Source organism: Aethalodelphis obliquidens, unplaced genomic scaffold, assembly GCF_003676395.1.
Source record: "Aethalodelphis obliquidens isolate GAN/ISIS:26980383/991018 unplaced genomic scaffold, ASM367639v1 scaffold87, whole genome shotgun sequence".
Lineage (NCBI taxonomy): Eukaryota > Metazoa > Chordata > Mammalia > Artiodactyla > Delphinidae > Aethalodelphis > Aethalodelphis obliquidens.
Window position 1 is genome coordinate 1,385,631 of NW_020838031.1, and position 144,179 is coordinate 1,529,809.

A 144,179-nucleotide genomic window follows, 5' to 3' on the forward strand; every position below is an offset into this window, starting at 1 on the left:
TAACATTCTACAGAACAGGATGGGAATAGACAATATTCCCGTCCTCATAGAATGTTCCACACACAGGACTAGAGAACACTCCCTCCCCCTCACAGAACGTTCCACAGGACAGAACCAGAGAACATTCCCCTCATCTCTGAATGTTGTACAGAACAGGACAGGACTGGATAACATTCCCCTCCTCAAAGAACATTCCACAGGATAGGACAGGACTGGAGATCACTCCCCTCATCACAGGAAAGAACCAGAGAACATTCCCCTCCTCAAAGAACGTTCCACAGGACATAACCAGAGAAGAGTCCCGTCCCCTCAGAACATTCTACAGGACAGGAGTAGACAACATTCCCCTCCTCACAGAATGCTCCACATGACAGAACGTGAGAATATTCCCCTTCTCTCAGAACGTTCTACAGGACAGGAGAGGACTAGAGAACATTCCCCCTCTCAGATAACTTATCACAGGGCAGAACCATAGAACATTCCCCTCCTCAGAGAACATTCCACAGGACTGAACCAGAGAACATTCCCCTCCTCACAGAGAACATTCCACAGGACAGGACAGCAATAGGGAACATTCTCCTCCTAGAATATTCCACACGAAGGACAAGAGGACATTCCCCTCCTCATAGAATGTTACACAGAACGGAACCAGAGAATATTCCCCTCATCACAGAACACTCCTTAGGACAGGACTAGGGAACATTCCCCTCTTCACAGAACATTCTACAGGAAAGGACAGGACAGGAGTAGAGAACATTCCCTTCTTCACAGGACATTCGACAATATATAACCTGAGGACATTCACCTCCTCCCAGAATGTTTCACAGGACAGAACATTAGAACATTCCCCTCCTCACAGACCGTTCATAGGACAGGACTGGAGAACATTCCCCTCCTCACAGAAAGTTCCACAGGACAGAACCTGAGAACATTCCCCTCCTCTCACAACGTTCTATAGGATAGGACAGGGCGAGCGAAAATTCCCATCCTCACAGAACGTTCACAGGACAGGACTAGAGGACATTCCCCTCCTCACAGAACGTTTCACAGCATGGAACATGAGAATATTCTCCTCCTCTTAGAAACTTCTATAAGACAGGACAGGACCGGACTAGAGGACACGGCCCTGCTCAGAGAACGTTCCACCGGACAGAAGCTGAGAACATTCCCCTCTTCTCAGAACGTTTTACAGGTTAGCACAGGACTATACTGGAGAACATTCCCCTCCTCACAGATCGTTCCTCAGGACAAAATATGAGGAAATTCCAATACTCGTAGAACGTTCTACAGAACAGGGCAAGTCTAGAGAACATTCCTGTCCTCACAGAACATCCTACAAGACAGAACGAGATAACATTCCCCTCCACTCAGAATGTTCTACAGGACAGGACTAGAGAACATTCCCCTCCTCCTAAAACGTTCCGTAGAAAAGAACTCGAGTATCTTGCCCTTCTCTCAGAACATTCTACAAGACAGGACAGGAGTAGAGACATTCCACTCCTCACAGAACGTTCCACAGGACAGAACCTGAGAACATTCCCCTCTCCCAGAACATTCTACAGGACAGGACAGGAATAGCGAACATTCCCCTCTACACATAACATTCCACGGCACAAGACCAGAGAAAATTCCTGTCCTCACAGAACGTTCCACACGACAGATCCTGAGAAGCTTCCCCTGCTACAGAACGTTCTACAGGACAAGACACGACTAGAGAACATTCCCCTCCTCAGAGAACATATTACAGGACAGAACCAGAGAACATTCCCCTCCTCACAGAACGTTCGAAAGGACAGGACCAGAGAACCTTCCCCTCCTCTCAGAAGGTTCTACAGGAGAGGACTAGAGAACATTCCCCTCCTAAAAGAATGCTCCACACGACACAAACTGAGAATATTCCCATTCTCTCAGAACGTTCTAGAGGACAGAACAGGACTAGAGAACATTCCCCTCCTCACACAACGATCCACAGGAGAGAACCAGAGAACATTCCCCTCCTCTCAGAACATTCTAGAGGAGAGGAGTAGAGAAAAATCAATCACCTCCTCACAGAACTTTCCTCACGACAGAACCAGAGAACATTCCTCTCCTCTCAAAACGTAATACAGGACAGGACAGCACTAGAGAACATTCCCCTCCTCAGAGAACATTCCACACGACGGCACTAGAGAACATTCTCCTTCTCACAAAACGTTCCAAAGGATGGAACCTGAGAATATTCCCTTCCTCCTAGAATGTTCTATAGGACAGTACAGGACTAGAGAATATTCTCCTCCTCACAGCACTTTCCACAGGACAGAACTAGAGAACATTCCCTCCTTGCAGAACGTTCCACCGGACAGAACCTGAGTACTTTCCCCTCCTCAAACAACGTTCCACAGGACAGAACCTGAGAACATTCCACTCCTCTCAGAAAGTTCTACAGGACAGGAAAGGCCTACCAAACATCAACATCCTCACAGAACGTTCCACAGGACAGGACTAGAGAACATTCTGCTCCTCACAAAACGTTCCACAGGACAAAACACGAGAACATTCCCCCACTCAAAGAACATTCTACAGGACAGGACAGAACTAGAGATCATTCCTGTCCTCACAGAATGTTCTACAGGAAAGGACAGGAAAGGATTAGAGAACATTCCGTTCCTCACAAAATGTTCGAGAGTACAAAACCTGAGAACGTTCAGCTCCTCTAAGAAAGTTCCAAAGGACAGAAACTGAGAATATTCCATTCCTCACAGAACGTTCACAGGAAAGGAATTGAGAACGTTCCCATGCTCTCAAAACATTCTACAGGACAGGACATGACTAGAGAACATTCCCCTCCTCACAGAACCTTCCATAGGACAGAACCAGAGAAAATTCCCCTCCTCACAGAGCATTCCACAGGACAGGACAGGAATAGAGAACATTCCCTTCCTCATAGAATGTTCCACACACAGGACTAGAGGACATTCCCCTCCTCACAGAATGTTACACAGGACAGAACTAGAAATCATTCCCCTCTTCACAGAACTTTCCACAGGACAAAACCCAAGAACATTCCCCTCTTCACAGAACGTTCTACAGGACAGGACAGAACTAGAGAACATTACCCTCCTCACAGCACGTTCCACAAGAAAGAACGTGAGAACATTCCCCTCGTCTCATAAACTTCTACAGGAGAGAACTAGAGAACATTCCCCTCCTAACACAACGTTCCACACGACAGACCCTGAGAACATTCCCCTGCTCTCAGAACGTTCCACAGGACAGGAAAGGACTAGAAAACATTCCCTTCCTCTCAGAACGTTCTACAGGAAAGGAAAGGACTATACTAGAGAACATTCCCCTCCTCACAGAACGTTCCACAGCACAGAACCTGAGAAAATTCCAAACCTCTCGGAACGTTCTACAGAACAGGACAGGTCTAGAGGACATTTCCTTCCTCACAGAACGTTCCATAAAACAGAACCAGATAACATTCGCCTCCTGTCATAACGTTCTACAGGACAGGACTAGAGAACATTCCACTCCTCCCAGACGTTCCATAGGAAAAAACCTGAGTACCTTACCCTTCTCTCAGAACGTTCCACAAGACAGGAAAGGACTAGAGACATTCCTCTCCTCAGAGAACGTTCCACAGGACAGAACCAGAGAATATTCCCCTCCTCAGAGAACATTGCAAGGACAGCACTAGAAAATATTCCCCTCCTCACATAACGTTCCACAGGAAAGAACTTGAGAACATTCTCCTCTTCTCAGAATGTTCTACAGGACAGGACAGGAGTAGAGAACATTCCCCTCCTCATAGAACGTTCCACAGCAGAGAAGTAAAGGACAATCCCCTCCTCTCAGAATGTTCTATAGGACAGGGCTGGAGAACATACCCCTCCTCACAAATTGTTCCTTACGACAGAACCTGAATATGTTCCCCTGCTCTCACAACGTTCTACAGGACAGGACAGGAGTAGAGAACATTCTGCTCCTCACAAAACGTTCCACAGGATAGAAGCAGAGAACATTTCCCTCCTCACAGAACGTTCCACCGAACAGAACCTGAGTGGTTTCCCCTCCTCACAGAACGTTCACAGGACAGGGCTAGAGAGCATTCCCCTCCTGAGAGAACGTTAAACAGGATACAACATGAGAACATTCCCCTCCTCTCAGAACGATCTACAGGACAGAACAGACTAGTGAACATTCACCTCCTCACAGAGCATTCCATAAGAGAGAACCAAAGAACATTCCCCTCCTCAGAGAACGTTCCACACGACAGAACGTGAGAACATTCTCCTGCTCTCAGAACGTTCTAGAGGACAGGAGAGGACTAGAGAACATTCAACTCCTCACACAACGTTCCACAGGAGAGAACCAGAGCACATTCCCCTCGTCTCAGATCTTTCTACAGGACAGGACCAGAGAACATTCCTTGCTCTCAAAATGAACTACAGGACAGGACAGCACTAGGGAATATTCGCCTTCTAAGAGAACGTTCCACAGGACAGAACCAGAGAACATTCCCCTCCTCAGAGAACATTCCACACGACAGCACTAGAGAACATTCTCCTTCTCACAGAACGTTCACAGGAGAAGGCTAGAGATCATTCCCCTCCTGACAGAACGTTAAACAGGATACAACATGAGAACATTCCCCTCCTCTCAGAATGTTCTAGAGGACAGGACAGGACTAGAGCATATTCCCCTCCTCACAGAACATTCCATAGGGCAGGACAGGTATAGAGGATATTCCCATCCTCATAGAATACTCCACACACAGGACTAGAGGGCATAACCCTCCTCACAGAATGTTACAGAGTACAGACCCAGAGATTATTCCTCTCCTCACAGAACATTCAACTGACAGGATTAGAGAACATTTCCCTCCACACAGAACATTCCACAGGACAGGAAAGCAATAGAGAACATTCTCCTCTTCATGGAATATTCCACACACAGGTCTAGAGGAAATTCCCCTGCACACCTAATGTTCCACAGGACAGAAGCTGAGAACATTCCCCTCCTCTCAGAAAGTTGTAGAGGACAGGACGGGACAGGACTAGAGGACATCCCCCTCCTCACAGATTGTTCCACTGGAGAGAACATGTGACCATAGCCCTCCTCTCAGAACGCTCAACAAACAAGACACAACCTGAGAACATTCCCCTCTTCTCAGAACGTTCTACAGTACAGGACAGAGAATATTACCCTCCTCACAGAACATTCCATGCGACAGAACTAAAGAACATTCCCCTCCTCACAGAATGTTCCACAGAGAGAACCTGAGAACATTCCCCTGCTCTCAAAACGTTCTACAGGACAGGACAGGACAAGAGAACATTCCCCTCCTCACAGAACGTTCTACAGGACAGAACCAGAGAACATTTCCCTCCCCAAAGAGCATTCCACAGGACAGGACAGGAATAGGGAACATTCCCTTCCTCAAAGAATGTTCCACATACAGAACCAGTGGACATTCCACTCCTCACAGAATGTTACACAGGACAGAAGTAGAGATCATTCCCCTCTGCACAGAACATTCCACAGGACAGGACTAGAGAACATTCCCCTCCTCACAGAACGTTCCACAGGACAGGACTAGAAGACATTCAACTCCTTTCAGTCCATTCCACAGAACAGGAGTAGAGTACTTTCCACTACTCACAGATGTTCCACAGCACAGGCCAGGACTAAAAAACATTCGTCTCTCACAGAACGTTCCATAGGACAGGACAGGACTAGAGAGCTTTTCCCTCCTCATACAATGTTCCACACACAGCACGAGAGAATATTCCCCTCCTCTCAGAACGTTTTACCAGACAGGAAACGAGTAGAGAACATTCACATCTGCACAGAACATTCCACAGGACAGAACCTGAGAAAATTCCCCTCCTTACAGAACATTCCTCAAGTCAGGACTAGAGAACATTTTGCTCCTCACAGAACGTTCCATAGGACAGAACCTGAGAACATTCCCCTCTTCACAGAACGTTCACAGGATAGGACAGGACAGGAGAACACTCCCCTCATCACAGGAAAGAGCCAGAGAACATTCCCCTCCTCCCAGAACGTTCCGTAGAAAAGAACGTGAGTATCTTGCCCTTCTCTCAGAACGTTCTACAAGACAGGACAGGAGTAGAGACATTCCCCTCCTCACAGAACATTCCACAGGACAAAACCTGAGAACATTCTGCTCTCCCAGAACATTCTACAGGACAGGACAGGAATAGCAAACATTCCTCTCTACACATAACATTCCACGGGACAGGACCAGAGAAAATTCCCCTCCTCACAGAACGTTCCACACGACAGATCCTGAGAAGCTTCCCCTGCTACAGAACGTTCTACAGGACAGGACACGACTAGAGAATATTCCCCTCTTCAGAAAACATACTACAGGACAGAACCAGAGAAAATTCCCCTCCTCACAGAATGTTCCACACGACAGATCCTGAGAAGCTTCCGCTGCTACAGAACGTTCTACAGGACAAGACACGACTAAAGAACATTCCCCTCCTCAGAGAACATATTACAGGACAGAACCAGAGAACATTCCCCTCCTCACAGAACGTTCCAAAAGACAGGACCAGATACCTTTCCCCTCCTCTCAGAAGGTTCTACAGGAGAGGACTAGAGAACATTCCCCTCCTAAATGAATGTTCCACATGACACAAACTGAGAACATACCCCTGCTCTCAGAACGTTCTAGAGGACAGAACAGGACTAGAGAACATTCCCCTCCTCACACAACGATCCACAGGAGAGAACCAGAGAACATTCACCTCCTCTCAGAACTTTCTAGAGGACAGGACTAGAGAACAATCAATCACCTCCTCACAGAACGTTCCACAGGACAGAACCAGAGAACATTCCTCTGCTCTCAAAACGTAATACAGGACAAGACAGCCTAGAGAACATTCTCCCCTTAACAGAACGTTCCACAGGACAGAACCAGAGATCATTCCCCTCCTTAGAGAACATTCCACATGACAGCACTAGAGATCACTATCCTTCTCACAAAACGTTCCAAAGAACGGAACCTGAGAACATTCCCTTCCTCTCAGAATGTTCTACAGGACAGTACAGGACTAGAGAATATTCTCTTCCTCACAGAACTTTCCACAGGACAGAACCTGAGTACTTTCCCCTCCTCAAAGAACGTTCCACAGGACAGAACCTAAGAACATTCGACTCCTCTCAGGACGATCTACAGGACAGGGCAGGACTACCGAACATTAACCTCCTCACAGAACATTTCACAGGACAGGAGTAGAGAACATTCCGCTCCTCAAAAAACGTTCCACAGGACAAAACCCGAGAACACTCCCCCCTTCATAGAACGTTCTACAGGACAGGACAGAACTAGCGATCATTCCCCTCCTCACAGATCATTCTACAAGAAAGGACAGGACAGGATTAGAGAACATTCCCTTCCTCACAAAACGTTTGAGAGTACATAACCTGAGAACATTCACCTCCTCTGAGAACGTTCCCAAGGACAGAAACTGAGAACATTTTCCTGTTCTCAGAACGTTCTAGAGGAGAGGACAGGACTATAGTAGAAAAAATTCCCCTCCTCACAGAACGTTCCACAGGACAGAACATGAAAATCCCAATCCTCTCAGAACGTTCTACAGAACAGGAGAAGTCTAGAGAATATTCGCGTGCTCACAGAAGCTTCCACAAGACTGAACCAGGTAACATTCCCCGCCTCTCAGAGCGTTCTACAGGACAGGAATAGAGAACATTCCCATCCTCCCAGAACGTTCCATAGGGCAGAACCAGAAAACATTCCCCTACTAACAGAACATTCCACCAGAGAGAACCAGAGAGCATTCCCCTCCTCAAAGAACGTTCCACAGGACAGAATGTGAGAACATTACCCTCCTCTCAGAACGTTCTTCCAGATAGGACAGGACAAGAGCAGAGAAAATTCCCCTCCACACAGGACACTCCACAGGACAGAACCAGACAACATTCCCCTTCTCACAGAACTTTCCAAAGGACAGAACCAGAGAACACTCCCATCCTCACAAAACATTCCCGAGGCCAGACCTAGAGGACATTCCCCTCCTTACATTCCATTCTACAGGACAGGTGTAGAGTACATTCCACGACTCACAGATGTTCCACAGGACAGGACAGGACTAGAGAACATTCCAATAATCATACAATGTTCCTCTCACAGCACGAGAGGACATTCCCCTCCTCATGGAACATTCCACAGGACATGAGAGCAATAGAGAACATTTACTTCCTCATGGAATCTTCCATACACAGGCCTAGAGGACATTCCCCTCCACACAGTGTTCCACAGGACAGAACCTGAGAACACTCCCCTCTTCTCAGAATGTTCTATAGGACAGGACAGGACAGGACTAGAGGATATTCCCCTCCTCACAGAAAGTTCCACTGGAGAGAACTTGAGAATATACCCCTCTGCTCAGAACGTTCCTAAAGACACAACCTGAGAATACACCTTTCCTCTCAGAAAGTTCTACAGGACAGGACAGGACAGAGAACATTAACCTCCTCACATAACATTCCATGGGACAGAACCAAAGAACGTGCCCTCCTCACAGAACGTTCCATAGGACAGAACCTGAGAACATTCCCCTCCTCACAGAACATTCATGGGATAGTACTAGAAAACATTCCCCTCCTCATAGAACGTTCCACACGACAGAAATTGAGAACATTCCCATGCTCTCAAAACATTCCACAGGACAGGACAGGACTAGAGAATATTCCCCTCCTCACAGAACGTTCCACAGGAAAGAACCAGAGAACATTTCCCTCCTCACAGAATGTTCTACAGGACAGGACAGGACTAGTGAACATTCCCCTCTTCACAGAACATTCCACAGGACACAACCAGAGAACATTCCCCTCCTCACAGAACTTTCCACACAACAGAACCTGAGAACATTCCCCTGCTCTGAGAACGTTCTACAGGACAGGACAGGACTATAGAACATTCCCCTCCTCAGAAAACTTATTCCAGGAGAGAACGAGAGAACATTCCCCTTCTCAAAGAGCGTTCCACAGGAGAGGACTAGAAGACATTCAACTCCTTACAGTCCATTCCCCAGGACAGGAGTACATTCCCCTATGCACAGATGTTCCACAGGACAGGACAGGACTAGAGAACATTCCTCTCCCCCAGAACTTTCCATAGGAAAGACAGGACTAGAGAACATTCCCCTCCTCATACAATGTTCCACACACAGGACTAGAGAATATACCCTCATCTAAGGGTATATTCTCATCTAAGAACGATCTACCGGACACAAAAGGACTCATCTAAGAACGATCTACCGGACACAAAAGGACTAGAAAACATTCCCCTCCTCACAGAATGTTCCAGACAAAGGACAAGAGGACATTCCCCTCCTCACAGAATGTTACACAGGACAGAAACAGAGAATATTCCCCTCTTCACAGAACGTTCCACAGGACAGAAACTGAGAACCTTCCCCACCTCACAGAACGTTCTACATGACAGGACAGGACAGGACTAGAGAATATTCCCTTCCTCACAGAACATTCGCAAGTACATAACCAGAGAGCATTCCCCTCCTCTCACAACGTTCTTCAGGACAGGACAGGACTAGAGAACATTCCCGTCCTTACAGAACATTCCACAAGACATAACCAGATAACATTCCCCTCCTATCAGAACGTTCTAGAGGACAGGACTAGAGAACATTCCCCTCCTCTCAGAACGTTCCATAGGAAAGAACCTGAGTACCTTGCCCTTCTCTGAGAACGTTCTACAAGACAGGACAGGGCTAGAGACATTCCCCTCCTCACAGAACGTTCCACAGGACAAAACCAGAGAACATTTCCCTCCTCACAGAACATTCCACAGGACAGGACTAGAGAACATTCCTCTCCTCACATATCATTCCACAGTACAGAACCTGAGAGCATACCCTCTTGTCAGCACGTTCTACAGGACAGGACAGGACTACAGAATATTCCCCTCCTCACAGAACGTTTCCTGGGACAGAAGAAGAGAACATTCCCTTCTTCACAGAACATTCCACAGGACAGGATAGGAATAGAGAACATTCCCTTCCTCATAGAATTCTCCACACACAGGAGTAGAGAACATTCTCCTCCTTATACAATGTTCCAGAGGACAAAACCCGAGAACATTCTCCTCACGGAACGTTCTACAGGACAGGACAGAACTAGAGATCCTTCCCCTCCTCACAGAACATTCCACAGGACAGGAGTAGAGAACATTCCCCTCCTCACAGAACGTTCTACAGGAAGGACAGGACAGGACTAGAGAACATTCCCCTCCTCACATAACATTCCACAGGGCAGGACAGGTATAGAGGACATTCCCATCCTGATAGAATATTCCACCCACAGGATTAAGGGACATTCCCCTCCTCACAGAATGTTACAGAGTGCAGACCCAGAGATTATTCCCCTCGTCACAGTACATTCCACATGACAGGATTAGAGAATATTCCCCTCCTCACAGAACGTTCTATGGGACAGGACAGGACTAGACAACATTCCCTTCCTCAGAGAACATTCCACAGGACAGAACTTGAGAACATTCCCTTCCTCTCAGAACATTCCACAGGACAGAACTTGAGAACATTCCCCTCCTCACAGAACGTTCCAAAGGACAGAACCAGAGAACATTCCCCTCCTCTCAGAACGTTCTACAGGACAGGACTACAGAACATTCCACTCCTAACAGAATGTTCCACATGATAAAACTTGAGGTTATTCCCCTGCTCTCAGAACGTTCTACAGGACAGGACAGGACTAGAGAACATTCTCCTCCTCAGAGAATTTATCACAGGACAAAACCAGAGAATTTTCCCCTCCTCACAAAAAATTCCACAGGACAGAACCAGAGAACATTCCCATCCTCACATGATATTCTACAGGCCAGGACTAGAGGACTTTCCCCTCCTTGCAGTCCATTCTACAGGACAGAAGTAGAGTACATTCACCACTCACAGTTGTTCCACAGGACAGGACTAGAGAACATTCGTCTATCACAAAATGTTCTATAGGACAGGACAGTACTAGAGAACATTCCCCTAATCATACAATGTTCCACACACAGCACGAGAGGATATTCCCCCTCTCACAGGCATTCCACAGGACAGGACAGCAATAGAAAACATTCCCCTTTTCATGGAATCTTCCACACACAGGTATGGAGGGCATTCCCCTCCACACAGAGTGTTCCACAGGACAGAAGCTGAGAACATTCCCCTCCTCTCAGAAAGTTCTATAGGATAGGACACGACAGGACCAGAGGATATACCCCTCCTCACAGAACGTTCCACTGGAGAGAACCTGAGAACATACCCTTCCTCTCAGAATGTTCCACAAGACACAACCTGAGAACATTCCCCTCTTCTCAAAACGTATGACAGGGCAGGACAGGACGGGGAACATTACCCTCCTCACAGAACATTCTATGGGACAGAACCAAAGAACGTTCCCTAGTCACAGACGTTCACAGGACAGGACTAGAAAACATTTCCCTCCTCATAGAATGTTCCACACGACAGAAATTGAAAACATTCCCCTGCTCTCAAAACGTTCCACAGGACAGGACAGGACAGGACAGAACAGGACTAAAGAATATTCCCCTCCTCACAGAACGTCCCACAGGAAAGAACCAGAGAACTTTCCCCTCCTCACAGAACATTCCACAGGACAGGACAGGAATAGGGAACATTCCCTTCCTCATAGAATGTTCCACACACAAGACTAAAGGACATTCCCCTCCTCACAGAATGTTACACAGGACAGAAGTAGAGAACATTCCCCTCCTCACAGAAAGTTCCACAGGACAGAGTAGAGAACATTCCCCTCCAAATAGAATGTTCCACACACAGGTCTAGAGGACATTCCCCTCCTCAGAGAACATTCCACAGAACTGGACTAGAGAACATTCCCCTCCTCACAGCATGTTCCACAAGAAAGAACGTGAGAACATTCCCCTCTTCTGAGAACGTTCCACAGGACAGGACAGGACTAGAGAACATTTGTCTCTCACAGAACGTTCTGAAGGACAGGACAAGACTAGAGAACGTTCCCCTCCTCACAAAACATTCACAGGACAGGAATAGAAAACATTCCCTCCTCACAGAACGTTCCACAGGACAGAAACTTAGAACAGTCCCCTCCTCTCAGAACGTTCTACAGGAGAGGACAGGACAGTAGAGAACATTCCCCTCCTCATAGAACGTTCCACAGGACAGAATGAGAGAACATTCCCCTCCTCACAGAACATTCCAGAGGACAGGACTAGAGAACATTCCCCTCCTCACATAACGTTCCACAGGACAGAACGAGAGAACATTTCCCTCGTCACAGAGCTTTCTACAGGACAGGACAGGAGGAGAGAACATTCCCCTCCTCACAGAACGTTCCACAGTACAGAACCTGAGACCATTCCCCTCTTCACAGAACGTTACACAGGCCAGAACCAGGGAACATTCCACTCTTCACAGAGCGTACAGAAATTAAGGACATTACCCTCCTCTCAGAACGTTCTACAGGACAGGAAAGGGCAGAAGTAGAGGACAATCCCCTCCTCACACAATGTTCCACAGGAGAAAACTAGAGAACATTCCCGTCCTCTCAGAACTTTCTAAGGACAGGACTAGAGAATATTAATCTCCTTAGAAAACGTTCCTTAGGTCAGAACCTGAGAACATTCCTCTGCTCTCAAAACGTATTACAGGACAGGACAGGGCCAGAGAGCCTTCCCCTCCTCACAGAACATTCCGTAAGACAGCCCTAGAGAACATTCCCCTCCAACAGAAGGTTCCACAGGACAGAACCAGTGAACATTCCCCTCCTCAGAGAACAATCCACATGACAGCACTAGAAAACATTCTCCTCCTCACAGACGCTCCACAGGGCAGATCCTGAGAACATTCCCCTCCTCTCCGAACGTTCTACAGGACAGGACAGGAGTAGAAAACATTCCCTCCTCACAGAACGTTCCACAGGACAGAATCAGAGAACAATCACCTCCTCACAGAACATTCCGCAGGATAGGAACACAGAACACTCCCCTCGCCTCAGAACGTTTACAGGACAGGACTAGAGAACATTCCCCTCCTCACAGAACATTCCACAGGACAGAACTAGAGAAAAATCCCTCCTCACAGAACATTCTTCAGGACAGGACAGGACAGAACTAGAGATCATTCTCCTCCTAACAGATCATTCCACAGGACAGGACTAGAGAACATTTCCTTCCTCACAGAAAGTTCCACAGGACAGAACCGGAAAACATTCCCCTCCTCTCAGAAAGATCCACCGGACAGGACAGGAGTAGAGAACGTTCCCCTCCTCACACAACTTTCCACAGGACAGAAAAAGACAACATGCCCCTCCTCTCATAAAGTTCTACAGGACATCACTAGAGAACATTCCCTCCTCACAGAACTTTACAGAGGATAGAACCAGAGAACATTCCCCTCCTCACAGAACTTTCCACAGGGCAGAACCCAAGTACCTTCCCCTCCTCACAGAACGTTCCACAGGACAGAACCTGAGAACATTCCCCTCGTCTCAGAACGCTCACAGGACAGGACTAGATAATATTCCCCTCCTCAAGGAACGTTCCACAAGACAGAACCAGAGAAGCATTCGCCTCCTCAGAGAACATTCCACAGGACGGGACAGGACTAGAGAACGTTCCCCTCCTCACAGAACGTTCTACAGGACGGAACCTGAGAACATTCCCCTCCTCAAGGAACGTTCCACAGGAGAGAACCTGAGAACATTCCCCTCCTCACAGCTGATTCTACTGTCCAGTGCGGTTCCAGATGTTTGTCTATGTCCATCGCATGTTACTAGTCCGTCCTTCTATTTATAGCCCGTTCACTTTTTCTTTTTTGGTTCTTTTGATGAATGGATGTTTTTGAATTTAATCAATCTTCTCTTTTTTTTATTGAGGGCCTTTTGTGTCTTTAGAAATTTCTTCCTATTTCTAGGTCATGAGGATATTCTTTTAAATGCTTTAGATTTCTGCCTTTCACATTTAGGCTTTATTTTACTTGGAGTTGATTTTCATGCATAGTAAGTTATGGGTCTAATTTTTTTTTTTTCCCTGTCGATTGCCAGTTGTCTTAGCAGGGTTGTACAAAATCTCTCCTTCCTCCCTTGCTGTGTGTGTCACCTTCACAGTTTATTTGTTTCCTATTACCTTTCCTCTTTTCAATCAGTTTCAACGGTCTTTCAATGCTCATTACTCAACCATAACTTCTAGTGCTCAGATTGTGAGTCCCCACCACCCCTCCCCACCAAATCTAATGGATAATTTTGAATCCTTATCTTTTGTGAATTCTCAGTAGCACAGCTGACCATTACCGATTTTGAAGTATTTTCTCCCCTAGGCTTCTGGAACGGTACCCTCTCCTGTTTTTCTTCCTTTGTTGGCTGTAACTCCTTCCTGACCTTTAAATGTCAGGGAACATCAAGACGTAGTCCTAACCCCTGATCTCCTGGTTATCCTTGGTCATCTCATCTATTTGCAAGGTTTCCAATTCCAACTATATGCCAAGGATTCTTGCCCTGTCAGGGACTGATTCAGTGATTAGCAGGCCTAATCCAAATCGGAGAGGTTTGTTGGTGCTTCCAGAAATTTTTTTCCTTGTTCTTAAGAGCATGGAATGGAAAGTAAGGTCACATTCCCACTGGACATGAGTATCTGGCCCTCGTTGCTGTTGGTAGCGCTCTGCACAGGAGACACACCTTTAGACTTTAGACTTTGTTATGTGAACCAATAAGATTCGTTATTTTTAAAGCCACTTGGAGTCCTATTTCTGTCCCACGTGGCAGAAAGCACTATAATGAAGACAACTCCCGAATTAGCAGGTCGAGGCCCGATGTCTCCTGAGCGCCAGGCGTCTGTCCCTCTCTAAAGGCGTCTGACGTCTTCACTTGGTTCTCTCATAATCACCTCAAACTTGAGGCCCAAAAGTGAACACTTTATCCCTTCCCCAACCTCCTCTTCCTCTAGTATTTTCATCACAGTAAGTGGCAATACCAGCTATGAAATCGCTCTTGCCAGAAACATTGGGGTCATCCATTATTCCTTTCTTCTTTTCTCCCATCCAACCCAGGACAAAGTCCAGCCAAATCCAGCTCTGAAATACTCACTGGACTTGTCCCCTTCTCTCCTTGCCCACTGTAGCCACTCTGGCCCACGCCGCCCGCCTCTCTCCCCTGCACGACTGCAATGACCCTAACTGCCCACCACCCTGCCCCCACTCTGTGTTCCTTCCAGCTGCCAGTGATTTCTTTTTAAATCAGTAGTTCTTTCACCCCAATGTGAGCTGGGGATCTGGGCACTTACTGAATGCCTCTGCTTCCAGGTTGGTCAGGAGCGGTCTTATCTGAGGCTCAGCCAGGCAGGATCTGCACCCAAGCTCAGCCGCGTGGCCTTTGGCAGAATTAGGTCCTCACTGGCTCTGGGTTGGAGGCTGCTCTCAGTTCACTGCCCGGGGGGCCACTCGGCAGGGCAGCTGGCTTCCACCACTCAGCTGTGCCCCGCAGTGCCTGACAGCCTGGGTTCAGTAATCGATGCCTAGTTATCCTGACGTTGAAGTGAGTTCCAGTTGTAAACATGTGTCTGTATGCCTTCCTGTTGCCAGCAATATTAAGGTGGAAACCGGGCTGCATCCTTTTCCTGTTCTACACCCTTCAGTGGCTTCCATCCCAAACTCCTGTTTGTGCCTGACGCCATGCCAGTTACCCAAGCTCATGTCACGCTGTGGCATTCCTTACCTGCCCCACTGGACTTCCCTGAGTGTGCCCAGTTCTCTCCTGACTCTGCCTGGATAACTCTCACCTATCCTACAGGCCTCGGCTTAATTACTACTTCTCCAGATCCCTGGGTTTCTTCTTCCACTGCAGCCAGTACAGCACGCGCTACAGACTGAAAACATATATGTATATATTTATGGCATCATTTGATCAATATCTGCCTCCCTCTCTAAAGTCAAGCCAGGGACTGTGTCAGTTTTGCTTACCACTGTATTTCCACCCACTAACATGATATCTGACTGTAACAGACACTCACATATTAACATAGAAAAATTGTTTTTGAATTTCAGTCAATCATAGGGGAGTATTTAAGTGTCCTTCAACGTGTGAAATTGACAGGGAACATTTGCATTCCTTAAGCTCCTCAGTGAAGATTTTCTGCTCCCCACAAAGCAGTTTGAGTCACTTGGCTACTATGCAGGTGACAATAATATGAAGTTTTGGTGTGGGCCGGGCATAGACATAATGGACACTTCTCTAAAACATGCAACTGAAAGACAAGTTGAAGTACAGACTAATCTTTTAATCCATGTACTTAATACCAATCTGGGCGATAGCAAAATCAGAAGCCTACATATGCAACAGGTTTTTTTTTTTTTAATACAACCAAGACATTTTAAATACGGGAATAAAATGAAAAACTAGGAATCATGGATACCCTTAGAAGCTGGATCTTGAACATAAAAGCTTTAAATTGGTTCCTGTTTTATGTCTTACATTACTTTCCTTTATCCTAATTTTCTCTCTTTTGGCTAGTCTATATGGCTAAATTACAGTCAGATTTTCTGAGCCTGTCAGTCTAAGAAATTTTAGCTGTTCCCCCGTCCCCCACCTTAAACACATTGCAGAGATTTACCATTGTGCTTCAAAATAAGTGAATATTCTGCGGTTTCTTTTAGCTATATATTAAGTTTTTTCTTACTAGCAGTTCCTGATCCTGCTGTTTCTACTGATTTATCTGGCAAAGGGAAGCATGAGTCTTGTAACTACTGCCAGGAACACTGTTACTAGAGACCTCAGGTCACTCTTTACCTGGTTCTGTGGGAATGAAGGGAGACAACAGCGTGGATGAAGCATGGACCCAGAGCCAGACTGCCCACTTCAAACTCTGGCTTCATCAGTTACTAGCTGTAATTGATGACACTCGGCAAGTGACTTAATCCATCAGTGCCTCAGATTCCTCGCCTGTAAAATGGGGATTATAAACAGCACTTAACCCACAGCGTTGTTATGGAGATAAGTTACTTTTCATAAAACCCTTGGAGCAGTTTCTGGTAGAGAGTAAGAGCTGTATACATATACTTGTTAAATAACTTATTTATACTCATATTTCCTTTTTGGAGAGTTTTTAAAAAATAAGTTCTTCTATCTTCAGGACTATACCCTCTAGCTAGAACTTGAGGGTTTGGAATATAGATCGTCTACATAACACACTTGAGACATGTTGACTATTCCATGCTGGGTACAGATACTACAGCTTTTCTGGGTATTTTAGGTATTTCACCTACGAAATGGTAATATCTCTAGTCCTGTCTGCCTCACAGGATTGCTCTGAAGATAAGATAAAATAAAGCAGTACAAGAAAGCGACCTGAAGAGTGTGACCATGTTCTCATGCACCGTTGTGGACATAAGGACACATACACAACCTTATAATATTTCCAAGGGTTTGGGGAAGTAATGTGGGGTAATTTAACTATATCCCACATTAAGATTAGTTCACAAAAGGCCAACTATGCAGATCACTGAGAGCCTGAACTGAAATCACAAAGTGTGTATGTGATTGGTAGTGTGATGGCCGACCAACCTAGTGCACTTCTGTGTTTAATCAGAGAAATTCTGCATTAAAACACAAAAATGAAGCCTAGAATCGGTGGTCCTTTCACTTCTGAGAAAGATTCAGCCCAATTTAGGCGTTTCATTGTTTCCAGCAATACACCACAAAATCCAACTTCAGAGCTCACTTATTACGGATGCGAACGTGCTTGAATTCTAGGCTCTACCAGCAGACCACGTGAAAGGTGATGCTGCCTGGGTATGCCGCCAAACATTCTTTCTTACAGTATCTCAAATATATGGATTTTTATGAATAAGAAACATTTCCTGTTAATTAGGATCTTAGGCTCAAGTAAAAAAATTTTTTTGCCTAGAATTCTAGTCTTCCCATTTAATTTCGTGATACATCTTGGTGTCCTTGCCAGAAAATTGTTTTAAAGTACATTTAAAAAATTCTTGCATCATTTAAATCTTTGAATGAGTCCTTTATCTGGAATGGTTCAATAAATGGTCTGAGTTAATTAAATGACACCGTCCTTATGCCCCTTAGAGATTTTACAATGGGGTCTTTAAAGAAAACTGAAGTAGGATCTCACCAAAAAACTCTAGAGAGAAAAATGTATGTTGTCTCTGGCGAGCCACTGGCAAGTTTGGATATATAAAAAGTATTGTATGCTATCAATAATCCACGTGAATGCAAAGAGGAATGATTTGAAGCAAGCTGGACAGAATACAAGAGACAGGAGAGCAGCTCCCCGAGGAGTCCGGGCTACGTAACTGGCTGCCACCTTGCAGAAAGCTGAGCTGTGTCCCCAGAACAGCCCACACCCCCGCCTGTCCTCAGTTTAAAAGAGATGCCAACGCTTTTTGTTTTTTGAAACTAAATACATTTTAATAGAAAACAAAATACAAAATAACTCTTTTCAGAAAACAGAAATATTTAATCCTTTTTCCACAAATTAGAAGTTGCTTTATCCTCAGAGCGTAGTTTTCGACGTGTGTGTTCGTACTTAGGATTTGTTTCACAGACTGTTCATTAAACTGCTATTGCAAAGCAGGAGGTGGGAGGGATGATCTCAGGGGGAAAAGACGCTAGAAGAGCCACACCTCAGAATCATTTGGAAATTCAACATTTTCTAATTCTATCTTTTGACTTCTCACTTCCAATTATTTTCATTTCTTTACCACAATCTGTCCTTTCAGGGGAGAGAACTGTTAATAGAAGTGCAGCCACGAAAAGAATCTATCCCACCATCACTGCAAGAGCCCAAGACTTTCTCAATCAAATCCACCCACCCACTTCTAGAAACATGTCAGCTGGAGTGATCAATCTGTCACCCAGAAATTTTCCCTTTCTCCCAATACACTGTACGACCAAATTCTCTGAATTCCCTGAACCTCAAAATTCCAAGTATCACAGCCAGTGCCAGGAGTAAAACCTGAAAGATGAGAGCAGAGAAGGCCCCTCCGCCAGTGCTAGGTTTCCTCTTCGCATTAATAATAATAATTATAATAATAATAAAAAATCCTGGTTCTCTGCAATCACGAAAAAGGAAAGACATTTGCCAGGATGACCCCGCCCCCTTTCCTCGTTCCCGCCCCCGAATTCTACCCAGATAGAGTCCCTTCCACCCAGTGACCCTGCAGCACTGCTCCTGGGGAGGGCGCCCAGCAAACCTCCTCTGGCCAAGTGCAGCCCCGGCGAGGTGAGGGAATCTTGGCTCCAGAGACAGGAAGGGGCCGGCAGGGGGACACCGCGGGATCTCCGTGATTCTTGATCTCACGTTCGTTCCCCGTCACCGCCCTTCCTCCCCCCGTCCCTCCACACTTGGGGGCTGATCAAAGGGTGGCGGGCTCGGGATGTCCGCGGGATGAGGGGGCGCGAGGGGGGATGCGTGGGGGCGCGAGGGGGGATGCGTGGGGACGCGGGGAGTCCTTCACAGTCAGTCAGTGATTTCATACGTCTGTCCTAAGACTTGTCGTCTGGAGCCCTTCGCACGCCCCAGTCCGTTACATCAAAGATAAAAATCAATGTTCCTGATTTTCTTGTGTGATTCCGGTCACCAGCAGGAGGTTGCAGGCCATGAACTGCACGCTCAGCACGTTGCTCATCTGGCCGGTGTAGACGCCCACGAGCTCGCTGGACGAGCCGTCAGCGGGTGCGCTGCAGTGCGCGCTCCTGATGTCCCAGATGCGCACCGAGTTGTCCATGGACGCCGACGCGATCAGGCTGCTGTCCGGGCTGAAGGTGAGGCTGGTGATGTTGTCCGTGTGGCCCCGAAGCTCTTTGTAGAGGGTCCCGGACGCCAAGTCCCACAGCTTCAGCCGCTGGTCCTCGCCCGCCGATGCCAAGTACTTACCGTTGGGGGAAAAGGCCAGAGAGAGCACGGGGCCGCGGTGGCCCGTGAAGAGCCTCACCGAGTTCCCCTGCTGGGTGCTCCACAGCCGGACCGTCTTGTCGGTCGAGCCCGTGGCTAAGTAGTTTGAATTGGGGTGGAACTTGACGCAGTCCACGTCTGCCAGGTGCCCGGCGTAGATGCGTAGCGGGTGCGTCCGATCAAACGACCACAGCCTGGCCGTGCGGTCGTGGGACCCACTGGCGAAGTACAGGCTGTGCGGGCTGATGTCCAGGTCCCACACGGGGTAGGCGTGGCCCTGGTACAGCACAGTGTTGGTGAAGCTGCCGAGGTCCCAGTACCTGATGGACATGTCCTCAGAGCAGGAGAGCAGCCCTGAGCTGTCCGCAAGGAACCTGGTGCTGTACACTGGCCCGCAGTGTCCCCGCAGGACCTTCATCTCCGTGCCTGCGTTATCGTCCTCGTCGTCCTGCGGGGACGCACGCATGCATGCATGCACACACACACACACACACACACACACACACACACAAAGAGAAGAGCGTTTAGTGGTCTGTCATGGAAAACAAACGTCTAGAAACAGACCTGCTTGGGAAACAGCATATACTCAGTGAACGACCCTGCTCTTTACGGTGACTCCAGGAGAAGAACTCTTAATTGCATAACTGAATAAGAAGTCTCCTACCACTTACAAATTGCCTTCCTTAAATTCACCTCGCAGCTAAGACCACAGCAAGGCTACTAGTGCAGAGCGATGACTGTGGACCTTGCTCTTAGGTTGAGGAGAACCGATTTCAAGAGCCGATCGCTCGAAAAGACGTACTTTTGAACTTATGTTCTTAGATGCTCTTCTACTGGCATGTCTTCGCCCGTCAGTCTCAGCTGCTTTGCAGGCCATGCTGCCCCCTGTCTCCAGTCCGTTTAGAAAAATCTCCACATGCCTGTTACCGCCACGCCTGGGGCCAGTGATGGAGGCAGGCGCGGTTTCAAGATTTTTATACAGAACCGCTGCGGGAGTTCATCCAAAACTAAAACCTGGACATACCGCAGAAATAACAGTAGGCCAGGGGTGCAGCCATCAGCAAGTTATGCTCACACCCTGTGACCAGGCATGAACGGCTGGTGTCCAAAGGAAAGAAGAGTTTTGAAACCGTGACTCTCTGGAGGGTCTCAAATATTTTGCCAAAGTAACAAATGAGGCGTGGAGTCAGAATTGCTCTAAATAAAGCCAAGTAACTCATGTGAGTCTTGGAAATGAATCCCTAGGTGTGGCGACAGAAAGGACGGCTTGTGGTGTGGGGGGGGCCCCTCTCCTCATCCTCTTCCCCGCAAGCACACTCTCTGTGTTCAAACCCACTCTCCGTTCATTCTCTCGCGGACAAGCTCCTTAAAACTGCAGCTGTCCTCACCCTGGAATTCATAAAGCCAAGTGACCTCACTGGAAGAGCAGGAGGTAGGATGAAGCTTCATGAACCGCTTGCCTCGTGAGCCTCTGGACAGAAAAAGGGCATCCTTTTAATCTGAAAACTATTAAATTCAAAATGGAATGAATGCCTCCAACGTTTATGTATTGGAGAAAAGTTAAGAGAAAATAAACACTGATGTCCATGAAGATTCAAAATGGCTCTTCCAGATACTCAACATTAAAAGCACTTAAGCGTTTGAGAGCTTAAGGTTCTACTGAGTGTTACCAAGAATATTAGTAATTTTCCTTTCCAAAGAGATTACAACAACACTTTAAAGTTACTGCTCTGCACCGGAGAGTTTGTGTCAGAGCTGCGGGGGCAAGAAACGACCCTGGGTGAGTTACACAGAGGGCCTCTGAAAGCTAGCGGCCGACAAGGGCACACGGTAGTCTCCGAGGCTTAAGAGGTCTTCATTTGGACCAGGCAGTCATGGAAGTGGGTCTCCCCTCTGTGTGCTCACAGGCAGAGAGCAGGACACACCGGAGTCAAGCTGGACTCCCCAGGGGCCCAGCCATTGTCCTGAGCCTGTGGAAAAGTGCCTGGTTGACTCTACAAACCAAGAAATGGGGAAGCCAGCATGGGCCTGCTGGCTATCCCTATCAGCTCCCTGCCAGGACCGCAGCTTAAAATAGTCCGGCCACATTTTTTTCTGTGGCTCAACCCATCCCCATTAGGGCCTCAGCACAGTCAAGCTGAAACCCTGAACAGGCAGTGGGTCACACGTGCCTGGCCTCACGGAGCCTCCCATGCTAACAGAACAGCACCGCAAATGCCCTGCCACTGTCTAAACCCTCACAGTAAATTCCACCCCAGATGCATCCCAAATAGGAATTTCTAATTTGTAAAGTACTTTCATGTAATAATAAACTATATTATGTACATGATGAGACATGCTTAAACCAGAAATTTTCAAAGAATAAGAAATATAACATCTTCAAATACTATAGTCTGCTGACCCTGCTTTAGGCCATGGAGTCCCTCCGTCTGCTTCTGTGCTAGGACATTCCAAGTGGCCCAGCTCACAGTGTGGTCATTCCTAGATCAGGGTACTTTGGGGTCTGAAAGTCAGCCCGGGGCTGTTCTCCAATTAGCTACCGATGGAGCTGAAAGAAATTAAATATGACTGGGCTTGGGAGTGGGTGAGACTTGGAAGCAAGTGAGACACTGCTACGTGTGTGAGAGATGACAGCAGCCTGACCTAGGAGAGAAAAGGTGGCTGCTGGCTAGTGTGAATGGACGTGTGCTCTATGTGTAAATACACAACGGATTTCTAAGGCTTAGGACAAAAAGGGAGACTATAACAGACTTCGTTAATATTTAAAAAATACTGCTTATGTGTAGAAATGACAATATTTTGGCCATATTGGATTGAAAATACATTACTAAAATTAATTTTGACTACTTCTTTTTACTTTTGTAATGTGACTACTAGGACGATTTAAGTTACATATATGGCTCACATTATATTCCTATTGGCCAGATCTAAATGACAGTTTTATACACAAGTTACAGAACTGAGTATTATTGACAACACTGACTTGATTTTTCAAACCTAAAGACGACCAGATTGGGGGCAGAATGACCAGACGTTAAATGAACAGAACACAGGTGCTGCACTGCTGGGCTGAGGGCGGGGAGGCTGGTGGTGATGAGGGTGGTCCTGTCCTGTCCACATAACTGGAAAGAAGGGCAAGTCCTCCACTGGGGACCTGTGGTTTTGCCATGCTGTGCAAATATTAAAAACACACAGCTGCCAATCGACAAGCTATCTCCATCCGGTGTGCAGCAAAGTAGGGGAGGGAGGGCAGGCCCGCTCCCCATTCCCAGGCTGCTGGCACCGGGTGACGGGAGCACTGCGGGCCCAGCGAACACATTTCCGAGGCTAATCTAGCTTCTCTTCATGTGGAGACAACAGAAGCTGGAGGGCAGGGCTGTAAATCCAGGTGCATTTGGGATAATTTTATGCTTACACAGGAGCTTTTGGTTACCGTTTTGGTTTTTTTTAAAAAATGAGATATAATTCACATGTTACAAAATGCAGCGGTAGCCACGGTGTAATCTTAAAAACTTTTATTTTAGGCTAACGTTCTTTCCATCTTTGCATCTATCTTTCTACCTTTGCTCTCTTCCTTTGTATTATTCTTTAATGCCTAGAAAAATCCCCAAACTCAGTATCATCAAAGCTAATAAGGTCGGTAGGAATAGTTTTTTTAAGTAAAAAACAGAGTAAACGAGGGCAGTATCCCTCACTGTACGTGAAGAACCACCAAGACGCTAGAGCTGCGTCTCCAAGGAAGCTAAACTCGCGCACTGAAACACGTTCTGGAGGGCACTACAGAATTCTAGAAATCGAAGTTGGTGCATCGGAATTTAGACTCTCTTCTCATCCTAACAAACTCCTCTAATTATACTGTCTTAACTGCAAGAAGCAAAGACTCAAAGGCCATACTAACTGGAAGGTGACTAAGAAAACAGGAATAGGTAGAAAAGGGGCTTAATTTGTACACCAATATTCTTGCTACCCTCATCAGTAACGGGAAATTAACTCGAGTGATTTTTTTTTTTTACTCATTAACTTTTCAACCTGGTGCAAAGGTTTTCCATCCCAAGTAACTTGAGGCCGAGCCACCTGAATTTCAGTGGTGATACGACAGCGCTATCCTACCCACAACTTCCGTGGCGCCACTCTCAGGGAAGGTGAACTCTGTGCAGTTCAATTTCTGTCTCCCTTTGCCCATGCTCTTTTTGAGGCAATGACTCTCGGTGACCTGAAACTCAGGCCACTGTGCCTGCCCTTTTCAACTACCACCCGCAAACAGAGCGAACCAGCTCATCACACCGACTGCTGGACGAAATGGCGGCACCCTGGGTGAAGCCAGAGGACTTGCACTGCCCTCGAAAGGCCGAGAGCAGCCAGGGTGGGCGAGGGTGGAGAGAAACCAGTGTCCTCATCTACTGCTCATGGCACTGGGAGGCGGCAGTATCACACTTTAAGACGCAGACCCTCTGACCCAGTGATCCTACGTCTAATTGCTTATTGTCTCCGCCAAGGCTGGGCATTAGCAGGGAGTCACTGGCTACAGGTTACGAGGCATGAGTCTGGCGTTAGCTATACGATGCGGGAAATAAGGAAGTGCGTTTGCCGTAAGATCTGTCACGTTTGGTACGATTATTCCAAGCTGATTAGTAAGGCAGACGCAGGGAAGAAAGACCGACATTCCTACCTCCTTCTCCAAGATATCACAAGCCAAGTGGATGCGGGACACGTCTACTTGATGCGGTTCGGATTTTAACTTCTTGGAGCGCAGACTCCACAGTTTTATACAGGAGTTGTCAAAGCCAGCGGCGAGCAGCTTGCTGTCCGGGGAGACCTCCGCCGTGTTCAGCAGCTGCTCCGTGTTGTAGAAGGCGTAGAAGCAGATGGTGGTGAGAGACGGGGGGCCGTCCTTGACACGCTTAATGCTCTCCTGCAGGACCTCCAGCGCGGCCTCGTTCTGCAGGATGGGCGCGGGCACGTCGGCAGGCTCCAGGCCGCTGCCCTCGCCCCGGGAGGGGCCGCCGCTGGCGTAGAGCTGGTAGTCCGTCCTCTTGGCGGGCTGCACATCCAGGTGGATGTGCCAGGTGAGGACTCTGCACAGCGCGGTGTTATTGTCACTCTGGAGGTAGCGGAGAAGGTAGTTGTAGCTGTCTTCCTGCAGGCGGACCACGTACTTGTTGTCCAGGAAGGCCCGCAGCCGGAAGTTAGACAGGATGTCCTGGATGGTCTGGGTGGTCTGCAGCTGCTCGATGACGTCCTTCTGGCTGGCATTCTGCAGAAACATTCCATGGAAGCGGCTGTAAAAGCTTTCCACCGTGCTCTTGGGACTGCTCTGGACCAGGTTGAGGTGGAGGTAGACAAAGAGGGGGTAGAGGAGAGGCATCACTTCATGGCTGTGCTGGGATTCAGAATCTGTAATGAAAGAGAAGCAGGGCCTTTACCGTCAGCAGAGTCTCCTGGGGAGCCCGCCGTCACATGGCCTCTTCTGGCCGGGACCCTACTTTCTGAGGCTATGGATTGAAGTATAAGCCCAACACAGAATTCTGCACACTCAAAGTCCAAGCCGGGACTGAGGAAGGAAGAGCACGGACCCTGAAGGCCAGCAAACACGGCCCGAAGTCAGCCGTAAACCCAGAATTCGACGGCCAGAGGTTAAGCGATGTGCCTGTTCTCACATGCATTCAGTAGCTCGTACCAGGTCTTCAAAGGTTAGTATTTTCCCCAGCACATTAGTGTTGCTCCAACTGGGACCTGAGACCTTGGAGAGACCTTAGATGCATTCTCGGGAGACTGAGTTCTTCACAGAAACCTTAACTTGATAATTTAAAAAACAATGAACACAGGTAAATTCAGAATTATCTGGATGGCCTTTAGCAAGTAAGTATTAACATACAGTTTTAGTGCTGTACTTTGTTCTGTGATTCCTCTTGGCCCCATCACCTGCAGTAACATCAAGTTCTTAGTTTAGTGGGTTCATTAACATGTCTAGCCCCCCTGACTGCCATGTCTCAACGGCAACATGACATCGTTCATCTGTAATTGTCCCACATCTGTCAGTGTACTCATTTTGATTTTGCTGGTTAAAAAGTACAACTTCTCTTTTGCAGTGATAATTTACAAGTGGAACACTTTCATGTCATTAAGACTAAATCATTTATTTACTAACCTGAGACTTTAACACCATGAAAGTACATGACAAAGAATGTTCAAAGAAGTGTACAGCTTTGTCACAGGCTAATGAGAAAAGCACAGAAGTGTGTGTGACACTTAAGTGAGGGAGGGCAGAGAGAGCTGTGACGGAGCGAAGGTTCCACAGCCATCTGGACGGAGGCAAGTGGCCAGCGAGCAGGGCCATCGCAGGCACCAGCACCTCAGGGAAGCTGGGTGACACCAGCCCTAGGCCCGTTAGAGTAGCAAGTTATGACTGGCAAAATCCATCTGTTACTTTCACTTGTTGTCAATTTGAAGTTTATTTTTGTGGTTTTGCTTGTACTTTATATGTAAATGAGTTTAGCTTTTATACAAAATAAAGCATAAAGGTTTCATGTGTAATGTCTGTACATACCTAATTAATATAAAAATGCTTTACGTCAGCTCTTAGCACTTCCGCTAGCATTTTCTTTCTTTCTTCTTTTTTTCCTGAAAATGAATCCACACCTGGCTCAAGATTCAGGAACACGGCATTAGGGAATCTTATCTCCCTAACTGGAAGGGAGATGATTCCTGCACGCTGTCTCTGCTTGATGCTCTGTTTCACCTCATCACAGGTGAATTAACTGCAGAGCAGGTGCATCTGAGGATCAACATGCCCCCACTCAAATGCATTCTTAGAAGATGAACTTCAATCGCACTGATCCCGCTGAACTGAAGTCAGGGCTCCTGCCTCTACCAACAGGCACAGTGAGCTCTGGTGCTGGCTGTGGTGAGTGACCCTGAATGCCGAGGGGAAACTGGACTGTGCTCCACAGGGAGCCGAGGACAGTGTGTCTGGGACACAGGAGGTCACTTAGGGCATCTCTTAGTACCACCATCCCTGAGGTTAAGGTGAGTGGAAATATGCAACAATCCAATCCAGGCAGGACAAGTAGTGGCCCAGGCCCTTCAGGCACGAAGGTTTGCATCATCCCACCAGGTAAAGAACCAGGACCAGCTGACGTGCTAACTGAAGGCAAAGGGAATACAGAATAGGTGGCAGAGGAAGGTGAAGACCAGCTATGACCACGTGACCAGTGACAGAACCCAGGACTGGACCTGTCATGAGTATTCCTCCTTATTTTGTTATGAACGTGTTTGTGTGTGTGTGTATACCTATACATAAGCAAATATCTTTGTTTTCTTTCCTTTCTTATCCCCTTACCATGGAACATAAGTTATAGTGACTTTGTATCATTGTATTTTTTCTTTTTGTTTTGGCCGTGCCGTGTAGCATGTGGAATTTTAGTTCCCTGACCAGTGATCAAACCCTGGCCCCCTGCAGTGGAAACGTGGAATCCTAACCACTGGACCACCAGGGAATTCCCTATATCATAGTGTTTAAGTATTGTTAACTTTACCTCACAGTATTTAAGTTATGGGATCTCAAGGAGAAGGGTAAACATCACCTGTGGACTTTGCTTCCTCTTCTGAGGAAGGCATTAGGGCATTCTTGGTTGTACTTGGGATAGCTGTACCATGTTAAGTAGAATTATGACCTTGTTAATCACCTTTACTTGCAGGTTAATTATGGTTTAAGGACATGGGTAAGGGTGCCATTACAAGTCCATAGGTGGTGGACTTGTGATGGTTAATTTTATGTGTCAACTTGGCTGGGCCACAGTTCCCAGAAACCTGTTCACACATTATTCTAGATATTTCTGTGAAGGCATTTTTTAAGATGAGATGAACATTTAAGTCAGTAGACTAAGTACACTGGATTACCCTCCACATGTGGGTGGGCCTCGTCTAATCAGCTGAAGGCCTTAGGAGAACAAAGACTGACCTCCCTGGGCGGGGAGAAGGAATCAGCCAGCAGGCGGCCTGTGGACATGAACTGCAGCTCTCCTGAGTCCCAGCCTGCAGGCCTGCCCCACAGATTTTGGACTCGTCAGTCTCCACAATCACGTGAGCCAATTCCTTAAGATAAATCTCTCTATACATATTCACTTTGTTGGTTCTGTTTCTCTGGAGAACCCTAATACAGATTTCAATATTTCCTTACATACTGTGATTCTTTAGAAGACCTCTGGAATATTTCTTTCCCCAAATACTAATTAAAACAAACAAAAAGATTCAACCCTTACCAATTAGACGTCCAATATATTCTATTGGGACGAAGGGCTGTTTTCAACTCCTTACAATCTTAGTTTCAGGCTTATTTTCGAAAATGAGAGGCATTTTAATTTACTAAGTCCAGGATTAAAAAAAACTAGCCATCTAGAAATAGGGATGCAGTACTTTAAAACTTACTGAAATTCACTGTTGTTTCAGCCCATAGTTTCAAAGCTGCTTAACTGTTCTTTCTTGTCTGAAGAGAACAGTATATTAGGTATAAAGCTCCAATCAACATATTCTATATGTGGAACAAGGTGAGACTAACATTAAGTCTTAACTCAATTTGAATCTCGTTCCCTTGAAATCGTAACATACACCTTATATTTTACTGAAAGGACACTAAGTTAAACGAACACCGAGCTTGTTGGTCCTCACTCCCCGGCCCTTCTCCACAGGGCTGGGCCCACCGACTGCACACCGTCCTCAGCTCTGAAACAGCACCAGCTGGCCTGCACCTTCGTGTCCCTGCCTGGGGGCTCCTCCTCTTCCCTGTTCCTCGAAGGCTCACCTCACTCTGCAGAACTACCACTGCATGTGTGCCTCCCACGAGCCAGGCACTTACACCCACATTGTGTCTAGGAGTCACAGCTGTCTCCAGATTCAGATCCAGAGTGACTGACCCCATAGGCTATGCTCTTCCCACTACATGTCCTGTAGGAAAGGCCCTGGAGCAACAGGCAAGCTCACGGCAGCTCTCAGCCCCACAGCTTCTGGAGGAGAAATACTGGAGGGAGCTCAGCCTTAGAACCTCTTACCTTTCTCTGTTATCTCCTTCGAGAGTTACCATCTCCTAGAATTTACTTTGTATCTCCCCTGGGCTGATGCTGAGTACTGTATCACAGTCTGTATCTTCTGTGTTACGTAGCAGGATGCTATCATCGTAACAACGTAAAAAATAAAACCTGACTTATTTCTGTTCAGTATACCCCACCCCCACCAAAGAGCCTGAGGCATCCTCAGCTCTTCTCCCTTCTTTACTCCTTAGCCCTGGAGATCCTACCTTGACAATGTAACTGTGAACTGAAGACCCCACTTTCAGCATCCACAGCCCTGTCTCACTCCTCAGGGACCACAGTGGACTCAGGCTGGCCTCCCATCGCCCCTCCCACAAACACTCTCGTCCACTGCTTCCACACCCACATTCACGCCCAGGCTTGTCTCCATCACACAGGATGAGGGTCACACTTCTACCGCTGTGGTCAGATCTTGCCTCCATTTTGTCTGTCTTTATCTCCAATCTGAAAGCCCATTTTCTTTTTTCTCTTAAAAAAAAATTTTTTTTTATTGGAGTATAGTTGACTTACCATGTTGTGTTAGTTTCTGCTGTACAGCAAAGTGAGTCAGCTGCACACATACACCTATCCACTCTTTTAGATTCTTTTCCCATATAGGTCATTACAGACTACTGAGTAGAGTTCCCTGTGCTGTACAGTAGGTCCTTATTAGTTACCTATTTTGCATATAGTAGTGTGTGTATGTCAATCCCAATCTCCCAATTTATCCCTCCCTGAAAGCCCATTTTCAACAAAGCCGGCTCCTTCGCCGTTCCTGAAAAAATCATCACCGTCTCTGCCCCTTTGCTCATGCCTTCGCACGTAGGCCGGATCCTCCCACTCTGGCACAGATGCCCAGCGTGCAAGTGCTAACGTCGACCCTACCCTCCTCAGGAAGGCTGCCTCTGACCACCCCACGCCAGCCCCTCCCTTCACTCCAAATGCAGCTCCCACGAACACCCAGCAACTGGCTCCGTCTTGGCCTATGAAAACACTCCCCCAGTCACATCTCATGCAAAACTGTGACTTCTAGCCCTCTTATGTTAGGGTTAACTTTCAGTTCAGATTAATGACTACATGTTGTATTTCATCTTGGTGCTCAGGAAATAACTCTTCATTTGACTTGGTTGACTGCTCTTCAGAGCCCTGAAGGTGGAGAAAAATGTTCCAGGAAAAGCAGTCTGTGAGGAAAAACACATATACTCACCCCCTCAAAATAACCTGTGACCAAGGATTAAAAAATTAAATTACAGGGCTTCCCTGGTGGCGCAGTGGTTGAGAGTCCACCTGCCGATGCAGGGGACACGGGTTCGTGCCCCGGTCCTGGAGGATCCCGCATGCCGCGGAGCGGCTGGGCCCGTGAGCCATGGCCGCTGAGCCTGCGCGTCCGGAGCCTGTGCTCCGCAGTGGGAGAGGCCACAACAGTGAGAGGCCCGCATAGTGCAAAAAAAAAAAAAAGAATTAAATCACAGACAAGGTAACAGACAGCAGCCTTCTCAGTTTTGAAACAAGATGAGAAATTGCGTAGGAAAAGGCTGATGGAGACTATTACAGTGACAGATTCGGAGCTTCCGCGTTGCCTGGCTCCCTCATCAGAGGGCGGGCCCCCATCAATACACTCTCCTGCAATACCTAGCCCAGGACAGTCAGCCTCACGTAAGTACAGGATGACTGAGGGAAAGAGAAGGGCTGGAAGACGCCAGGCACTTCTTTCTAAACCAGCTTCCTCACCACTAGGTTGATGAGAGAAGTCTCTCAGGGAGAAATCATAACCGTATTTAAAAAACCGAGTAAAATAACTTTCTAAAAACTGATTTTAAAAAATTTAAAAACTGCTCAAAGCCTCAAAAACCAATGCCAATAATGAAAAATAACTTGATTATCTTCAAGTTCTTGCTTACCTCTGAATGAAATCCTTCTTATAAATCCAATTTTTCTTTTTTTATCTTTAGTGGACATGGAAAGCAGCTGATCACTGTTCTGAGACATTTAACATTTATATGATGTGAGGATCTTAATGGAGTTTCTTTCTTCCCAGTTTAAACATAATAGACTCTTTTTATTAGACCCTTAGTCTTCGCAATTTTTTCATCTTTGTAACAATTCAACAGAATGAATTCAACAGTCAACAACTGTGAGACTGATAAGATGACCTTCTTCAGGGTTTTATTTTGTAATCTTTATTTCCTGTAACATTTTGGTCATTTTGCCCGACTACAGAATACCAGAAATGTGGATTCTTTCCTTTAAAATACTAACCATTATAAGGGTGAAGTAAAATTAGGACAACTCTAAGTGTGCAAAATTAGGTCTATTATTTTGGTTTATATATTGATCACTTACTATGCCTCTTTACCATTAAAAATTATTAACCTGAGGGTTGTTCAAATAAGGAAAAAAAAATAAAACAACTTCAAAGTATTTTAGCTATAATTTTCTACTAACCAATACATGCTAATTACTCTCCATCCTTTGAGGACAGAGAAAGTTTTGTATTTCTTGTACCTCAAGGTGTTTTGTATAAAGTACTCAACAAAAGACTTTGATTAATAACCAGAATCAACATGGTCTCGCTTAGTGTAATCACTTTTCAACATTAAAATTATAATCAGTCATCTTAGGACTAGACGAAATCACTTGGTTTTGCCTCTGAATAGCCTTCTTCACTTTACATATGAGGAACTAAAGGCCCCAGAAAGGCTACACGACTACATTTTTTAGAGTGATTAATTTAAAAAGTCATAGAGTGAATTAGAAAAACTCATTAGAACTCATATCTACTGATTCAGTGTGTCTGTGGTTATCACAGCACCCACGAACTGGACTAAATTACAACTTCTAATTTTTTGGTGTTGCTGATTCATGAGGATTACTGTCTTGCATTTTTGGAAATAAGGGGAAAAAACCATTTTGAGATGTACTGTATCACTGGTAGTGATATCAACGTCCATTTCACACCTGCTGCATTTAAGGAGGTTTCCCTACATGGCTGACTGAGCTTCTACTTATTCAACACAAGTCACAGTCACTGTGTTGAAGGCCATGGACAAAACAGTGAGTAACACACCCAGAGCCCTGCCCTTGCACACTTTAATCTCCTGATTTGACTCTCTTGGGAGTTCCAATAGACCATAAGTGTGAATGCAAGGCCTGCGTTCAACCACCTTTGAATCCCTGGTACCTAACACCAGAGCTGGAACACAGATGGTTCTGAGGGAAATTCGCAGCGCCCTTTTTTAACAAGAGAAGGGGGTCGTGTGGAGTACTTACCGGTGAGGAAATTCCGCAGCCGTCCGAACTGCACTTCATATTGCTGGGGCTCTGCCTGGCAAGGGGCCGCAGACACTATGTTGGCACAACCAGATTCTGATTGGACTAAGGAGGAAAAGATACATAAGATGGGGACGGCAAAGACAATCGCCAGCCCAAAACGTGGCAGGATGGATGGAAGGAGGTGCAGCTGTAGCATCTGACATCTCAGCCCGTTTTCAAAGTACGTTGGGGCTTCTGGTTAAATATGACCGACATGCCTACCCCACCCGCTCCTGACACCCAGTGACGTGACAGCAGAGGAACGAAAGGTATAAAGCACAGGGTACGCGAGCTGGACGAGAGAGGAGAGGCACACAGGCTCACGAGAGACTCCTCTGGACGCATCTGACCCCAGGACCTGACACTGTACCATCGTGTGCCTTGGGATGGGTCCATCTTCAACCCCCGTGCTGGGCATTCAGTGGGCCCTTTCAATCTGGAAATTCACGTCTTCCAGTTCTGAGAAATTTTCTTGAATCATTTTGTTGCTTTCTCTTCTGTGTTCTCTTTCTGGGACGCCTACAATTTCGAGGTAGGTCTCCTGAACTGACCCTTTAATGTCTCCCAGATTTTCCATTTTTTGTCTTTCTGCTCTACTTTCTGGGAGGCTTCCTCAACTTTCAACCCTTCGAATGATTTTTCAGTTTCCCTGTCATGTATTTATCTCAATGTTTTCTTCTCTTAAAATAGCAGTCTCTTCTTGTTTCAAGGCTATCAATGATGGTAGTTTTGAAGGTTTTTTTTCTCTCTGCTGTTTGCTTCCTTCAAGTTGCTTCTCACTGTTTCCTTAAATTTTTCATATGAAGCAGATCAGTTTCTTCCAGGATCTGACAGTCCCTAGTTATCTGAAAGTGAGGCACCACAGAGCTGATGGGAACTCTGGGTGTGCGCTTATCACCCAAGAGGACCTGGATGGGCAATTCCCTGCTGGCGATGTCTTTAGGTCCATTCTGTTGGGCAGGACAGATTCACCAGGGGCGAGGCTTTTAATCACCTTCCTGGACAGCAGGTGCCTGGATGGCAGTGTTCTCGGCAGCGAGAGGAGGAAGGAGGCTGGAGTCTCAATACTCAGGATGTAAACATGCACTTCATCGCCATTCTGTGAGTTCATGCTTTCTAACAAGAAAAGCAAAATTCTCCTACCCTTTCTGCTGGGGGTGGGGTGGGGGACCTCACAACTGGGGAGAGGCGGCGGGGGACTGACAAGCCATCTTCAACAACAATCCGGACGAACACCAACGTGCGTGGGACGCACGTGGGAAAGAGGAAGCAGGAATGTAATTAATGCAGCAGGGCCAAGGAGACACGACAGAGAGCATCGAGAGGCGGGGAGACAGATGGGAAGAGAGTCAGCGCCCCTCCAGGAACTCGGACACACGCTGGAAGGCTGCGGGCCCTCCTGCTGCCCCGCCGTGAGGGAACCAGTCTCGAGTCCTACAGTCACAAGCCCTCACAGGCATCCTCCCCTTGCCATTCCGATGACCACCCTTTAGCTCAGGCTGTCCTGACCTCTCACTGGATCATGCTGCGGCCTTCTGACTAGATCCCCTGGCGCCAATCCGGGCCTTCCCCCGTCAACACAGCCACCACGGCCATCCTCCTAGGACCCACATCTGATGACCTGGACACCCGCCCCCAGCTTTGCCCCCCGATAAGCTCCTAATGGTTCTCTGGAAACTCAGCTCATGCCTTCTATGATTTACTGACCCCTGACTATATGCTGGGAACATGAGACCTTCTGGGAAGCCCTTGTGACCTGCCGGCCAACCTGAGAGCACCACCTTCTTTGCTCATATGGAGGCTGAGCAGCCCTCACGGGACCATGGCACGCCGCCCGCGTGCGCTCATCCGCCTGCCTCAGCTGACTGTAGCAGAGCTCCTCGGGAGCCAGGGTCGAGTCTTAGCTCTCTCGAGAACTTCTCAGCACCTGGCCACCAGCAGGCCTTCACGACCATCTGCTGAACGCAGATGTAAGTATTCCGATTACTCAATCAACAGAAAAACCTAGGACAAAATCTTACAATAATCACACTTTAGAAGCTTCCCGCTTTTCCTGGTGGTTTTCCAGGAACACTGATTCTCCTAATACGCCATCGTATCGAAAAGAAGACAACTGAGAACACAAATTTAACAGTGCTTTGCCCTACTGTCTATCAGCAACAGCACAGGCTCCAATGAACACAGGCCAGCGGGAGCTTATCAAAGGCCGTGACGGCGAGTTTAGAAGGAATTACTCTGGTCCTGTACACTGGCCATCCTACTAGAAACATTAAGGCTTTCATGAATCGATTCCGAGTTCATCGCCTGGCCCTGTCCTTGTCAGGGGAACCCAGCAGAGTCTGAAGGCGAGGGAGAGTGAGTGGGTCTGACACTGAAGGGAAGGAGGCTTCCCCTGAGGAGCCGGGCTGAGCTGGAGAAGGCACTGCCACCTTAAGCTCCCCACACCCGGCCATTTAAAGACGCTCATAACCATCCTGACAGCACGGCAGGAAAAATTTCTCCAAAGTTTTTCTAAAAAAGAATCCAAATCCAATTTCAAAACAAAGAGCAGAAGCAAAAAGAAATGTTAAAAGTCTCAGGAACACATGTATGATGCCAACATTTCCACCCACTGATCCCAAAGGACTCATCCAACTGGAGAACGTGCCTTCCACGGGTGAGGCCCAAGCGACAGGGGAGGGGACACGTGCAAGAGGGGGACAGAGACCCTGGCCCTAGCTCACGGAAGGAGAAAGTCGCACACGACATCAGGTACAGCTCAAAGCCCCCGGGATCCTGCAGGAGGACGTGTTGGGCGGGGGGTTTTCAGAGGCACTTGGGCTGGACGCTGCCTCAGGGACGGGGGTGGGTGGTACCTGCGAGGCTGGTGGCCATCTCCTCGGCGCTCTGCGACAGCCGCAGGCCTTGCTTCAGTGGGCCGTCTGCGTCCCCGTACTGCCGGCGTTTGAGGTAGCAGGACACGGCCATCTGAATCTGTTCGGTGCGCACCCGTTTCATGACCTGAGGGGGAACCATAGGGACAGCCTGACGTCACGCGTGGGTAGAGGCCACGTGGCCAGTCTCCTGGCTGACTTGAGAGCCTTAAGACCAACCTCACCCTCTCTTCCACTTTATGTATTGTCCCGATGAAAACACGGCCAACTTCAATGATGGAAAACAGGAATAGCCTAGATAATAAAGCCCCACGGGACTTCCCTGGCGGGCCAGTGTTAACACTCCGCGCTTCCACTGTAGGGCACATGGGGTCGATTCCTGGTTGGGGAACTAAGATCTCACATGCCTACGTGTTGCAATGTGCGCCCCCCCCCCGAAAAAAAAAAGCTCCACAGATCCTCTGCAAACTCCATTTAGGACCATGATTTCAATCCGCTCCGAGGAATTCCAGGGCCCTGTGTTCCCGGCCGCCCCTCGCTCAGGGAGAGGGGTTCAGGGAGCAGGGAACCAGCCAGAAAGCAGGCAGGAGGCAGCACGAAATCAGAGCCCTGAGACATTCAGAAACCGGGTAAAGAGGTGTTAGAAAGTGAGAAGTTAATAATGGGGAAAGGGAGAGCTATGTTTTCTCTTAGCAGTCAGGAAAAGGCTGCTGGCGCTGAGTCAAGGATTTGAGCAGTGTGTTTTCATGTCAATCATACTGTTTACCTCTTTCACACTTTATTTGTAATGCCAGGTACAGAAAAGCATCAACATTGTAAGAGGGTATGTATATGTGTTAGAAAATCTCATGAATTCTTATACGGAAGGAAATGCACTCAACAGGGGTAAATAACTTCTGATAATTCAAGCTAAGTTGGCGGTTCCCCCTCCAAAAGGACTATTTTCCTTGACTGCTAAATTTATTATCAAGAATGACAGGAACCCCTGATACTGCCATGGGCCTCAAACACTCCTCTGCCTGGAGTAAAGAATACTGCAGTCCAGATGACCAGTGACAGCTGAATGAATTTTCTAGGTTCACTTCTGTGATGTAAAAAATATTTTCTTCTTCAGGATCAGAATATCGTGTCCATTTTGGAATGCATGCAACCTTATCCATACACATGTGATGGTCCCCACCAGGGTAACTTTCTCTAAATCAAGGACTTCTAATTTTTTTGTGTGTGGAAGATGTGTTTTTGATAGTTTATTTGGATGTGTTTAAATTTTCAGTTTCAATTACATGCACTGGCTTTCTCCTTTGTGATCTCCTCCATTTGTTTTTAAGATTTAAAATTCCCCCCATTCCAAAAACCTGTTATTTATTTTTTCTTTAAATATTAAAAAAAGTTTATCTGTATCTAATTTTTATCCATTACAATTTCTTTCAGTGTACAATATGTGGTGAATAACCAAACAACTATTTTACCCAGATACTGCAGCAAACAAGTTGTTCCAGAATCATCTGCAAATAAATAATCCTTCCAAACTGATTCATGGTAACTCTTTTAAAACACAATCTGAAGATCGACTTTTCAATTGCCTAAAAGTCACACAAGAGAGCAAACAGTGAAGGCTGGAGACATGCACACACAAAAACACATATATTTATATACAAATATAAAATGTTAAGAAATCATAAATATATTATTTTAAACCAGGTGTAAAGAATGATTATATTATCTATGCATTTCATTTCTGGATTACCAGAGACAGTATCAAATATTTGTTAGAAAGGAGGGGCACTGGGTCTGAAATGATTGAGATTCAGTGATACAGTGAAACAGTAACAAATTTCCTCATACTGAACCACCTTTCACTATGGAATTTGCCTCACTTGGTTATGGTGTGTTAGTCTTTCACTGTATGACAACTCAGATTTTTTTTTTTTTTAATTTTTGGCTGCGTTGGGTCTTCACTGTTGCGCGCGGGCTTTCTCTAGTTGCGGCAAGCGGGGGCTACTCTTCGTTGTGGCAGGCGGGCTTTTCATTGTGGTGGCTTCTCTTGTTGAGGAGCACGGGCTCTAGGCGTGCGGGCTTCAATAGTTGTGGCACGTGGGCTCAGTAGTTGTGGCTCGCGGGCTCTAGAGTGCAGGCTCAGTAGTTGTGGCACGTGGGCTTAGTTGCTCTGCAGCATGTGGGATCTTCCCGGACCAGAGCTTGAACCCATGTCCCCTGCACTGGCAGGTGGATTCTTAGCCACTGCACCACCAGAGAAGTCCCCAGATTATTTTTTAATTAAGATTTTTTTTCTATTGTTCATACAAGAATTCTGAGACTTTGAGAGTGGGGATCACTGCTCTAAGTATTCATCTGTCCATTGATGGAGACAGATAATTGTTTCTTTGTGGTTACTAATAAGCATTCCTGTACCAGTTTGACTATTTCAGTGATTCTCTATGGTTTTCTAACCTGGTTACACATAAGAGTCTCCTGCGAGTGTGTGTATAAATAAGTTCAGCCTTGGAGATTCTGATTCAATGTAATATTTAGAGAAAAAAAATTTAAGTGCACACAGAGACTGTGAGAGTACTATCCTTTGCCAGTTTGGACCCAAGTCAGAAGCAGTCAATCCACCAGGCTCCCACCCCCGGCCCCGCCACCACACGACCCTACGCCGCTTGCTAAAGATGCTTTCAATCTAACTTCAAGAGTTCTTAGTCTCCAAGCTCTTCCAAAGCAGCCTGATGCCTTGTATTTTGGCTGGGACTAAAACTTTTCCAGACTTCCTACTGCCCATCTCTTGTTGCCATGGGAGTGCATGCTTGTATCAATGTGTGTCCCTTAGTGTTTCAGGTAAGATGGGAGTAAGAGGTCATCTCTCTAACAGGGGGAAAAAAAAATGTGCACAGGAAAAGACATGGGAAAACTGACACAGCAGACCCTGCAATGCCAAGTGTCCCCAAGGTGGGACAATGTATATGCATGTCTGAAGAGGAGGGGAAAAGAGAGAGTGAACAGAAAGCGGTGAGAATGAACAATAGTAAAAAACAGGCCATATTGGGGATTACTAGAAACTAGCTGGTAAATACTGATGCCAATGAATTTGCCCAAATTAGCCGTCTGGAACAGCAGTTTCTGGCTCCAAACCACCATGTAGGACAAGGACCTTCCCTGAGGGTGGGCAGTGAGCCAGCTGCAGGGCCAAGAGTCTGGGGGGGGGGGGAACGCGGGCATCAGTCTCTTGTACAGCCACGCTCAACTGAAATACCAGGGACGTTATCCAGCTGACTGCCCTGGACTTGATTCCAGGACACACATATTTCAAGTGAAGCAAAAAATAAATGAAATGGGAAAAAACCCCACAAACCTTCTTAAAAACAGACCTGTCTCTTGAGAGACTCAGACATGAGACTAACACTGCAATTCCAAGTTACCTGTTTATCTTTTCCCGTAATTATAAAATCTTTTAAATTTAAATTGAGTTTCAATCTAATTACATCTTTGTTAAAAATTTCAGGGTTTCCCTTAATTTTCAATTGACAGAAAATATTTTAACTTTAAAGTTAAAAATGGATGATCACATACCTTTCTTTTCATGTCACATTATTAGGATTTCTGGAAATTAACATGAGGATTCCCACACAATATGTATCTATGTCTCATGCATTAATAGTTGCCTACTGTTACCAAAGTTGCTACAGAAAATCAGGACATGATCACCTTCCTGCCTTAAAGTAACAACTGTGCAGGAAGAACCACTCTCTTAATACTCTTTGCTGCAGCCTAACCCCACCCACTTATGTTCAAATGTGTATGGTTGGTGGAGGGTTGCTCAGAGAGTCACCCCCAGCCCAGCACTTCATGGGCTAAGCACTACGCAATTCCATGAGATGCCAATAGAGTACTATATGAACAGTGTGTCTCCCCCTGCCCCTCAGATATAAGGTGTCAGCTTTGAGGATGAATGAGTTCAAAACAAATCCAGGCAAACTCACCACCACTATCCTGAAATCAGTTCCCCAACTGAGTATACGGACAGTAGCTAGGTGTTTCTGTTGTTGTTGTTTTTTAAAGTAAGTGTATTTTTTTCCAATTATAAATTTATGCTTAAAAACAGATAAAAATTATTTTGTATTTTTTCTTAACTGAGAGGTCATGTAAAGTGCCTAGTAGGTGCTCATATATCAGTTCTCTTCTCTTTCCTTGCAGTATTCTAAGTGCTTATAAAATCCATCAAAAGGCCACTCTTAGTAGCACCTACAAACCTAATAAGCTTTTGCATTAATCATTGTGATAAAATGCTTGTGAAAATAAAAATCGCAGCTGAAAAATAAATGAGCTCGGTTTCAGTCATACATGATATAATTTTTAAATTAGGTTGGCCTTTCATATTCAGGCTTTGATCAGACACATACGTAACATGAATACACTTGAACTAAAACCTGTGCTCTTTCCCATGGAGTCCTAAGAAGTAAATGGCACACGAACAAGGCTCACAGCTGCGGGCTCAGGATGCAATGTAGAATCTGGGGGTTTAATTTGGGTAGGAGGGTTGGGGGTGGAGCAGAAATCATACAGCCAGGCAGACAGATGCCCCTAGAACTTGACTAACATCAGCTGGGACCTCCATAAAGTCCCAGAAGTCTTTCCTTGTCAACTACTTCCTTTCCCTGCAGCTTCCTACCTGCAGCCACCCCCAAATCTGCTCCAGTCTCCTTACTCAGCCAGCCGACCCTGCTTCCTATGTCAGCGGGCTATTTACTAAGACTTGAGATTCCTCAACTCTTGTCAAATCTGTCACTTTTCCCCACTATCTTACATGGCTTCTAGGCTGCTGAACACACCGCCTCCCCTGCAGGCAGGTCTCTGGCTCCCCTCTTCCACCCTTCACATTCCCTACTGACACAAGACTCATCCTGTCTCTAGTCAGATCACCTTCCTGAGCTCAAGTCTACAAGACTTCTCTACCTGGACGCTGCAAACATCTGAAATTCGATGTGCTCAAATTCTCTTCCTTCCATACGTCTTCCTTTTCCTAGTTTTCCCAGCCAGCTTAATGGTGCCACCATCCACCAACAGAGAAAACCACAACCAAAACCAACCAATCAAATGAAAACTGTCATCTTAAGACGCTTTTCTCTATCTCCCTCCCCCTCACTTCTAAATGGCCATCAACTCTTTATTCTAAACAGGACTCTCTTGGAGCCATTGTGCTACCATATCCTCACTGCTGCGATCTGACAGCACAAATCACTTCTCACCTGGACTATTGCAATGTCCTCCTACTACTCTAGGCCAACCTCAAACACCCTTTTGAATGCAGCCAGACAAAAAGACTGACTATGCTACTGCCATGCTTAAAATCACCCTCTGCACCCCATGCAGACTGCCCACTCCTGCCATCACTGTTCTCTAGTTCCCCCCCAGATGGAGAGTTCCCTAGAACAGGGCTTTTATCTTTGAAATTCACATTAAAAGTAAAGTGAGTGTCATCTAGCTTCTGCTTGGAATTCTTGACGGTTTACTTCAGGCACATGATTTCTCTGGATTTTTATGAACCAAGAAAGCCACAAATATTTGATGCTTACTTCAAATTTATAGAACGGCTACCTACATTTACCATGTCTTACGTCATGAAGAATACCTTTCACGTGGGCTCCATTTACAAGCACTGTAGACAGAAGAAACAGGATGCTGTGCTCTCAGAATAAGGGGGATATGGTTTCCTATGTTTATCATTCTCCCTGAAATGGAATTCAAATGCAGCAAGTGAGGTTTTGGAGATGCTTTAATGACACCGAATCCTTTATGTGTGTGTGTCTCACAGAGCAGCCGGATCACTTTTTATTCTAGAGTAGTACTGCCCATAGGACTTCCTGCAATGAAGGAAATGTTCTAGGTCTGCACTGTTCAGTGTGGTAGCCACCAGCCACAAAGGGCTATCTAGCAATTAAAATGTGGCTAACGCAGCTGAAGAATTGAATTTTTAATTTTCATTAAGTAAAATGTAAGCAACCACACATGGCTCGTGCTTTCTGTATTGGATAACACAGTTCCAGAGCATGGCATTACTTTGTGAAACTAAAGCAGCAGTGCCTTGACTTAAAAATGGCAATGCACAAAGTCTTGCAAAACACTTCTGATTCCTAAATTGCCAAATCTCCAAAAATTAGTATTTTGTTAGTAAAAATGGAGCTAACTTTTTATTACTATCAAACACTCTAAGGCTACTAAGATATATATACATTTACATACATCTTACCAGAAAGAGATCTTCTTTGACTGCTAAACAAAGATTTATGAATGGGAGTTTTCTATAGTGTTTTCTAAAACTTGCCAGTACACAACATTCTTGAAACCTTCTTGAAGTTAAAAAATGAGACGGGGAAAGGAATTTGTTTCAGTAGACAAACAGAGCAGCAGTTACTTTCTGTAAAATGTTCACATAAAAGGCGAGCTCGAACCTGAGACAACTTTACCCCTGCAATGAGAAAATTAAAAAAGAAAAATTTTTGGCTAACTTAAACTAGAAAAAAACCCTTTAGGACTGCAGATCAATTAGTCAAATGTCTGCTTATAATCTTTAATTTATTAACTTCCATGTATTTTAAAATATAGAAGGCAACACATTAATTCATGAAACAATTTTACGCCAACTATTCACTTACATCTTCAACACCAGCGTCTCTGTAGTCACTGAAGCCACTCTGAATCATCAAATTCCATTTTCCAGAACACACCATCTTCGCTCCTACCAAATCATCTATGATACAGCACTTGATGCTCTCGCTGGAAATCTCAACGCAAGCCATCAATACCGATTCAGGTGGCAGAACTTTTCAAATGTATCACTTACTGTTGATACATTGGTGGTATAAATATCCCGAACTAGCAATGACTGAGATTGTTTCAGTCCAATATGTATTTCCCAAACAGCATCTTGTTGTTGGAAAGAGTAATTACAGTGCCTGTAACAGGAGAGACTTAAACATGTGGTACCACCCTCTTTTCAGAGGGATACTCTGGGGGGAATCCTGCCTAGTAGTCAGGCATATACAGTACATCCTTGAAGACGCTTTTTAAGAGAGAAGGTGGCCTGGAATGATCTGGTTTCCTCATGCCTTCTCAGAGTGCTCTTTAGGCTTCCGGATTTGGATTCAAGTGCCTGCCTCTGCGAAGCAGCCATTTTCCTTTTGGAGTCTCAGGCAGACACAAAGCTGCCAGGACAAGTGGCTGGGCCTTCCCTACTTTTAATCCCACACCACTACAGGCACAATCTTTCCAAACGGCTAATCTGACGCCATCTGTGCTCAGCTTAAAAACTTTCTCCTTCCTTCACCAGTGTGGAGGATAAAAAAAATCATCTCCACTGTGTCACCCTGAGGTTACTCTTATCTGCCTTTGTTTACAAAACAGGTGGGTACCACAAGGCCTTCTCGCCTTAGGGGCTTTGGTCAAAATGGCACTCCTAGCTGGTTTCGCTAACTCCCACTCATGCTTCACAGCCTAGCCTGGCCACTTCTTCCTCCCCAAAGCTTCCTTGAGCCTGATTCCTTCCACCCACCAAACCCAGGAACAAACCTCTATCACAGGAATCACCATACTATTTGTTTCCTACACCACCACTACTAATACCTGGCACTTACTGAGTGTACATCACAGGTAAGATACTATTTTAAGTGCTTTACGTAGACTATCTCGTTTACGCCTCCCGAGAACCCTAAAAGCTAGGGAGCATTCTTCAGATAAGAAAGCTGAGGCTCAAAGAAGTCAGACAGGTGCCCAAGGGTCCATGGTGCCAGGAGGGGAGCTTGGGCCACCTGGCTGCATGGTCTGAGCTCTTACCTTTTACAGTGTCTTGCTGCTCAAAGGCTTCTCTCGGGAAACACAACAGTGAAAGCTTACCAAATGCTCGTTGAGAGAGTGATCACAACAGTTACTACCTGAGAAGCTGTCTGTCTGTCACATGGAGAGGCTAGAAACGGTTTCTAGCACTGTCCACTGGGTAATGCTGGTTTAACAGAGCGCCCCCGGGGCTCCCTTCCAGCTAAAACGAATCATCAAATAAACAAAACAAACAACAGCCCTTTCTCCAGAGATGTCCTTCATAGGTATTATGAAGGACATCTGTTTGCGAAAGTAAAACCAAAAAACCAGTGACTGAATAGTTAAGAGGAGCCTTTACCTAGTTCCACAGTGATAGAACCAAACAAATCTCACACATTCAGAGGCAGAAGCAACAAAACTATTCCAAAACACACAAATCTGCTTTACTGTTGATGACAAAACACAAACAAAAAAATGGTCAAGGCAAGCCCATTTTTTGGTTTGCCAATTTAACACTGATTTTTAAGGCAGGAATGATTTATAATTGACAAAAATCAAAATTACATTTAACGCAAAAACTTTAGGCCTAAGAGGAACCTAGAAAGTATTCTCTGTCAAAAAAAGAAATTGTAATAGCTGATAACTAGTATTTACAGAACACTTCCCACTTGTCAGGCATTTTCACATTCATTAATCCTTTTTTGGGTATCCTGTAAAAGGTCCAGTTTATCAGTCATTACCCCATTTTACTGAAGAGGAAACGAAGGCTCCGAGAGGTTACAGATAGTAGTTACATGGTTTCGACCTGAGGCCGATGTAGTCACCAAGCCCCCTCCGCTCCATGAAGCTTCTCCGAGTGTAAAGCTATGGCTCCAAACTCCTCTTCCTACTCCCACCCTCAAGCAGAGCTGGGACCCAGACCGGGGCGGCCACCGTGTCCGCCCTACCCCGCAGCGCTAGGTCACCTAATAGTAGACGGCCCCTGTCCGCGCGCCCCTCCCAGCGCAGCCCCGATTCCTGCCAGCCGGGTCTCCCTTCCTAGACCTCCACCTGCAAGGTCAGAGATCAGCGCTTCCAGCCTGCCGCCGCGGGGCACGAGCCCAGGGCGCTCTCACCGCTGTCGGGAGGGCAGCACTTCCGCTGAGCCTCCTAGGACACCCGGTCCCTCACCCTCGGCTCCCCCGCCCACGTCGCGCCCGGGCGCTCAGGGCCTCGGGGCTCCGCGGCGCGCACCCCGTACGCGGCTGTCAGGGGCGCGGCCGCCTTGCGGGCGCCCTTGCAGGTGGGCATCGCCGCGCTCGCCCGCGTCCTCCCCGCCACCCTGCGCCAAGTTTCATCCCGACTTCGGCCCACAGACACTTCCCTCTCCCGTAAATGAAGAGGAGGCCGGGCCCGCGCTCCGGGCCTCCAGGCGGTGCCGCCCGCTCGCCCCGCCCCCACCGCCCAGGCCGCGCTGCCGCCTGCGCTGCCGCCCGCGCCCTCGGCCCGCCGCCCGCACTCACTGAACATCCCAGGCGGCTCCCGCTCCCCCCGCCGCCGCCGGGGTCGCCCCGCGTCCGCCTCCGTCGTCTCCGCGGCAGGCTCGCGCTCCGCGGCCGGCTCAGCCGGGCCCCCGCGCCCAGTGCCCCGCCGCCCCCGCGGCGGCTCTGGGCTGCAGCCCCATGACTGATTGACGCGGAGCCGCCGCGGGCTGGGCCGGGCCGCTCGGGCCTCGACGCGCGACCGTCTCCGCCAATGGGCGCGGCGCCTCGGCGCTCGGCTGGCGATGCCTGGCGTGCGAGCCGTCCCGCCCCACGTTCCTTCCGCCCGGTCCAGCACCGCCCCGCAGCTGCCAGCGCAGCCGGAGTCCGGAGGAAGGAGCGCGATCCCCCACGTGGTGGCCCCGGAGTCGGTCCCGCCGGTGCTGCGGCCGTTCGTCCCTGCGCGGTCCCCATCCGGGGCTGGCCGCCGGGAGAGCTCCCCACCCGGTGACTGCTCTCCGCCCCGCCCGCCGCCCCTCACGGCGGGGTCTGCGTGAGTTCCTCACCTGGGGGCGGCCTGCAGGTGAGCCCCCTCCCAGCCGACCCTCCGCCCCGCCCGCGGTCCTTCCCAGGTGACCAGGTCCCTCCAGGTGAGCTCCCTACCTGGGCATGGTCCTCCCACGCTGGCTTGCTCCTCCGGCGGCCCCTCGCCTCGCTCCTGGCTGCTCGCTTCCTTCTGTTCCGCAGGGTTTAGCGTGGCCGCGCGAGGACGGACGGGGCTTTGCGGTCCGCACCAGGCTTTCCACGCCCGCTCGCAGGGATCGCTGCGGGCACCGAGGGCCCAAGGTTGACAGATCCGGGAGGGTGTATGGGGCGTCTTTGTAGCCAGTTCTGCAGATACTTTTAAAGTACTTTGTAGCTGTCGCCATGGCTGTATAACATTGAATTTAGAAGTTAAATTGTAGCTGTTGAATGGATATTGGACGTTTCGACAAAGAGGAAGACTGACAGCATTTGACTGTTCTAGCCTCTGAAATAGTGAAGGGTACCGTGCTGAACCTGTCTTTCATCCGATGTTCGCTCATTCCCTGTAAAGATCCCTATTGAGAATTAGCTCTGAAGGTAGGTCTATAGGATTTCAGACCCCTTAGATTTTAAAAATCCAGCGATCCAGTTCTCAGGATAGCAAATTGTTTTGGTTTGACAGTATTTAAATTGGAATCACGGGGCTGCGATCTTTTCTCGGTATTTCATTGGCCCTATTTTGTTATTTACGATAATTTTATTTCAGTATTAAGTATCATGAAAAACTTTCTCCCTTGAGGAACTGACTTGTTTACTTTTATGTAATGAAAATGACTTAACCTGATATGTTCTCCCCTTTTTACTTTGGCTTTTAGGAAACTCTAAGCTACATTTACCTCAGTTTTATAGGATTATAGGTGGCTGGTATGTTTGTGTTCCTTCTTTATTCATAATTGTATCCTTCCAGCGTTAATCATGTAACTATATTCTGTAGAGTCTTAGAAGCAGTGTGTGTTGGTAAGTTTATGAAGTTACTGTTGCAGGTGAAAAAACATTCTATCTGTTGGGACTGGGTTTATACTATATTTCTTTTGTATAAGAACACACTATATATTCTTTTGTACTTGTACTATTTCCAAATACTGTTTATTTATCTTTTTTTTTTTTAAAGATGATGTTGGGGGGTAGGAGTTTATTAATTAATTAATTATTGCTGTGTTGGGTCTTCGTTTCTGTGCAAGGGCTTTCTCTAGTTGTGGCAAGCGGGGGCCACTCTTCATCGCGGTGCGCGGGCCTCTCACTATCGCGGCCTCTTTTGTTGCGGAGCACAGGCTCCAGATGCGCAGGCTCAGTAGTTGTGGCTCACGGGCCTAGTTGCTCCGCAGCATGTGGGATCCTCCCAGACCAGGACTCGAACCCGTGTCCCCTGCATTAGCTGGCAGATTCTCAACGACTGCGCCACCAGGGAAGCCCTATTTATCTTTTTAAACTGTTCAGTGGGGTGGGTCCTAGTATATACTCTATAGTATGTATTAGAATATTTTTGCAGAAAAAACTCTTTCAGTCTAAAACCATGTGTGAACGAATCTTTTCACAAGTAATTTGAACACTTTGGGTTTTGTTCCATTGAATTCCTGCGCACTGACCTCTGAGGATGTGATGTTTGATCACAGCAGGAATACTTGTATGTGTGTGTGTAATCCATCGTCTGTTTGAATTTCCTCCAAGAAACTCATGGACTCAAGCATCTTATGTATAAACTTCTGCCCAACAGTGTTTAATTCATTAGAAAAATATTTTTAAAGGAGTATAAGTTATGTAGACAATAAGGTACATAGTGTTCATTTTCTGCTGCCTATTAAGTTTGACCTTAATATTCTGGTCCTTTATATTAAAAAAATATAAATTTTTTCCATTGCTTTAAATTGTAGGTAAAGCGCAGCAATGGCTGCTGTTTATTCTGGCATTTCTCTAAAACTTAAAAGCAAGACAACTTCCTGGGAAGATAAACTAAAACTAGCGCACTTTGCCTGGATTTCCCATCAGTGTGTTCTTCCAAATAAAGAACAAGTAAGTTTAATGTGAAAGTTACATTTCTACAACCTAAACTAATGATCACTTATGTAAATTGCATATTGACATTTAGTTAAAATTTAAAAAGATTAAAGGTTGGGGAAGGGAAACATGGTTAGAAAGTTAAAAGTCCTATCAGTGAGATAAAGTAAGTAGTTAGGTATTATATTAACAAAGTTTTTCTGTTACAAAACCTCAGCATTTCGTTTATGTTTGGAAACATCTCTTATATTCTGAATTAAATATGTGCATCAGTGAGCAAATTAGGATTTAGGTTACAGAAGTTAAGTTCTGAGTCTGTTGGCAGCTTCATTTGTTTGTAAATCCTAAGTGATGCTCCATAAGCAATTCTTGTTGGTGCTTTGTTAAATGTCTTTGGAACTTGATGAATCGAAGGCTGGAAGTAGGGAAGCTTTAGCATTTGTAGTAAACTGAGGGGAAATAGATTAGAAACCGATAGATTAGAAACAGATTAGGAACCAAGAAAGACATAGCTCTTTGTTAACATTTCTCAAGCTTATCTGACTAAGAAAAGCAGTTAATACAATGGAGACACCGGGATGATGAGCTCATGCAGTTAGATACTCATTTGCTAGTATTAAGCAGCACAAAATGTGTCAGGTGGATTACAGCCATTGAAATGATGAGGTCCAGTATGTAGAGCACTAGCAGAGCTAGTCGTTTCTAAATCTGGCTGCACCTGAGAATCATTTTGTTTGTTTGACCTGGCAGCCGTGGCAGGCAATTTCATCAAGGTTTCCACTACCCTTCTCCAGAGAGAGTTTTTTCCTTTTAGCGTTTGTCACTATTCGTGTTGTTATTGACAGTTCTGGTGTCCTGAGCTGAAGCCTCACCACTTTTCCTTGTGTTTATGAATAAGGAAACACGTCACAATAATGGAAACTGTTTATGTCCAGCCCTCCTTTTAATACAGCACTTGTGAATCATTTCATAGAAGACTGTCTGTCTTCTGAACAGGGTAAATAGGTTTCGGGATGAAGCTGCAGTTAACTCGGGAAGCCAGGACACAAACCCTGGTCTTCTGACTCTGCATTTTTGCTTTTGTGTGTCATTCCTTTTGTGGCCATTCTGAGCAATTGTTGTTGTGCTTTTAACTTGTAAAACTTGGAAGCAATTAGTTAGAAGAAACCGGTTTCTCTTGAAACTTTTTATTGGCCCCAGATGAAGACACACTTAGTTTTTTTGATTGATTCTTTAATAATAAATATTTTAAGACACCAAAATGTAATATAATGTTACCAAAGATAAGTTTTAAAGGAGAGTTTTTCCCCCCTGGCAATTGTATTTGGTTATTCGTTTATTTTTAAAGTATATTCCAAATTCAGGTATTACTTGATTGGGCACGACAGTCGTTGGTTGCGTTTTATAAGAAAAAACTTGAACTGACGGAAGACATTGTCGAAAGGCTTTGGATCTATATGGATAACATTCTACATAGCAGAAAATTGCAGAATCTCCTCAAGAATGGAAAGACAATTAACCTTCAGATTTCCCTCCTCAAGGTAATTAACAGTTTCCTGTGTTATCCTATAAGTGTTACACGTATCTCTATTGATTTCCTGTTAATGCTGGAGGCTTATTTGTCTTACGGTTAATGATATGAAGATACAGACAATATCGAAGTAGGGGAGGAGAAAGAAATAATATTTTTAGAGTTATAATAACGACTGATATTTATTGAATGCATATTGTATGCGCTACACCGTGCTAAGCACTTTATATTATGAAAAGCTTAGAACTTTTTCGTAAAGTGGTTAATTACCTTTTTAGTTGGAAAAGGTAGCCAGCAAATGATGCTACTTTATGACTTTTTTTTTTCACCTTTCTGCTGGACTGGAGGGAGGTCAAAGGCCAAAATCTGGATGAGAATTTCCTCAAAGGTTTTTGGCTCCGTGATTTTGAAGTCTCAGGTCGGGATTATAAACTTCACTGTCAGTATTGAGTATTTTGAAATACTGTGAGAATAGCCGGTGACAATAAAAAGCACAAATAAGGAGTACTGAGCGTGGGCCAGGTAACCTGCCGAAAGTCACACAGAAAGTAAGTGGCAGAGCTGGGATTTGAACCTCCATCTGTCTGATGGCAAAGCCCGCGCTCTACGCTGCAGCCTCACCCACATGAGCGTGTGCGCAGGAGAAAAGCAGTAGAGGCTGGGAACAGAAGAATTAAATGGTTGATGCCTGATGGTTCGTAGGCTTTAGTGGTTCTTGAAATTATGCTCTAAATTGTGTCACTTTTTAAAATGATAGACCAGTGGTCACCAAAGTGGGTTATTCTGAATGGTTCTTTGGGAGTGTGGGAAGAAAATCTTACATCTCTATATGTTTTTTAAAAAGTCACTTTAATTTCTATGTATGCTTTATAATTATATAAGATACTAGTGCTATAGTGCATACATATAATTTATAACTTTATCGGGTATAAGTGTGGAAAAAGTTGTATAATCAGAAAAATTTGGAGATCACTCTAGTAAGTGTGCTGGCATTTAAGTATGTGATATCTTTGTTTCGGCTTTTCCAGAGCCAGCAGTTACTCGGATGGAGATAAACACACCTGTGTCCTTGGGCTACTGCTAACTTAACACCTAGGATAAATTTGATTCTCAGATGCTGTAAGGCTGGGAGCAAGTCACTTAGCCTATAAGTGAACTTTGGAACCTGTCTGGCCCTCATAATTTCTGGTGCTTGTGAATTTCAGAATTTTGGAAGCAATAGACTGTGGGTTTGCTGTATGTTAAGTAGTAGCTGGCAGCGTTTACTTTCCTCTTTTAAGAATGCCTTTTGCTTTGGCTTTTTAAATACAAACAGTATGACTGATTATAAAAATGTGTTTTGGACCACAGGATCATAACCCAAGGCCACTGTCCATCTACCTGTAGCATCTAAGTTGAATTATAGGTTTAGGATCTAAGAAAAAGTGAAATCTTAGAAGTTTAAGCCTTATAAAACTCTGCTCTTTAAAAAGGGACAGCAAATTTACAAAGGCACTGAGCCCCTTCCCAAGTTTATACTGGTAGCAGATGGATGTGTGTAGGAGTTAAGACAGGTCCTCTGCCTTCCTTTGGTGCACTAAGGAAATGCCAAGTTCATTTAGATGTGCGAATCTGGGCATTTCTCTCATTCAGATGAGGGCAAGGAGTGAGTTCACTGATTGTGTTGTATTTTTTGTGTGTACGTGTGGGTTTAGGGTCAGTGATGAGTTTTCTTTCTTTCTTAATGGTCAGATCATCAATGAGAGAATGGCCGAGTTTGCTCTCTTGGGATCTCAGAGGAGCATCTGTGTTGTGCTGAGCTGCTGCCAGGGTATCCTCTCGACACCCGCCCTTGCTGTCATCTACACGGCCAGGCAGGAGCTGACGGTCGACCTGCTGAGCCAGCTGTGCTGGTTGGCCTGTAGGCAGCCGGGAGCCGTGATGCCCCAGTTGTTCGAGGTTCTTCACCTGACCCTCGGCCTTTACCTCTCGATTCAGCGGCAGCAGGTCAACCCAAGACGCACCTTTGGGGAGGTGACCACACACTTGCTCCAGCCCTGCCTGGTCCTGAGACACTTACTCTTGGCAGGCACGTGGACCCAGGCTGGCCAGGGCCTGCTGCGGCCGGCGCTAGGCCGGGACATTAGGAGTCAGATCGAGGCCGTGCTTCGAGGTGGAGCTTTTCAGGCCGAGCTGCTCCCTTCCTACAAAGAGGAGCTCTTGGAGCAGCAGCAAGGTGACACGAAGATGGGGGCCATGAAGAATCTCCTAGCGCCCCTGGGCACCGTGACGGCCAGGCTGGTGGATGCCGGCTACTGTGAACCGTCCCTTCAGGCTGCTGTGGTGGCCAACTCCGTGGCCCTGCTGTACAAGCTCTTTGTAGATTCTTACCTCAAGGAGGGGAACCAGCTGCTCTGCTTCAAGGTGCTCCCTCCGCTGTTCGGTTGCTTAAGGATTTCCCACCTGCGGGAGGAGCAGCTGCAAGCCCTGTCTGCGTCTGACTGGACCGTGGAACTCCTGGCCTTGGAACAGCTGCTAAATTCAGTGGCCAGTAGTACTATCTACAACATTGCCACTGACCGGATTCGGCACGGGGAGACTCAGTTCCGCTTCTACCGCCGTCTGGCCGAGACGCTGCTAAACCACCCACAGGCCCCCGTGCCAGCCTGGTTCCGCTGCCTCAAGGCTTTGCTGTCTCTGAATCATTTGATTCTGGAGCCAGACCTGGACGACCTGTTGGCTTCAGCTTGGATCGACGCAGAAGTCGCAGAGTCGCGGACCCAGAAAGCCCAGGAGGCGCTGATCGGTACACTCTTCCAGACGTTCGCCAAGCTCCGGCAGGTGCCCCGGCTGTTCGGGGAGGTGCTGGGCGTGATCTGTCGCCCCGCGGCCGAGGCGCTCAGGCTGCCCGTGCTGTCTGCGGGCCCCGCTGCTGTGCTTCGCGAGTGCCTCCCAGATCTGCCCCCGAGCCAGGTCCTGGACGCCTGGGCCCTCATCCTGGAGAGCTTCCAGTCTCTGGTCCTGCCTGATTTGCAGGGTGACATGGACATGGCCCTGAAGTCGCTGTCACTGAGCTCGCTGCTGCACTGCGTCATGGTCCACGCGCGGAGCCTGGATGGCGACTCGCCCCTGCCCGTGGTCAGGCGCACGCGGCGCACCATGGACGAGACGCTGCGGGGCCTCGTGAAGCCCCTGCTGGACCTCCTCTGCAAGCCCCAGCCCTCGGTGCCCGAGCCCTGGCAACAGAGGGTCGGTGACTCTGCGCTCCTGCTCGCCCACACCTGGGCCCAGGTGGACACTGTGCTGGGCTTGAGCTGCGACCCGTATCGCTCTGAGCCCGGGGCCCTCGCGGGCACCGCCCCGGAGCCCTCGAGCCTCCCCCCGCTGCTCCCGGGCGTGGAGGCCAGGCAGTGGAAGGAGATAGAGGAGTTTGCGGCTCAGTCCAACTCCCTCGGCAGGTACTGCTTGGAGCAGCTCCACCTGCAGAGGATGAAAAACACCTTGCTGCAAGCGAGCGTCCAGTCTGAAGAAGCCCTCCTTGCTCTGAGGCGCGATGCCGCCTACATCCTGGGCTCCGGGAGAGCGAGCCTGTCCCGGGGGACGACGGCCTCCTGGGACGGCCAGGTGGGGACAGTGAGTGCGCTCACCTACCCCGTCGCCCACTGGCACTTGGTCATGTCCAATCTCACGATCTTAGCATCCTATCTTTGTCCAGACGACCTGCGGTACCTGGCCGACATCCTGCTAAGAACTTTGCCAACGAGCAAAGCCCAGGAAGGCCCGGCGGAGGAGGAGCCAGACATCACACTTGAAGAAATATCGAAGGCCGTCCTTCACAGCCCTCTCCTCCCCGAAATGCAGTCCCTCCACTCTGCGCTCTTACTGCGCGTGACTGCGAGCTGCGCTGGCATCCTGTGTGCTGGCGCCCAGGGGGGCCCTGCTCTTCTCCGCCAGCAGCTGCCCTGGCTTTTTGAAGGGGATTATGCGGTCGTGGCTCACGGGGAAAGCAGATTTCCAAAGGTCAGGTCGGAAGGTGTAGAGCCAAGGGGAGAAATCGCCCAAAACTTACTCTCCTTGGCCAGGGGTGACTCCCCCGTCCAGCTGGAGGGAGAGCAGCTGGAGAGCATTCTTCGGCTTTTGGAGGTTCTTTCTGCTCTGCAGCTGGACAGCCTCCCGCCCCCCTGCCACGTGCATTGTGTTCTCCTGCTGCTGTCCCTGGCCGGCACCGTGCTGGGCAGTTCTTGCTCCCCCTCGCTGACCCTCAGGTTCTTGATGACGTGCTACCGGCTTCTCGGTTACCTGCAGAGAGGGAAGAGCGCCCAGTCGGTGCTCAGGGTCATGTACGTTAGCGATATCTTTGAGATCACGCTGACCTCCTTGTTCAAAGCCAGTAGGAGGTTTCTTGTGGACATGGACGACCCCTCTTGGCTGGAATTCCTCCAGGTGGTGGGGACGTTCTTAGAACAGCCACTGCAGGTGCTCCTCCAGAGGAAGCTCAGCCCGGAGCTCAATTTTGGGAAAATCCTTGCGTTCCTCTCGAGTTCCCAGCTGCGCCCTGAAGCAGCTCCAGGCACACGGTCGGAAGATCAGACACCTCTGGGCCAGCAGCTCCTTCTGGTGTCCTTAACCAAGCTGTGCCAGGCGCTGGGGCCTTTGGTCAAGGAGCAGGAGCAGCACGAGGCTCTGGAAGCACCGCGTGAGCTGTTGCAGGCGGCTGTGGTACAGGCGGGGGCCGTGCTCCAGCTCTGCGCCGCCCGTGGGGCCCGGGGCCGCCGCCTCCCGCCGCCCGTCCTCTCGTCGGTCGCCTCGCTCTTGGAGGCCGATGTGGCCCTGTGCTCTGGGCACGGCGGGACGGACCACGTGCTGCTGCCCCATGCCGCCCTCTACCAGGCTGTCTACTCTCAGATCCTGTCGGAGTTGCCGGATCTAGCAGGAGACACCCCATCTCTCCAGGCAGCTGTGCAGTTTTTGACTCTGTTCTTTTTAGCCCCAGAACTGCACCCCCAGAAGGAGTCTGTGTTTACCTCTGTGTTTCAATCTGTGAGAAAAGTCCTTGCAGGTGAGACGTTTTCTCTTGAGCTAGTTCTGTACCGTAGAGCTTTTGGTGAGAGGTCGCTAAGCGGCAGCCAGGTGAGTTGCTCCCCCTCTCCTTTTTGAAGCAGGTCTGCATTTCCGAAGGTACCACACGATGACCTGGGAGAAACTCTCCCTCCCCGGAGTTCGTTTCTGGTGTCTGCCTTCTCTGCACCTGTAAGCAGTTACCTTCACAGTTGTTTTACCTGCTTTTTAGACAGACAGCAGCCTTCTAGGTATATTGTTTTGCACTTCAGTTTTTCACTTATTTTGGAGATTGTTCTAGTTTATAGTTTTGAACCACTCTTCTCTGTTTTAGCCTTTTTCTGTCCTGGCCCCAGAGGTCAACATAGACAGTTTCATCTTTATTCGTAGGCCCTTCAGTATCAGATCTTCAGCGCCGTCAGTGGACTTCAGAAAGATAAAATCTGCCAACTTTTCAAAACTCCAAGTGACTTAATTTATAGGGAACCTCATAAAATTCCTTGAGGGTAGGACATCGTCCCGCAGGTCTCAGAGTGGTACCGGGCGTCGTGGGGCTGTGGGTGCTGATTGGACAGAGGCTCAGCCTGTGATGTCATCGCGGTGTTGTAGTCGGATGTCACCCTTGCAGGCCAGCTAATCAGGACTGAAAACCCAGCCGGTGTCTTCATTCTCTCCAGCAGGACAGTCACTACCTGCTTTCCCTGAGGTCAGAGGTTGGCAGGCTAGGGTCCGTCCCTAACTTGAGCTCATCAGGGTGGCACTGTTCCCAGTTGGCGTGGGTCCGTTTTCTTCTTGTTTGGTTGGTACTGAGGTGGAGGCTAGTTAGGGTAGGCCTCTGAGGTGGGGCTGGGGAGTCTGCCAGCCTAGCCCAGCCATCACAGCACACACAGGTGTTCTCTGGGCCCCTGTAGGAAGCAAGGCCGCCTGGGCCAAGGCCAGGGCTGGGGTGCTGTAACCTGAAGGACACTCTGCTGCCCCCCTTTCTGATCTGCCCTGGTTGTGGATTGACTGAAAGGCTTCGGTCTCATGTGTTCTGTCTCACCCTGTCAGCTGCTGTCTTAGGAAATGGTGTCACCTTAGTAACGGGGGCTGAAATTCAGTCCTCTGTTAACACTGGTTAGAGCATTCTAAACGAACGTCCTAAGATATGGCCCCCGGTGGTCCGAAGCTCTGACCCTCCTGCCCCTTCGTTAGACAGAATGCAGTGTTCCCCTTTATCCCTGCAACCCCCTGCAGAACGCAGTGTCCGCCTTCATCCCTGCAATGGAGGTGGCCCCTAGGTCCTACCTGTGTGTCCTTGGACTGCTGGTACCTTTGACTTTGGGGGCAGAGCCGCGGTCGGGAGTGAGGCCAGCCACCCCACTGCTTCCCCAGATCGCAGGCCTGAGCACTGCCCCAGGGCCCAGGCCTCAGGCACCTGAGCTGCTAGACTGGGCCTAGAGAAGGGACCAGGGTGGTGGGAGGTCTGGAGCAAAGGCCAAGGGGGGAGTGGCCCAAGGCTTTGGGCTGGGAGAGGGAGGGTTAAGGTGACCACCTGGGTCCTCGGGGGTGATTCAGGTAGGTTTCAGCTCAGAAAAATGAGCATTTTTAAGAAATGCTCTCTGACAGGAGAATCAGCTGCCTCAGTTCAATTATAAGAACCCGTCCGTTTTAAAAACGCTTCATATACATGTGGAACTGTGTCCTCCTCTGGCGATGACTGAGCTGTTGATTTTGACTTGTCTAATTCAGTAAACAGACATTCACACAAGTTACCTGAGTCACAGGGTGAGGAAAGGCTCTGAAATGACCAGAGCGGTGGATTGTGCAGGCAGGCGAGGCCTCCGCCATGGGAGGTGGGTGAAGGGAGGGCGGGGAAGGTGGCAGTGCCGACACTCAGCCTCCCAGGGATGGGAGTTTGCGGTGCCCTTTCTTTGATTTGCCAACCGCAAGAGTTGGTGCTGTTCTACCCATTTCACGGATGAGCAAATTGAGGCCCAGAGAGGTCCTGCATCCAGGATCTTACAGTTTGTGGAACACTTGGACCTAGATGTTCTCTCTCGAAGCCTTGGTCCCACCCGCCCCCTGTAAGCAAAGACTGGGGCGTAGGAGTGTCTTCTGCAGTGTGGGATAGTCTGCTGACTGGAACGGGGCTGGAAAGTTACTCTGGAGTCAGATTGTAAAGGGCCTTGAACTCCCTAACCGTGGGCTCTCTGATGAAACCTGGGGACACTGGGTTTACTTCAGAAGGCTGTCCTGCATTAAGTGGGAACAACTGGGTGACTGCAGCGGGCAGTCCCCACAAGCTTGGGGTTCTTTCCATCTCTTCAACATCCCCGTCTGTGTTAAAGCACCACCCCACCCCTGTGCCCCTATTGATTTTATAAAAGAATATAAGCAAAGTAGAAAAAGAGTATAAAGAAAGTGCCAGTCACCTGTCTCTCATGGTCCAGAGACAAGCCCAGCTGAACATCATCTTCCTCCTCATTCTCTCGGGCTTTTCTCCGGGCTGGGTGCAGGGCACAGGTGCCGTGGGCAGGGCACAGGTGCCGCGGGCAGGGCACAGGTGCCGTGGGCAGGGCACAGGTGGCACAGGTACCGCGGGCAGGGCACAGGTACCGTGGGCAGGGCACAGGTGCCGCAGGCAGGGCACAGGTGCCGCGGGCAGGGCACAAGTGCGTGGGCAGGGCACAGGTGCCGGGTGCAGGGCACAGGTGCCACGGGCAGGGCACAGGTGCCACGGGCAGGGCACAGGTGCCAGGTGCAGGGCACAGGTGCCGTGGGCAGGGCACAGGTGCCGGGTGCAGGGCACAGGTGCCGTGGGCAGGGCACAGGTGACGGGTGCAGGGCACAGTTGCCATGGGCAGTGTATAGGTGCTGCAGGCCGGGCACAGGTACTGCAGGTAGGGCACAGGTACTGCAGGCAGGGCACAGGTACTGCAGGCAGGGTACAGGTACTGCAGGCAGGGCACAGGTGCCGGGTGCAGTGCACAGGTGCCATGGGCGGGGTAGAGGTGCTGCAGGCAGGGTACAGGTGCTGCGGGCAGGGCACAGGTGCTGCGGGCAGGGTACAGGTACTGCGGGCAGGGCACAGGTACTGCGGGCAGGGCACAGGTGCCATGGGCAGGGCACAGGTGCTGGGTGTGAGAGGGTGGTGTCATGCTGTGCATGTGCCCTGCAATTTTGACCTGCACCGTGACCGTTCCTGCGTCCCTGAGATGCTGACCTTTAGCAGCTGTGCACCATTTCACCTGCCCCTTGTCTATCACAGCAGTTTTGTTTTCCTCGCAGATCCTGCGATTCCGGTTCAGGTAGTTGAGGAGATAGAGCCTCATTTGGGAGCCTTGTTCACCCAAATGTTAGAGGTTGGGACGACAGAGGACTTCCGGATGGCCCTGCAGAGTATCCTCCAGGGACTGGACGTCAGTAACACGTGGAGAGCAGATCTGCAGGTGGGTTGCTCCTTTCTCTCTTGCGCAGCAGCGCGTACGTGATACGGGCTTCAACGGGAAAAGTTACTTGCAATGCGGTGTCAGCGCTGAAACTAAACAAACGTGCAGAGTCAATCCGTACTTGCATACTGACCCGTAAAAGGTTCCGTTCACGTCCATCGTGTGAGGCCTCCCACATCGTGCTTCCGCTTTTACTTGGTTCGGTCACGTAGCCTGGGTCCCATTTGAGGCTCTTTCAGGGTGACGAGCTGCCCTTTGGTCCTTAGCCCCCTAGTCTGTCTGGTAGTTGCTAACGAAGCCCCTCACTCCCACTAGGCCTGTGCGTCTGGGAGGCTCTGGACGGAGCTGATATGCTCGAGTTTGGTCCCCTGAACGGCCCTGAGTGCCGGACCGGCCAGAGGCTGTCCCTGCTCGCACAGGCAGAGGAAGGCTGGGAGCTCACTGTCTGGGCCCAGGGTGGCGGCCCAGGCCTTTTGGTTCTGAGCTTTCTCTGCCGTATGAGTGGCTTCTTGACTGCTGGTAATAATTGGCACCCAGGAGCTGGGTTTTGCTTTGGGTGGGAGGAGAGCTGGAGAGAGCAGATTGGGGGCAGCAGGGAGGACTTACATCTCCTCTGGGTGAACACGAGGCCCATCTCTGCTGCCACCCTCCTCCCTCTGGAAGTTTTCACCGTGCGTGTGCAGCACGATGGGCTCAGCTTTGAGAAGGCCTCTGGGCTTCCCTTCAGCAAGCCAGGGGAGACAAACCATAAACTTCTACGTAAGCCCGTCAGATGGTCAGAGGAGAGTCGTGGAGGAGGTGAGGCTGAGCTGAGGTCAGAGGTGGACAGGCTTTGGGTGGGGCTGGGGGGCGTTGCTATGGAGACAGGGAGGGGATAGTATGTGCACAGCGCAGTGAGCACAGGTGAGTGCCAGGAGATGGGGGATGGGGGCGCCAGCCAGCAGACCCTCAGTGGGGAGACACACGGAGCTCGGGCCGGGTGGGGGTGGGTTGTGGTCAGAGGGAGCAAAGGGCAGAAGCCAGGATTTCGTGGTGTGGGCTCTGCAGCGTTAGGGGCAGGAGGAAGAGGCCGATGGATAAAGCGGATGCTGAGAGATGCCCAGCACGGGTCACTGAGTCCCCTCCCCTCCCTTCCCATGGTCGGAAACCGTCACCTGTCATCCCGGCACCTGGTCTACTTGTCGCACGTTGTCCGTGTTTCCTTTCACCCCTAGGCACGTGCCGTTCTCGTGGGTGAGTTACAGCGGCCTCCTCTTCCGACGCCACCTTGACGAGACGGGCCTCTGATAAGATCGCCGTGGCCTCCTGTGTTTCACTGTCCTGGCACGTTTACGTGTTCGGTTTAGTGAGACGCTACAGAGAAGGCCCTTCCTTTGCTGCCGTCTGCTCACCTTGTTCATTTCTTCCCGCAGGTGACGGGAAGGGCACCACGCTCAGCACTTGACTCAAGCTGGGTCTCGTCCCTGCCCCAGCACAGGGCTCTAATGGGCTCTGCTTTGTCACAGCACCAGTGACCAGCCTGCTTCCCGAGCTGGGCTTCCCGAGAGAGCTGGTTCCTCCTACTGCTGAGTGTTTTCCCTTGTCCCCTAGGCTGTTTTGTCGGCTGTGACGTTGGTCAAGTTGCTCTTGAACTGCCCGTTTGGTGGCGAGAAGGCCAGTTTGTTCTGGCGTGCGTGCCCACAGATGGTCATGGCTCTAATGGTGAGTACCTCTGGGTCGTGCGTCCCCCTGCCCCTGCCTTTCACGTGCAGACGGGGCGGCGCTTCTGCTTCTGTCATGCTCTGGTTTTATTATGCAGAGTGTGTTTCCGGGGCCGTGTCCTGAAGACGGCTGTAACCACATTGCTTTTCTGTCTGGGTGTCCAGGCAGCACCTCTGTCTGGTTGCACACGTAGTGTCATCAGTAGATGTGATGTGAAGGCCCTTGGGCGTCAGAAAGCATTCGTGGTCCGTAATGGAAGGAACATGGTGCCCACAGGAGGCTTCCATTTAAATTAGGTGACAGGAGAAGGAGTCCCGGGCCTCTCTGTGTCCACACGAAATTCTGTGGGCAGTTTAGTGCATTCATTCGCGTGTAGGAATATGTGTGTTTAATGACGATTCAGTGAGGAAAAAAATGGGTCTAGACTAGGATAGTAATGTTGCAGATAGACGATTGTTAATCCCATGCAGACGTTAAATTTTGGTACATGTGAACATACACAGTAGTCACATGACTTTTTGTTTCATTAGAACAAAAGCCTGGTTCCGGTGGGCGCTGTCTGTGTTCCTGCTCTCAAAAGAGTCTGGTGTCAAAAAAAAAAAAGAAAGTGGAGGGGGGGCTTCCCTGGTGGCGCAGTGGTTGAGGGTCAACCTGCCAATGCAGGGGACACAGGTTCGTGCCCCGGTCTGGGAAGATCCCACGTGCCGCGGAGCAGCTGGGCCTGTGAGCCATGGCCGCTGAGCCTGCGCGTCCGGAGCCTGTGCTCCGCAACGGGAGAGGCCACAACAGTGAGAGGCCCACGTACCGCAAAGAAAAAAAAAAAAAAATGTCTGGTGTCAGTATTCCCAGACTTGGGTTCGGAAGAGCAGTGCCTATTTGACCATCATTATCAACCCTGATTATAGCTTGTGCTACGTGAGAGCATTGCCTTGGGTTAGCATATTCTCAGGGCAAAAGGGTCTAGAGAATAGACATTGCTTTCTTCTCTGATCTTTTGTTTTGTTGCTTTGTTGTTTCCCTGGGAATCTGCATTAGTGGACGAAGCCCATTTGTCCTTAGGTGTATGTAGGGGGAACATCAGGAAGAAGGGGGGGAGGGGGGAACAGGGCCCAGGGCAGTGCCTGGTCAGTGTTGGCCGAGCGCATAGTAGGGCCACGTGGATATAAACACCAGGCTAGGCGTTTAGGTCACTCTAAAGGGGATAGCACAGCGTCAGCACAGCCAGGGCACCCAGGAAAGATGATCACTGTGAGAGGCCCCAGACGGCCTCAGCTGGGGTGCTGTTTACAGCTGGCCGTGTGAGGAGGGCTGTCACAGGTGGGCTCGCGCAGGGTACCCAGGTAAGACTTCGGGCCACCCCTCAACTTCAGTCTCTGCTCTGTATTCTTTAGAACAATAATTGATTGTCTTGAACTAGAGCTGTCCTTTATGAAATGTAACAGATGGAGTTGAATTATAGACATTTTAGAACAAGGATCTTTTTGGGAGAATATTGTTATGTGTGTGATGTGAAGTTTTTTTATTCTGAGAAAGTAGATGAATCAACTCTTCTATGAGAAATTACTTCTCTTCGTGGTAGGCGCATCCGTCAGAGGGTGTGGACCGAGACGGCCACGTCCCTTGTAGGTGCCGCCCAGGGGGTTGAACGCTGGTCTCCTTGTCTCTCTGAACTGCCCAGTGACCACTCGGGTCACTTTGGGGTCTGGACGTTCTTCCCTCAGTCATTTTGGGTTTGGGGCTGTTTCTCCGGAGAATCGCCTTCATCTTCTGTCCCTCGTTCCTCGCCCTGTAGCTGCAGACCCGAGAAGCTTGTCGGGAACAGCCGGTGGCGCCGGCACTGGTGGGGCCCATCTTGGACGTCCTGGCTGCGCTGCTGAGGCAGGGGGAGGGGGCCATCGGCAACCCGCACCACGTTGGCCTGGCCTTCGGCGTCCTGCTGGCCGTGCCCTTGGACGCCCTGAGGCCCCCCGAGTATGGGCACATCTTCCCGCGGGTCCACAACGTGCTCTTCTCAATCCTGCAGTGTCACCCGAAGGTGAGGAGGACAGGGCGCCCGCTGGGCAGGGAAACGCATCCTCGAGAAGAGCGGCGGCGTGGGAAGGACAGTGGTTTGCGGAACAAACTTCCGGCTTCGAGTAATTTCTAGGGCCCAGGCGGCTTCTCAAGCACAGAAGTATGTGACCTTCACATCAGGCTGTGTTGGACCTGACACTTGGAACATGCCTGTGTCCTGGGTGTTTCTGGAAGCCCATTAGAAATTATTCTGTTTTTGCAGATCACATATTTAAATGTCACTCACTGGCGTAGACCTCTCGGGTTTATGATTCAGTTGCATGTAGGGAGTGAGCCGTCCTGAGTTCCGGTCTTACAGTGTGCTGCTTTTTAAATAAAATGAGACGAGGAGCAAATGCCCCGTCGAAGAGATTCCAGTTCAGCCACCATTTATTGAACGTCTGCTGTGTGTCTCCTTTCACCCCTACAGCAAGTCTGTGTAGTCGGTGGCAATCCCATTTCATTGGTAGAGAAACCGACGCTCAGAGCTGCTGAATGATTTGACCAGTGTCACCCAGCTGAGTCTGAATTTTAGCTACAAGACTGGATTTCCTTGGCTGGTGTTCATTTGTGCCTCTGCTCTACGTGGGAAGCGTGGGAACTTATAAATAGGACAGATACACATATACGTAGGCACGTTCAAATATTTTTTAAGTGTTTTGATGTTCTACGGTTGGAGACCTGCCAGCAGTGCAGTTTTTAAAAAATTTATTCTCTGGTAAACTAAGCATTCCATCCAGTGTCCTCCCCACTTAAGAATCGCCTTCGGCCCTGCCTATCTTGGGAGGCTCTTTGTTAGAGCTCTGCTGATTCTTAGATTTTTGTGTGACCGTAGAATGTAAATGCAACACCAATCAATTACAAACTGACACCGCAGATCTTGCAAAAGATTCAGGATTTCATGCAGTTGAGGAAAGTGACGTTGGAAAACTGTGTGCATCTCCTGCAAAACCAGTGAGGAATGACCATTGAGCAGAATTAGACCATTTAATGAAAGGAGAGAATTGACAAGGATAATGACACGGTATTGCAGTAAAGAAGGATGTGACTTACGGCAGCTCACACTCACTGCCCGCGGGGCAGACTCAGGGGAGCGGGGCCCACGCGTTGGGCTGTGTGGGCGGTGGATGGGGGTTGATACGGGCCCCCGGCTGGAATCAGCTTGGGTAAATGTGCAGGGAGCAGCACAGAGTGAGCCCAGCCAGGGTCCCCAGCAGGGCAATCTGCAGCTGGTGCCATTCTGAGCTCTTGACGTGTTTTAACTTATTTAACCCTCACGACAGCCTGTTATTATCCTCACTTTGCAAATGAGGAAACAGGCACAGAAAAGGTTCAGTGTTCTGTCCGGGATTGCATATTAAGCCAGGGTGTGAACTCAGATGGGCTGGCCCTGGATTTGTGTGCATTTAATCACTGTGATAGCAGAGGAGGAAGACGGGGCCTCTGGAAATGTGATGACGCCCTGCAATTCTTTGGCAGAAATGACCTCTTTCTGAACATGTTGCTGAAGCTGATAACTTGACATAAAGAATGTGGTGTTATGCTCTCCAGACTTTGCTTGGATAAACTGTACCAAAGAAAAGAGTCCCGACACTTGATTCACTCCTCGTTCACCCTGAGCCTTAGAGCAGTGCCGCCCAGTAGAACTTCTCCTGGGCGGGCGTGTTCCGTATCTGCACCACCCAGCACAGGAACCGTTGGCCACACGTGTCTTGACTACGTAAAATGTGGAATTGTATGACTAGGAACTGAATTTTAACATTAATTAATTAACATTTCAGTGGCCACATGTGGCTCATGGCTGCCTTATTGGACAGTGCATTGCTTTGATCATGATCTCAGGATGGTTGAGTGTAAAAGAAGCCTTTTGGGCTTCCCTGTTGGCGCAGTGGTTGAGAGTCCGCCTGCCAAGGCAGGGGACGCGGGTTCGTGCCCTGGTCCGGGAGGGTCCCACGTGCCGCGGAGCAGCTGGGCCCGTGAGCCATGGCTGCTGAGCCTGCGCGTCCGGAGCCTGTGCTCCGCAACGGGAGAGGCCACAACAGTGAGAGGCCCGCGTACCGCCAAAAAAAAAAAAAAAGAAGAAGCCTGTTTTATAACTTTCATATCATTTTTCAAGATAAAGTCCCAGCCAGGCCTTTTCATTGCTAAAAAATGAGAAGTTTTGTTTCTCATTTTAAATGGATTTGCTTTATGTAATCTTTTTCTCAAGTGGCAATTATACTTGAATACACTGGCTACTGTACGTTTTGTTATTTATTTCTACCCATTTCCAGAAGGCACCACTAACAGAGTAAAAGACAGATTCAGCAAAGTCTAAACTAGGATTGCTGCATTAGATTCCTAAAGTTATGCAGCATGGAAGCCCCACCCCGAACCATGAAAACGGATGTAAAAGAGTTAAGTAAGTAGGGTGAGCATTTCCCTAGAAAATCCTGGCAAAAAGGAGTTGCCACACTGTTTTGAGTGTCCTGATAGGTAAGGTTAAGAAGGAAATAAATATGAACTCCTTTAAAGTAGATCTTGAAATAAACTGTTGCCTACATATTTTCATAGTCTTTTGTCTATCATTGCAGGTAATGCAGAAAGCCATCCCTTCTTTCTTGAACTGTTTTCATAGACTGGTGTGTTCAGTTATACGCGAAGGGCGGCAGAAAGACAAAGGTAATTCAGAGTAACAGTATCAGATACCGATTTCAAATGTGTTTATTTTACAGGTGTCTCTGGCCACACATGTTACGGAACATAAAACCACACAGTTGAGTTTACGTAAGAGAAATATTCAGATCATCAAATGAACACGTAAACAATTAAAAAAATTTCAGACTGTGACATTTTTTAACTGTATCCACAGCAGTGAATGCATTTAACATCCCCTAATTGAAATAGTTCTTTTCTGGAGAAAAAAAGTATCTAGATTCAGGAAATATTTACTCTTATTTACTGGGGATATAAAAGCATCTACAATTCCATCCTTGCCCTTACAGAGCTCATAGTTTAACGGGGAGATGAAGGAGGAACGGGCAGTGGTGGAGCCAGCTTACTGCTCATCTTATACGGGGGCAGAGTTCCTGCAGCTCACTGTTCCTGCTGCATCTCAGCAAGGTTGTTTTGTTTACCAATGGAGCAAGCTGCCATATGACAATCGCATAAATTATGTGTACAGCTTGTTTTCCAGCCTGGAGGTTTGTTGATTCTTGCTAAATTTCTAATTCGGGGGAGAGTCTCATTATTTAGAAATTTGCATATTATACTGTGCATTCCAAAAGTCAAGTTCATTGACGCCTAACTTACGTGTAACAAACTGCATCTGTTTACAGTATATACTTTAATGAGTTTTTTTGTGTGTGTGTGTGTGGTACACGGGCTTCTCACTGCTGTGGCCTCTCCCGTTGCGGAGCACAGGCTCCGGACGCGCAGGCTTAGCGGCCATGGCTCACGGGCCCAGCCGCTCCACGGCACGTGGGATCTTCCCGGACCGGGGCACGAACCCGTGTCCCCTGCATCGGCAGGCAGACTCTCAACCACTGCGCCACCAGGGAAGCCCCTTTAATGAGTTTTGATGGGTAAATTCGTGCGGGGAAGCACCACCAACAGTCAAAACACAGAGCATTTGCATCATCCCCGAAAGAGCCCTCTTGGGGTCCAGCCCCAGCCCCAGGGAGCCACTGATGTGTTTTTCGTCGCCGTAGGCTTGTTTGCATTTTCTAGAATTTTATAAAAACGGTGTATTACTATGCTGAGTGAAAACCGGGGAGGTTGCTCTGCTGAGTTGGGGTCCCTCCCCAACTGCTGTGACAGCCTGGCTGGAGGGGGCCGGGGCGCATGTAACCTGGGTCGCGGGGACACTTCAGGCTGTTAGAATCCCTGGGAGAGGAGTGTGTAAAGGCCTGGGTGATCCTGGCACTTTCGGGTGGGAGGAACTAGGAGTCAGAAGTAAACCTGGGAAGCCAGCAAGAGGTCTAGTAATGGTAGTTGAGTCTCATACCTGTCTATAAGGGAGAAATCCTAGATGATTTCTGAAACTTAACGAGGCAAAGACATAATCAGGCCGTCTTATCTTTAGAATCATATTTTCCTTTCTAAATACAATAGCAATCCTAGATTTCACCCTAAAATCTTGGTTATTCTAGTCCAATCCTTAAAAAACCCATGGACTGTTGAGGATTGTAAGTGCCTTTCCTTTTGTAATATAGATCAATATTTGGACACATCCTGTCTCCCTAATTCTGTCTTCAAATTGAGCCAACGAAAGAGTCTGGGGGAAAAAAAAAAAGGAAGGTTTGAATAATTGGGGCTATGTTGAAGGAGTAAAATTAGAAGAGTTAAAACGCACGGCTTTTGAGCTAATCGGTTTGGAAACTCTTTACTTCTGTAGGAAGCGCAGAGGACCTGCCAGTGGTGCTGGAGTGCGCCCGCCTCGTGGAAAGGATGTACAGCCACATGGCACTGCGGGCCGAGGAGTTCAGGGTGTTTTCCCCCTTTATGGTGGCCCAGTATGTGATGGAGGCGCAGAAGGTAAGCCCACAGTCCTCGGTTGCAGGGTCCCCCAGCTGTGCGGCCAGCGACCCGTGGGGCCTGGCGGTCCTGTGCGGTGGCGGCTGTCCTGCGTGTGCTGCAGCCCCTGCAGGGTCCCTGTGCGGGCTGCACGAAGACACAGGGCGCTGGCAGTGCCCGGGTCGCGGGGGCTCTCAGCCACCGGTAGGTCTCTCCTTGCTCTGGCACAAACGCTGAGCCTGTTTTGCTCAGTCTCTGGGGTCATGAGGGAGGTGAAATGTTACCCCGGTCCAAGAGCAGGAGGCAGAAAGAGGGATCCTGGGGTCCCTCAGCAGCAGGGGCTCACGGGGCCGCTCTCCAACGCTCAGGCAGATGGCCTGGGGGAGATCCCGGTAGACTTGTTCAACTGGATTAAACGCTCTGGTCCCAATTAATCTGACTTTTGGCCTTAGTATTCTGGATAATTCATTCATTCTTCAACAGTGATCTCACTCTGGAGTGTCAGTGTGCTATTTTCACAGTTCCACAAGACCCCGCGTGACCTGTGTAGTAAGTTCGTTACAAGACTTCGTGTCTTACTTGTTTAAATGGAACGTCACACTCTTAAAGTAGTGTGTTCAGGTGTATTATCCTTGTGCAGGTATAGATACACAGTTACATCGTTTATCTTGCTCTCAATAGAATACCCCCCTTTGTAAATCTCGTAAGAATGGTGGCGAGCCACTGGTTAAATGTGTTCCATTAGAGGTGTTGGCGTTTCTCAAGGGAGGGTCGTCTGAAGGGGCTTCCTTAGAAAGCCTGGTGTGGCCTCAGCTTCCGTCCTGACCCCGCTTCAGGTTGTTTCCACAGCCCCGGCCCCAATCCCTCAGCCAGTGGAGATGGCCGTCACGTGGGCGGACGGTTGGCCGGGTCGGGGGGCGGGGTGTGTAGGGACTGGGGCCGCATACAAGGGCCCCTGCAGGTCGTCATTTGAATGAGATATGGGCTTGGGGTTTGGTTTCCTTGCAATTATTTAACATTTTTATAGAATCTTGTTGTTTCCCAAGCACTCAAGTCATTAATATGTGAGCTTTTGCTGGAATACGAGCTGGCATGATTTTCTTTTTTTAATAAATTTATTTTATTTATTTATGGCTGGTTGGGTCTTTGTTGCTGTGCACAGGCTTTCTCGAGTTGTGGTGAATGGGGGCTACTCTTCGCTGCAGTGCGTGGGCTTCTCATTGTGGTGGCTTCTCTTGCTGTGGAGCACAGGCTCTAGGTACACAGGCTTCAGTAATTGTGGCACACAGGCTCAGTAGTTGTGGCGCACGGGCTTAGTTGCTCCGCGGCATGTGGGATCGTCCCAGACCAGGGCTCGAACCCATGTCCCCTGCATTGGCAGGCGGATTCTTAACCACTGCGCCACCAGGGAAGTCAGAGCTGGCATGGTTTTTTGTTTCACTGAAGAACAAAATGAGACACGGCAATATCACTTACCCAAGGGCCAAGAGCGGAGGCTGTGATTTGAACCCTGAAGTCACTGATTAGTCTTCTGAGATTTACTTTATGAAAAGTCTCTGGTTTGCCAGCCTCATTATTCGTGTCTAATTTATGCTTATCTGTTATTTTTTAATTTTAATCTTGAAGGCCAAAGGCATTGGGAATTATCTGAGGCTGTTGCGTCCCAGAATCCACTGGCAGGACAGTCTACGTTTTAACTCTTATTTGTTTTTAAAATCGGGAATGAAGGAAGTATTCCATATGTATTAGAGGCTTCTACTGAGAGAGCCATAAATCTTTCTAGACCAGGAAGACATGCTGAGGTTTAATTACAGGCTAGATGGCAAGTTTTTCAGCAGCGGGTGGCGTAGGTAAAGGTCTTTCGGTGGTTGGGGCCGATGACAGTGAGACGGCCTCGGGCAGGAGGGGCAGCTGCTCCTACAGGCCTTGTTCCTTCCACGCAGAGATGTGTCACCCTGGAGACATGTCGGGGAAGTTACGGTCACTTTTATCTTCTCTTTTACCTGTAGATCAGATTTACAACTGTCCCTCTATATCAAATAGCTTAGAGTAAATAGTTTGCACTATTCCCCTGGCCTAAGGTCCTTTTAGGTTAACTTAGAGATGTTTCCATTCGTTGGCCAGTGACTGTAACGTTGTAGAAATTGACTTTTTCCCCCTGTTTTCCAAATAAGCTGTCTAACGTAAAGATGCAAAGGGGTTGTGTTGTCCTGATACTACCGGCCTTGCTGTCCCATTCCCCCCTCCCCATGCTCCGGGCTGTACTTCATAAGGAGACACACCAGCTAAAGGGCTGTGACATTTGGACTCAGATGCCCAGTTCAGACCTCAGTGCTGCCACTGGGGAAATTACTGCGCCTCTTTTTGCCTTTGGAAACGGAATTATTTGTTTAGTGAGTGGTGAATTCAGTGAATGAATGAGCAAGCCCTCACCCAGCTAGTGAGGTTAAGGACTTCTGGTTTCAGTTTGTCCGTTTTATTTTTTCTTTCCCTCCCTAATACCTTAGTATGGAATCACAGACAAGCCATTCCTCCTGTGGCCCTTGAATGTTCTTATCACCTATAAAACAGTAAAATTTAATTAAGATGATCATCTGTCAGATGTTTTTTGAGCTACTGTGTGAAAATAACCATATCTGTGAACAACAGCATCGTCTTAGGGGCAGGAACAAATCTCCTCTTTAGGACTCTGTCTCCTGGAGGTTGCCTTGGTGAATCATGCTTCTCCTAGTTAATAAAATGTGTCCTCTCTGGAAGCTGCATGTCTGCAGAGAGGCATGAACTCCTAGGTCATCAGGACACTAAGGAAGAACTGGCCACACGCCAGGCCTATCAGCCGGAACCCTGCTGCTGCTTTCTGGCTACAGCTGCCGCAGTGGGCAGACTCTGCCCTGCCCAGGTCCGGCTGCAGCCTGGGTGGCTCTGGCAGGGTGAGTAGTGCCTGCCGTCCTGGCCTCTGTGTCCACATACCAGCCTGAATCTCTGACCTGCAAGGTTTGTGCCAGTAGCCGATGTAGGCACGCCAGAGCTGGGCTGCCACTCCTCCCGCTGTGGCCCAGATTTTGGTTAACCCAGATTTTTAGGAAGACTTGCATCTTTGGACACAGGGACCGATTAAACCATTCTGGGGCAGTTAGGGATTTAGGGCCCATTGTGTTATTGTTGGAAGAAGTAAAAATATCTATGAAGTGGTAATTATAAGTCACGTCTGACACTGAGCCACGTGACGGGATCTATCAGGGATCCGGTTGGAGAGCGTCAGAGCCACTGCCCAGCTGCCCTGCTCTGGGGAGAGGTGGCAACATTGCCGCCCTCATCCCATAGTTAGTAGAGCTTCCAATGTGATTGGCCACGAGGAAGAATATGACACAGTGTTCAGGTGGCTCTTACCATAAGATTTTTTCTTTTCCCATAAATTTATTTATTTATTTATTTAGGCTGTGTAGGGTCTTTGTTGCTGCACAGGGGCTTTCTCTAGTTGAGGTGAGCGGGGGCTACTCTTCGTTACGGTGTGCGGGCTTCTCATTGTGGTGGCTTCTCTTGTTAAGGAGTACAGCCTCTAGGCATGCAGGCTTCAGTAGTTGTGGCATGTGGGCTCAGTAGTTGTGGCACGTGGGCTCAGTAGTTGTGGCTCGTGGGCTCTAGAGTACAGGCTCAGTAGTTGTGGCACACGGGCTTAGTTGCTCCGCAGCATGTGGAATCTTCCTGGACCAGGGCTCGAACTTGTGTCCCCTGCATTGGCAGGCGGGTTCTAAACCATTGTGCTACCAGGGAAGTCCTACCATAAGATTTTTTAAATCTAAAGATTCAAGTTTTTAAATGCCTCTGGTAAGTGCAGAGGCATCATTCACTGAATAGCAAAGGTACCCTTGTGATTTCGTGATGTTTTACTCCATCTCAGGTTTTTGTTTGCTTGAGTTGGCCTCTGTTTCCCCCAAATATAAACTTAAAAGTTTATGAATAGTCAGTTGTTTCACTTACAAGCAAAATGGCATTTTAAAAGGAATGTCTTTTCTCAAGTTGGTGGCAGAAGCTGGAATCCCTTGTCAGAGCCTCAAGGGTCTGGCACCTGCCTGTTTGCGCTCACAGAGAAGTGAGTGTGTCCCCCTCACCCAGGTCACCTTGTATCCGGCGGTGAAAGGCCTCCTGCAGGAGGGCATCTACCTCATCCTGGACCTGTGCATTGAGCCCGACATCCAGTTCCTGCGGGCCTCGCTGCAGCCGGGGGTCCGAGACGTCTTTAAGGAGCTGCATAGTGATTACGTGAAGTACCACAAGGCAAAGCACGAGGGAGAGAGAAGATACACCGTTTAAGCTGTGCACAGACGTGCACATGCCATGGCCCCAGGTCCAAGAGAGCTGGAGGAGGCAGGACTTCAGATGCTTGAATTCGTGGCATTGAAACACGTGGAAAATCCTTTGGAGTTTATATAATATGTATTGCATTTTACAGTTATTTTTTCACACTATTTCTTAACACTTTTTTATGCAGTAAGTATTGCAATAGAATCCTGAAAATAGATCCTGAATTCAATAAAATTTGCCAGATCTCCCTTGTGGCCATTCCAAATGTGGTTCTTGTCTCGGTCCAGTGGTTTGGGGTCCCATCTCCCCACTAGGAACTACGTAGAACTTGTTTTTTTCACTTCAGGTACATGGGTGTGTCATGAAGCCCAATTTAAATATCTTTGCCTTTTACGTTCTTCAAGAAACATGGGATGTTTTCTGAAACACCGCTTTTCTGCCCTCCCTCGGAGCGCATCTTCCAATGGAGCTGGGCAAGTCAGGACGAGGAGACTTGGTGTCGGCTGGGGATGGCGGCCCCTGCTGTCCGGGAATGTGCTGGGCCTGGGGCTCTTCCTTCCTGCTTCCACTCTCGGGAGTTTATTTTGGAATTTTATTTTCCTCTTTTTTTAAATTTAATTTAATATTAAGAAATACTCTTGTTTTTTTTGTATTGCCTAAGCAATATGTTTCATTGTAGCAACCTCAGAAAATAAAAGGGAAAACATTTAAAACTACCCCCAGTCTCAGCTGCACAGACAGCCGCCGTCATCTGGGAGGGCCTTGTTTCTGTCCCTTTGCATATATATATGTAGATGAGTATTTAAATAAATGTATATAGAGTTGCCAGATTGGATCATAAGTGCATTTTTTTGTTTGTTTTAGTTACCCAGCTTTTTTCCCTGTGTAATATTTCAATAACGTCTGGGGGACATACAGATACTAGACACACGGTAATGGCTGCATAGTTGTCTGCTGAGTAGACACAGCTGTTTTATTTAATAAATCCTCGTGGTAGACATCAGATTCTTTACAAATTTCCTTTTACAGATGATGCTTGCAGCCAGCTCTTTCCTGCTATAATTATTTCTATAAGATAAATTCCCATAAGTTGTATTATTTGTTAAAAAATCCTGTCGGTTTTTAAGGATTTATGTAAATATTGCCAAATTGCCCTCCAGAAGGTATACAAATTTATCTTCCTTCCAGTGAATCAACTTTAATGTTATTGATTTTCTTTGTTTTAATGCCTCCTTGATAGGGAAATGTTATTTTGTTTTGAATTTCTCTAATTACTGAGATTTTTCATTTTTTATACTTACCATTTTTATTTCTTATAAAAATTATGTTTATACAGTTATGTTTCTTATGTAATATTAGCCTGTTTCTCAGTTGGGATATTTGCTTTTTTCCTTACTCATTATCTTTGTGGAATTTATGTTGGAATTTTCTTGATACCCCTTTTTTAGTCAGTCAAAATATAGACAAATTGTTTGAAGGATCATCCCTAAGCAAAAGGTGTTTGTTTTTTTTTTAATCCTAACTTTTCAAGCACGTGTTATTGTAGCAGACAATATAAAATGGATTTTTTGGCAACCTAAGAGAAATACCCCATTTTTCACGCCTCAAGATTTGATTTGGGAGATAGTTCTGCTTTGCATTCTACATGTTTTAATCCGTTTCCTACCCTCTGTCTAGACATTTGTGTGTAGAAGCTTTCTAAACTCTGCTAACCAGAAGTGGATCCGGCGGTCTGACATCTTTTGCCTAATGCTCTGCATTGGTGGAATCCTGTCCCTGTGCCCAGTTCCCTGCAGCATCCTCCGCGGGGTTGATGTTGTTCCTTTTTCACACCTGGAGATGCTGTGCTGGAGCCTGCAGGGGACCTTACAGATGCAGATTGTAAACAAAGCTGGAATGAAGACCATGTTCTTGGCTTTACCCTTTTGGTCAAGTGCCCCAACTGGAGGGTCACTGGTCTCTGAGGCCCTCACAGGTTTGCGCCTGTTTTTTTCTCTGCCAGAAGTTCAGGAATCCCCCTGCTTTGGGGCCCTTCCTGGGGTGCAGGCCCGGAGCAGTTCCTCGGGCGTCCTGGTGGTGGCACTGCAGGGCTGCTCTCCTTGCTCAGGACTCAGAGGTGCCTGCAGCCTGGGAGGGAGGAGACGACGGGCCTGTGGATCCGGGCCGTGCCTGCAGACATCTCTGCTTGAACGCTAAACCTTCCTAGGGGAGAATAATTTTCCACTCTGTTTTGGTGGTTAATAGGGAAGAGGAAACCATTTTCTTAGTGGTAATCATGGGAGCTCGGCAGTCCTCATTTTAAATACTTTATCAGACTAGACCTTGCGGGCAGAGAGGTGGCCCCGGCTGCTCTCCGTGTGGCAGTGGGGCGTCCCGGGGTGACAGTGAGACCCCTGTGATGTGTGTGGCCCCAGCCTCTGCCCTGGAGGCCTGTGTGGTTCCTGCATCTGACATGCTGACATCAGTCCCTCTGTGCAGGGCGGTGCTGGGCCTCGCGGAGCTGGCTTCCTGCCGGGGACACCGACTGAGACCTGCCGACAGGTACGCAGGATCATGGCAGGGGGCCCCAGTGCAGGCGCTGGGCGAGGGCGGGGCCGTCCTGGGGAGGTGATGTCTGAGCTGAGACCTGCCCGGATGACCAGGAGCCCCCAGGGGCCTTCAGTCAGGCTGCACGGACGTCGCTTGTCACCATGGTTTTGGCCAAGGATGGGCACCCGAAGGGCAGGACAGATGTGCTGGAAGTTGGGGGGCGAGAAGAATGAATGTGGGGCTCTGGGCTGTGCCTGCGGGGGCTGCCCTGGCCATCCTGACCGCCCCCCGTGGACCAGAGCGGCTGGGCCTTTGTGGCCTGTCTTCCTTCTGGGCAGCTTCCCAGAGTCCAGCCAAGGAGGGCTCACGCGATTCGGGTTGGAAGTTTTCGTTTGCCTGGTTTCTCGTTTCATCTTCAAAATAATTCAGCTACGCCCCTTCCTCTTTTGTCTAATCAGCTCTCACCTTTATGCTTCAAGTCCCATGAAATCCTCTGCAGAGGTGTAGGCTGGGTCACCTATGATTCTTCGTTCCCTCCCGTGTGTTCCTAGCTCTCTCTTTTCTCTTTCTCGTTTCACTTTCCTTTCGGAGGGTCTCAAGCCCCGTCTGTCTGTCTCCTCCCCGGCCTGACGGGTGTCACAGGTGTCATCCTGGTCGCTGGGCCAGAGGACTCTCGTCACCTGTGTCGCTGTGGACATCCTGCCCATGCCTCCCAGCCCCCTCCCGCTTGCTGGTTCCGTGGCTCTGTGTCCAGTTCCCTCCCATTTCCTGCCTCCGTTCTTTGTAGCCTTGGCGTCCACGCCGAGGACCTCCCCACCCCTGGCCCCCTTCCCGCCGTCCCCACATCTGTCCCCACTCGGCCACCGGCCGCTAGCTGTTCGCCCTCCCGTGGGAGCCCGCTCGCTCCAAGGCACCCTCTTCAGTGTCCCCTCCCCTCCGCACTGCCTGGTCTCGGCCTGCCCCTCGTCCCTCCGTGCACCGTGCCCGCCATGCTTCACCAGCATCCCCCTCCTTTGGCTCCTGTCACTGTGTCACACTCTGGTTATCCTGCGCCCGGGCGGGCAGGAAGCTCTGTGGCTGGAGAAGTAACAGAATCATGATGGTTCTCCACAAAATCCTGTTCTCGCTGCTCGGCTGACTCCACCTCTTGGGAGGAAAATCTCTTTCTTCCTCAGAGGAAGAAGCATGGCCGAGGCGACATGGCTTCGAGGTGCTGTGAATTCGTGGTGATTGGGTTGTTGTAATGATTTTGCGTGAGGTTATAGCTGATGGTAGAACATAAATGTTACGGAGGAGAGAAAGGTTTGCAAAGTGTTCCATCGTGAATGCAACCGTGACGAGTGGGAAAGGGTTCTCGTTACAAAGGAGGGCCGAGGGGTGCGGCTCAGCGGGAGGGCCTCAACCACGCTGCAGGCGGCAGGGCCAGGCTCCACGGGCGTCGGGATGAGAAACACATTCGGAGAAACGGAACCGTGAAGATCCCAGCAGAGAGCGCCTGGCAGGTGCCACAGTGGTGATGAGCCCCAGAGGAAGCAGGGGGGCAGCCACGCAAGTCAGCATACAGGATGTGGCCACACTCAACTGACCACCGAGGCCACTTTCAGGACTGAGGTGATTGCCCTTGTCTGTGCACATGTGGGTGCGCACGGCACTTGGTGTCCCGGCTCTCTGGCCAGGTGGCATGTGCTGGTATCTTCTCTACCCTCTGGGCTTTTATCACAGATTAAATGAGTCAAATAGCCTTTTCCCAGTCTTCTAACCACATCCTCGGTCTCTCAAATCTCTATCACTTTCCTTTCTGTTTACTGATGCACACAGAATATCTTTAACCTAAAAAACTTGAATATCAATCCTATAATTCTCCCAAATCACCCCAGCCCCTTCTCTTGACCGCCGACCAGATATGAGTAGTCTACGTTTGTCATTCCTATTTACCTTGATATCCTCCCCCTTGAAGCTGCCCTCAGAAAGATCCTGGGGCCAGTTTGAACCACCCAGCTTCTGGGCTATTGGGTTGGCCCTCCATCTTCCTTGTATCCAGGCACCTTTGGCTTTTCTGCTTCTTCCATCTCCAGGGTCCCGGGTGTCCCCGAAGCTCGCTCTCCCTCAGGCCCTGTGTCCCCAGGGGTCAGTCCCTGACAGTCGTCTCTGGACCTGCTTCCTCTCCTCCCCCTCCGACATCACTGAGCAAAGTCCCTCTTAAACTTCCCAATTTCTGCTCCTCCAATTGCCTTGTCTCTCGAGTTGACAACTGGAGAGGGCAGGGCAGGTTTCTCAGTCAGCCGCCCAGACTGTTAACTAAGCCCCGCCAGGGCTCTGAGCTCCTGCCGCTTGCATCTGCGTTGCACCCCAGCCCCTGTCTTCCCTCTGTCTCCTGCTGCCTCTGGCCATCCATCCCATACATTGTGTCTAAATGGTCCTAATGGTTGTATCTCATCTTTAAAACCTCCAAGGACCCATTTCCTTCGAAAAACCACCCTCTCATCCTGGCGCTGGAGGCTCTCTGTGATCTGACTACGGTCCGTCGACAGCCTTTCCAGCTGTCGAGGATGGACCTTCACCAAAGTCTCCCTGGCATCCTCCAACACACCCTGCTTGATAAACCTGCGCCTCGTCCCCTCCACCTGCAATGTCCTCCCTAATGAGTCACCTCCTCCTGGCCCCTGTAGCTGAAAACAGTGGCTTCTGGAGGTTAAACCTCTAGCTCGGCTGTGGCCTGAGGCTGCCTCTCACTGTGTCCTGTGTGTACTATCTCACCTTCCTTCCTGGCTGTGGTTCCTCGAAGGTGGGTCCCAGCCTGTGTGTCCCTCAAGCCCAGGCTGTCCGTGCTAGAGACAGGATCAGGGAAACCGTCCATTGAGCTCAGGTAAGCTGCAGACTCTGTGCCAAGGGCTCTTTCCCCAAGCCTCCTTGTGCTGGGCGTGCAGAGAGGGAGGGTCAGCTGCAAGTCAGAGCTCCAGGACACTCAGGCCGCATGTGACTGACCTGGGAATCAAACCCAGCATTGCCTTGTTCCAAAGCCTTTCACACCACACGGGTGAAAGGCGTTTTCAAACTGTCCCCCAGCCCCCCTTTGACAGTGAGTGATTTTCCGAAACAAAATCTGATGTAGAACATGAGTGTTTTTTGAACAGATGAAAATAGGACTACCATGATTGAAGCATCTGGTCCCCCGGTACAGCCCACTCTGCCCTCCCTCCCCTTCCTAATACTGGCTTTTTCCAGGTCAGCCCCCATCCCCTTCCCTCCCCTGGGCTCTTACCTGCCTTACAACGTTCCTGGCTCTGCCTCCTTCTCCCCCCACCCCTACCCTGGTGGACCACCAGGGTCTCCTTTTGTCTCACAGCCTTACTTGAATGTCCCTTTCTCCCGGAAGCCTTCCCAGGGAACCTAAAGCCCCAGCCTCCTGCTTTGGCTGTCCTCACCCCTTCCCTGCTTTATTCCCTTTTCCTCAGTATTTATTGCTCTCAGTTTATACGTACTTTACTTATTAATTTTGTCTGGTGTCCTCTCTCCCAGTAGAAGCTGAACGCCACGCGGACAGGGACTGAGCTCTTTGCTGCTGTATTTCAGCACCAGGAACGGCGCCGGCACGTAGTAGGCGCTCGGTTCATACTCGTTGAATGAAAGCCCCTTGGGAGCTCCGGGCTTTTAGCAGAGCAGTTTGAAAACCTGCTCTCCACCCTCCTGCTTCCACAAATGTCAATGAATGTGTCTTCATAGAATAAATATCTAGGAGAACGAGCGAGTGGGCCAGTGCCGTGTGGCCTGAGCCTCTGAGGTCACTGTTTACCGCGGGGAAGCGTTATTGCGGCCTCCTTCCACTTAACGCCCTCCCACAGCTTACTGGAAATGTGATGCTAGCATTGTAATATCTTTTTAGCTTCCTGATTGTAGCAGTTTCCAGATCCATCACCCCTAATCAGGCACATGTCAGGAGGGCGCTTTTAACACCAGAGGCTGATATTTTGGGAACCTGTCTGCCAGGCACCTGGTTTTGGTCGTCTTTCAGATTTGAGACCAGGCAGAAGGTAGCTCCACCGGAGTTGATTTCCCAGCATGCTCCTGGCCACGCATACCGCTGCTGGCGCTGGCTCAGCTTGCGGCGCTGGAAAAGCAGGGACTGGTGGCTCCCTTTGCAATGGGGGTGTGAAGAGGAGGGAGTATTCAGAGCAGCTGGAGTGGGTTAAAAGCAGCCAGCCCGTCTGTCTGTCTGCAGCACCTTTGCACGGAGCAGGGGTGCTAGGCAGACCTAACTGCCTACCTGCCTCTCAGGGGTTCTCTGGGTGGCATTTGGATGCCACTGCTGGTTTTCAGTTGACAGGTTGTCAAACCGATTAGCGTGCGTGTCCAAGGCTGGTGCACTGGCTGTGTGTCCAGTGATGGCTAATGGTTTCCTCCAGCCCCTTCAAAGCTCATCCTCATAGATGCAGGCACGTGGCCAGGGGGCTGCTTCTTCCCTCCTTAGGGGAGACGAGGGAGAACCTTCAGGTCTTTCAAGGTCTCTGGCAAACAGAAACCCACCAAAATTCCAGGTGGTAGGGATGTCGGGGGGAGCAGTGCAGTGGTTCAGGTGTCTGCACACGTGGAGCGGCCACGGCAGCAGGGCTGGAGGAACTGCGGTCCGGGTGGGCTTCTGGACCATGGAAGGTTTTGTAATGAAACTTCTATCTTATTGAACAACATTGATGCTACTTGCTAAGATACAAGGGAGTTTGGGGAAAAGACCACGTGAGCCGAGATTGGTCAAGGGCCAGAGCAGTGCGGCGGAAACACCCTGTCCTGTCTCAGATCCACTTCAGACCCCCATCCAGGTCTCCAGGAGGCTCTGAGAGCTGCCTCACCCCTGTCTGGTTTTAGCTTCTGGTGGCTGTGTTGAGGGTGCTCTGTGCTATGTTGAGCTCTCCTGGGGTCAGAAGTGCTGGAGTGTCTTCACAGATAAGAGAAAGAAATGTGCATTTACTTCAAAACCGAAACTCGTACCTAGGTCTCAGCCTGGCCTTCAGGGGAGCCACGAACCACGGAGACGCCATGCCTCAGTTTGTTGGCATGTGCATTTTCCTGGGGAGGGGGCTTCCATTTACTCTCTTAGCGATCTACCTCTGCTCCCCAGGAAGCAGAGTGTGAGACAGAGGACACGTGTGATCTTATTTTATTTCTGGATTGCGGTCCAGGGAGAGGAGGGAGGGCAGGGCCGTGAAGCAGAGAAGAGAGAAGCTCCTAGAAAGGAGGGGATGTCCTGCCCCTCCCAGTAGGCTGCACCTGCCTTGTTCAGGCTTCAGGTGGGAGATGGAGAGGAGGCCTCTGTCCAGGGAAGCAGAGGGGTAGGATGCTCGGTGAGACCTGCTTGTGTCGGCAGGAGGTCACGATCCACACGGAGCTGGACCAGGAGACAGGCGGCGTCTGGGGTCCAGACGTTCTGATACAGATTCTCCAGCTACCTGCCTACCTTCAGGGCTGCCGTGTACAGGTGTACGGTTTGTGCACTGCCCAGAAGTTCCTGATCTGAACTCTGTTCGCTGAGCCTTGTGTCCAGGGACCTGTGCCCGTCCAGAGGCAAATGCCTTTTTCTCTCAGCTCTGAGGGAATACTGGTCACCTTCTTTCCCAAAGTGACCAGTGGGGTCCCCCATGCCACCTGTGCCGCTGTGGCCTTTGCCCCCGCCTGGACGTCCCGAGTATGGCTCAGACACCCCCTCATGAGCAGACTCTGTGCTCACTGCTCGTGGGGCCCCTCCCCCGCCTGCCCTGAGTTTGGGTCCAGACCCTGCTTCCCAGAGGCGTTTGCTGTTGCCTTGGGCTTCCTGTGCCTGCTCAGATGTGAGGATTTGGCCCTGGGTACTTCCCCTCCTTCAGCCAGGCCCTCAGTGTGCCCCGTGTCAGGATCCTCGGGCACTGGGCCGTAGTTTTCCTCTGGCAAACAAATACATCTGCTTATGGAATCTGACAGCCTCTGTATTTTTATTTTTAACTTATGGAACTATATATTCTTGCTTTCATTGAGCAAACGTTTGTTAACTTCGACTACGTAGCAGGAACCATGTCTTAGTGGTGAGATTCTGGGGAAGTGACTTAGTTTTCCAAGTTTCATTTTTCTCATCTGTGACATGGAGATAATAATTATTTACCCCAGAGGGGTCCTGCCCTTTAAGCAAGGCAATGGATTTTAAAGGGCTTCACCCAATACCAGCCCATAGAAGGAGTTCAACAGGTGTGGATGTCCCCCTGCCATTGCTCCCTCTCCTCCCCAGAGGACAGTATGATGACACAGCTGCCACCAAGGTGCTCGCGGCCAGCCCAGCTTTTTGGACACTTAAGCTGCTCTCGGAAGTATCGGAAATTGGGGTTTATAACAGAACCAGAAAAATAAAATACATAATGAAATTTAAGAAAAGCCTTGACCTTCTTAGCCATTATTCTCTTTGTGGTCCTTGCCTTTTGAGTCGTAGACGTGAACTGATATCCTTAGCTCTAGGCAATGAAGGATATTTTGACACAGAAAGAGAAAGACTTTTGGCTTCCTAAAGTGGACCCAATCTACTGGAATCAGAACATCCTCCGAGGTGGCTGGACGCTGTGGGCTTTGCAGGTGTTTCCTTTTTATTTGCTACCTCTTTGGACCCGCTCACTTTCTGGGAGCTCTGTGATTGTTTCTGCTCTATTTCATTTTAGAAACAGCTAAACACCAACTGGTAGAGATGAATTTTACGCTAGCTCTGGGCTTTTCTCCATCCAAATTACACATTTATTGAGAATAGCTATGCCTATAATTTTCACTGAAAATGAAAAGATCACTTATGCAAATTGATAGGCAGGGCATTATGTACCTTTAATTATATTTACAATGTATTTCTGATTTGGGCTTTTTGTAAAGTTTTGCTATTTTATTTCCATTGTAGCAGTTGGCAAGAGATCTGTCCCTTTTTTCTCCCTGATATATGAATCTCAAATCAGCCATGTTAAATCAGAAATACTGGAATGGTCTAATTTTTTTAGTGCAGGGAAAAAGGCATTTAGGGATTTCTGTGCTTATTTGCCCTGAGAGTTTCTGTGATTCTTGGTGGCTAGAGTAGCACCTGTGTCTCCCATGGGTGGCTGGAGGGACAGGTCTGCCATCCTGTTGCATCTTCTGGGTGGCAGGCAGTCATCCTGGTGTAAACACGCATGTTTAAGCCATGACGCCACATACGTGGTGTTGGGCTTATTCTGTTGCCATGAGTCATGCGGTGATCGAAACACCGAGGGGGTGCTCGCCATGGGCCGGGCCCCTCACCCGGGGTCCCTGTGTTCTGGTGACATGCATTCACGCACTAGTTTGGGAACATTCACCATATCAGTGAGCCCAGCATCAGCTGGGTTCTGAGTTAACTCACAATGTTATGATCCCCAAACTTGAAAGAGGTTTACAGGGGACAAGATCTATTGATGGTGACTGCCATATTTGACCTATTAACAAAGGCACCAAGCCCTACCCAGTTTCAGAGTCCTTGTGAAGCTGGTTCTCATTGGGGTTTGCTTGGTGAGGAGGATGTTTGTGTAAAGGGGTCTGCAGGGTTCTAAGGACACTTCACGTGGGTCTTTCCACATCATTCCTCCCGAGCTTCAAATGCTGGCAATGCTGAGCTGCTGCAGGGCTCCCACGCGGCTTTCTAGCCCAGGCTGCTGCACTTCCAGCTCTCTAATTCCACTGTGGTCTGTGCCTTTCTCCCCCACCCCCCTGATGAAGTCTGGGGGCCACCAAAGCCTTGCTCATGTACGCAGTTGTGCCTGACGAAGCTCTGTGCCTTGCTTTTCACCCAGAGTGGTATTGAAATGAAAGACAGTCAAGGAGAGATATAATTTGCAAATTGCAACAGCTCATTTACAAACATCAACATTTTAACTTTTACTGGTGTCACATATTCCCCAAAATACCTTACAAATGACCCCACCATGCCAGCAAAGGGCAGACGCTGTCCTTCAGTGTCTGTCCTCCCCTTGCTGAGGAAGAGATTCACCAGGGATGTGGCCACGGACCATAAAGGCTACGCCTCCCAGCCTACCTGGCGTGGCCACGTGGCTAGTGGGACACGAGTGGAAGTCATGTGTGCATCTGCCCTGTTGTTCTCCAGGAGGAGAGGGAACGGGTTCTTTTTCCTGCTGCCTGGAGTGCAACCACGTAGACAAGGCAAATACTCTGGGGCCAGCAGGTGACCAGGCAGAAGAGCTAGGTGCTGCACTTGAGTGTCCATCTGTGCTTGCAGAGCCTGGGGTCACCGTTCACCTCACGTCCTCGTGCACCCCTTTCCCTGGCAGCGAGACACATCTGTGCTCAGCCTTCCAGCCTCTGTGTCTCTCCTCCGGCACAGATGGAGCTGGTGGAGACGCAGGTGTGGGGAACAGATCCACAGGAGGCTTGAGACGCAGTGAGTCTAAGACTTACCATTTGGATTAGCACAGACAATTCTTTACTACGTGAATAAATGAATGAATGAATCATCCATCCATCCTTCCATCCACCCGTCCATCCATCCATCCATCCTTCCACCCGTCCATCCATCCATCCATCCATCCACCCATCCATCCATCCATCCACCCATCCATCCATCCATCCATCCATCCATCCATCCATCCATCCATCCATCCATCCCTCCCCCCATCCATCCATTCATCCATCCATCCATCCCTCCATCCACCCATTCATCCATCCTTCTATCCACCCATTCACCCATTCATCCATCCCTCCATCCACCCATCCAAACCAAAAAAAAAAAAAAAGTCTCTGCCCCCATGGAGCTTATTTTCTCACTAGTAAGGGAGTCAGAGAAATTAAAAATTCTTAATCATTGATCCCTTATTTCCCAGATCCCATTCAGTTACTTAGTTTTTTCCAGCAACGTATAAAAAATGTCTTTTATTTTCTTGGTTGTGATCACGTTGTATCATAACTCCCTAATACTACACCCCATATCTTGATTATACTTAGGAGTCCCAAATCTCCTCATTCTCACATGTATAGGCAGTATCGGGGGCTATTTTTACAGCTATGGTATTTTGGTATATCTTATTATTAATTTCATTCCCAGAAGCAACTTTATTTCCAAGTTTGGGGGGCATTTACTTCTGTGTCTAAATGACATTCATGCATTCATTCAAAAGCATTCATTCTTTTAACAAATACTTCTTGGGCAGTAATTGTGTGCCACACTGTTCTAGGTGCTGCGGGTATAACAGTGAAGTGACCAGACAAGTCTGCCCAGTGGTGCAAACGGGCAGCAACGTACCATTCAGCTGTGGTCGCAAAGGCATATGTGAGTGAGGCTGTAAGGAAGTGTTTTAACCAAATTATTTTCATTCTAGTTAAAAATAAATTGAGGAATTTGCCTAAAATCTGCATCCTAACTTAAGCATCAACATATAACTTCTTTACTGTATGTCACAGCAATAAAGGTGTTTAAAAAGTTGGTACAGGTCCACATTTTTCTTCAGAGAACTTCTGGTTTCTGTAACTGGTGTCATAAAGACATCAGCCCATTTTCGCTCGTCATCATCCCATTTTTTTCTCATTAAGATTTACACTCCATCCATTTGTTGCAGAGGCCCTGGATCTCAGCCATCATTTACTTCAGTCTGTTACGAAAACCACGTCATGAGCAAAAACTATCACAGGTGATTCTCAAGTGAATTTAACAGTTTTCTTTTATGTTTAAATCCAAGAATCCTTTTTGATTAGCCAAACTGTGAATTCTTCACTTCATGGTATTAGGCCTATTCGTTTTTCATTTTATTCCTGACTTAAATAGAAACATCAGAATATTTTGTTCCCAGTTTTAACCTGTATGCTGAATACTACCTGGCTGACATTCCAAGTCATATTTTATTTGACATCTTCATATATTTTGATGTACTTTCTACTAATACGTCTTCCTCACCAATTCCACCTCATTCCAAGTTCCTTCTGTTCTCATTGCTTTCTTTCAATACTTAATGAAAACTTCATTTATAAGGCACTTTATTTCCGTTATAAAGAAGAGAGGAAAATCTTTCGAACAACAATTCTTTACTACATGATCAAAGCTGTGCTCTAAAGGGAGCCCCCTCATTTGCTTCCATCTGTAATCCAACTATGCACACAGGCATTGTTTATTTGATTATTAAAGTCCTTTTCTATTTATAATTAAACAGTAAGAATCATTGCTTTTCTTTTCAAAGCAATTGAGAGAACAGAAAATAGTATTGGCATATGAATTTGTATTTCACATATTGTTCTTAGAATAGTTTTAGATTGCATTTCATAGAATTCCGCCTATTGATATTGAAAAATAATATTTATGAGATAATATTGATCAAAATCAAATTATTCCATGTAGATCGGGTGACCATCCATCCAGGTAAACCTTTCTTAGTTCCTCAATTTTAACAGAAATGACAACTAGGGCTCCCTGTATAACTCCTGTTCAAATATGTATGGAGGATTCCCTGAACGAAGTGCAGTCTGTACACACACACACACACACACACACACACACACACACACACCCCACACACACACCCTGGCTCAGATCAGTTGCTCAGAGAGCTATGAATTGGACTGTATTTGTTTGGCCTCACACAGAATTTCTTAAACTCACGCATTCTTTTGTTTTATCCTGACTGCGATGAAGCGTGTGAATTGCAAGTGTATGACGTATAAAACTTGTCATTGTACTTATTGTAAAGATGTGGTTAGGACATTATCCATGGCTTCACACAGTTTTATTCTCTTTGTGAAGACTCACAGGTAAAATTCACCATAGCAGAAAAACTGGGGCTATCCTATTTTTTTTTTTTTTTTGGCCACATCAGGTGGCTTACAGGATCTTTAGTTCCCCGACCGGGGATTGAACCTGGGCCCCCTGCAGTGGAGTCCTAACCACTGGACCACCAGGGAGTTCCCAGTTTTTATCTTAAGCATATTGTGACTCATAATTAGTATTCTTCTTTTTTGCTTTGCTAGGAATCTTTAGTATTTTGGGCTTATTCCTGACTTCCAATTGGGATTATATAGAATGTAATTCTAGGGACTTCCCTGATAATCCAGTGGTAAGGAGTCCACCTTCCAGTGCAGGGGACGCAGGTTCGATCCCTGGTCGGGGAACTAAGATCCCACATGCCGCGGGGCAACTAAGCCTGCAGGCCACAACTACTGAGTTCTCGCACCTCAACAAAAGATCCCACGTGCCTCAACAAAGATCCCACATGCCGCAACTAAGACCCGACGCAGCCAAAATCAATAAATAAATAAACAAAATAAATAAAAATTTAAAAAAAAAAAGAATGTAATTCTAGGGGGTAATCAGGTTGTAATTTCTTAATCATGTTTTTCCTTTACCTTGACTTCTCAGCTACTTCTCCTAACGGTTAAGATCTTAAGGCCTCAGACCTGATTTGAATTCTAGCTTTACCATATACTAACTGTATCGCATGGCGCAAATTAAAGTCTCTCTAAATCCCAGTTTTTTCACCCCCCAAAAGGGAGATAATAATACTACCTACTGTAAAGGGTTATTGCAGATAAAATGCAATAGTGTAGGTAAAAGCTTTAGCATGTATCTGCCGCGTGGTAAATGTTTAATAAGTAATTTTTGAAAATTATGTATTCTTATGTGTCTCTCAGAAACTTTATAACACCAAGTCATATCAGCAAACAAACAAATGAATAACTTTATGAGCCTTTTCTTTCATACTTGCTTAGACTGGCAAAATATTTTTCTACCCAGAGAGCTGTAGTGATGAGTAGGGGAGAGAGCATGGGCTTTGGAATTGGATAGACTTGGCCTCAGAGCTCAACCTGCAAGTTACTAGTTCTGTGAACTTGAACTGTGAATCTTCCTGGCTCCCCTGGACTGCCCTCAGCTCCTGAGTTTCCCATCACCACCTTGCTAGGACTGTCTTTCTTGGTTTTGGCTTTAGAAAAACAAACAAAAATATAGCCCAAGCTTGTGTGTAGCTGCTTTATTCAATATGGTGTCTCCCTCTCTGTCCCTGCTATGTAGATGCTGGGCCCCCTCTTACAGGGTCTTGTAGCCCTCTGTGTTGACCGCCGACCATTAGTACACCGTGTTATCGATTATATTCTGATGCTTCACACTCACCATAGCAGATATCTCTTGTTCTTTTGCTTTGCAATAGCAGGCGTCTCCTCATCTGTTGGATTGGCCGCATCTGAATGATACTAAAACCTACATTTTGAAACTTGGGTGTATTGCCAGCGGATGTCACCAGCACCCATGTCAAGAAACAACGTTAGCAGCCCTTCCAGGCACACCTTGCTCTTTTATGATCCAACAAACCCTTATTCAGTGCCTCCTATTCACTTGTACATTCACATATTCACCAAATATTTATCAGTTATGTGCTGTGTGCTAGAGAGTGGGCTGGGAGTCACTGAGGTGCAGAGACGAGCAGAACAGACAGGGCTTCTGGCTTCACCGAGCGTGTCTTTCAGTGGAGCAGACGGTTCTTAGTCAAGTGATCACACACATGAATATGTGATAGCAAATGACGACAAGTGCCAGGAAGGGAGATCAAAGCAGCTGACCTGCTCTGCGCAGGTCACATCCATGCGTGACCTCCTTCAGCCCCTGAAAGGCCTGTTAGGTGGGCATGTGGGTATCGACATCCTACGCATGAGGACACGAAAAGGATGCCTTGTCCCAAAGTTGTGCAGCCAGAGAGCCAGAGCTGGAATCATCCTCACCATGCCCTTCCACCCCCCCAAGCCCCCGACCCGGCCAAGCCCTCGCCAAGCCACCGGCTCTAAGGACGTAACAGATCCTCAGCTGGGAGAGCCACGCCAAAGCCTCACGCCACTGTTCACCCCTCCTCTTACGCCCGATGTTCGGGAGCTGATATATCGGATTAGGTGCCCAAGTGAGGAGCTGGCAAGCAAGGGCCTCCCCGTGGGAGCCGTGCGTGAGGAACAGTAGGGCCCAAATGCGTGACCGTGACCCTCACTCAGAAGGGATGCTATGACCACCTAACAGTCTCAGGTGGCGGGAACAGAGCCATGACAACCACGGAAGGGCCCAATGTATTGTCACATGGATGGTAGCTACCAGGAGGGTGTGTCCATTTCAGAGGACAGAGGACTCGCTCTGAAAAATCCCAGCTAATCCACAAGGACATTAGGAGGAGGCAAAACGTGACCCTGGCCTTGGAGGAGGGGTGGGATTCAGGTAGGTGGAGAGGCTGGGAGAGGCTTCCCCAGTCACCCCCGGAGTTAGGTCCATGCTGTGGAGATGGGTGCCGCTGACACACCCGCTCCCCACTCCCGGAGGAGAGGCACAGTCCTGGGTCGGCAGCCCTGGCCACCCCTGTCCCCAGCCTCCAGGCAGCTCTACCACAACGGAGAACTTCCCAGCGGGGCCCATGCAGTGTCTCCAGTTGGAAGGGACGTGGTTTTCTAACTCAGTCTGGGATGGACACTCAACATCCTTTGGGAGTCAGCCCGACACTGAGCCTCTGACTGTCCGCGGATGGGCCACACGCGCACAGAAGGAGCTGTGTTGAGGACTCCGGTGTCTCGGTCTCAGGCAGGGCTCTCACTGAAAGCAGGGTGACCTTGGGCAAGGCGCTCAAACCTCACTTCTTAATTGAGGTTTGGACAAAGCTGGCACTTCACATCTTCTGAAGAATCATTGACTGACGGGGTGTCTCGAACAGGACAGATGTAGACCACAATTAGAGAACCCCAAAACTAGCCTGGAAAAATACGGCCTGCCCAGCGAGGTTGATCCAGGATTATACGCCGCTTTCCTCCCTGCCAGATAGAGCTGCCTCCTGGGGTGCAGGTGGAAATGCACCTCTTCCGGACGGAGGCACTTTGTGCCCTTGAAGGAAGGCAGGGCTTTAACAGGGTTGAATCCTGGTTTGACCGCTGTGCAACCTTGTACAAGTTACTTACCCTCTCTGAGCTAGCCTCTGCATTGATCCAGTGGGGATACAATGTAACTCTTGCTGGGTTGAGTTAGAATAGAGTTCAGACACGTCTGGACCTTGCACGGTGCCTGGCACGGAGCAGGCAGCTCTGGTGCCCTGCGTTTACTCATCCACATTGACACATCCTTTCCACAGCCCTGGACCACACGTGGCAGTCACAGGGAGTCAAATAGCTAAGCCAAAGCACGCTGGGGAGCAGCAGGCAGACCCTTCATGGTAGCGCATGGATGCATTGATGCAATGTTGTTTTTTGTATCTTCTTGTCTTCTTGCCTTTTTTTTGCTCCTCTGAGACTCCCGTGCAAGGCCAGACCAACAGGCAAAACTGTGGAACCAAACACATCCTCCCAATTATTACTGTGCACAAACACAAGTGACCTCTAATACCCCCATCCTTGGCTGGCCTCAAGTTTGTAAACGTGCGCGCACACGCTCAGACCGCTTATCCCCCAGAGAACTTTGCTACATAGTTTCTCCCGGAGCATAAATGCCAGGGAAATAAACAATTTCCACACCAGTGCGAGAGAACCACTTATGGGTTTCAGGACAGCTGGGCCCCCTCATTGTGACTTGTACGAAAGAAGTGTGCTTGGAAGAGATTAAACTCCCTCTTTAATTTTTTATGCTGTTTCTTTGTTCTTTGTCTTGACCCAACAGTGTCTCAGAAGTTCTAAAAGAAAAAAGTCCCCACCTCAATGACTTGAGGTCACGTAATAACTGAAATCTTTTACAGAAGTCTTACTTATTTCCATTAAATATGTTGAAAAATAACAGGAAAAGATGCCATAAAAATGAATAGTTTTCCCCACACACATACTCATCCCAGACTCAAAGGAGGACCAAATTCGCTGTTTCTGTATGTATAGAAAGCACTGTTACCGGTCTTGATATCTGCAAACCAATTTATGCTGGCTTTGCTTGGGGGAGGGAGCTATATTTGGGGTGCCTTCTAACTCTATTTCTGTGACAGAAATATCTGCCCTTTCTAGGTTATAAAGTTATATTTTATCTGCTTTCAGGGGCAAGAATCAGGATTCACGGGAGGTACCTTCTTTGGTTCCCAGACTTTAGGGTAGATGTGGCTGGCTGCCAGCGTGTACTGTCCTTTATTGTAAATGCTGAAGTCACTTTGTCTTCCACCTTGGGATGGGGCTGGAAGGATGTGCTGTGTGTTCATCTATGATCATAACCATTGCTAATTCTGATAATGAAGGTCCACTGAGCTACGTGTGCTCCAGAGATCATTTATCCTGCTCACTAGATGGCATCAGATATGCCAGTCTTTGAGAGGGCGTTGGGATGGCTTAACCAGGAATTATATCTTTGTGTATTAGCCTGAAATTGTTTAAATCAAAAGAAAAAAAATTTACTGCAGGTCTAATCTTTTTTTCCTTACGCATTTGGATGTCTTGTAACCAACTTCTCAGTTATGTGATTAGCACTTACCCTGGCTTATCTCACCATCAGTAATGTCATTTCTCTTTTTTTTTCCTTGTTTCCCTAAAAATGTTTTTATTACATATTTAGTTAAATATTTTATTAAATGTTAAGCAGAGTTTTCACCGCTACTTAGGATGCAGAAAGCTGCAAGACCACGTTGCCCCTACCCTCATGAGAAAAGTCCAGATAATGTGCAACACTATAACTTTTTAAAGGCCTGCCTAGAGCTGAGGCTGTTGACTTCCGAATGGGGGTAAATGGAGGCAGCAGCTGTACAACAGTTTGCTAGTTCCTCAGACAGATTGAAGGTGAGAGTATCAGTCACACGAAAAGCTCCTTGAAGGGATGAAAGTCCTTAGGGTTAGGGTCAGGAAGATCCCACATGCCATGGAGCAACTAGGCCCTTGCACCACAACTACTGAGCCTGCGCTCTAGAGCCCTCGAGCCACAACTACTGAGCCTGCGCTCTAGAGCCCTCGAGCCACAACTACTGAAGCCCTCTTGCTCTAGGGCCTGTGCTCTGCAACAAGAGAAGCCACAGCAACGAGAAGCCCGTGCACCGCAATGAAGAGTAGTCCCTGCTCACCACAGCTAGAGAAAGCCTGCATATAGCAATGAAGACCCAATGTAGCCAAAATAATAATAATAATGATTTTGAGAGAGTGGAGTGACAAGAGGAAGAAGAAGTAACTGAAGAACTGAAGAGATTCACGACACAGGGAATGGCAAGGGCATTTTTCTTTATTTGAGGAGGCACTGTTAGTCTTTGAGGCACAGGACCTGAACGTAGAACGGTACCCAAATGCAGCCATTCAGAATGCAATCCAGTGCTACCGTGTCATTCATGGCAAGAACAAAAGAGCTACTACCCAGACATCACTGGATCGTTTCTTCAAGAGGGTAGGTAGAATTGAATCCATCAAGGAACCAGAACCTGTGCCATCACCGTCAGGTGCGCATGAAATTGCAGCTTGCCCTCCATCTCCTGTTGCTGACCATCCTTCAGCTCTACCATCCCCCACCTCCTCTCCCTCCTCCAGTCAGGAACTCTTCTTGCCTGTTCACTCGATGCCAGCCCCTGGACGCCAGCTGTTGTACTGCTCTACTGTACTTTTCAAGGGACTGTACTGTAAGATGAAAACTGTTTTCTTTATTTTTTGTGTTTGTTTTTTATGGATAATTTGTGTGAAAAGTATTATAAACCTATTACAGTACAATACTATGTGGCTGATTGTGTTAATTGCCTACCTAGGCTAATTGGACTTGCTAACGTGCTCTCAGAAGGGAACTTGTTCATATGTAGGGGACTTACAGTATTTTATTCCTTTTGATGCAATTGTAAATGGGATTGTTTTCTTAATTTCTCTTTCTGATAGTTCATTATTAGCATATAGAAACCCAACCAATTTTTATATAGTGATTTTGTATGCTTCAACCTTACTGAATGTGTTTATTCAAATAGTTTTTTGATGGAGCCTTTAGTGTTTTCTATATTTAATATCATGTCATCTATAAATAGAGACAGATTTACTTCTTCCTTTCTTATTTGGATGCCTTTATTTCTTCTTCTTGCCTAAATGCTCTGGCTAGGACTTCCCATACTATGTTAAATAAAAGTGGCTAAAGTGGGCATCCTTTTCTCGTTCCTGATCTTAAAGAAAAAGCTTTCAGCTTTTCACCATTGAGTAGGATACTGGCTCTGGTCTTTTCATAAATGGCCTTTGATGTTGGTGAGGTACATTACCTCTATACCCACTTTGTTGAGAAGTTTTGTTTTTTTTTAAATCATAAATTGATGTTAAATTTTGTCAAATGGGGCTTCCCTGGTGGCGCAGTGGTTGAGAGTCCGCCTGCCGATGCAGGGGACACGGGTTTGTGCCCTGGTCTGGAAAGATCCCACATGCCGCGGGGCAGCTGGGCCCGTGAGCCATGGCCGCTGAGCCTGTGCGTCCGGAGCCTGTGCTCCGCAACGGGAGAGGCCACAGCAGTGAGAGGCCCGCGTACCACAAAAAAAAAAAAAAAAAAAAAAAATTTGTCAAATGTTTTTTTCTGTATCTACTGGGATGATCATATGATTTTCATTCTTCATTTTGTTAATGTGGTATATCACATTTATTTGTTTGCAGATATGAACCATCCTTGCATTGCTGGAATAAATCCCACTTGATCACGGTGTGTGATCCTTTTAATATATTGTTGAATTTGATATGCTAATATTTTGTTGAGGATTTTTGCATTTATGTTCACCAGGGATATTGGTATATAATTGTCTTTCCTTGTAGTGTCCTTGTCTGGTTTTGGTATTAGGGTAATGCTGGCCTCATAAAATGAGTTTGGAAGTGTTTCCACCTCTTCTATTTTTTTGGAAGAGTTTGAGAAGTATTGGTATTAATTCTTCTTTAAATGTTTGGTAGAATTCACCAGTGAAGCCGTCTCATCCTGGACTTTTGTTTTTGGGAAGTTTTTAGTTACTGATTAAATCTCCTTACTAGTAAACAGTCTGTTCAGATTTTCTATATATTCATGATTCACTTTTGGTAGGTTGTATGTTTCCAGGAATTTATCCATTTATTTTAGGTTGATCAATTTGTTGGTGTATAATTGTTCTTAGTAGTAGTCTTATAATACTTTGCATTTGTGTGGTATCACTTGTAACATCTCCTCTTTTATTTTTGATTTTATTTATTTGAGGCCTCTCTTTTTCTTGGTGATTCTAGCTAAAGATTTGTCTATTTTGTTTATCTTTTCAAAAAAACATCTCTTACTTTCATTGATCATTTCTATTGTCTTTAGTCTTAATTTATTTCTACTTTGATGTTTGTTATTTCTTTATAGCTATTAAATTTGGGCTTTGATTGTTCCTCTTTTTCTAATTCCCTGAGGTGTAAATTTAGGTTGTTTATTTGAGATCTTCCTTGTTCTTGATGTAGGCATTTATTGCTGTAAACTTCCTTCTTAGAACTGCTTTTGCTGCATCCCATGTTTTAGTATGCTGTATTTCCATTTTCATTTGTCTCAAGGTATTTCTTTAATTCTCTTTTGATTTCTTCTTTGACCCATTGGTTGTTCAGTAGCATGTTGTTTAATCTCCACATATTTGTCAATTTTCCAGTTTTCTTCTTATAACTGATTTCTGGTTTTATACCATTGTGGTTGGAAAAGATGCTTAATTTTATATGTCTTCTTAATTTATTAAGACATTTTGTTGGCTAATATATGATCTATCCTGGAGAATGTCCCATGTGTATTTGAGAAGAATGTGTATTCTGTTGCTTTTGGATGGAATGTTCTGTATATGTGTGTTAAGTCTCTGTGATCTAATGTGTCTGATGTTTCCTTATTGATTTTCTGTCTGGATGCTCTACCCCTTGATAGAGGTGAGGTGCTAAATCCCCTACTATTATTGTATTGCTGTCTATTTCTTCCTTTAGTTCTGCTAATATTTGCTTTATATATTTAGGTGCTCCTGTGTTGGGTGCATAAATATTTACAAGTACTGGATCCTCTTGTTGGATTGACCCTAGGACCTAATTTTTAAAAAGACCAAGTTTGAGATTTTTCAAACTATACAGGTAGTATGAATTTGGGTTGAAAATCCATGTGAGAACTACCATGTGGTTGTGAATTTCAGGGTAGTTTTTTCCCTCCTCTCCATCCAGAGCCAGTGTGAGTCAGCAATTTTTCTCATAGTCACTCTGGGTGAGGACAGGTTTACTCCTGATTCACCCTTGCACTGACAGTATAGCCTCTTTAGATCCTAGCATAAAGGAGGTGTCTCTTAAAAATTTCCCACCTTAGGTAGGCCCTGGTTTTTGTCTCTGGGTCTTGTGTTCCCTGAGGGTGTAAAAACTGAGAACAAAATCCACTGGTCTGGCTTTCAAGACGGATGTTGGCTTCAGCTCTTCGTTTACCTCTTCAGTTCTCATTTTCTTGAGTGCTGCCCTTTAGGTATTCCTTAACTTCTCCTCAGACTTACTGTGTTTAAAAGTTGTGTTATGTATTAGCCAGCACTAAAGCTATTTTACAATATAACATGAAAGTAATCTTGTGGGGTTGAAGTCAAGGTAGATAGTCTGCCATATTTTGAAAAACAATAGATGTTCTTGTCCAGAGATCTGTGGGTTAAGGTAGTATTTTTCAAAATGTTGCTCTCTACCATCTAAATCAGGTCTGTTTACTTAAACTACAGGGTATTAAGTCTCAATCAGACCTATTGAGTCAAAGTTTTCTAGGGGATGGGGCCCAAGAATCTTCACTTTTAACAAGTAACCTTGGTGATTTTGATGTGCATTCTTTTATGAGAGTCACTCCACTAAGTCTTCCATAAAAATGGAGTAATTCTCATATAATTTCAGGGAGTATTGTGAAGATTAACTAATTAAAGATTATAAAGCTTTAAAATAATGCTTTAAAAAAAGTACTATTCTAGGAGGGCACTGGCAAAAATCATTAAACTACCGTAGAAATCTAGTAAAGCCCTTAAATGGACTTGATTGAAGGAATTAGTCAGTAAATTACAAGCTAACAGAAAATCAGCTTTAATGTATGCAGCAATGCATTCCACAGTGGAGTGTTGAACTTAAATCAATTAATCATTGCTTGCCTGGTGACATAGCAAAATGTTTATAATCTTTGAGGGAAGAAAAAGTGCCAGATTTTTTTCCAGGTAAAAAAAAAATATAGGTCTCTTCAAATGAGGCAAAAATTGTTTAATTTTTATTAGTTAATAAAAATAGTTATGTGTTATTCTTTAATTTAAATTAATTTTAAAATTTAAAATTTTTCTTCTATTGGTATCTGATCAATTTTTGTATACTCTCATTTTTTCATATATTTTTCAATGTATATGTCATACCAAGAGTTCTAAATAAAAGGTGGTAGCCTGATGATCACTCCCAGGTATTCCCTGCCTCCTCAGGTGAACAATTCTGTCATGACATTTTTAGGAGTGCTGGGAGGCTGATGTCATTTTCCTGTGTCTCCAGCTCTCAAAATAACAGGCAGTTAATATTGTTTAGAAAGATATGGACAGGACACTTTCTAATTTTTAAGGGAGGATCGAGGACCCATTTCCACACCCCCTACTCCTCCCCCTTGATTTGGATCAAGGACCAGCAAATGGGTCAATTGTTGGGTGTGGGCACCCTTCTCCAGGAAAAACAAAGAGATTAAAAGCTTTTGTCCCTTCAGAGGGAGGCATTCTTTTGGGAACACCCCTCTTTTGGTGTTCCTGGATCCTTCTTCTGCTTTGGACTACTTCTTTCTCTTCCTTCTAGTGGAATGTGGGCAATAAAGTAGGCCTAGATTATCTTCCAACCAGGAAAGAAATATTTCTTCTCATACTCTTTATTTCTTTGTTGTTGATTTTCTGCCCAGTTGTTCTATCCATTATTGAATGTAGGGTATTGAAATCTCCAACTATTATTGTTGAATTGTGTATTTCTCCTTTCAATTCTGTCATTTTTCCTTCATGTATTTTGGGACTCTAGTATTACATGCATACAGGTTTATAACTGCTATATCTTTCTGATGGATTGCTCCTCTTATCATTATAAAATGTCCTCCTTTGCTTCTAGTAACAATTTTTGTCTTAGTCTGTTTTGTCTGTATAGCCATTCCAGCTCTCTTTTGGGTACTGTTGTACTAAAGTATGATATGTCTTCTTCCATCCTTTTACTTTCAATCTGTTATGCCTTGAATCTAAATTGTCTCTTGTAGACAGTGTATATAGTTGGACCATTTTTTTTTAAACCATGCTGCCAATCATCTCTACCTTTTTGTTAAAGTGTTTATTCCATTTACATTTAATTGTAATTACTTATGAGGTAGGGTTTACATCTGCCATTTTGCTATTTCTTTTTGGTATGTTTTATGTCTTATTTGATCTTCTCTTCCTTTGTTACTGCCTTCTTTTTAATTGATATTTTCTAATATAGCATTCTTATTTCCTTGCTATTTCTTTTACCATATATTTAGTTATTTTCTTAATGGTTTCCCTGGAATTACAATTAACATCTTTTTTAAAAAAATTATTTATTTTATGTATTTTAGTTTTGGCTGCGTTGGGTCTTTGTTGCTGCGCGCAGGTTTTTCCTAGTTGCAGCGAGTGGGGTCTACTCTTCGTTGTGGTTCACGGGCTTCTCATTGCAGTGGCTTCTCTTGTTGCAGAGCATGGGCTATAGGCACGCAGACTTCAGTAGTTGCGGCATGCGGGCTCAGTAGTTGTGGTTCACGGGCTCTAGAGTGCAGGCTCAGTAGTTGTGTGCACGGGCTTAGTTGCTCCGCAGCATGTGGGATCTTCCTGGACAGGGCTCGAACCTGTGTCCCCTGCATTGGCAGGCAGATTCTTAACCACTGCACCACCAGGGAAGCCCTACAATTAACACCTTAACTTAAAATGATATGGTTCATATTAAAACTGGCTTCATTTAAATAATATACAGAAACTTTGTTCCAATAAAGCTTTGTGTCCTCCCCCCTCCTTTGTACTATTTTTATAATACAAATTAAATCCTTATACACTATAAGCCCATCAATACAGTTTTATAATTATTGATTTGTGCAGCTTTTTAAAAAGTCAAATAGGAGAATAAAAGAGTTACAAACAAAATACATTCATATTGTCATGTCCACCTATGTAGTTACTATTATTGTTGCTCTTTATTTCTTCCTGTGGATTCAAGTTATTGTCTAGTGTCCTTTAATTTCAGCCTGAAGGACTCCCTTTACTATTTCTTGTAGGGCCAGTCTGCTAGTGATGAATTCTCTCAGTTGTTGTTTTTCTGGAAATATCTTAATTTCTCCTTTGTTTTATGAAAGATCGTTTTGCTGGATATAGAATTCTTGATTGATTGTCTTTTTCTTTCAGCACTTTGAATATGTCATCCTATTGCTTTCTGGCCTCCGTGTTTTCTGATGAGAATTCAGCTGTTAATCTTATTGGAGATATTTGTATATGGTGAGTTTCTTCTCTGTCTTGTTTTTCGAGAATTTGATGATGGTGTGTCTAGGTGTGGATATTTTTAATATATCCAACTTAGGCTTTATTGAACCTCTTAGATTTGCAGATTAATGTTTTTCCTCAAATTTGAGAAGTAATTGGGCCATTATTTCTTCAAATATTCTTTCTCTCCTTTCTCTTTCTTTCTCATGTGTATGTTAGTATGTTTGATGGTGTCTCTTAGGCTCTATTCACTTTTCTTCATTTTTTTTTCTTTTTCTCAGACTAGATGATCTCAATTTCTCTGTTTTCAAGTTTGCTGATTCTTTCTTCTGCCAGTTCAAATATTTGTCGAGCTTATCCAGTGAATTTTTCGTTTCAACTTTTGTGCTTTTCAACTCAAGAATTGCTATTTGGTTCTTTAAAAATAATTTCTATCTATTTATAGATATTCTGTATTTGAGGAGACATCATTCTCAAGAGTCCCTTTATTTCTTACACATAGTTTTCTTTAGTTCTTTGAACGTATTTATAATAGCTTATCTAATATCTTTTTCTAGTAAGCGGCAATATCCAGGCTCCCTCAGGGACAGTTTATCATGGTAGCTTATTTTAACTATCGATGTGCCATACTTTCCTGTTTCTCGTTGTGTCTTATAATTTTTTATTTGAAACTGGACATTAAATAATATAATATGGTAATTGTAGAAATAAGATGGCCCTATTCTCCAGGGTTTGTTGTTTCTGTTAGTTGTTGTCACTGTTTGTTTAGTGATTTCTCTGGAGTACATCTGTCAAATCTGTATTCTTTGTTATCTGCAGCCATTGAAATCTATACTTGTTTAACATAGTGGCCAGATAATGATTAGACAGAGATTTCTTTACATACTTTGGATCAACACATCTGTGTGTGTTAAGGTATTGCCATCAATGGTACTGGCAGGCAGTTTACAACTCCTCCTCCTAGTCGTCACTGTTTGCTTGTGCAAAGCTTGAAGGTCAGCCAGAGGGAAATTAGGGGCTTCTCAGGTCTTTCTTGGGCATGCACATAACTCTGTACCTGTGTGGCCTTCTAGAGTCTTAGGATTATGTTGGAAAATTTCAACCTATGGGATTATTCCCCGGTACAGATAGCTTATTCTCTAGTTTTTCCTTTTAAGAGTTTTGTTCAGCCTGTTGTCAGTTCCAACTGGTATTCTGCCTCAGGCAGCTGAGATGTTAAACAATTGCTACTGATTGTTTTTGACAAATGCCCTGGGGATAGGACTGCTTGCCCTGAGTCAGGTCAAATAAAGACAATTCCAGAGAATGGAGTTTTTCAGGCAGCTGTCAAACCGTTTAAGTAGTGATAATTCTGTGGAGACAAGGCTTTGGAAGAGTTCCAAACCCATTGTCCCCCATCCAGTGGTTGTTAGGCTAAAGTTTTCACAGTCACTGTATTGTGAGGCTATTGGTTTTCAAGGCTAACTGTGGAGCTAGGAAGAGGGGAGTGGAATTAGGACAAGTGAAAATACTACAAAGCTCATTGTTCTTACTGACATTCAGCTGTTTTTCTTGAGTAAATATTTTTTGGATTGTTGCAAGCCTTTGGTTAATTTCCAGAGTTCTGAAACATCAACTTTGGTAATCTTTTGCCAGTGTCACAGCTGCTGCTATGGAGGAGAGGAATTTTGGAGGTCCTTACTCTGCTGTTGCAGAAGTGCTTCCTCTCTTCTCATCATCTTTAGAAACCATGTGGAAACAAGGGCCCTTCCCTGGAGAAAGGAGACAGGGAACCAGAAATTGTTTCTTAGTCTAGAGGGGCTAAAGGAGTTTTCACAGCCCAGTTCTCTAGGGTAGGAAATAAAATAGGGATTTGGGGCTAAAAGATGCATCCATTTGAACTGTCTTCTAAAGAAACCCATGGGAATTCATTGATGTGGCAGGTGGCATTCTGAGTTTGGAAACCCTGGGGTTACTAATTACAACTAGCAGGTTGGCCACCTTTGCCCTACACCAGGGATTTCTTCATTCTTGGGATATTCTGTCTCTCAAATTCCTTTCACATGTGTGAATGTGAATCCTGGCTCATTTTCCCAATGATATATCACCGATCTGTCCATTCTTCCTCCACCACCCTTTCTTATTGTTAACTACGTCGTCTCTTTCTGTTTCTTAGCTCCTCAATTTGAGTTTTAATGGTACTTTCTAACTCTAAAGACCACCGTATGGGTCCCAATGTCACAGTTTAGAAAAAGAAGCTGGGTGTAGTAGGAGCATGGAGAAACACCACACTGGTGAACCCCTACACTGGAGAACAGGACAGATACTGTCACCTAAAGTCAATTTATTAGTTTTTATATGATAAACAGTAATCTTGGCAATTGCAACAGTTTTATGGTAAATGCCAACTGTACGGTGGTAATTTACATGGAGCTTAGGAAAAGAAGAATTTGGAAGCAAAGAGTTTATGTTTATCTAGCACTGTCTAATGGGGAGAAAAAGAGACTCTGAATTTTAAAGAAAGGTAAAATATTATAGTTCCTTCAACAGTAAACTCTAGGCAGCACTGAGGTCATTCTGCATGGTCTTCTCTAGACTGGATAAAATAACCTACCAACTCCTTTTGCTCTGATTCTCTGCTTAATCTTCCAATCACTACTTCAGATAACGTCCTAGTGAGGAGATGCCCTGCACAGTGACTCTGAGTGTTTCTGTCTGTACACACTCACCCATCTCCTCCTGCTACCTCATGTTCTCATTCCCTGGCTGTATGTCAGCGGCCTTCTCCTTTACAGCTCAGTCTCCCGTGGCCTTGGCTGGTGAGACATATCCCCCTAGAGACTGGTCTGAGATCAGCAGAATCCCAAGAAGCCTCTAGCTGAACCCACCTCTCTCCTTGCTCTGCATTACAACACTGGAGAAACCCAAGATCACAACCACAGGCATAAGGAAAAAAGGCCCTATGAGAGAACAGTGCATCTCGTTTGGCACCAGTGTTATTTAAAAATGACAGTCAGTAACCTTGTTGGCAAATAACCAGGTCCATTCAAAAGAACTGTGGATGTGGGTAATTCCAAGCCTCAAGCAACCAGCACCAGGATCTGAGTGGTACATATGCAAACCTGTGAAGAGAGGCCTTTCATTTTACTGACAATACTTCAGGTCTTCTCATTTAAAAACACACCATTTCCCTCACCCTACTAAGTGGAAGCCACACTCATTTATATTAGTGAGGATTTTCAGAGCCCCTGGGTTTCTTGCTGATGTCTCTCAAGACTGCTGGTCGTTGCGTGAGCCAGGCTGTGATACGCTTTCAAGTAAAAGGAGCATCTCCACCGAAACAGATGTTGATATCCGCAGGCACAGTGTGCTCTTGCCCTGTGATTTTCTCTCCAAATTTGCATTTGTGTTGTCAGTTGGGGAATTGCGCGGAATGACAATTGATGCCACCAGTGAAAGAAGTTATGATGGTAATGAGGGATGGGGAGGGGAAAGAAACAGACTCGTTAATTAATGGCTCTAGAAGGGGGAATGGGCTCTCTCAGCTCACATAAGCTGCTTGAACTTGAGTGGGGTTAATTGTTTTCTATGCGAGCCCCATGGCAGCTTCCATCTCAGGAGTTGGCAGTGAATGTGTCTTAATTAGCCAACCTGATCGAATGTCATAGTCAGTTCCATGTAGGACATCACCCCGTTCGTTCTCAGTTCTTCTGGAATGGATACACACACACACACACACACACACACACACACACACACAAACACACCACCTGGTTAATCATCCTTTCACTGAAAAGTGTAGGAGGAAGAGTTCCTTTGTCATTGTAAAGCATCTGAGTGAGCCAGGCTTCAGGCCCGCCAGTGTGTGGGCATGGGTGGGTAGCTGTCCTAGGTTAGCTTAGCTTCTGAGCTAAGGAAACCTGTCAGAAATGCAAATTCTCAGGCTCATGCCGAGTGACAGACTCTGAGCTGGAGACTGAGTATGGGGGTTAATGGGGGGGGGGGACTCTGGTTCATCTCCCAGGGACTCTGACGTGGGGACAGCCCTCTGGGTTGGGTTAAATGAGGCTGGGGGGCTGGGCCTTTGGACCCCACACTATGAGGAGTCTCAGGGAGGACAGTAACCTGGAGCCCTGGCATTCCCTCCACGCGAGGGGGTCCTCAAAGAGCAGCTTGGGTGGGGCTCTCGGCAGCCAGCCTCCTGAAGCCTCAGCCCTGGAGCTGGAGCCTGGGGTGGGCAGGGCTCCATCACAGGGCTGTTGCCCCTCTCAATGAATGGGCCAGGAGTAAAGGTGGGCCGTGACCTCAACCCCTGACCAACTGCTGGATTTCTGTTCAGAGCAGAGTTTAGAAAATGGTTCTGGTGGCATAATGAAGCAAATATAGAGAGTCTAATGGTGATTTTTTTTTAATTATTATTTTTTTTTTTGCGGTACACGGGCCTCTCACTGTTGTGGCCTCTCCCGTTGTGGAGCACAGGCTCCGGACGCGCAGGCTCAGCGGCCATGGCTCACGGGCCCAGCCGCTCCGCGGCATGTGGGATCTTCCCGGACCGGGGCACGAACCTGTGTCCCCTGCATCGGCAGACGGACTCTCAACCACTGCGTCACCAGGGAAGCCCTGGTTACTCTTTTATAGAGGTAAGGAATGAGGGACCTGCCCTCAATTCTCCTATGAAGAAGGACCCAGACAACAATGGGCTCCACATACCTTTTGAAATGCACACCCTAAGTACGGGGGTAAATGGGTGACCTGAGCTGTCTGAGTGCCGTGAAGCGACTGACCCAGAACTTATTTGTGACCGAGCTGAGATGCCAGGTCTTCTTAAACTTCAGGATAGTCAGTGCTCCTTCAGTTTCACACCTTCAAAACATGTTATCTTTTAAAAAGTAAGGGAGGTCACATTTGCGAATGTTGACTTTCCCGTGATATGGCTTACTCTTTTTTCTAGCTTTATTGAGATACAAATGACATACAGCATTGTGTGAGTTTAAGATGTTCAACGTGTGGATTTGATAGATGTATATATTGTGAAATCATTTCCAAAATGTTAATGAACATCTCTACCACCTCACATAATTACTGTGCATGTGTTAAAAACACCTTACGATCTGCTCTCTTAGCAACTTTCCGGTTATACCGCAGCCTTGTTACCTATAGTCACCATGCTGTCCACTAGCTCTCCAGAGCTTATTCATCTTACAGTGAAGATCGTGTGGTTGGAACATCTCCCCATTTCCACCAGCCCCCAGCCCCTGGCAACCACCCATCTACTCTCTGTTTCTATGAATTTGGCTTTTTTAGGTTCCACATATCAGTGAGATCATACAGTATTTCTCTTTCTCTGTCTGACTTATTTCACTTAGCATAATGCCCTCAAGGTCCATGTTGTTGGAAATGTCAGAATTGCTTTCTTTTTTATGGCTGAATAATATTCCATTGTGTGTGTATAGATGTAAATATAGGTATATAAATAAAATAGATATAGATACAGATTACATTTTCTTTATCCACTTAGGTTGTTTCCATGTCTCAGCTGTTGTGAATAACACTGCAGTGAACATGGGTGTGTGTGTGGGGGCAGATATCTCTTCAAGACAGTGATTTCATTTTCTTCCAGTAAATACCTGAGAGTGAAGTTGCTGGATCATACGGTAACTCTATTTAAAAATTTTGAGTAACCTCCATAGTGTTTTCCATAGCAGCTGCACCAGTTTACATTCCTACCAACCATGCACAAGGGTTAACCCTTTTCTCTACATCCTCATCAGCGTTTGTTAATCTCTCGTCTTTTTGTTAATAGTAGTATGACTTACTTTAAACCCATCTTGAGCTACAGTAGAGAATGACACCCTGAGGGATTTCTAGGCCCACGTGTGGTCTGAAAATCAGAGTTAATTGAGAAGCAAAGTAGTTGCATTTCATTTCCAATTTCCTGCGCTACCCAGACCAGAATGAAGGATTCCATTATAGTTCTGCTGGTTCCATGTGACACAGACCCGGCCATCCTTGTGGGGCAAGACGATCACCCCCTGTGGACCTCTAAAGTCTGGGGAGGGAAACAGGAGACATGGGGACAGGCAGAAGGGGCACTGGCCCCAGAGTGGAGTCCGGGGTTTACTAGGCCACTGCAGAGACTGTACCGAGGCCATAGGTACCGCAGTCTCCTCCTTGTTCGTTTTCCTCGTCTGTTCCTGCCCGCTGCCCGACTCTTGCTTTCCTCCCGACCACCAGCACCCAGACTCTCCCCTGGTGCTTGGCGCACGGCGGCCACTTGACAGCCTTTTGCGAGTGAATGAATGCTGGTCCCAGTGCCTCTCAGGTTGGCCCTGGGAGAGACAACAGGATCTTATCAACCTTCCCTGTTGACATTCTCTGTGGCCCACCTGTATTTCCTCCTCACACTGAGCTGATATTTGCATAACTTTTCCTCCTTATACCATGCAAGTAACTTACATGCCAACTGTCACAGTTTTTGACCGACCTCTCTAAGTGTCCTAACCGTGACATGGCCACAGCCAAGGGGTGTGGGAAAGAGTGGGTAGGAATGTTCCTAGGTACCAAGGAATCCTATTTTTATTCAGCAGGATGTTCTAAATGTAGGTCGTCTGCCTGTCTCCAAATTCTAGGACTCGCTGAGGGCCGGCATAGCCTGGTCTTCTGGGGAGTTTATCTCCAGGCTGCAGTCCTTTGCCCAGATTGGGCTGTTTCTCCAACTTTTCCCGTTGCTGCGGATGGGCTGGGCTGGGCTGGTGTTGGCCGTGGCCCTGGCATCTGCTTCTTTCTTTGAGAAACAAGTTGTCAGGGAATGCAGAAATGGGGAGGGAGGAGGGGGCATGGGGGCTGGGCTGTTTCCAGTCAGTTGAGGGGCTAGAACAAAGTGAAGTGTGACAAAACATTAAACACACTATTTCTTTTCCAGGCATTTTCATGAAGGAGGAAAGATACATCTACATATATGCATACGCACACGCACACACGTATTTTATATAAAGGCGTTATTGTGCTCAGCACACACACGTAAACTCTTGGGAAGGGAGAAAGACCCAAACCCTGAGACCCGGCTGACAGCAGGCAACCTCAGCCACCCAACGTCTGACTCTATCTCTTCTGCTAACTTGTAGTGCTGACTTAAGCAAGTCAATTATCCTTTCTGTGACCCACTCCCTAGCCATCTAAGTGGAAGAGAGAGCACTGGCCCCGCTCTGAGGGGTGCCAGGAGATTAACCTGTGTCTTCCAAGGGCTCATCGTCGTAGTGTGCTGTGTAAAGGCAGGTGCTGTATTTTTGTTAAAGCCTGGATGATTATTCATGAGCATCTCTGCGCTGCCACCCTCCCCAGCCTCCCTGGATCCTGCTGAGCTGTGGGGCTGAGGCTTCTGGAATGTGTAAAATGGAAATGTCCCGGGCCTCAAATGCTCTCTGCAAATAGCACACTTCAACAGTGTGTATTTACCAATGAAATGTTAACGAACAGGAGTGGCATCTGGGTGTGAAACCCAATGGATCTTTAAGGTGGCAGGGGTGTTGGTGAGAGAAGGAAGTAACATTTAGGCAGTGCCAAGTATCGTGAACACTTCTTAGCTGACGTGATCGGACTGGTGCTATGGTCTGTTAAGTCGAAGTGGGGAAGCATACAGAGTGATATACTCAGACCTTAAACACATTTTACTTTAAGACATGAATCTGTTCATTTTGGGGGCTGATCTGTTGATTTAAGGCCGAGACTCTTTCTTTGAGGATAGAAGCTGACTAGTATTCCATCTCATTATTCTTGCATAAACTACATCTGTGATCCCTCAGCTAAGATTTCCAGTGTGAGATCCTCTAAAGTGGAGCAAGGACCTGAAAGTATGTGGACCAGTCAAGCAAAGCACCTTTCTAGATTTTGACTGTTTCCCCCACTCTTTCACAGATGTCTCACGTGCATGTAATCTGATAGTAATTCATTAAAAAGACTGGCCTTTATGGAGACTTTCCAACGCATTCAAGTTGTCTTTCGTAGAAACAATAGTGTCCTTTCTTTTTGCACTCATATTTCATCGATTTAAGTAATATTGAGTTAAATTACATAATTACATTGTGAAGTACAGCCAGCAAACAGGCTTGATAATAGACCCACCTGATGTGGAACACCTCTGACTCCGCTGGTGAGAGCTGAAGTATCCCTCAGTATCCATGCGGATTGGTGCCAGGACCCCCGTGCGTACCAAAATCCACAGATGCTCAAGTCCCTTATATAAAATGGTGGAGTACAGTCAGCCCTCCACATCCAAGTGTCCTGCCTCCGTGGATACAGAGGGCTGATTCTATGGGAAGTGCGGGCAAGGGCAGGTAGACTGTGAATCCGCAGCAGGCCTAGGTCAGGAAGATGGAGAAATTAAACTGGCAAGTTCGTTGAGTAGCAATTGGGTAAGAGGGCTTCTCCTATGTTTTACTTACTCTGCCTCATCCAGTCCTTATGATTACCCTATGAGTTTGCGGTTATCATCTCTATTTTAAGGTACAGTATTTGAAGTCCAGAGAGGTTGGATAGTTTACCCACAGTCACACAGCTAGCAAGCAGCAGACTCAAAATTTCAATCCATTTCTGGTTTTGCCTATATGGGTCCCATTGAAGACTAACTTCCTTCAGGAACTTGTTTCTTCACCTGTTTCATTGAGTAAAAATTTAACAGTCACATACACGGAAAGCCATATTGCTTTCTTTTTCTTTCAATCTAATTAAATCTGGCTTTCACATTTAATTCGCCAGTTAGTATGGCAAGAAATTCAGTCATGTTTTGAGCTCCCCAGCCTGGGATTTTAAAAAGAATCTAGGGGTTTACATATTTACTTAGACATTTGTTGAAGGGACCTGGTCCTTCAACAATGGTGATTGTTCCTTCTAAATCAGTGGTTCTCAATGTGTGGTCCCAGACCTGTGGCACCAGTGTCACCAGGAAACCTGTCAGAAATGCAAATTCTCAGGCTCATCCTCAATCTATTGAACCAGGAGCTCTGGGCTCAGCAATGTGTGCTCTGGCAAGGCCTCCAAGGATTCTGATGCGTACAGATGCATTCTGATATCATACATTATGATAACGGTTTGAGAACTACTTCTTTCTAGCATTCATCAACAAATACATTTTGAGTGTCTGCTATGTGTCAGGGACTGGTGATAAAATGATGAACGTGGAGAGGGTACCTGGCCTCCTGGAGCCAACGTTCCAGTGGTGTGCCTGATTCCCTGCCTTTGCCAAGGCCCTAACGCTCCAGGCAGGCTCAGATATCTCTCCCTGGCTGTAGGCCCAGCCAACAGATTACCTCCATAGGCCCCTGAAGTTCTTTTCCCTTCTGTGAAGCACTGATTTTTTTTATCTTGCAACTTTGCTGAATTGATTTATTAGCTCTAACAGTTGTGTGTGTCTGTGTGTGTGTAATCTTTAGGGTTTTCTACATATAAGGTCATGTCATCTGTGAACAGAGATAATTTTACTTTTTCCTTTCCAATTTAGATGTCTTTAATTCCTTTTTCTTGACTATTTGCTCTTGCTAGAACTTGTGTTACTATGCTAAATATCGCTGTAAAAGCAGGCATCCTTATTCCTGATCTTAGGGGAGAAGCTTTCAGTCTTTTATCATTGAATGTGAAGTTAGGTATGAATAGTTCATATATGGCCTTTATTATTTAAGGAAGTTTCCTCCTATTCCTAATTTGTTGCTTTTTTTTTAAATCATGAAATTGATGTTGAAGTTTGTCAAATGCTTTTTCTGCATCAATTGAAATGACTGTGTGTCTTTCCCCCTTTGTGTGTCAATGGGGGTTGAAATGATTGTGACACACAATCATCTGAAATGATTGTGTGTCAATGTGGTGTATTATATTGATTGATTTTCGTATTTTGAACTCTCCTTTGCTTTCCAGGAATGAATCCTACTTGGTCATGGTGTGTAATACTTTTAATATGCTGCTGAATTCAGTTTGCTAATATTTGTATCAATATGTGTAAGATATTGGTTTGTAGTTTCCTTTTTTTTTGTAGTGCCTTTGTCAGGCTTTGGTATAAGAGTAATGCTGCCCTCATAGAATGAGTTAGGAAGTGTTCCTTCCTCTTCAATTCATTGGCAGAGTTTCAGGAGGAAGAACATTAGCTTTTCTTTAGGTGTTTGGTATAATTCTCCAGTGAAGTCATCTGGTCTTCACAGGCTTTGCTTTGTTGAGAGGTTTTTGATTGCTGATTCAATCTCCTTACTTGTCTATTCAGGTTTTCTATTTCTTCATGAGTCATTTTGGAAGATTGTGTGTTTCTTATATATTCCATTTAAGTGATCCAATTTGTTGGCATATGATTATTTATAGTATTCCCTTGTAATGCTTTTTATTTCTGTCATATCAAAATTAGTAATATCCTATCTTTTATTTCTGATTCAGTAATTTGAATCTTCTCTCTTCTTTTCTTGGTCAATCTAGCTAAAGTTTTTCAGTTTTGTTGATCTTTTCAAAGATGTAGCTTCTGGTTTTATTGATTTCCTTTATTATTTTTCTATTCTCTATTTCACTTATCTCCATTCAAATTTTTATCATTTCATTCCTTTTGCTAGCTCTGGGTTTAGTTTGCTCTTCTTTTTCAAGTTCCTTAAAGTGTATAGTTAGGTTATTGATTCGAAATCTTTTTTATGAATGCATTTATAGCTGTAAACTTATCTCTTAGTACTATTTTTGCTGCATCCCATAAGTGTTGGTACGTTGTGTTTTTATTCCTCATTTACCTCAAAGTATTTTATAATCTTCCTTATGATCTCATGTTTTACCTATTAATTTTTAAGAGTGTGTTGTTTTCACATATTTTCATATATTTTTATTTTCACATATTTTCAAATTTTCCAGTTTTACTTCTATTATTCATTTGTAGCTGGTCAAAAAGATAATTTTTATTTCATTCTTTTAAAATTTGTTAAGACTCATTTTGTGTCCTAACATATAGTCTATTCTAGAGGATGTTTCATGTACACTTGAGAAGAATGTATATGTTGCTGCTGTTGGATGGAGTATTCTGTAGATATCTTTTAGGTCTAATTGGTTTACTGTGCCATTTAAATCCCTCTATCTCCTCACTGATCTTCTGTCTGGTTGTTCTATCCATTATTGAAATATCCAGCTATTATTACAGAACTGTCTTGCCTTATATGCTTATAAATGTTATATCTTCTTTCTGTTTCAAACCTTTTACCAATATACAGTGTCCTTCTTGTCTCCTGTAACCTTTTTTGATTTAAAGTCTACTTTAACAATAATATAGACACTTTAACTCTCGTTTTGTTACTATTTGCATGGAATATATTTTTACATCCTTTTACTTTCAACCTCTTTGTGCCTTTTTATTTGAAGTGAGTCTCTTGTAGAAAGCGTATAGATAGTTTCTTTTTTTTTTAACCCAATCTGCCAATCTTTGCCTTATAATAGGAGAATTTAATCAATTTACATTTAATGTTATCACTGATATAGAAGAATTTACTTCTGCCATTTATGTATTTGTGTTCTGTATGTCACATATTTTTTGTTGTTCAATCCCTCCATTACTTCTTTTTCATATTACTTCCTTTTTTCATATTCATCTTTATTTATTTATTTTTTTGTAGTGCATCATGTTGATTCCCATCTTTTTTCTTATCTGTTCATTTTTAGTTATTTTCTTGGAGGTTACCTTGGGGATTACAGTTAACATCTTAAATTTATAACAACCTATTTTGAATAAGATAAACTTAGTTTCTATAGAATACAAACACTCTGCTCTTACACACTCTATCCCTCCCCCTTTACATTGTTATTGTCACAGATTATATCTTTCTACATTGTACTTCTATAGACAGAGATTTATAATAATTGTTTATTGTGTTTGCCTATTAAATCACATAGGAAAAAGAAAGAAGTTACAAATCATACCAAAAATACAATAAACTGGCTTTTATATTTGTTGGTCTTTTATATTAACCTATGTAGTTACCTTTACCAGTGCTCTTTATTTTTTCTTATGGCTTTGAGTTATTCTCTAGTGTCTTCTAATTTCAACCTGAAGAATTTTCTTTTGAATTTCTTGTAAAGCAAGTCTACTGATGATAGCTCTCTCAGCTTTTGTTTATCTAGAAATGTCTTAATTTCTCCCTCATTCTTGAAAAACAGTTTTGCTGGATATGGACTTTGGGGTTGATAATTTTTCTTTCAGGACTTTAAATATGTTATCCTGCTGTCTTCTGGCATTTATAGTTTCTGAGAAGAAATCAGCTCCTTATTTTATTGACGATTCCTTGGCCAAAATGAGTGATTTCTTGCTTGCTGCTTTCAAGATTCTCTTTTTGTCTTTGGGTTTTAACAGTTTGGTTCTAATGTGTCTCTGTGTGAGTCTTTTTAGAATTTATCCTTATTGGAATTCACTGAGATTCTTGGATATGTATGCTCATATCTTTCCTCAGATTTGGGAAGTTTGGGGCCATTTCTTTCTCAAATTATTTTTCTGCTGTTTTCTTTTCTCTCCTGTGGGAGTCCTATAATGTGAACATTGATACATTTGATGGTGCTCCATAGGTCCCTCAGGCTTGTTCATTTTCCCCATTCTTTTTTCTTCCTGCTCCAAAGACTGGATAATATCAATGGTCTTATCTTTAAATTCACTGATCCTTTCTCCCACCTGCTCAAATCTGCTATTGAACTCCTCTAGTAAAATTTTCATTTTAGTTACTATACTTTATAACTCACAGTGTGTTTGGTTTCTTTTTATAATTTCTATCTTTTTATTGATATTCTCATGTTGATCATACATTGTTTCCCTGATTTCCTTTAGTTTGTTGTCCGTAGTTTCATTTAACTCATCGAGTGTATTTAAGACAGCTGATTTAACATCTCAAGTAATAATTTCAATGTCTAGGCTTCCTCAGGGATGGTTTCTGTCAAATTCTTTTTTTCCCATGAATGGGCTATATTTTCCTATTTCTTTGTAAGTTTTATAATTTTTTTATTGAGAAGCTGGACATTTTGGATATTATGGTAACTCTGAAAATCTAATTCTCCCATTCCTCAGGGATTGGTGAATCTTACTTGTTGAGAGCTGGAGCCATCCTTTGTGACTTTTCCAAAATATTTTTGTAAGGCGTGTATTCCTTATTGTGTGTGGTTGCTGAAGTTTCTATTCCATTTTCTCTGTGGTCAGCCAATGTCCTGACAAAGACTTATTTAAATGTCTGACTCCTAAAAGGGGAGTCTTTTTAAGTTCCCTGGAAGCCACTTCAGCCCATGGGGATTGAAACAGTGACTGCCACCCCCTCAGTGATCAAAGGCAGCAATCAGCAATCAGAACACACAGTCTTGACATTTGGAAGACAAGGTCCTATTGTCCAGCCTGGCTCCAGCAAGCCACACCAGGAATGCAGGCAGCCACCACCATGGATGCCTGCCACAGGGCTCGGGACTGGTGGCTGGTAATCTCTAACATGCAACAGGTTAAAATTCACTGAAATTCACTGGTCTCTTCATCAATGTCTCCCCCGGATTCTGCAAGTGTTTAACTAGACTATAGGGTCCCAAAGTAGTTACTTCAGACAGTTCCTGCCAGTTTGATCATTGTTTAGGTGGAAGGTTGGATTCCTGGAACTTCCTACTCTAATTTCTTCTATAATGTCACTCCTTTGATGATCTCTTTCTGCTATTATCTGCTTGTTAACTCTTTTCCTTTCCAGACCTTGTTTAAATTCCACTTAATCCAAGTGGATTTTATTATCAACCAGCTTGTAATCACCTTCCCCATATCACTTTTGGCTTTCTATACCATTACACTTTATTGCAGTTTTTGCCTTAAAATTATTTCTGTATACATCTTTCTCCACCACCAGGTTACTACTAAGTATCTTTATTTTATCTTTTCTGCTTGCAATCCATGCTCCATTATGGATGAGTATTTTGATCTACAGCTCAATGAGTCTTGGCTTGGAAGCCCACAACAGTGCTTGGGCACTGTCACCATTTCCATCTGTACAATGGTGTGTGCATTTAAATATTTTATTGCATTTTTCCCTTATTATTTTATAAAAGTGAAAGGAAAATGATAGTGTCAATAATAGTGATAAAGGTATAGATCTTATAAACTTAATTTGATTAAAACAATGATGCAAATCATTAGGTATGCTGACAGTGGAAACTTTAGTCTCACTTGGCTGTTCTTTAGAATTAAGCCCATTGAGAATGTGTTCAATTGTGAAAGAAAAAGTACAAAATTAAGGAATGTGTACAGAACACTGAAAATGTCATCAGATATCAAATGAAAAGCCCTGGTGTGAGGAGCAATTTCACAATGTTTTAGCTCTTTGGGAAATAGGATCCTCTTATAACATGTAAACACATTTAAAATTTTCCTTTCACTTTAGCATAATTTTCAGGGATCATTAATATTAATGTAGAGGACTTGGACCTTAGCGACCACATTTGTTCTTCAGGTTTCTCAAACCATTAAGGGAAGATCTTATTGTCTGATTTTCTTCCTGTTTATTCACTGATCCAACAATGATTGAGTATTTGTGCCAGATATAGGCTAGGTCCCAGAGAAACTATCGTGAATAAAATTCTATACTAGGCTTACATTCTAATGAGTGAGAGGGATGTTAAGCAAACAATCACTAGAATAAATATAAAACTACCACTGGAAAGAAGGGTTGGCACTTGTAGGATGGCTGGAGCCCAGGGGTCTGAGCTGTGGGTGAGGCTTCCTAGGGAAGGGATGTGGGAACTGAGTCTGAAGGGTGAGCAGTAGGAGTTTCCTGGGTAGTCGTGGTGGGGGGGATTGTGAGGCTCTGGGTGGAGGGAAAGCATGTGCAAATGCCCCATGGTGAAGGGGACATGTAGGGCTCTAACAGGGAGACAAGATGAATGGATGCACGTCACAGGGAGGCTGTAGTCATTACTGGAGCATATTACTTGAAAATATATTGTTATATATATATTCCTGTTACCTAATTCTATTAGGTTTTAGACCTATGCAGCTCATTACCATACCTTATAACATATGAAAGTGAGGGATGTGAGTAATGTTCCAGCCTCTAATCTTTCTCACACAGGCTGCTGGCGACATTCACAGTTGGAGGTGGCTGGGCTACGTCTCTGGCTGCCTGTCTAGCCCTGACTTTCCCCTGAGCTGCCGACTGTCACACCCAACCACCTCCTCAACTGCTCCACATCTAAGCAGCATCTCAGACTAACAGTCCAAACCTGAACTCCTGGGCTCTCAGCAAATCTGCTCCTCCTCTGGTCTTCTTCCCAGCAAATGGCAATCCAGCCCTACCAGTAGCTCAGGCTGAAGTCCAGACATCCTTTAACCCTCTCTTTCTGTCATACCCCACGTCCAAACCATCACCAAGTGTTGACAGCTCAACCTTCAACATACATCTAAGCCTTGACAACTTCCTTCCACAGCCATCACTCCCACCCTGATCCCAGCAACTACCATCTGTCCTGGGTTATGGCAAGTGCCTTCTCACTGGTTTCTCTGCTTTTAACCCAGCCCTAGACAGTTTCCTTCTCTTGCCAAATACCCTGACAGAATGATATTTTAAAAACAGAGATTAGGGCTTCCCTGGTGGTGCAGTGGTTAAGGATACACCTGCCAATGCAGGGGACACGGGTTCGAACCCTGATCCAGGAAGATCCCACATGCCGTGGAGCAGCTAAGCCCGTGTGCCACAACTATTGAGCCCACGAGCCACAACTACTGAAGCCCCCGTGCCTAGAGCCCGTGCTCTACAACAAGAGAAGCCACTGCGATGAAAAGCCCATGCACCACAACGAAGAGTAGCCCCCGCTCGCTGCAACTAGAGAAAGCTCACACAGCAACAAAGACCCAACGCAGCCAGAAAAAAAAAAAAGTTGTCAATGGAATTTATATAACTTTAAAATCTTAACCTAATTTCAAACTTACAGAAAAGTCACAAAAGCAGAACAAAAAATTCCTATACACCTTTACCCAAATTGGCTACTTATTAACATTTTACCCCTTTTGCTTCCTTACCAATGTAATTTTATAAGCATGATAATGCAGAATAAAATGATTTCATAGCAACTATAATTAATCAATATTTTTTAAGATGGTTCAAACTCAAGTTAAAGGGAACACCACTTTGCTGCCAGGATCACCAAGTACCAAGGGGTCCAGATTTCTACCCTTCTACTCTTGACACCATGTCCTATCACCTTCCTGTCATCCATCCCTTCAAGCCACACAGATTTCCTTACTGCCCCTCCGACATGACCGGGCTCGTTTCTGCTCCAGTGCTTTTTCACATGCCTGGATGTCCCTCCCCCAGATATCTGCATGGTTCACTCCCTCTCGATCCCTCTCTTCCCCCAGGTGTCTCTTCAGATATCACTGTAATAGAGGCTCCCCTCCTGGTCTTTCTATATAACATGGGAACACATGGCAGTCCCACCAGCATACTCCTTTTACCCTTGCCCTGTGTCATTCTCCATAGGACTCACCATTTGAAATGCTATGTATTTATTTAATCATCAGCCCCCTTCTCTATAAGGAAATGCCATGAAGGTGGACCTTGTCTATTTTGTTCAATGGTGTAATCTCCAGCGTCTCCAAAAGTGCCTGACACATAGGACAAGCTCAATAAATAAATGAGTGACACCATCACCCTCTGTTCACTTCTCTCAAGATGTTTCTGCTGGTATTTCTCATCTCGAGGAGACAGCAGCAAGTGGTCTTGAAGCTGGATCTTAGTTCCCTGCCCAGGAATTGGACCTGGGGAGCCTGGATGAAAACCAGGCATCCTAGCCACCAGTCCACCAGGGGCTAGAGGCTAGAAGCAAAGCTCCCCTGGCTCTTGCCCTGTTTGAAAAATGAATTTCTCAAAGAGGCAAAAACTGTAAAAACAGGTACAAAGTTTATTATTAGAGACACAGCACAATATGTGGGAGAGCACACAGAGAAACAGTTTGTTTATTTAAGACAGAAGCAAGGCAGAAATACACACCTGGAGAGAAAGGGTGTGGGTGTCCTCCATAATGAGGAGAATTGCAGTAAAGAGACGGTTAAGTCATTTACATAGTGCAGTTCTTCCGCGTCTTTGTTCTCCTTTGGCCAATTATCTCACTTCTTTTCCCACATCTGACCTGCCCTAGGCTCTTTCCCAATATGCATACGCATCTTTTTGCCAAGATGGGTTTCAGAGCAGAGGCTAATGGGAGGTTCGACAACACCTACTATGGGGTGGCGACCTTTGCTTTTTGACCCGCAAGGAGCCTTCCTGTGCATGTTTAGCAGGGGAGATCTCCTTGACTCAGGAGTGATCATCTTATCTCTTTGCTCGGGCAGAGCTCAACTCCTGCCATTAACTTGGTCCTGGGAGCGTCCAGGGAAAACAGAGCTTCAGTGTTGCTCCAGTTGGCAAGCACCAGCTGCCCAGCCCAGGAGCCCTTCTACCTCCTACCTCACTCCTGCTGTCCTTACAGCTGGTGGCCTGCAGAGGACTTGCAGCCTCTTATTCACGGGAAACTTGGTTTCTTTTCCTCTCTTGCTCCGAACTGCAGTCTGTATTCCTTGAAATGCATAATATTTCCTATCATTTATCCTCTTGTTTTATATTTTTCCAATTATTCTCTTTTGCTGCTCTTACGTATGTTAAGAGTTGCCATTCTTTTTTATCCTCAGGAAATGTCTGGTTTCCTGACAATGACACCAGGAAGATAATTGCAATAGGAAACAACCCATGCTTCTCCAAAATTTTCTAGTTCTTGAGAACAAGAAATGGAATGTTTCTTTTTTTTCAAAATATACATGTAGATGTGGGACAGGGACCACACTCGCTGCCAGTGAGAGATTGTCATTGCCTGTTTTCTTGGAAGAAACTCCCTTTCAACACCTTTAACACGACACTACCCATCTTGTGTTCCATATCATCTTTATGGTACATAAAATCCTCAGATCATACCCATTAGGATGGCTACTATATTAAAAAAAAAAACAGAAGATAAAAAATGTTGGTGAAGATGTGGAGATATTGGAACCCTTATGTGCTGTTGGTGGGAATGTAAAACGCTGTAGCCACTGTGGAAAACAGGGTCTTGGACAGATATCTGTACATCCATGTCCATTGCAGCATTAGTCACAATAGCCAAAAAGTGGAGACAACAGGTGTCCATCAATAGATGAATGGATAAAGCAATGTGATATACACATGCAACAGAATACTATTCAGCCTTAAAAAGGAAGGAAATTCTGACACAGGTTTACAACATCATGAACCTTGAGGACATCATGCTAAGTGAAATAAGTCAGTCACGAAAGGACAAACACCGTGTGATTCTATATATGGGAGATATGTAGAGGAGTCCAATTCATGGAGATAGAAAGCAGAATGGTGGTTGTCAGATGCTGGCTGAAGGGGTAAATGGGGTGTTGATGTTTCATTGGTATAAAATTTCAGTTTTACAAGGTAAAAAGAGTTCCAGAGATTGGTTTCACAACAATGTGTATGTACTTAACACTACTGAACTGTACACTGAAAAAAGGCTAAGATGGTAAATTTTATATTATGTGTATTTTACTACAATTAAAAAAAATCCTCAGAGACAATTCACTGTGGAAATATACTGGAAGCTGTAACTTGGAAAGGGAGATTTATAAAATCTTACTGAATAGCTTTTAAAAATGTATAGACCAACTTTATAGTTAATATTTTAGCTCTGCAAATGATCAACTTTGTTAATGATTAAATGCATGTAAAATAAAGGATCTTAAAAATCTGCTAACACATATTGTATTATCAGAAGTGAACCAAAACAATAAAACTCAGTGTTGGCAATTTTGGGGGGAAATAGCTATCCCAACATACATTACCATTATACTATTCTTTACCACAATTCTATTATACATTGGTACTTTTTTTTTTTTTCTGGAGAAGAATCTGGCAACAAGTAATATGATCTTTAAAAAATGTTTATTTCCTCTGGCTTGGTTATTCCACTTTGGGGAATTTTTTCATTCAATAAATAGTCACTAACCATTTCCCTTTCCTGTGTCAGGCACTGTTCTGGGTTCTGTGAACACAGTGGTGAAGTCAGTATAACCCCTGCCCTCAGAGCTTATAATCCTACAGGGAGAAAGAGATACATTCATGGGTGTCGTAGACACATGTGGTTTGGTGCCCAGAATCCATGCTCCCTCTTTCTGACAACAAGAGTCTAAATCTTCTTTATAAACATCTCCTCCTCATTTCTACCACGTGAATAGATTGACCACTCACCCAGTCGCCCCTAATTTAATTCTACCACTGTATTTCACCTCCCTGGCCACAGTAATTCGTTCAGAGATGGTACAGAACTCATTGGGGCCAATGAGGTGAACACAGATGTTTGCTGGGGCTTGTGGGAAAGATACACTTTCTTTCCCTGTATTTCGTGAAGGTGTGAGGCTTGGAAGCTGCTGCCGCCATCGCAGTTCCCTGGAGTGAAGTCCACTCCTGGAGAAAGCAGAGCTAAGAGATCAGAACACAGCCAGCTGGTGCCTTCTGAGGCTCCGGATGGGGGAGCCTGTAGTCAGCTCTGCCCTTGGACTTTCAGCTGTGTGAGTCAGTAAGTTGTCTTCTGGGTACAAGCCAGCCTGAGTTGCACGCCATCACCTACACAGAAGGAAAACCAACCCATGCATGTGCTATACTGATAGGATGTCACTGTAGATTGACGGGGTAGATGTGAGCTAAGGGACTGGATGGAAGGGAGTCTTCCGGCATACACCAAAGGACAGAGCTAAGAAGAAATGTAGAGCGATGTATCCCAAGGTGTTTACAGCAACCTTGTTTCTAAGGGGAAAATGGAAATGACCCAAATGCTCAGTGACACATCACTGCATCTAGATATAATGCAGCACACACACATGTGATGAAAAGTCATTGAGATTGACAAATACGCGCGCTATTTAGATACACGGCAACACGCTATCTGGTTTTGTTAAGCTCTTGGAACCCGGTGGGATATAGACCTGAAACAGTCTAACGTTTTCCCTATCCCTGTCCTCCGTCAAGTCCCCCTCCTTTACCTTGGCAGCATTTTCGGCCAGTCCCACAGTGGTTTCCAGTCGCTTTCAGTTATTCAGACACCAGGCCTGGGTGTGACTTCGGGCTGAGCTCATCCCCTTCCCCCGCAGAGCCCACCGGTCTCACTTAAGAGGGAGGGTGTGTGAGCTGCTCTGTCACTGTCTCCTCTGCAGCATTTTAGAAGGAAGCTGTAGGTGGGGGTCTGCTTCTGGACTTATTAGTCGCTCAACTCCCACTGATTTTCAAGGTCTTATTTCTGTGGTGTTGGGGACTGCAAGAGGAGGAGGGGCAGGGACCCTATGGTCCTGACCTGAGAGTGCCCTGCTTGGGCCATAACCTTGGCTTTGGTCTCTTTGTCTCTTCCAGCCTCGGCGCTCTCTGCATTCGGGGCTGCAGGGACTCCCCCTCTGACGCTGTGAGCTGGGAGAGGATGCTGAGAATCTTCCTCTTGAGAATCACAGCACTTTCTTTTCTCTCTGCCTTCAGCTGTTCCTATAGGCTGCTTGCCTCCAGAAACTTCCAGGGGAGAAGAAAATGCCTTTGTCAAACTCGCAAGTGCTGCACAACTCCCAGGGCTACAGATCAAGCTCTCCCCATAATTCTCTTGTTTCTCTCCATGCCGGCGGCTGCATTATTATGAGCCTGCTGGCTTACAGCTCACCAGGGATGCAGCCAGTGGAGAGATGCCTCTCCTTCAGACAAGTCATCTCAGACGCTACAGTGGATTTTCTTTGGTCCCCCTCCCAAAACTGGGCTGGGGAGCCTCTTTAATGTGAATCTTGGACTCTTCCCTAAGCCAAAGACTTCCAACTTCAATCCTTCCCCTTGACAGCCGTGGCCCCATATGGGCTTGTGGTGAGGCAGGTGGATGGTAGTTGGGATGCTGGTACGGGGCAGTAGGGCTAACTCGTCCATCACTTAATAAAGGGGTGCTGGCTTCCATTTTGGGCAGCTTTCTTTAGAATATGGAATACTTCGAGCCTATGCTTTTCAGCTATGGGCCTTAGTGCCAATCCCAGGACAGTGGTCTTACTGAACATCCTAGTTCATGTATTCTTCAGGTCTCATATATTTCTGCTGACTTTCTGTCTACTTGTATCATTGCTGAGACGAGAATGAAAGACTCTCCAGCTATTATTGTGGATTTTTCCTTTCAGTTCTATCAGGTTTGCTTCATGTGTTTGAAGCTTTATTTTTAGGTGCTTATATATTTAGAATTGTTGTGTCTTCCTGATGAATTCACCCCTCTATCAATATAAAATGTCCCTCTTTATTCTCGGTAGTGTTTCTTGTTCTGAGAGCTACTTTTCTGATATTAACATAACTATTCTGGCTTTTGGGGGGATAGTGTTTTAATGATTTATCTTTTTCATTCTTTGACTTCTAACCAACTTGTGCCTTTATATTTAATGTGAATACCTCATAGACTGTATATAATTCAGTTTTGATTTTTAAATCTAAACTGGCTATATGCCTTTTGATAGTATGTTTAGATTCCATAATACAGTTATGGGTATGATTGGAATTAAGTCTACCATGTTGTTATCTGTTTCCTTTTTATCCATATTGTTCCTTTTCTACTTTTCCTGCTTTCTTTGGATTAACTGGTTATAGTTTAGGATTCCATTTTATCTCTACTATTGGCTTCTTAGCTAATCTTGTTTCCTTTTCTTTTCTTTTTACTCTATGTGCTGCCTAAGCAAGCACCGTTTTCTTTACTTTTTAATTGTTGCTCTAAGGCTTAAAATATGCATTTTTAACTAATCACATTTTACTTTCGTATAATATTATACTACCTCAAGTAATAGTGTAAGAAACTAAAAACAGTGTACTTTCACTTACCCTTCCTTAACCTTTATGCTATCGTTTTAATAGGTTTTACTTTCATATGTCATCACACATAATTCATTGTTACTATTTTCCTTTATAGTCAATTATCTTTTTTAAAAAAATAAATTTATCTATTTATTTTTGGCTGTGTTCGGTCTTCATTGCTGCACGTGGGCTTTCTCTAGTTGCGGCAAGCGGGGGCTACGCTTTGTTGTGGTGCGCGGGCTTCTCATTGTGGTGGCTTCTCTTGTTGCGGAGCACAGGCTGTAGGCATGCAGGCTCAGTAGTTGTGGCTCCCAGGCTCTAGAGCACAGGCTCAATAGTTGTGGCGCACAGGCTTAGTTGCTCCACGGCATGTGGGATCTTCCCGGACCAGGGCTTGAACCTGTGTCCCCTGCATTGGCAGGTGGATTCTTAACCACTGCACCACCAGGAAAGCCCTATAGTCAATTATCTTTTAAGGAAATTTAAAATGAGAAAAATGTGTTATATTTACCTACATATTACCATTTCTGGCATTTTTCATTTTTGTGTGTAGATACAAGTTTTATCGTGTTTCCTTCTTCCTGAAGAACATCATGAAGAATTACATTTCTTTTTTAAAATTGAAGTAAAATTGACCTACAAAAGGTATCAGTTCTATGTGTACAACACAGCAGTTTGAAGTTTTCATACGTTACAAAATGATCACCACCATAAGTCTAGCTGCCGTCTATCATCATACCAAGATGTTACAATGTTATCTACTACATGCCTCATGCTGTACATTTCACCCCCCTGACTCATTTATTTTGTAACTGGGAGTTTGTACCTCTTAATATCCCTCACCTATTTCACTCATCCTCCCACCCCCTCTCCTCCAGGAACCACTTCTTTGTTCTGTATATCTATGCGTCTGTTTCTGCATGTTTGTTTGGTTTTAGAAATTCCACACATAAATGAAGTCATATGGTATTTTTCTTTCTCTGTCTGATTTATTTCACTAAGCATAATGCCCTCTAGGTCCAATCATTGCAAATGGCAAGATTTCAGGGTTTTTTTAATGGCTAGTAATATCCTAATGTGTATGTGTATATATATGTACACACACACACACACACATATACACACAAACGTATACATGTATACACATATACATATATATGTATATATATACTCATGTCTTAGTCGTCTATTCATCCATCAATGGACACTTAGTTTGCTTCCATATCTTGCCTGTTGTAAATAATGCTGCAACAACCTTAGGGCTGCATGTATCTTTTTGACTTAGTGTTTTTGTTTTCTTTGGAAAAATACCCAGAAGTGAAATTGCTGGATCATATGGTAGTTCTAGTTTTAATTTTTTGAGGAATCTCTATTCAGTTTTCCACAATGGCTGCACCAGTTTACATTCCCACAACAGTGCAGGGGGGTTCCCTTCTCTTTACATTCTCCCCAATGCTTGTTATTTGTTGTCTTTTTGTTAACAGCCATTTGAACGGGTGTGAGATTTGCATTTCCCTAATGATTAGTGATGTTGAACATCTTTTCATGTGTCTGTTGGCCGTCTGTATGTCTTCTTTGGAAAAATGTCTATTCAGGTCCTCTACCCAGTTTTTAATCAGGTTTTTTTTTTGATGTTGAGTTATATAAATTCTTTGTCTATTTTGGATATTAACCCCTTATCAGATATATTGTTTGCAAATATCTTCTCCCATTTAGTAGGCAGCCTTTTCATTTTGCAGATAGTTTCCTTTGCTGCACAAAAGCCTTTTAGTTTGATGTAGTCCCATTTGTTTATTTTTGCTTTGATTTCCCTTGCCTGAGGAGACAGATCCAAAAAACAATCGCTAAGACTGACGTCAACGAGCTTACTGCCTAGGTTTTCTGCTATGAGTTTTATGGTTTCAGATCTTATATTTAAGTCTTTAATCCATTTTGGGTTTATTTTTGTGTATGGTGTGAGAAACTAGTCCAGTTTGATTCTTTTTTTTTTACATATTAAAAACTCAAGGTGCTATTAGAAGGTCTTTTACATACAGAGAACCATACAAAATTAGTGCCGGATCTCTGTGACCCTTTCTACTCAGATGATGTAAACATATCTTCTTTCTGAAATCCCTAATCACTTTATCTCTCTCTCTAATTTCTCTTTTGTCTTTGACTCCAACAAAAGTTTTTTTCTCAATAATCCATCTCAATCTTGTCTACCTCAAATGAACTCAGAGTGATAGCCATTGTCCATATAATGTCCTAGAAGGTCCCATATAGTCTTGTCCTCCATTACTCGTTGGTCCCATCTCCTCCTCATTCTCATTCTTTTGCAGCTGCACTGGCGTCCTTGCTGTTTCTCTCTTTTTTTAAAAAAAAATTTATTTTATATTGGACTATAATTGATTAACAATGTTTTGTTAGCTTCAGGTGTACAGTAAAGTGATTCAGTTATACATATACATGTATCTATTCTTTTTCAAATTCTTTTCCTATTTAGGTTATTACAGAATAGTGAGCAGAGTTCCCTGTGCTGTACAGTATGTCCTTGTTGGTTATCCATTTTAAATACAGCAGTGTGTACACGTCAATCCCAAATTCCCAGTCTATCCCTGTTCCCCTTCCCCCCAGAAATCATAAGTTTAGTTCTCTAAGTCTGTGAGTCTTTTCTGTTTCTGTTAAATAAGTTCATTTGTATCATTTTTTTTTAGATTCCCCATATAAGCGATATCATATATTTGTCTTTCTCTGACTGACTTACTTCACTTAGTATGATAATCTCCAGATCCATCCATGTTGCTGTAAATGACATTATTTCTTTCTTTATAATGGCTGAGTGATATTCCATTGTATATATGTACCACATCTTTATCCATTCATCTGTCAATGGACATTTAGCCTGCTTCCGTGTCTTGGCTATTTTAAACAGTGCTGCAATGAACATTGGGGTGCATGTATCCTTTCAAACCATGTTTTTCTCCAGATATATGCCCAGGAGTGGGATTGCTGGATCATATGGTAGCTCTATTTTTAGGTGTTTTTTTTTTTTTTTTTGCGGTACGGTCCTCTCAGTGTTGTGGCCTCTCCCATTGCAGAGCACAGGCTCCAGACGCGCAGGCCCAGCGGCCATGGCCCACCGGCCCAGCCGCTCTGCGGCATGTGGGATCCTCCCGGACCGGGGCGCGAACCCATGTGCCCCACATCGGCAGGCGGACTCTCAACCACTGTGCCACCAGGGAAGCCCTATTTTTAGTTTTTTAAGGAACCTCCATACTGTTCTCCATAATGGCTGTACCAATTTACATTCCCACCAACAGTATAGGAGGGTTTCCTTTTCTCCACACCCTGTCCAGGGTTCACTGTTTGTAAATGTTTTGATGATGGCTATTTTGACTGGTATGATGTAATATCTCATTGTAGCTTTGATTTGCATTTCTCTAATAATTAGTGATGTTGAGCATCTTTTCATGTGCCCTTGGCCATCTGTATGTCTTCTTTGGAGAAATGTCTATTTAGGTCTTCTGCCCATTTTTTGACTGGGTTTTTTGTCTTTTTGATATAGAGCCACATGAGCTGTTTGTAACTTTTGGAGACTAATCTCTTGTCGGGTCACATAATTTGCAAATATTTTCTCCCTTTCTGTGGGTTATCTTTTCATTTTGTTTACGGTTTCCTTTGCTGTGCAAAAGCTTTTGAGTTTAATTAGGTCCCATTTGTCTATTTTTGTTTTTATTTCCATTACTGTGGGCGACAGCTCAAAAAAGATATTGCTGTGTGTTCTGCCTGTGTTTTCCTCTAAGAATTTAATAGTATCTGGTCTTACATTTAGGTCTTTAATCCATTTTGAGTTTATTTTTGTGTATGTTGTTAAAGAATGTTCTAATTTCATTCTTTTACATGTAGCTGTCCAGTTTTCCCAGCACTGTTTATCGAAGAGACTGTCTTTCCTCCATTGTATAGTCTTATCTCCTTTGTTGTAGATTAATTCACCATAGGCACGTGGGTTTATTTCTAGGCTTTCTATCCTGTTCCATTGATCTATATTTCTGGTTTTTTTTTCCAGTACCATACTACCTTGTTTAAGGTAGCTTTGTAGAATAGTCTGAAGTCAGGGAGCCTGATTCCTTCAGCTCCTTTTTTCTTCTCAAGAGGGGTCTTTTGTGTCTCCATACACATTTTAAGATTTTTTGTTCTAGTTCTGTGAAAAATGCCATTGGTAATTTGGTAGGGATTGCATTGAATCTGTAGATTGCTTTGGGTAGTATAGTCATTTTCACAATGTTGATTCTTCCAATCCAAGAACATCGTATATCTCTCCACCTGTTTGTGTCATCTTTGATTTCCTTCATCAGTGTCTTATAGTTTTCTGAGTACAGGTCCTTTACCTCCCTAGGTAGGTTTATTCCTAAGTATTTTATTCTTTTTGTTGCAGTGGTGAATGGGATTGTTTCCTTAATTTATCTTTCTGATCTTTCACTGTTAGTGTATAGGAATGCAAGAGATTTCTGTGCATTAATTTTGTATCCTGCCACTTTACCAAATTCATTGATTAGCTCTAGTAGTTTTCTGGTGGCATCTTTAGGATTATGTACCTGTAGTATCATGTCATCTGCAAACAGTGACAGTTTCACTTCTTCTTTCCAATTTGTATTCCTTTTATTTCTTTTTCTTCTCTGATTACCATGGCTAGGACTTCCAAAACTATGTTGAATAATAGTGGCAATAGTGCATATCCTTGTCTTGTTCCTGATCTTAGAGGAAATGCTTTCAGTATTTCACCATTGAGAATGATGTTTGCTGTGGGTTTGTCGTATATGGCCTTTACTATGTTGAGGTGGGTTCCTTCTATGCCCAGTTTCTGGAGAGTTTTTATCATAAATGGGTGTTGACTTTTGTCAAAAGCTTTTTCTGCATCTATTGAGATGATCATATGGTTTTTATTCTTCAATTTGTTGATGTGGTGTATCACACTGATTGATTTGTGGATATTAAAAAAATCCTTGCATCTCTGGAATAAATCCCACTTGATCATGGTGTATGATCCTTTTAATGTATTGTTGGATTCGGATTGCTAGTATTTTATTGAGGATTTTTGCATCTATGTTCATTAGTGATATTTGCCTGTAATTTTCTTTTTATGTGGTGTCTTTGTTTTTGGTATCAGGGTGATGGTGGCTCATACAATGAGTTTGGGAGTATTCCTTCCTCTGCAATTTTTTGGAAAAGTTTGAGAAGGATAAGTGTTAGCTCTTCTCTAAGTGTTCTGTAGAATTTGCCTGTGAAGCCATCTGGTCCTGGACTTCTGTTTGTTGAGAGTTTTAAAATCACATTTTCAATTTCAGTACTGGTGATTGGTCTGTTCATATTTTCTATTTCTTCCTGATTCAGTCTTGGAAGGTTGTACCTTTCAAATAATGTGTCCATTTCTTCCAGGTTGTCTGTTTTATTGGCATACAGTTGCTTGTAGTAGTCTCTTATGATCCTTTGTATTTCTGTGGTGTCTGTTGTAACGTCTCCTTTTTCATTTCCAATATTTTTTTTTCATTTCCTTTTTTTTCTTCATGAGTCTGGCTAAAGATTTATCAATTTTGTTTATCTTTTCAAAGAACAATCTTTCAGTTTCTTTAATCTTTTCTATTGTTTTCTTCATTTCTATTTCATTTATTTCTGCTCTGATTTCTTTCCTTCTACTAACTTTGGGTTTTGTTTGTTCTTCTTTCTCTAGTTGCTTTAGCTGTAAGGTTATGTTGTTTATTTGTGATTTCTCTTGTTTCCTGATGTAAGATTGTATTTCTGTAAACATCCCTCTTAGAACTGCTTTTGCCATGTCCCATAGGTTTTTTTCAGTTTGGGTTTTCTGTTTGTTTTGTTTTTTTAATTAATTTTTACTGGAGTATAGTTGATTTACAATGTTGTGTTAGTTTCTGCTGTACAGTAAAGTGAATTAGTTATACATATACATATATGAACTCTTTTTTAGATTCTTTTTCCTAAATAGGTCATTACAGAGTACTGAGTAGAGTTCCCTGTGCTATACAGTAGGTTCTTATTAGTTATCTATTTTATGCATAGTGTATATGTCAATCTCAATCTCCCAGTTTATTCCTCCCTCCCTTCCCCCTTCATAACCATAAATTTGTTTTCTACATCTGTTACTCTTTTTCTTTCTTGTAAATAAGTTCATTTGTACCATTTTTTTAGATTCCACATATAAGCAATATCACATATATGTCTGTCTCTGTCTGACTTACTTAACTCAGTATAACAATCTCTAGGTCCATCCATTGTGCTGCAAATGGCATTTTTTCATTATTTTTTTATGTCTGAGTAATATTCCATTGTATATATGTACTACATCTTCTTTATCCATTCATCTGTTGATGAACCTTTAGGTTGCTTCCATGAATTGGCTATTATAAATAGTGCTGCAATGAACACTGGGGTGCAAGTATCTTTTTGAATTATGTTTTTCTCCATATATATATGCCCAGGAGTGGGATTGTTGGATCATATGGTAGCTCTATTTTTAGTTTTTTAAGGAGCCTCCATACTGTTCTCCATAGTGGCTGTAACAATGTACCAGTGTTCTCCATAGTGACTATACCAATGTACCAATGTACATTGGCTGTACCAATTGTATACCAACAGTGTAGGAGAGTTCCCTTTTTGGATCATCATGCTTTTGTTTTCATTTGTCTCTAGGTATTTTTTGATTTCTTCAGTAATCCATTGGTTGTTTAGTAGCATATTGTTTAGCCTCCACATGTTTGTGTTTTTTTTACAGTTTTTGTTCTTGTAGTCGATTTCTAATCTCATAGCATTGTGGTTGGAAAAGAAGCTTGATATGACTTCAATTTCGTTAAATTTGCAGAGGCTCGCTTTCTGGCCCAGCATATGATCAATCCTGGAGAATGTTCCATGTGCAGTTGAGAAGGATGTGTATTCTGGTGCTTTGGGATGGAATGCTGTATAAATATCAATGAAGTTCAGCTGGTCTAATGTGTCTTTTAAGGCCTGTGTTTCCTTACTGAACTTCTGTCTGGATGATCTGTCCATTGGTGAAAGTGGGGTATTAAAGTCTCCCACTATGATTGTGTTACTGTTGATTTCTCCTTTTATGGCTGTTAGTATTTGCCTTATATATTGGGGTGCTCCTATGTTGGGTGCACATATATTTACAATTATTATATCTTCTTCTTGGATTGATCCCTTGATCATTATGTAGTGTCCTTCTTTGTCTCTTGTAACAGTCTTTATTTTAACGTCTATTTTGTGTGATGTGAGTACTGCTACTCCAGGTTTCTTTTGATTTCCATTTGCAAGGAATATCTTTTTCCATCCCCTCACATTCAGTCTGCATGTGACCCTAGATCTGAAGTGGATCTCTTGTAGACAGCATATATAGGGGTCTTGTTTTTGTATCCATTCAACCAGTCTATGTCTTTTGGTTGGAGCATTTAATCCACTTACATTTAAGGTAAATATCAATATGTATATTCCTATTTCCATTTTCTTAATTGTTTTTGCAGGTCTTTTTTCTTCCCTTCCTCTTTTATTCCCTTCTCTTGTGATTTGATGACTAACTTGTGTTGTGTTTGGATTCATTTTTCTTTTGTATGTGTGTACGTATTGTAGATTTTCAGTTTGCCATTACCATGAGGTTTTGATATAGCAGTCTATATATAAACAAGATTGTTTTAAGTTGCTGGTCTTTTAATTTCAAATGCATTTCCAGTATCCTGCATTTATTCTTTCCTCACAGTTGCTGGTTTTGATATCATATTTGTGTGTGGATGATTTCTTATCTGTATTGTATGTTTGCCTTTACTGGTGACATTTTCCATTTGTAATTTTCTTGTTTCTAGTAGTAGCCTTTTCTTTTCTGCTAAGAGAAGTTCCTTTAGCATTTGTTGCAAAGCAGGTCTGGTGGTGCTGAATTCTCTTTTGCTTGTCTGTAAAACTTTTGATTTCTCTGTTGAATCTTAATGAGAGCCTTGCTGAGTAGAGTATTCTTGGTTGTAGGTTCTTCCCTTTCATCACTTTAAATATACCATGCCACTCCCTTCTGGTCTGCTGAGTTTCTGTTGAGAAATCAGCTGATAACATTATGGGAGTTCCCTTGTATATTATTTGTTGCTTTTCCCTTGCTGCTTTTAATATTTTTTTCTTTGTCTTTAATTTTTGTCAGTTTGATTACTATGTCTTTCAGTGTATTCCTCTTTGGGTTTATCCTGCCTGGGACTCTCTGCACTTCCTGGACTTGGGTGACTAGTTCCTTTCCTATGTTATGGAAGTTTTCAGCTATTATCTCTTCAAATATTTTCTCAGGCCATTTCTGTTTTTATTCTTCTTCTGGGACCCCTATAATGTGAATGTTGGTGCATTTAATGTTGTCCCAGAGGTCTCTGAGACAGTCCCCATTTCTTTTCATTCTCTTTTCTTTATTCTGTTCGTGGCAGTAATTTTCACCATTCTGTCTTCCAGCTCACTTATTCGTTCTTCTGCCTCAGTTATTCTGCTGTTGATTCCTTCTAGTGTATTTTTCATTTCAGTTATTTTATTGTTCATCTCTGTTTGTTTGTTCTTTAGTTCTTCTAGTTCTTTGTTAAAAATTTCTTGTATCTTCTCGATCTGTGCCTCCATTCTTTTTCTGAGATCTTGGATCATCTTCATGATCATTGCTGTGAATTCTTTCTCTGGCAGGTTGCCTATCTCCACTTCTCTTAGGTGTTCTTCTGGGGTTTTCTCTTGTTCCTTCCTCTGGGACATATTCCTCTGCTGCCTCATTTTGTCTAACTTTCTGTGATTGCAGTTTCCTTTCTGTAGGCTGCAGGATTGTAGTTTTCTTGCTTCTGCTGTCTGTCCTCTGGTGGATGAGGCTATCTAAGAGGCTGTGCAGGCTTCCTGGTGTGACGGACTGGTACTTGCCCACTGGTGGGTGGAACTGGGTCTTGTCCCTCTGGTGGACAGGGCTGTGCTCAGGAAAACTTTAAGCAGCTTGTCTGCTGATGAGTGGGGCTGTGTTCCTGCCCTCTTGGTTTTCAGCCTGAGGCATCCCAGCACTGGAGCCTACTGGCTGTTGGGGGTAGGGGGCTAGGTCTTGGGGAGGAAATGGCAGCCTCCAGGAGGGCTCACACCAATGAGTACTTCCAGAACTGCTGTTGCCAATGTCTTTGTCCCCACAGTGAGCCACAGCTGCCCCCGTCCCTGCAGAAGACCCTCCAATACTTGCAGGTAGGTCTGGTTCAGTCTCTTATGAGGTCACTGCTTTTTTCCCCTGGGTCCTAGTGTGCATGAGAACCTGTGTGCACCCTCCAAGAGTGGAGTTTCTTTTTCCCCCATCCTGTGGAATTCCTGTGATCAAACCCTGCTGGTCTTCAAAGCCAGTTTCTCTGGGGGCTCCTCCTCCTGTTGCCAGACCCCCAGGCTTGGAAGCCTAATGTGTGGCTCAGGACTTTCACTCCTGTGGGAGAACTTCTGTGGTATAATTATTTTCCAGTTTGTGGGTCACCCAACCAGCAGGTATGGGATTTGATATATTGTGATTGTGCCCCCACTACTGTCTCATTGTGGCTTCTTATTTGTCTTTGGATGTAGGGTATCTTTTTGGTAGTTTCCAGGGTTTTTTTGTCAATGGTTGTTCAACATTAAGTTGTGATTTTGGTGTTTTTGTAAGAATGGGTGAGCTCATGTCCTTCTACTCCTCCACCTTGCAACTTCCTCCTCCAGTTTGATTCTTTTGCATGTAGCCGTCTAGTTTTCCCAACACCCTTTATTGAAGAGGTGGTCTTTTGCCTATTGTATATTCTTGCCTCCTTTGTCATAGATGAATTGACCGTGTGAGTGTGGGCTCTCCCTGTGATCATTCTTCTGAGTTTATTGAGCGTCTTTATGATCATTGCCTTAAACTCTTTATCAGGTAGGTTACTTATCTCCACTCTGCTTAGTTCTTTTGGGGTTTTATCTTGTTCCTTCATTTGGAACATTGCCACTATTCCACTATCGCCTCATTTTACCTAAATCTCATAGTTTTTATTTCTATGTATTCGGTATGTCAGTTACATTTCCTGATCTTGGAGAAGTGTTCTGATGTAAGAGATGTCCTGTGGGGCCCAGCAGCACACTCCTTGCTGGTCATCAGAGCTGTATGCTCTTGGGGTGCCCCCTATGTGTTTCCTTCCTGTTGTGGCCAGGCCAACTACTGTGGGCATGCTGGTTCACAGGGCTGTGCCCCGACCCCGTTGGCTGCCAGGCCCTGCCTTGTGTGGAGGCTGCTGGCTACTGATGGGTAGGACAGGGTACTGGTGTAGCTAACGTTGTTGTCTGGGGCCTTTGAGGCTGGTGCCAGCCCACTGATGGGCGGGACTGGGACCTTGGGTGTCCTGGAGCTGGTTCCAACCTACCTGTGGGCAAGGTCAGGTCCTGGGCCTGCTTATGGCTGGGGCTGGACCTTAGGGCTGCTGGCTGGGAGGGCCGGGGAAGTGGTCTGTGGTTGGTGCTGACCAGCTGGTAGACAGTTAAACCCCAGGTGCAAGTAGGCTAGAGGGAGGACTCCAAATTGGCCCTTTTCAGCACTAGTGTCTTCACAGTTGAATGAGCTTTCAAAAATGGCTGCCGCCAGTGTCTATATCCCCAGGGGGATTCCCAACTGCCTCCTGTCTCTCTGGGCAGCTCTCCAAGTTCAGCAAGTGGGTCTGATCCAGGCTCCTTAAAACTTGCTGCCTCTGCTCTGGGTCCTGGAGAGTGTGAGGTTTTGCATGTGTCCTTTAAGAGCAGAGTCTCTGTTTCCTACAGCCCTTGGCTCCTCTGCACACAGGCCCCAGTGGCCTTAAAGCCCAGTGTCCTGGGGGCTCATCTTCCTGGTGCTGACGCACCCGATGCGGGGCATGGAGAACCTCTAGTATTGTGACTATCCTCCCGTTTGTGGTTTGCTTGCCTGAGGGTGTGGGTCTTGACTACACACGCCCCTCTTACCCCTTTTGTTGATGATCCTTCTTTATACCTTCAGCTGTGGATTCTCCTTGATGGTTGCTGCATAACTAGTTGCAGTTCTGGTTTTCTGTGGCAGGAGGTGAGCCAGGATCTTCCTACTCTGCTATCTGGACACCCCTCAGAATTACATTTCTTTTAGGGCAAGTCTGCTGCTGGGAAATTCTTTCAGCTTTTTCTCATCTGAAAGTTTTTATTTTGCTTTTAGTTTTACACTGGGTATAGAATTTTTTTTTCCTTTCAGCACCATTGTCTTCAGGCTTGCATAATTTCCATCAAGAAGGTCATAGTAATTCATATCTTTCTTCCTTTGTCTGTAATGTGTCATTTTCCTCTGGCTACTTTTAAGGTTTTTCTCTTTATCACAGGTTTTCATCAGTTTGATTATAATGTTCCTTTGTGTAGTTGTCCCTGTTAGTTATTGTGATAATTGGGGTTTGTTAAGATTCTTGGATCTTTGGGTTTTTTTTTTTTTTTTAGTTAAAAAATTATTTTTTTGGCCATGCTGCACAGCTTGTGGGGTCTTAGCTCCCTGACCAGGGATCAAACCTGTGCCCCCTGCAGTGCAATCGTGGAGTCCTAACCACTGGACCACCAGGAAATACCTGGATCTTTGGGTTTAGAGTTTTCATTGGTTTTGGAAATTTTTCAGGCATCATTTATTCAAGGTTTTTTTTAAAAATTATTTATTTATTTATTTTTGGCTGCATTGGATCTTCGTTGCAGTGTGCAGGCTTCTCATTGCAGTGGCTTCTCTTGTTGCAGAGCATGGGCTCTAGGCACACGGGCTTCAGTAGCTGTGGCTTGTGGGCTCTAGAACACAGGCTCAGTAGTTGTAGCGCATGGGCTTAGTTGTTCCACGGCATGTGGGATCTTCCCAGACCAGGGCTTGAACCCATGTCCCCTGCATTGGCAGGAGGGTTTTTAACCACTGTGCCACCAGGGAAGCCCCATCAACTTTTTTTTTTTTTTCCTATCCTCCTTCTCTTTCTTCTTTGGATTCTAATTATATTTATGCTAGACTACTTGATAATGTCCCAAAGATCACCGAGGTTCTTTTCCTTTTTTCTGTAATTTTTTTCTTTTTGTGTTTCATTTTGAATTCAAGCTCATTGCTTTTATTGTCAGATGTCTAGTCTGTAAGTTCTACTCTGTAAAAATTTCATTTTCAATGTTATACTTCTCATTTGCTTCTTTTTTACACTGTTCACTTTTCTCCTCATTATTCATGTGTTTTCCTTTAAATCTTTGATCATATCACACCTTTATAATATCTATTTTTATGTTTTTTAATAACTCCATTTCTCTATTTTTTCTGGGTCCTCTTAATTTTTTGAGGAAAATTTATACCTATATTTTTATTACACATACACAATCAACTAGAATTTACTCTGAACATTACATTTTCATTTCATTTAATTTATTTTATTTAAAATTATTTTTATTGAAATATAGTTGATTTACAATGTTGTGTTAGTTTCAGGTGTACAGCAAAGTGATTCAGTTATACATATATGTATGCTTATATATATATTCTTTTCCAGATGATTTTCCATTATAGGTTATTATAAGATATTGAATATAGTTGCTTGTGCTATACAGTAGATCTTTTTTGTTTATCTATTTTATATATAGTAGTGTGTATCTGTTAATGCCAAACTCCAAATTTATCCCTCCCCGCCCCCACCATTTCCCCTTTGGTTACCATAAATTTGTTTTCCATGTCTGTGTCTCTTTCTGTTTTGGAAATAAGTTCATTTGTACAATGTTTTTTAGATTCCACTTATAAGCAGTATCATATGATATTTGTCTTTGTCTGACTTAGTTCACTTAGTATGATAATATCTAGTATCCATGTTCCTGCAAATGGCATTATTTCATTCTTTTTTATGGCTGAGTAATATTCCATTGTATATATACCACATCTACTTTATCCATTCATCTGTCAATAGACATTTAGCTTGTTTCCATGTCCTAGCTATTGTAAATAGTGCTGCAGTGAACATTAGGGTATATGTATCTTTTTAAATTATAGTTTTCTCTGGATATATGCCCAGGAGTGGGATTGCTGGATCATATGGTAACTCTATTTTTAGTTTTTTAAGTAACCTCCATACTGTTTTCCATAGAGGCTGCACAAACTTACATTTTCCTGGGTCTTTTTTAATTGACCGATTTTTCTACTAGTTATGTGTCACATTTTTCTGCTTCTTGGAAATCTAGTAATATTTTATTGGATGTAAGACGTTGCATTTTTTTCATTGTTGAGTGCTAGATATTATTCTATTCCTTTAAAGTTTGTTGGAGTTTTTGTTTGTTTGTTTTTTGACAGGCAATTAAATTCCTTGTGGATTAGTTTGGTCCTTTCAAAGCTTGTTTTTTTTTTTTTTTTTTTTGCGGTACGCGGGCCTCTCACTGCTGTGGCCTCTCCCATTGTGGAGCAGAGGCTCCGGACGCGCAGGCTCAGCGGCCATGGCTCACGGGCCCAGCCGCTCCACGGCATGTGGGATCTTCCCGGACCGGGGCACGAACCCGTGTCCCCTGCATCGGCAGGCGGACTCTCAACCACTGAGCCACCAGGGAAGCCCTCAAAGCTTGTTTTAAAGCTCTTATAGAGTAGTTGTAGAGTACCCTTTACTTTAGGGTTAGTTTAGTCCCATTTCTAAGATGTGACTGTCTCTGGGATCTATGCTGAATGTATTCAGTGAGGTCCCTGTATCTGGCTGGTGGATACTCAAATGGTTCCCAGCCCTGTGTAAGCTCTGGGAATTTTTTGGCTTGAAGCTCCTGGTAATGCTCTTTTCTTGGATGTTCTCTGTCCCACTTGTGGAGTTTTATCCCTGTGGAAGTTGGTCTTTCGATCAGAGATGCAAGGGGACCCCGTTCAGATTTCTGGAGGTCTTTCTCTATGTATCTCCTCCTATCTGTACTCTGCCCTGAATTCTAGCAGGCTTGGCCTCCCTGAACTCTGATATCTGTCATCTCAATTTGATGAGACTGCTGGGATCAGAGTTCTCCCTCAGCCCAAACGGCAGTTCAGAAATTGCCTCCAGGCAGGAGGACCGGAGGGTTGTATGACTCACTTCACTTGTCCCCTTCTCTCAGCAATCACAGCCCTGCACTGCCTGCTGTCCATTGTCTGAAAGCAGTTTGTTCTGTTTTCTACATTTTTTTTTTTATGGTAGAAGGCAGTTTTGGACTCTCTTATTTTTTCATGCCTTTCCTTTGATGAGAATTAAAAAAAAACTATAGAGATATGAAATGCTAAGTTCATGGGAATTTTAGAGTGAGAGGTAAAGTGAAAAGACAGCAACGTGTTTAATACTATAAGTCTACGGGTGTGAGGCAGGTGGGGTTTCTCTGCAAATAGGTAAAAGGTTTTCTAAAGAAACAGCCAGATCTACAAGGGCTGGTTCTTAAACTAATGCAAAGAGAAGCATTCGGGTGTTAATGGGGAAGATTCTAGGCTTCTTGCAAAAGATCCTATTCAGAGGGTCTAGGGTGGGGCCTCATGATTTGGTTTTTTTAACAGGCACCCTATGGTGATTCTGATGCAGGTGGTCTGTGGATCTTTCGTGGAAAAACCCCAGCTAAGGATCCCAGTTGGGGTATCCTGGTGTGAACCTATAGAATTCCATCTCAGGCACACGGTCAGGGCCTCTACACAGGTAGAAGCCTAGAAGGGGAGCAAAAATGGGGTGACAAAGGGCCAAAAAGAAAGGAGCTTGTCTTCAGGACCAGATGGAAGGTCAAGGGATAGGAGAGTGTGATCAGGAGAGGGGGTATTGGGTCTCAGAATTGCTTTCACTTGGCAGGCTGCCTAGATTGTGTACGGAAGGTGCACCTCAGGAAAAGGGGGCTGAAGGCCTCCCACACGGAAAGGTTCAAACACAAGAGCAGCCCTGAGGGAAGACAGCTAGAGTCAAAGCAGCAAGAAAACCTCACTTTGCTGGCAACTACGAACACTGATCTAGATGAACCCTTTACCGCTGCAGTGGTCTGGCCTTTTTCACGAGACACTAATCTCCATCTCTGTGAGCTCTCTAGGGTTTTAGCTTTGTAGTGATTCACGCTAGGTTGTTACACAGGACAAATTGCCTTAGTGCTGTATCGAAGAGCTGAGTACAAACAGAGGAAGTGGGGTTTATCTCATCATCAGGGTTCCTAGAAGCCCTATCTCAGCAAGAATTTAAGAATTCAGTTTCACTGAGTGCTCCTCCGAATCCTTTATTAATCTTCTCTTGATCTATCAGCAGTGAGGAGTTAAATCTTCCTATCCTCTGGCGAAACCCACTAACCACCTCTAGTGCTTGGAGCGAAGAGAGAAGTCTTTCAACTGCAGATAAAGGGACCACACAAGAGGAGTCTTTGGGGACAAAGAATGCATACTCTCACAAACAGGCCCACCCTGTGGCTTCTTCGGAGCGGGGTGTGCACTTGGACCCATGAGCAAGGAGAGAGCACTGGACTTTCATGTTAATTAATGACACTAGGACGGTGAGAACAGAGGTAAAACAACAGGGAAGTGTCTTCGTGGCCTAGTTTATGATCTTTGGTGATTGAGGACAGCTCACGGAGCCGGGAAGTGACCCTGTTCAGAGGGGACGGGCGCTAAAGAAAGGACAGACCTGCCGTGTGGGGAGTCGAGGGACTCCAGCGTTGCAGGAGTTTGCAACCACAGTTGCAAACTGTCCGTCACAGTCCATGGTGGGTGGGCTCGGAAGAGTCACAGAAATCTTACCCTTGGAGAGGATGGATGAATTTAGGAGGTGATTTGATTAGATAAACAACAAAGAGAACCCTTCACTTCGTGGAGAAAAAACCTGTTTCACCCAATGTAAACTTATTGAGAATCCATAGATTATTTTTCTTCTATGAATTATAGCAGCATTTTCCAAATGTGTTTTTTTTTTTTTTTTTTTTTTCCCTTTTTTTTTTTTCCTTTTTTTTTTTTCCAAATGTGTTTTGCCCAATATTCACCCTTCAGGATGCTCCGTAGGAAAAGTGTTTCACGGTCAAATTCTTGGAAACACTGCCTAGTGTATCTTTCTTGTGGACATGTGCAGAAGGCTGTTCAACCAAAAAAAAAAAATGAGAAATACAAAAAATATAATACTTGCTTCTACTTTTAAAAAGATGGAAGGATGAAGCATTAAAAAATGATTATCTATAGGGGAGGGAGGCCATCGTGTAGAAGGAGCACAGACAGGAATTAGACTTAACCTGAGTGCACATCATTTGTTATATTTAACTGCAGAATCATGTAAATACCATGGAGAATTCTAAAACAAAGCGAAGTAAATTTGTAAAAGCAGTCACTGAACGTTGGAAGTAAAATAAAACAAATGAACCCGTTCCTAGGTGGGACATAGTTCTTTTTTAGAATTGTTCTAATTGACTTTAAAACAGAATCATTTAACTGTATATCCGTTGTTAGGAATACACCCTTAGCATGTAAACCAAAACAAAACAAACCACTCAACCAAACAAGAAAACCCCCAAGGTGTGAAACAGTCTTCAGTCATCATATTGTTGACAGTAGTGTTGATATTGTTATTTGGAGGCTTGTGCGTGTATTATTATAGGAAAAGTAATTGTGCTAGTGGTGTTGAGAATTGAGATTTTTGGCATGGTTGAAAGGAAATACAAATGTAAAATTGAGGAAGTTGTTTTTTAAAAATAAATTTATTTACTTATTTATTTACTTTTGGCTGCATTGGGTCTTCGCTGCTGTGCGCGGGTTTTCTCTAGTTGTGGTGAGCAGGGGCTACGCCTCATTGTGGTGTGTGGGCATCTCATGTGTGGGTTAAGCCTGGGAGAGTTACCTGATGACACTGGACAGAGCAAAAGAGTGGAAATACTGGGCTTAGGAAGCAGGAGGGCCGCGAGATGGTCCCAACTACACCCATGACAGGCTTCCCAGCCTGGCTTAGAAGTGGTTCATTCTGCAATTCTGGGATAAGTTCTGGGAGGTTTTGATGTTCCATATACATAAATTTCAAACCCGCCCTTGAGTTGGGTCCTGAATGACAGAAGGAGTAACAGACTTAACCATTCATTCATTCATTCAATAAATACTTACTGTTAAATATTTATTAAGCATCTATTATGTTTTTAATGGGAAAAAAAGATAAGGAAAAGAAAGACAGCAGCTATTATAATCATATAATTGAAGTACTTCAATTTTAAAAATTGGTTAAAAAAAAAGGCAGTGGCAACATTTTTATTTTTGTCTCAATACCACCAGGTACAAGGCCCTATAAAATTTTTTTTTAAATCTTGAAAATCAGGGTGTTAGGTCACTTGAGAACAACCGCTCCCATGAGCTCAGTAATTTAGACAGCTTCCATCAAAGGAGGAAGAGTTGTCATGCTCTGATAACCTGTTTTCCCATCTTTAGCCTTCTGCTTTCAGTCCTTCTGACCTGGGAACAATAGCTCTTCTATAAGATGAGGGGAAGAGCCTCCCTGAGTACAGGATACCCAGTCCCAGTGGGCACGACTCCCAAGCAGGACAGAATTTTTCAGAGACAGGAAAACATAAGAGGAATCCAGCCAAGCCAGCGAGAGAAGACCCCCACTGACTGCCTCTCCAGGCTTTGAGACACAAGGCTGCGGTTGCCGAGGGGAGCACGGTTTACTCAGGGACAGCTATTTGGCTTGGCAGGATTTTTTCAGATCCTGGTTTAACACTTTGCTGGTGGTGTTTAACATCTAAAGTACCTGGAATAATCTAGAAGTCTAAAGTACCCAGAACACCTCGTGGTGGAGGTCTAACAAAAGTGTGTGTATTAACAGCCTTCCTGTAAGTTTTTGTTAAGTTTTCAAATTTCATCTGGGCTTATTGGGAGGTTCATTCAGGTCCTCGAAGGCAAATGCTTTCTTGGTTTCTTGAAACATTCCTCTACAAGTCCTTCATGGTTTCAGGAAGAGTGGGGAGCCTCCCCCTCTTCTTCCCTGGGGAAGACCCTGGCCATCTATGACAGATTGAATCTAAAGCTACTGAATAGTAAAAACTCATGAAAAATAAGTGCAGTCAGACAAAGAAGCCTTTCTAGAGCAGCCCTTCCCGTCATATTTTCCTGGTGGCCTATCTAATTTATGATGGCAATTCCATGGCAATTCCTCTTAATTTCCTATTATGGGTAATTTATTTTTTGCCCTTCCGAACGTGTAGTGTAAAGTTTTTATTTCACACATAAGGGAAAACGAGACAGCCTCCGACACGGAGCCGATGCCAACACGACATCTTGAATTGCCCCTTGGATATAAGCTTCTGTAAAAGTTAATCAGTTGAAAGTCTGACTGTATAGTGAGAACAGTTTTAATTAGAGTCTCTATTTAACCCCTGGATGCAAGGAAAAATTTTAGCTGTTGCAAGGTGAAAAACATTGGGGAAAAACAGGGCCTGCAACCATAGATTCCGAAAGCATTTCCAGCAAGAGTCAGAGGGATCGACCAACTTCCCCAATGTTCCCAATCCAGCGCTGAGTGCACAGCCCCTGCCACTGGTCATCTAGATGTCTTTGGGTAACCAGGGGACAGAGCAGCAGCAGGAAATGGGAGCAAACAGGAATGCAGTGGTTGGCTAAGTGGAACACACAAGGTGAAACCCATACTGCCAGACCCAGCCCATGGAAGTTTCCTTTAGGGAGAAGAAAACTGCGGAGAAGGTCTAGAGTTGTAAAGCGGCTGCTTCCCCAGGACACCCCCAGGGGTGAAGGAGATGAAGCAGCAGGGGCTGCAACGTGCGCTGTGGGCAAAGACACTGCTTGACACAGGTTAGCAAGTCCAGCTTTGCCCACCCTTTTGGCCAATAAATGTGGATTCCATGAATGTAACTATACTGCCAAAGAAGGCTGAAACTTTCTTCCCCTCCCACACAGAATGAAGAGCAAGTATTTAAATTTCTAACATCTACGAAATTGATATATTGGAAAGGACAGAGATCTTAGAGCCGGAAGACCTACCACTGAATCCATGCTGTGTGGTGGTTTGTTTGATATTAATTTCTATTTCCCATTTGCAAAGAGCTGTGAGTTGGAATGATATCTCTGCCACGAAGAATGGTGTGAAGTGGGCAAACACCTTCCTCTCACATCTCTCCATGAAACATTATTTTTGCTCTGTTTTCAGCTTTTACTCCATTTACTGTCATTTCCATGCAATTCAGTACTTACATCATTGTATCTGTATGTATTTGGTCTCTTGAGCTAGTCTAGGAGGCCCTAGAGACAAAGGCCCATGTCTTAGTGACTTTGGCGGTAGAATGGCTGGAAGCAGGACTTCGGTCCTTGTCTTCTTTGAAGAAAGAATTCAGCAAAGAGACTGAGATTGTGAAGCAGGTAAAACGTTTATTGGAAGAAAAGTACCTGTGGAAGAGCACATGGGTGAACTTGGAGTGAGTTGTATCCAATAGGGGTGGGTTAGGTCACTTATATGGGGGCGGTCTTCCAGGTTGTCTCTGGCCAATCATCTTGTTTGTGCCTGTAATCTGGTCTGACTCAGTGTCCTTCCTGGTGGGTGCATGCATCTCTCAGCCAAGATGGATTCCAGCGTGAAGGTTTCTGGGGGGTTGGCTGGGTGTATTATGGGCTGGTGCCCCTCACTCCTTTGGCCCCTCCCCAGACTGAGGACCTTCTCTGTGCACATGTCAGGCTGGGAAATCCCTTTGACCACAAGAATGAGGAGGTTTTGGTAGCTTCGCCTTCCACCCAATCAGGGCCCAATGCTCCTGCTGGTACCTTATGTCGAAGCATCAGCAGAAGGGTTGTAGCTGCTCAACCCGGGGCCCATCTATCTCCTACCTCATCAGGTCACCCTGTTCTGCGTGGCACCGGGTGTGCGCTGTGCTGGGACTATACAGAGTAGATGAGGACATGCTTGGTAATTAAGGAAAAGACCTTCAGTTTCCTCACATATAACTGCCCAGTAGTGATCTAAAATGCCTGGTAGTTACCCCTCTGGACTCTGGGACAGCACAGACTCTTGGAGTGTCCATGCGCATCGCTGAGAAAGTGTAGATTTGATCCTGCCACGCACATGGGAGCCGTGTGACGCGGCTTCCTCCCTCAGCTCACCAGAGTGTCTTTTTAATTAGTTGAAGTCTGTAGGCTTTAAGTCACAACGAGACCATGCAAGTCGGTTACAGCACAGTAATTTAAATGTAGGCACAACTGTAATATCTGAATTACAAAAAGTGCGATTGCTTTGTGGCACTGCAGCTTTCCAGAGGCTGGGAGCCTCTGCTGCGAGTCCTGGCCATACCCAGCTAGCTGGGAGAGGAGGGGTCCTCGGACCCTTGGTCTGGACAGCCTGAGCCCTGCTGATGAGGTGGGGCAGACCCCACAAGTGGCCACACCCCATCTGCAGAGGAGGAAGAGTTGGTAGATCTGATGGAGAGCCACCCTGGGCTCGGCCTTGACTGGGCGGCTACATGGTACCCAGCACTGTGCTCAGTAGGGGGATCCAGAAATGAATCAGCAGCTCCTTGACGATGTGGCATCATTTAATGATTCAGGGTCAGTAGACAGATTCGGTGGATGTTTGTCCACGTCTCTCTCGCACGCGCACACACACACACACACACACACACACACACACCAACCATCACAGTAGGAGGTAATTAGTAGCTCTGACCCTACAGTTGGAAAGGGGAGGTACCAAGAGCTCCAGGAACAGCAGGATCAACATGGGTGAAGATGACCTAACAAACAGGAAAGCTTTACCTTAAGGATGGGCAGTTAACTGGTGGCCTATGGGGGTCAGTGCTTTGTAGGTTTCCCCAGTGCAAAGCGCCATTGACCCTTTAGATTCTGTCAACTGTACTTTGCAGACTGGCTCTGTGCGGAACTCCCTCCCCCTCAGGTAGAGGTCCCGAAGTGACAATCTCTATGTCAGTTCCTCTGACACTGGCATCGTCATCATCACCTCTTGGCTGAATGGGTGACATGGTCTGATTCCTCAAGGCACGATGTCACCCTATAGCTGGCTCCCGCTTTGCCTGGCTCTGACATCTGGAAAACCGTTTTCTATGTCATGCGTCTTCTTCCACGTGGTTTCCTCCAGTTCACTGAGTACTTGGCCCTGCAATGGACATGACCTCAGGATGTGTAGACACCCTCGGGAGCCTGCCTGTCTGGAAGGAGGAGAGTGTGGAAAAAGAAACAATTGTAGATCCCACAGGTCTGCAGACAATCTCAATTTCTTGTTTTTCAGAAGAAGAGGTATGTCCAACGGAGCAAGCATCAGTAGGGCAGGGTGAGCTGCAGATTCTGAGGGGTAAGTTTCCCTCATACCAGGACAGGCGAGGACCTTGGAGGAAGCATCCAACTCTAGATTCAGGCAAACAAAGTGATATTAAAGATGGTCTGAGGAACCAAGTGGCCATTACTGGTCAGTGTCTGATGGGAAGATAGAGTCGAGGGGGTGGGAAAAAAGTTTCTATAACAAAGTCCTGACTTTCTGAACATCAGGACTGCTACACATGATCCAGGAACCTGTCATGACAGTGGCAGTGGCCCTTTGGGGGCTCCCACTAGAATGCAAGTTCTGGGAGGGTAAGAGCCCTGCCGGCTTGTTCTCCGTTGTGTCCCCAGAGCCCAGCCCAGAGCCTGGCAACTAATGGGGCCTTCACAAACAGCTGTCGAATAAGTGAATGAATATTAATTGAGGAAATAATGTAATGCCAAGTGATCATAAATTCACTTTGGGTTTTTCTTTTTTTTAAGATTTTTTGATGTGGACCATTTTTAAAGTCTTTATTGAATTTGTTACAATATTGCTTCTTTTATTTTATGTTTTGGTTTCTGGCCCCGAGGCATGTGGGCTCTTAGCTCCCCTTCCAGGGATCGAACCCGCACCCCCTGTGCCGGAAGGTGAAGTCTTAACCACTGGACCACCAGGGAAGTCCCCACTCTGGTTTTTAAAGGACTTGCATTTTATAATCCAATAACATGCAGATTTATCTGAAATACTGTTGTGTAAACAAGTGTAAACTAGATTCCAGAAGCTACTCTACTTACTAAAGGTTGGGTCTCAAAGGCTGTCTGTAGGTCTCTTTGTCCAAAATGAGAGGACACAAGCAATGTTAATGCCACCCAACAGTGGCAGTGGAGTCGATGCGTTTCTGCTGACACTAATACACAACAGTTTTTGCGTTCTTACCACGTGCCTCGCTCCTGCTAGCGCTTTACCTGCATTACTTCCTTTAACCCGTAGCTGTCTGAGGAAGGTACTGTAATAACCCCCATTTTACAGATGAGGAAACCAAAGCTCAGAGGACTGAAGTGGTGTGGCTGAGGTTTCTCACCTGCTGGTGAGTCACAGGGTCAGACTTGGAACGGCGGCAGCTTTGGAGACGTAACCACTACACAATGCTTTTGTTTCTGATATAAAAGTTTCTAAGTGGAAAAGTTGTGTGTAGACTGGTTTCCATATTGATTTGTTTATTGGCCATGCTTAGTGCTCAAATGCGGCCCCGCCTGTAGGTACAGGTTTATTCTAGCTTAACCCCTAAAACACAGTCCCTGAGGCTGTTTATTCATTTCCAATCCAACAAGGGACTCATACTTACCTAAAAGTCCATTCGAATGGAACTTCCCCCCAACCTGGGCAAATTCTCTGTCTGCAGGACAGGACTTGGGGTCATGTTTCCTGATTAGAGCTCCTCTTCCAATTCCTCCGCTTGAACTAGAGCTCAAAATGCACGTTCCCACACCTGGGGCCCAGGGCACCCTACCTTAGCATCTTAGCCTGCTCCCTGTGGGCCTATATAGGGTAGGCTAGACCCCCTTAACAAATAGATTCCAAATGCACAACAGATCAAGCCCACTAGAGGTTTATTTCTCCTTCACATAATTAGGCCTAGCAGTGGTTTTGGTTGTCAGGATGTTCTGCTCCTACAGTGATTCAGGGATCCTGGCTCCTTTTAGCTCGTGGTTCCATCACCATCTAGGGCATTATCATTGTCTATATTCAGCTGGGGGAGAGGACCAAGGAAATGGAGAGCCACTGCTGTGTCCTAAAAGCCACCCAGATTCCCACTGGCTAGAATTCATCACCCACAAACATCTCTAATTGCAAGGGAGGTGGATTCTGGCTATGTGCTAGACAAGAAAAGCTTGGGTTCTGGTGAACAGCTAGAATTCCGGGCCACTGGGATCATATTAGCTAGGATTAGCCCAGGCTGCTGGGAAAGAGCTAACAGTCATTTGAACAGGTAGGCAGCCTTCTCTCATACAAAAGAGTCAAGAGTTCAGCTGTCCAGGTCTACTGAGGTGGTTCCACAGCCCCCAGGTCCCCACACTCCTTCTGCTTTGCTGTTCCTCCAACCTAGCATGTGTCCTCATGGTGCAAAGTAGCTGCTTGAGCACTGGACGCCACAGTCCCCACACAGCCCTTCTTCTTACACATCACTGCCCAGAACATCAGTCCTGTGGCCACACCTCCCCACTAGAAAGTTGACAAAGGTGATCTTGTATTCTGGGCCCGGTATGCTAAGCAGGCAGTGGGATTTCGTTGCTAACAAGGAAGAGGAGGTTGGAGGGCTAACGGAATGCCCACGGGCCTCTCCTCGTTCGCAGTGTGCATGGGTCTCCGGGAGGTATGCAGCCCTGAAGACCCGTAAGCTCCTTTCCCTGGGACTCTGATTGTGGTGCAGTCTGTTCTGTCAGCTTGAAATGTTGCCTACAAACGAAAAGACAGGTGTCTGCCCTTGTCAAACCAACAATGGTGGAGAAGGAACAGGAAAACATAAATGTGTATTCAGAAAAGGGGGGAGTGGGGAACACACGGCAGGCCAGCAGCTAGTTTGCATCTGAAGTTGGTTGTTGGGCAGGGTACCAGGCTTCCTGCCTCAGCCCCTCAGGCAGCTCTACTTCTGCTTTCGCACCCACTTTGTCCTCTGGGGGCTCTTTGTCGTCCCTTTGCTTCCGTGGCCCAATGCTCTGCTTTTGGGTTTTAACCTGCAGGCGGTTGCCAGCCAGGTTGGGATTTCTTTACAATGATATTTCTCTGAAAAACTTGGTAGGCTTTTAGTTTATCTTCTTTCAGCTAATTCTATGTGTGAACAACCAACTAAGGGTCATGATACTACGTGAAGTAAGTCAGACCGAGAAAGACAAATATCATATGATATCACTTATGTGTGGATCTTACAAACGAACTTACAAAACAGAAACAGACTCACGGACTTAGAAAACAAACTTATGGTCACCAAAGGGGAAAGGGTGGGAGGGATAAGTTAGGAGGTTGGGATTAACAGACGACTGTTACACACGACTCTCTATAAAATAGATAATCAGCAAGGACCTACTGTACAGCACAGGGAACTCTACTCAGCACTCTGTAATAACGAACAATGGAAAAGAATAGATATATGAATATGTGTAACTAAATCACTTGTCTGTACACCTGAAACTAACACAACATTGTAAATCAACTATACTCCAATATAAAATAAAGCATTTTTTAAAATCAACTAAGGATCTTGTCTGTAGGTCGTTTTTAAGCCTGAAGACTCTTGTCTTTTACTGTTTGTTTTGTCTCCAACTTAGCACCTCTGTCTGAGGCCATCTAAACGATGGGCTTTGTCGTGAAGGTTAATCTCCTTGCCAGCAGGCTCACTGCCTTTATGTGGAGATCACCAAGTTTTCTCTAAACGGCAGTTTTCTAGCTCTGCTGGGGGTGCAGAAGCAGGGGCCGTGGGCACACAATCCCTTTCTCAGCTCTGCTGTCTCCTTTCCTTCTCTGCCTTGGGCTGGATCACTCCGTGCTGAGCTCAAGCTCTCTCTCTCTCTCTCTCTCTCTCTCTCTCTCACAGGACTTTGTTCATGGAGATGTGGAACTACTAGGCAGGGCTGCCTACCTAAAATTCTGGACCCAGTGCAAAGTGAAAATGCAAAGCCCCTTGTTCCAAAATTCCGAATGTCAAGAAGGTGACAGCAGAGCGTTCATCGAGGGCAGGGTTGTTGGAAGTGGGATCCTGTGTGGGCTGCACACCTGTGCAGCCAGGGACACACATCTGAAGGAGGCTGTGGCGATGCAGGGCGGTGACAGGTCCACTGCTGCTTCCCACCAAAGAGGGGAGCCGGCAGGTCAAGTGATGCTGAGTGTGGTAGGGGGAGCCGCACAAAGTCTGCTGCTCCCGCCGGCCTCCGAGTCTCCCGGAAAGCTCTCGTGTGGCCCAGCTAATGGGCACCTGCAGGGAAGGGCGTCCTGGGATGCAGTCTGGCCTGAGTAAGCCGACCGTTACCAAGCCATTGCAGTCACCACCTGCCAACATCCGGACTCTCCCCACCAAGTCCCTGTACCCAGATCTCAGTTTCTGGTCTTTCATCTAAGGGACAACAGGTGACAGTTTTACCAAATGTTTGTCACTGCATAGCGAGGCTCACCCGCTTCTCATCCTAGAGTCTGAGCCCTCGTCCCCTGCCATCTGATAATGTTACGTTAATGACACCTCACGTTTTAGGCTCCGCCTCTTTTACTATGCCACTTCAGGGTACCAACTATTCGCCACGTTGCATCAAACTAACAGTGGTTTAAACAAGACAACAGCTATGTTTCTCTCACAGAGAGAATCTAGATGTACCGTCCTGACTGATATGGTGGCCCCAAGGTCACCAGGGACCCAGGCCCCCTTCTAGCCTGGCTCTTCATAACATACGATGGCTACTGACACTGTCCCCTGCCGAAAGAGCTTCCCCGAGAGTCCCAGACAGCACTTCTGCTTCCGTCTCATTGTCTGGACGTTGGTCATGTGGCCACATGTGGCTGCAAGGGGGCTGGGAAATGGCTTTCATTCCGGGTGGCATGTGCTGAGCTGCAATAATGGGATTCTGCTGTCGAAGAAGACAATACACATGGAGAGACAACCAACTCTCAGTCTCTGGAGTGAGACCAGCCCAGTCCAACTTAGCAGCCCCACCTCCAGTCCTGGGCTGGGCCCTCCTCTCAGCAGAAGGACCATGCAGGGCACGGCTGCCGTTGACCTGGGTGTGCATCCCTGAGGCCAGGGGAAATCCCTCTCCCTGCTCTGCAGCTCTGGGAGTAGATCCCCTGGGTATAAGTTTTGACTTGAAGTCACAGGGTCTGCTAAGTGTTGCAGACACAGCTGCTCGTGGAATAACAGGTGTTTTGCTGTGGATGGGATGGACGGTGAATAGTTTGCAAACATTCTCAGCAATGGGAGTGTTTCTTCAACTGCATTCTGAACATGCAGCCCCACGGGAAGAAGGGGTCAGAGGTGAGCTGCTTCTATTAAACATGGAGGCCTAGGGGGGTTGTGCCCCTGGCGGAGCTGCAGGCAGGCTTGCGTTGTCCTGGCTGGTGTGTGTGGTGCGGAGGTCATGGGCCTCACTGGGGGAGAGGGCTGCGACCCGCGAGGCCTCAGTGGTCTGCTGACACAGCGCACGTGACCGAGACCTTCCCGTGTATCACAGCAGGCGTCACTCTTCATCAGAAGGGGCTGTGGGCTCTGGGATCAGGCTGAATTGACCCTGGCTATCGATTTTTGTTCCCTTTGGCGGTGGGCAGAGCAGATTTCAGATCCTTTTGATGGTCTCTGAGGCATAGTGTAGGCTGTGCTTTAATTTGCAGCAGAGTAAGAAAGAGGCACGTGCACAGCTGTCATCAGATTCCTCTTAGGTGAGAACTGCCTTTGCTTAGGAAGATGTGATGAGAAAGCAGCAGAGGTGGAAGGAGGGCCCGGGGCTGTGGGCCGGCGGTGAGGCTGCTCTGGCTGCCCCACGGCCTGCTTGCTCCCCGCTAACTCCAGGGTCCGGGTGCCCCTCTCACACCCCCGCTCCTCCTGGCCCATCTGCTCCACTCTGCCCACTCCGCCCCCCTGCTTCCTCTGCTCTGTCTGAATTTTATTCTCCAGTAACGTTGGCTTGCTCATGGCCCACTCTGGCTGCCCCAGCTCTTCCATCATCCTTAACCTTTTTGTTTTTATTTCCTCTGCTAATTTCTTCTTTCCCTAAGCATTTCTTTCTTTTTTTTTTTTTTTTTTGCGGTACGCAGGCCTCTCACTGTTGCGGCCTCTCCCGTTGCGGAGCACAGGCTCCGGACGCGCAGGCTCAGCGGCCATGGCTCACGGGCCCAGCAGCTCCGTGGCACGTGGGATCTTCCCGGACTGGGGCACGACCCCGTATCCCCTGCATCGGCAGGCGGACTCTCAACCACTGCGCCACCAGGGAAGCCCCCTAAGCATTTCTTAATTCAGATTCCTGAGACAAGTGATGGGATGGAACCAGCTCCTCTTTTCTGATTAAAGCCTGGCCTGAAGAATTGCTGTGGTGGGTGGTGCCCACCTGGACCTCTCAGCCGTGGCCCCCAGAGTGGGAGGGGCCACGCAGGGAGGAGGGGCTACGGAGGGGCTGCTTCTTGAGCAACAGTTACAGGCAGGGCCAGCATCCTTCCAGGGGGTGAACAGTCCCCAGGGTTGCTATATTTAGTATCTGACCAAAAGCTGAAACAGCCTTCTAGTTTCCTGGATTCAGTTGTTTAGGGAATTGCTAGTCTTCTTGGGCAGCAGTACGGTCACACCCTCCACCGTACCTTTTTCTCATCACTGAGTTCATCAGAAAGTGCTTTCTAAGTGTCTCCTTGCATGTGGTGCTAGGAGAGCTGTTTTGCAGAAAGAATCAAAGCCTTTTGCTGCGTTTGAATGCAGACCATCTTGGAAGATGCTGGTCAGAGAAGACGCCCATCTCCTTGGCACACTCTAATTTATTGGTTGTTTTCTAAAGCAGGGAGCCCAAAACTCAGAAATATCTGACAGGTATTAAGCAAAAGAATTTTCCCAACGTCCTTTCATTTCCTGGTCAAGACAAGTTTGTTTCAAAGTCGGATATCAGCTGAGCCGTTC

The 144,179-nt window shown here is 45.8% G+C and overlaps 2 protein-coding genes across 27 annotated transcripts; one reads left to right on the plus strand and one right to left on the minus strand.

Annotated features, from left to right (window-relative positions):
- Positions 1–18,505: 18,505 nt before the first annotated feature.
- TAF5L (TATA-box binding protein associated factor 5 like) lies at positions 18,506–44,648 on the minus strand. 8 transcript variants are annotated; one of them, XM_027094073.1, is made up of 7 exons: positions 41,864–43,020; positions 40,840–40,939; positions 36,683–36,796; positions 35,196–35,340; positions 32,299–32,403; positions 24,633–25,357; positions 18,506–20,411 (listed from the first exon to the last, which is right to left on the minus strand). In XM_027094073.1, exons 3-7 carry the CDS (start codon positions 36,749–36,751, stop codon positions 19,614–19,616), a joined length of 1,842 nt encoding a protein of 613 aa, XP_026949874.1. In that variant the 5' UTR covers positions 36,752–36,796; positions 40,840–40,939; positions 41,864–43,020; the 3' UTR covers positions 18,506–19,613. The 8 variants fall into 8 exon arrangements, with proteins under 8 accessions (XP_026949874.1, XP_026949873.1, XP_026949872.1 ...); XM_027094072.1 differs by lacking the exons at positions 36,683–36,796; positions 40,840–40,939 and adding an exon at positions 43,041–44,406 and having other exon boundaries at positions 41,864–41,992; XM_027094071.1 differs by lacking the exons at positions 36,683–36,796; positions 40,840–40,939 and adding an exon at positions 43,041–44,406 and having other exon boundaries at positions 41,864–42,050.
- A 236-nt stretch (positions 44,649–44,884) lies between these two features.
- URB2 (URB2 ribosome biogenesis homolog) lies at positions 44,885–74,403 on the plus strand. Of its 19 annotated transcripts, none has more exons than XM_027094062.1 (10): positions 44,888–45,132; positions 46,939–47,077; positions 48,427–48,603; positions 50,325–53,631; positions 56,901–57,061; positions 58,652–58,762; positions 60,555–60,797; positions 63,388–63,475; positions 65,190–65,329; positions 72,092–74,403. In XM_027094062.1, exons 2-10 carry the CDS (start codon positions 46,952–46,954, stop codon positions 72,647–72,649), a joined length of 4,911 nt encoding a protein of 1,636 aa, XP_026949863.1. In that variant the 5' UTR covers positions 44,888–45,132; positions 46,939–46,951; the 3' UTR covers positions 72,650–74,403. The 19 variants fall into 19 exon arrangements, 9 of the variants coding, with proteins under 9 accessions (XP_026949871.1, XP_026949863.1, XP_026949864.1 ...); XM_027094063.1 differs by having other exon boundaries at positions 44,888–45,065; XM_027094067.1 differs by lacking the exon at positions 72,092–74,403 and adding an exon at positions 69,425–70,441 and having other exon boundaries at positions 44,897–45,132.
- Positions 74,404–144,179: the final 69,776 nt, after the last annotated feature.

Excerpts from the sequence above, each read along its gene's own strand:
- URB2 (XM_027094062.1), top strand. The coding sequence starts at position 46,952 with ATGGCTGCTGTTTATTCTGGCATTTCTCTAAAACTTAAAAGCAAGACA. Across the intron at positions 57,062-58,651 it reads CGTGGAGAGCAGATCTGCAG|GCTGTTTTGTCGGCTGTGAC; the intron begins GTGGGTTGCTCC and ends CTTGTCCCCTAG. Across the intron at positions 63,476-65,189 it reads AGGGCGGCAGAAAGACAAAG|GAAGCGCAGAGGACCTGCCA; the intron begins GTAATTCAGAGT and ends TTACTTCTGTAG.
- TAF5L (XM_027094071.1), bottom strand. The coding sequence starts at position 42,007 with ATGGCTTGCGTTGAGATTTCCAGCGAGAGCATCAAGTGCTGTATCATA. Across the intron at positions 32,404-35,195 it reads GATGGCCACCAGCCTCGCAG|TCCAATCAGAATCTGGTTGT; the intron begins GTACCACCCACC and ends TTTCCTCCTTAG. Across the intron at positions 20,412-24,632 it reads GTGATATCTTGGAGAAGGAG|GACGACGAGGACGATAACGC; the intron begins GTAGGAATGTCG and ends GCGTCCCCGCAG.